This window comes from Narcine bancroftii, chromosome 2 (genome assembly GCF_036971445.1).
Source record: "Narcine bancroftii isolate sNarBan1 chromosome 2, sNarBan1.hap1, whole genome shotgun sequence".
Classification (NCBI taxonomy): domain Eukaryota; kingdom Metazoa; phylum Chordata; class Chondrichthyes; order Torpediniformes; family Narcinidae; genus Narcine; species Narcine bancroftii.
The window spans coordinates 46685883-46812648 of NC_091470.1; the positions used below are offsets into that span (position 1 = coordinate 46685883).

The window sequence follows — 126766 nt, forward strand, 5'->3', positions numbered from 1 at the left end:
ATTCCCACAGCTCAACTGATACCTGTTGCTGACAGCTCCTAAGCATTATAATTATTTTACTCCTAATGGTCCATTAATCATCCAACCAAACATGGTTTTGACAGCATAAGGTCCGTCTCCCACACTCACTATTACATCTAGTCATTCCAGAGCCCTTGGTACATCTGAGCCAATAGAAAATAGAACAATACAGCACTGTACAACTCCTTCAGCCCTTGATGTTGTGCTGACCCATGTATTCCTTCCTAAAAAAATTACTAAACCCTCCCTACCTTCATTTTTCTTTCATCCATGAGTCTAAGAGTCTCTTAAATGCCCCCAGTGTTTCAGCTTCCACCACCATTCCCAGCAACACATTCCAGACTGCCACAACTCTCTGTGTAAAAAAAACTTACCACTGATGCCTCGCATAAACTTCCCTCCCTTAACTTTGTACATTTGTCCTCTGGTGTTTGTTGTTCCTGACCTATGAAACAGGGGCTGGCTGTCCACCCTTATGCTTCTCATAATCTTATAGGCTTCTATCAAGTCTCCTCTCAACCTTCTATGTTCCAAAGTGAAAAGTCCCAGCTACATGTAGCGCAACTGAGAACACTCAAGACCAGAGAGAGTACAACATGGTTTTATTCAGTAAGAATAGCATGCATGGTCTTTGGACTGAACTGAGGTTTTGGCAGAGATCCAGGTTTTATAATGGGGTATGTGTGGGTGGAGTCAGGAAAGGAGCCAGTCCTTAGAGCATCACACCAGTAGTGAATTCCCAGTTCACTACACTCTGCTAACCTTCCCAATCCAGGCAATATCCTGGTAAATCTCCTCTGCACCTTCTCCTTAGCTTCCACATCCTTCCTGTAATGAGGTAACCAGAAATGAACACTGTGTGGCCATATCAAAGATTTATATAATTGTAACATTACCTCTCTACTTCTGAATTTAACCCCTCTATTAATGAATCTCAGCATCCCATAGGCCTTCTTAATTATCCTATCAACCTGTGTGGCAATCTTGAGGGATGAATGGATTTCCACCCCATGATCCCTCTGTTCACCCATACTCTTAAGTAACCAACCATTAACCCTGTACTCAGCCTTCTGGTTAGTCCTTCCAAAATGCATCACCTTACACATCCAGATTGAACTCCATCTGTCACTTTTCTGCCCAACTACATCCTGTCTATATCCTCTTAAAACCTTTGACAACCTTCAGCTCCATCTACAACTCCTCCAACCTTCTAATCATCCACAAACTTACTGACCCATCCTTCTGCCTCAACGTCCAGGTCATATATCTCTATCTCTATATAAATCAAAAAGAGCAGTGGTCCCCGAACAGTCCTTGCAGCACTCCACTAGTCACTGAACTCCAGGAAGAATACCTTCCTTTCACTACTGCTCTCTGCTTTCTTCCTATAAGCCAATTATTTATCCACACAACCAAGTTTCCACTGACCCCACACCTCATGACTTTCTAGATGAGGGACCTTGTCAAATGCCTTACTAAAATCCATGTGGACCACATCACCCTACCCTCATCAATTTCTTTTGTTGCCTCCTCAAAAACCTCAACTGTGAGGCATGACCTTCCCTTCACAAAGCCATGTTGACTATTCTTGAGTAGACTATACTTCCAAATTCTCATAGATTCTAATTCTAACTCAAATTCTCTTCATTAATTTAAACTCATCGATCTATATTTCCCAGAATTCTCCCTGTTACCTTTTTTTATAGAAGGGAACTACATTTGCCATTCTCCAATCCTCAGGAACCTCCCTTGTGGGCAAAGAGGATTCAAAGATCATAGCTACTGCCCCAGCTAACTCTTCTCTCACTTCCCACAGCAGCCTGGGGTATAATCGTATCTGGCACTGGGGACTTATCAATCTCGATGTTTTTAAGAAGATGCAATGCTTCTACTTCCTTAATCTCCATATTGTCCAACACACAGGGCTGTTCAGTTTCAACCTCACAGTGATCAAGGTCCTTTGCTCTTGTAAATACTGATGCAAAGTAATAATTTAGGACCTCCCCAACTTCCTCTGCCTCCCTTATCAGCAACTCTATCTCAGAACCAATTTCAGGTAGATGAACATTTATCAGATGAGACCACCTGTCAATATCATTTAAAAGTGGCTTGTCTCCTTGAAACCCAGGCATAGTCTTTCTGGGTGTATATGCTGGGTTGATATGCCTGGCTGATCACAGAGAGAAAAAAAATAAAATAAAATCGCTGTTGTGAGATCCAGCGACTCCAAGGCTGAAACAATGACCTTCCTTTGAGCCACAGTTCTCAATACAACCCTTGTCCTTCTTTCCTGAAGGTTATGCTTATTCATTCGCCTCACTGTGCAAGATGCAGTGCTATCTGGGTCAGGAAATGCACAAGTAAGCACCGTTGCATTCTCCTTCTTGCCCCGACTTGTCCAGGCCCTATCAAGTTTGCAGTTATCCACACCAGCTCCAGTAAGAGGGCTCCAGCCCTGTTTTCAGCTGCTTCCTTTTTTTCTGCTTGCTCATTTTCCATTTCCTTTCTTTGGTGGATACGCAGCATTCTGGGATGTTTTAAACCACATCTGTTGCAGCTGAGTCACTTCCTGCAGTTATTGCTGATGTGTCCTTTACATAAACAGCCAAAACATACTCCATTATCCTTTAGGAAAGCAATGTTCTCACTATGTGCCCTCTTTTCCAACCATGGACACACCTCTAAAGCACGTCCACCTCCACAGAACAAACAGCTCTTCACAGCAGGCAAACTCTCCTTTTCCTTAGTTCTTCCATCATTTTCCTTATCTGGAACAATCATGGTGGTGGCGAAGGTACTTACTTTTATTCTTGGATGAGGCTGTGACTTGGTCCTCCCCACATCTTTGCTCATTGTTGGAGTGTCTTCGATATCTCCAAATACTGGCTCGGTTGCAATTCTCACTTGTGATTCAAGGAAATCCATCATATCTTTAAAGGGAGCTCTTTGATTGTGTTATTCTTGAAAATCACAGATCACAGTTCTCCACATATCCCTCAACAGGTAGGGCAACTTCCTAATGATGACCAGCATATTAGCAGGCATGTCAAGCTCATGCATGTAGTTGATATCTTCCATGGCATTAAAACATCCTCTTACAAAGAGGGTGTATGTATGTATGTAAGACTTTTGTGTCATCCGGATTTATTGACAACCATGGAAGAGCCTCCTCCATACAAGTTTTAGCAATTTTATGCTCGATGCCAAAATGTTCCTGTTGTAAAGACTTAGCCTTCCTGAATCCTCTGTCAAAGGTCATATGTAGGCAACTCCTTACAAGTTCCCTTGTGTACTGTTCCAGATAATAAAGACAATCTCTGGGGTTTTTGTTCTTACAATCAATACTGTGTTCAAAGGATTTATTGAATGCTTGGTTCACCATCAAGTGGCTCATCATCAAAAACTTAAATTTTCCCCATTGACTGCTCTATTTGGAATTATAGTTTCAGAAGTATGACGAGGTCCACACACATTGTTGGCTAGAAGAACTATTTTATTTAAACGGAAAGATTCTAATCCACCTACTTTCTCTCAAATTATGTAATGTTTAAGTTTAGAGAAAGTTAGGAGTCGTACATTTGATACTTCTGTTAAATTTGAAGAGAATGATGATCTTTTATAAATTATTTCCATGCGACTTAGTTAGTACAATAATTTTACCTTCTGGACTATATTTAATTTTATTTCTTTTCTCTTTGTTGGTGAAGACCAAACTATTAATTTTTATTAATAAATTCTCAGGATAGGCTACCCAGTATTTTTTGCTTGTTTGTTTTTCTTAGATTAGGAGGTCTTATATAATAATTATTTTTCTTGAAGATTTCAGTTTGAAGAGATGGGAACATATTTGTTAATTATGGTGTAATGTAATACGTTATATCATATGATGTCACAGTGATTTTTTTTCCTTTTTGATTATGTACTCCTATTCTTGTGTATTGTTTATATATATGATTGATTAAAAGATTGAAAAAGAAAGAAAACAAATCTTCTTGAGCATGAAAGAGAAACACTAGCTGGTTAAAATAATAAAATGGTGAGAGATTGGATTTGAGCTACAGCTCTGTCTGCAATTGTTATTATTGTTAATGTGGCAGAGGGGGATGGGATCAGGAGTAGAGAGACGGAGGGGTTTAGCATGAGGGAAGAAGTCGGAGATAGGAGGGTGAAAAGCAAAAGAGGCAGGCAGGTAACCTCAGGGCAAAAAATGTAAAAGGGCCACTTTACAGCATAATGGTGATAGGGTTAAGGCTCTGGTAAAAACAAGCTTAAAGGCCTTGTGTCTTAATGCAAGGAATATTCATAATAAGGTGGATGATTTGAACGTGCAAATAGCTGTAAATTACTAAGATATAGTTGGGATTACGGAGACATGGCTTCAAGGGGACCAAGGCTGGGAGCTTAGCATTCATGGATTTTCAGTATTCAGGAGGGACAGACAGAAAGGAAAAGGAGGTGGGGTAGCACTCACTGTTGGTTAGAGAGGAGTTAAAAGCAATAGAAAGGAAGGATGTTAACTTGAATGATGTGGAATCAATATGGGTAGAGCTGCAAAATGCAAGGGGGCAGAAGACATTAGTGGGAGTTGTATATAGACTACCTAACAGTAGTAGAGAGGTTAGGGATGGCATTATACAGGAAATTGGAAATGTGTGCAACAAAGGCAAGGCAGTTATAATGGGTGACTTTAATCTCCATATAGACTGGATGAATTAAATTGGTAAGGGTACTGATGAGGATGATTTCTTAGAAAGTATACGGGATAATTTTCTAACCCAGTTGAAGAACCAACGAGGGAACATGCCATTCTCGACTGGGTTCTGAGTAATGAGGAAAAATTAGTTAACAATCTTGTTGTGCGAAGACCTTTGGGCAAGAGTGACCACAATATGGAAGAATTTTACATTAGGATGGAAAGTGACAGGGTTAATTCTGTAACTCAGGTTCTGAACTTAAAGAAGGGTGACTTTGAGGGTATGAGACGCAAATTGATTAAGTTAGATTGGCAAATGTTACTTAAAGGATTAACTGTAAAAAGGCAATGGCAAGCATTTAAGGATTACCTGGATGAAATACAGTGTTTGTTCATCCCGGTTTGGAAAAAGAATAACTCAAGGAGGATAGTACATCCTTGGATAACAAGGGAAATCAGGGAGAGTATCAAGTGTAAAGAGGAAGCGTATAGACTAGCCAGGAAAGACAAAATACCAGAGGATTGGGGGAAATTCAGAGTTCTACAGAGGAAGACAAAGGGATTAATCAGGAAAGGCAAAAGAGATTATGAGAGAAAGTTGGCAGGGAACATATAAATTACTGCAAAAGTTTTTTATAGATATATAAAGAGAAAGAGACTAGTAAAGACAAATGTGGGTCCCTTGCAGTCAGAAACAGGTGAATTGGTCATGGGGAACAAGGATATGGCAGACCAATTAAATAACTACTTTAGTCCCTAGTCTTCACTGGAGAAAATATGAATAATCTTCAGGAAATAATAGGGGACCATGGGGCTAATGTGATGGAAGGACTGTGGAAAATAAGTGTAAGTTATGAGGTTGTGTTGGATAAATTGAAGGGATTAAAGGCAGACAAGTCCCCAGGGCCAGATGGTCTGCATCCCAGAGTGCTAAAGGAAGTAGCCCATGAAATAGTGGATGCACTGTTGATAATCTTTCAAAACTCTTTAGATTCTGGAGTAGTTCTTGAGGACTGGAGGGTGGCTAATGTAACTCCACTTTTTAAAAAGGGAGGGAAAGAGAAATCAGGGAATTATAGACTGGTTAGCTTGACTTCGGTAGTGGGGAAAATGTTAGAGTCAGTTATTAAAGATGTGATTGTGCCACATCTGGAAAGTGGTGAATTCATTGGTCAGAGCCAGGATGGTTTTATGAAGGGAAAATCATGTCTGTCTAATCTTATTGAATTTTTTGAGGATGTAACTAGTAGAGTGGATAGGGGAGAACCAGTAGATATTTGCAAAATTTTTTTAAGAATGTTCCTTGGGTTACCTGGATTTTCAGAAGGCTTTGAATAAGGTCCCACACAGGAGATTACTATACAAACTTAAGACACACGGTATAGGGGATATGGTATTTAGGTGGATAGAGAATTGGTTGACAGATAGGAAGCAAAGAGTAGGAATAAACGGGTACATTTCGGAATGGCAGTCAGTTACTAGTGGGGTACCACAAGGCTCAGTGCTGGGACCCCAGTTATTTACGATGTATATTAATGATTTAGATGAGGAAATAGAAAACAGCACTTCCAAGTTTGCAGACGACACAAAGCTGGGTGGGATTGTAAGCTGAGTAGAGGCTGTTAAGAGTGTGCAGGGTGACTTGGACAGGCTGGGTGAGTGGGCAAATGCATGGCAGATGCAATATAATGTGGATAAGTGTGTGGTTATCCACTTTGGAGGAAAGAATGGGAGGGCTGAGTACTATCTTAATGGTATCCAATTGGGAAAAGGGGAGATGCAAAGAGACCTGGGTGTCGCTGTGCTTCAGTCATTAAAAGTGGGCAGGCAGGTACAGCAAGCAGTAAAAAAGGCGAATGATATGTTTGTGTTCATATCAAGAGGATTCAAGTTCAAGAGCAGAGAGGTATTGATGCAGTTTTATAGGGCCTTGGTGAGACCTCACCTGGAGTATTGTGTTCAGTTTTGGTCTCCTTATCTGAGGAAGGACATCATTGCCATGGAGAGAGTGCAGAAAAGGTTTAAACCAGATTGATACCAGGGATGGTGGGACTTGCATGTGAAGAAAGGCTAAAACTCGCTGGAGTTTAGACGATTAAGAGGAGAATTAATAGAAACGTTCAAAATTCTTAAAGGATTTGACAGGCTAGATGCAGGAAGATTGTTCCCAATGTTGGGCTAGAACCAGGGGTCACAGCTTAAGGATAAAGGGGAAGTCCTTTAGGACTGAGCTGAAGAAGAATTTTTTCACTCAGAGGGTGGTGAATTTATGGAGTTCTCTGCCACAGGAAGTGATTGAGGCCGGTTCCATAGCTATATTTAAGAGAGAGTTAGATTTAGTACATGACTAGGGGGATCAGGGGGTATGGAGAGAGAGCTGGAACAGTGGATGATGAGCCATGATCAAAATGAATGGCAGTGTAGGCATGAAGGGCCAAATAGCCGACTCCTACACCTATTTTCTATGTTTCTATGGTTTTTTGTGGATTGGTAACATTGTGCTTTGGGAGCATTTGTGCATGTGAATGAACATCTGGTAATTGTGATACAAAAGGATCTGTCTTAGCATTAAGTGGTTTCTTTTCCTACTGTACTTACTCAAAATACGACTCCGTAACATCAGTCACTTCAGATGCTACTTCGAACACTGGATCCCATTGAGGATCCTAGTCCCTTCGTCTTGGCCACAATAGCAGCAATGTTTGCATCCAGCTCCAGCTGCTCTTCTTTTCCCCTCCTTAACTGCTCCTCCTGCTCTTCCTCTTGTTCTTCTAAGGCATATTTATCCTTAAGAGATTTTTGTTGTGTTACAAGAACAGCCACAGCCGCCTGGGCCTCTAAATATTTCACTGGAAACTCTGAAGTTTGATCCAGAAGAACTTGGTTTGCTTCTCCTGCTTCCAACATTTGACACACTGTCACCTGGTTGTATTTCATCCTGCCTGTTAGATGCTACTTTAATACTTTACTCGTCCCCCAGTTGGAATTGCACATCCTTTGCATCTTCATCCCCTTCACTGCCATTTTGTGACACAACTTCAGCCATTTCCAAGTTGCTGGCTGTACATTCAGTTGACGTCTTCTGATCTGGTTTTAGTTGCACCATAGCAGCGATGTCAGCAGCAGCGGCCATTTTATGTGTCTCCATCCAACCGTCTGCCAAGCTCGAAGACTAACACGAGCACAAAATCAACAGAACCCAATGGACAAGTGGCAGCATCTCCAAACTGTGTTCAAACTAAATAAATACATCAGAGTCCATAAGTGTAATCCTACCACTTCTGATGGCTGTGATGCACTGCTGTCATCAAGAGAGTTTGCACCACAACAAGTGTCAATGATATCACTGTGATTCTCGACAAATGACTGCCAGCATATTCATAGGACATTCTACTCTAGGATTAGAAACCTAAGACCCGATGAAGACAGATTGCTGTCAGTAGCCTGTGCTTGGCATTTCCAACATGGCCACCATATTGCTTTCAGTGTGCTCCAAACAGAAGAGGGGAAACAGTCCAAATGTTCCAACAATGTCTATTCAATCCAAACATCTATTTTATGTGACTAAATGTAGAAACTACGATCCATAAAAATGCCGCTCAGAGGCTAAGTGGGCTCTTTACTATTAGAGGAATTAGAGGAATTCACAACTAAGTCCAGATGAGTTTTAAGACAGTTTATTAATTTACACAAAAGGACTTGAAACATCTGTGATAATGTTCTTAAACTTGGTAATGGTAACAGTAAATGACCAACGTCCAACCTTCTCAGTCACGCAACGTTTGATTCTCTCGATAACAGTCAACAGAAAATATCAGAGCCTCACTTAACCCTGGCTATTCCACCTTTACAGCCAATGCAAGTTAACTAACTGCTCCAATCATACACAACCCCTGAACGTGTCCCAATCCCCAGTCCCTAGTGCAATAGCACTGGAAGATACCAAACACGCTCAGCCTCTGGACCCTGGGACACCCACAGCCAAACAGAGCCTTTGGCTCTCACAATAGGTCTGCAAGTTGAGAGTTCTCCCCTTCCCTGAAAATAATTGTTGCAGATTACATGTCAAACACCATCTCAAATTAACTGAGTTGGAATTTTTTGCTTTTTTTTCCATCCTTCATGAAGGTTCATGTGTAAAAGGTCAAAGCCAGGCAAAATATCTCTGGTTAAATGGGGCCAATTAGTAGAACAAAAAGTAAATAAAATACAAATAAAAGCCATCTCCCAGTCAGAACTTACCAATTTAATTGGTTAAACTATTTCAAATAAATGCTGAAAAGGTCTTTTTTCTCCAACCATTTGCAAAATGTATAAAATCTTAATAATTATCTCCAAAATTATATTCTAAATATAAAAGCTATGAGCTACCTGCCCGAGAACTCCACACAGACAGGCTTTGTCCACGATGTTCCATCTGATCCACCACCTATAATATGAAGCTATTGAACTCTCTCCCCTTTTACTTCAATGAGGATTTGAGCTCAGATGGCTTTGTAACAGTCAGAAATTATGCCTGTGGAGAAGATATGGTAAGAGAGATAGAAAACAAAAGCAAAGGATTCCATGTGTACACACGCTTGATGGAGATACCAACTATATCTTTGCAAAACAAAAGGCTATCAATGTGCTTAAAGAGAAGAAGCTTCATCATTTGTGATTGACTGCAGCAGCTCTTCTACTCATTTGTTTGTCCATTTTTTCCCCCCCCCAGAGGAGATTAGTGTTTAGCTCCCACATATCAGTAACACTCCACAAGCAATATGCTTGAGGCTCTTACTTTGTGAGCTGAGACACCAGATTTTATTTCTATTAAAAATATTTATTTTCCGAAATGTAAGCAGAAATTAATTCTAAACAGAACCAAAACAATGAGAATTAACATCAGAGTGTTCTCTGTGCTGCACGGATCATGTTCAGCTAGTAATGTATTCATTTTGTTTTAAATCCCCTGAACAATTCCAGAAATACTGCACATGAATTCAGCTTGACACATCCGATGGCACTCAATTTTTTTTTTAAAAGTAAACTATTTTGTGGGATTTATCATTTTCAATCCACTAATTGCCACAGTCATTAAAACGACTCAGTTTTATTTTAAAAATAATAACATTTCCACAACTTTCAAAAAAGCCAGAATATTTTTGTTGAGAATGTCATTGGAATGTGCATTTCATCCAGAAGTGAAATATGAATCATCACTCTTATTTCAGACCAGTTGTAGAGGAATTCAAAGTAGCATTTGCACAGTAGTCTTGCAACAGAGGAAAATTCTTCTAATCAAAGCTCCAAATCCAGAGTGGAGAGGAGGAGCCAAGTTGCTCCACCCTTGATGAGCAATGCTGGTTAGAAAGGAGTGCAGCTTTTGGCTGGATTTGTTGCTCAGATCGTACATCAATGCTGGAAAAGTGACACACAAAATTGTCAGAAGAAACTTGGCTTAAATCACACTTTGAAGAAGACAAAAACCAACAAAGGTTTAACAGAAAGTTTGTGGTAAGTGGCTGAACTCTGTTATACTTTAATTCAGATGGAAAAAAAATGTAAAAATAACTTAATTGAGATTCTGCTTTGGAGCTCATTGATATTTAAATACATCACTATAGATTTGTAATATTTTGTGGAACTATCTGAAAAAAGAATTTTTCAAAATTAAATCAATACAGTTGGAGAAGATACTCAATGCATATCATAACTGACATATGCTTTACAAAGTGAAGAAATTTTTGTTTTGTAGTCAAATACAGCAGTCAATTTGTAAATGAACACAATAGCAGTTGCACCTCTACTCTGTAGGATTAGTTAAGATAGAAATATTGGCCAAGTTATCAAAGCTAGCTGCTTTTCTTTGAAATGTGCCTCGACATCAACTAAGTCTAAAAGCTGACAAGTTTAACATTCCATTTGAAAACTGTCATTTCCAATAATGTACCACACCCTATGTAACTATTGAAGTGCAAAACTTAATTACATTTCAACTTCTCTGAATCAGAAATAAGAGTACTACAGAACCAAAATGAATTAACTTTAAATCAATTAAGTTTGTTTTAGAAAAAGAACCAGAGTAAACTTTGGTGTTAAAAATAAATAACGTAAAAACCCAGGCCTGCATTAACCATTAAGCAAAATAAGCACATCCTTAGGGAACCAAGGGAAGGGGGCATCACAAGAGTTTTTTTTCCAGTGCAGGATTTACCATGGTGCAGCTGAATTAGGGCCCCACAAAAAAGACCCCCCCCCACCCTCAATAAATGAAAAAATCATATACAGGTACTCCCTGACTTACGACCTACTTGACTTAGGAAGTCAAGTACGTCCATCCGTGCATACGACCACATTTTTTAAAATATGTACAAGCTATAGTTGGTGAAATACAACGAAAATCTACAATTAAAAAAAATTTGATTAAAAAGTTTGCTTTAAGACTTTGGTACTCCACAGGTGTGGGCAAGATTCCAACTTACCTACATTCCGAGATACTTCAGTCCCAATTATGGTCATAAATCAGGGAGTACCTGCATACATATAATATTTAATATAGTTGTGGGGCCTGACATTTAACACTCATTGAATCTTAATGTCTTGTCAGTTAGACAATGGAAGGGTCAAGGGGGGAACCATTGGACTGTGCTTTGGCTATCAGTTGGCCTTGATTTGGCCCTTTAAAAATCCCAGGGATTAACATCAAAAAATACATTAAATAACAATGAAAAAATGTGGGAATTTTTGTTACTCCATTTTAGACTAAGGAATTTTTAACTGTTAAAGCCACTGTGGTTCGAGTATGACTAAATGCTGCAACAATTTTAGGCTGCATGCGTTGTGTGGATAGATTCATGTGGTTCAAAATTAAGTTCAAAGATGTCCATCACTGACAATTTATTTTCATTGAGTAATTTCCTATATTAGACACCAAAGTCCTGACAAACTTAGTTGAGGTTGGATTTATCTGATTAATAATAGAGCTCTTCCAAAGTATTTATATATGAATTACTAAAAAAGTATGACTGTTTGTGAAATAAGATCTCTGACACAACTTACTCTAGCCAGGACAGGAATAAGGCTGAGGAGTGATGAAGGACAGTTTGATTAACCCTGACAGCAAAAAAATAAATTGACGATGCAGCATATTTTGGCAAATTTAGTAATAACACAACAGGAAGTTATTTGACTCAAAGTCATTACTGATTCTCAGAACAATCACATTTTGCTAAAATGTTGACAAGACAGAAATGTTTTTGCATGTTCTCTGGTAACTTTGGGTGGCATAACGGTTAGTGCAATGGCTTTATAGCACCAGCAATCAGGACTTGGGTTCAAATCCCGTGCTGTCTATAAGGAGTTTGTACATTCTCCCCATGTCGGCATGGGTTTCCTCCCATCATTTGAAATATACTGGGGGTGTAAGTTAATTAGGTATAAATTGTGCGACACAGACTTGTGGACTGAAATGGCCCATTACTGTGCTGTGTAGGTAAATTTTAAAAAAAATCATATTTAAAATTTAAAACTCAGCACCTTGATAAAAGATACAATGCCAGTACAGCAGTTGAAGTCATGAATGTGTAATTTAGAGGGTTGGACGAACAATTTGAGAGGCTTTTTTAAAACTCCCTCCACAATATACAGAGAATATTTAAAAAGACTTCATACCAGACCAGACAATGATACAGCTAGCATGACCATTGTTTCAGATCTCCAGCAGCTCATGTTCAGTCCTAATCTCTGGTGCTGCGTGTGAGGAGTTTGCATTTTCTCCCTGGTATTCTCAGACCCTCTGATTTCCTCCCATATTCCAAATATATGCAGGTTGAAAGGCTATTGACCGACCCAGCCCATCCAGTCTCTCCTGACAACTCAAGCCTCCAATACACCCAGCATCCATGTGAATCTTTACTGCATCCTCTCTAGCTTAATTGCACCTTTCTTGTAGCGTTGTGACCAGAACTGCACACACTGGAAGTGTGGCCTAACCAATGCTCTGTCTAACTATAACATGACTTCCCACCTCTTGTATTCAGTGCTGCAGCTGAGGATAACAAGCATGTCATATGCTTTGCTCACCACCCTGTCTATCAGTGTTCCCATTTTCAAGTAACCTATGGACTTGTATCCAGAGGTCTCTCTGCTCAACAATATTCTCCATTACCTTTGCCTTCCACCACCAAGCCAATTTTCTATCCAACTGGTGAACACACACTGGATCTCATATGTTCTAACCTTCCAGATCAGCCAGCCATGTGGACTTTGAAAAGGGCATTGCTAAAGTCCATTTAGACAATATCTACCAGCCTGCTCTCATCAATCTATTAAAATAAATAAATAATGAGACATAATTTACCACACACACCAAGCTGAATATACTGAATCAGTCCTTGCCTTAACAAATTCCAATAAACCCAGTTCCACAGAATCCTTTCAATAGCTTTGCCACCTTTCACTTTGCTCACCAGCCTATACTTTCTTGGTTAATTTCTTTAGCCCTTCTATGGGCACACCAGCCCTCCAATCTTCTGCTACCTCACCTATGGTTGATGTAGGTACAAAAGACTCTACAGAGACACAGCTATCTCTTTTTTTTGTTTCTCCATAACTTCCTAGAATCCACCTGGTCAGGCCCCAGGAATTTACCCACCTTTATAGCCCTTTTTATGGAGCGACACCACTCTGAAGCTGGCTCAATGAGGAAAAAAGGTGAACTTACCTTTTTTATGGAGAAGGCCCAAGGCTGATCCAGCATTGCATCAGGAGCCATCCTCCAGAGCTGAGGGCGATTGGGCGAGTGGTGCAATAGGACCACCCGTCACCATGAGGTCAAACATACGTGCCGAGCAATGGCCATCTTCGTTATCCATATTCCCCCACACAGCTGGAACCACTCTGGGAAACACAGAGTGGTTCCAGCTGTGTGAGGGACTATGGGTAATGAAGACAGCCATTGATCCTGCATTAGAACAAACAATCATCTTCAGCATGATGCTGAACAAAGCCATGAAAGACCTCAACAATGAAGACGCTGTTTACATCCGGTACCGCATGGATGGCAGTCTCTTCAATCTGAGGCACCTGCAAGCTCACACCAAGACACAAGAGCAACTTGTCCGTGAACTACTCTTTGCAGATGATGCCGCTTTAGTTGCCCATTCAGAGCCAGCTCTTCAGCGCTTGACGTCCTGTTTTGCGGAAACTGCCAAAATATTTGGCCTGGAAGTCAGCCTGAAGAAAACTGAGGTCCTCCATCAGCCAGCTCCCCACCATGACTACCAGCACCCCCCACATCTCCATCAGGCACACAAAACTCAAAACGGTCAACCAGTTTACCTATCTCAGCTGCACCATTTCATCGGATGCAAGGATCGACAACGAGATAGACCACAGACTCGCCAAGGCAAATAGCGCCTTTGGAAGACTGCACAAAAGAGTCTGGAAAAACAACCAACTGAAAAACCTCACAAAGATTAGCATATACATATCCATTGTCATACCCACACTCCTGTTCGACTCCGAATCATGGGTCCTCTACCGGCATCACCTACGGCTCCTAGAACGCTTCCACCAGCGTTGTCTCCGCTCCATCCTCAACATTCATTGGAGCAACTTCATCCCTAACGTCGAAGTACTCGAGATGGCAGAGGCCAACAGCATCGAATCCACGCTGCTGAAGATCCAACTGCGCTGGGTAGGTCACATCTCCAGAATGGAGGACCATCGCCTTCCCAAGATCGTGTTATATGGCGAGCTCTCCACTGGCCACCGAGACAGAGGTGCATCAAAGAAGAGGTACAAGGACTGCCTAAAGAAATCTCTTGGTGCCTGCCACATTGACCACCGCCAGTGGGCTGATATCGCCTTAAACCGTGCATCTTGGCGCCTCACAGTTCGGCGGGCAGCAACCTCCTTTGAAGAAGACCGCAGAGCCCACCTCTCTGACAAAAGACAAAGGAGGAAAAACCCAACACCCAACCCCAACCCACCAATTTTCCCTTGCAACCGCTGAAACCGTGTCTGCCTGTCCCACATCGGACTTGTCAGCCACAAATGAGCCTGCAGCTGATGTGGACATTACCCCTCCATAAATCTTCGTCCACGAATCCAAGCCAAAGAAAAGAAAGAAGAAGAGAACAAAAAGGGGTCCTTGTTATAAAACATGAGGCCCAGCTCTTCTGCTTGGTGATGCCCTTCCGGCAAGCCAAGCCTGGCTCTTTGCTCGTCTCTTTCATCCATCAGACTTCCCAGCTCTGCTTTTCCTTGTCCACTCCTCAGGATCTCTCCTTCTTCTTCCCGGGCAGTGGAGCTCAGCACTTGAGTCCCTTTGCCCTCTGGCCCTGGTGGCTCAGCGAGCTCTTACTCTCCATGCCCCCTCTGGGCCTCCACACTCTTTAGGCTGGACTCTCCCTACTCCTCCTCACCTTGCATATCCATTCCTGGCTCCTCGCTGCCCTCCTGCAAATCGATTTCAGTGGCCTTGGTGAAGAAGGGTGGGGCAGAAGGGGAAGGGGAAGAGGACATTTCCAGGTGGCAGGAGGGAGCCCTAACCTCAGCACCAATCACCATGGGAGCCATGATGGTGGCTCCTGGGTTGCAGACCGACAGCATCATCAGCCCACCCCTAAGCAGCTGCATTCAGCAGCATTGCCTTTATGGAGGGAGGTGGAGCGAGGCGCTCCACCTCTGGGACTACCCCATTAGATAAATTGGGGTCTGCATCCAGCATCTATGTCGGCATTTTTATAAAGGTAGGTGAAGTGATGTAAAGGCAGAGAATAACAACCTTTACATTCACATTTTTTTCCACTATATAAAGACCTTATGTGTTTGAAGATCTCCAACTGCTCTTTCTTTGAAATGTTAATATGCTCCAGGATATAATTGTTCCCACTCATTAACTCAACAGCTTACATGTCAACAGCAAAGAAATAAAGAGAGACAGAGAGATGATTGTGGATGGCATTTGCTTATACTGACCTTGACTTTAACTTGCACTATGAACAGAGACAAATTCTTCATTTATCTTTCTCATAATCTTTTCCCCGGCCAATTAATTAAATCAGTGGTTTTCAAACTTTTTCTTTCCACTCACATACCATCTTAAGTAATTCCTATGCCATAGCTAGTAAGAGATTGCTTATGGTGGTATGTGAGTGGAAAGTTTGAAAAGCACTGTTTTAATTGTACCTAATTGACTCATTATGTGTATGGTTTCATAACTTCAAAGGAAATGGGCCAACGGCAATTTTTCTCAAGCAAAATACTTCAGTAACAATTGGGTCTAGAGCAGTGATTCTCAACCTTTCCTTCCCACTCACAATACCATTGTTAAGTAATCTCTAACTAATCACAGAGTGCCTATGGCATAGGTAGTATGGGAGTGGGAAAAAAAAGTTTGAAAAAATCACTGGATTAAATTATTGGAGCATTCTCAAGCCCCTAAATGCTGGACAGTGTTCATATCTTCTGCAAGAATGCCAAGTTAGCATCTGAGAAATGGGTGATGGTGCTTCATCTATTATACAATTTTCTACTCTGTGTTCTCCAAGGTGCACAACGACTTTTGGTCAAGGTTCAAGGTAGTTAGTCCTACCGTTTTAAAGTTTGCCCAGGAGTTCCTTCAACATACTTTCCTTTGGTGTGCTGGACTCCTGAAATTACTATGCATTAATATACACTATCAAGAAAAACAGTAAAATTAGAAATTTAAATCTCGCACAAGGTGCTCACTCAAATATTCTGGGGAAGCACCACTAACACAATATCCCACAATATCCCATGCACGTTCTAAGGTATCTAAATGGTATCGGTTTAGGAAAAGGGAAGATGCAGAGAGGCTTTGGTGTTGCTGTGCATCAGTCATTGAAAGTGGGCGTGCATGTGCAGCAGGCAGTGAGGAAGGTGAATGCTATGTTGGCATTCATAGCAAGAGGATTTGAGTACAGAGATCCTGCTACAGCTGTACAAGCCTTTGGTGAGGCCACATCTGGAGTACTGTGTGGAGTTTTGATCTCCTTATCTGAGGAAGGACATCCTCGCCATGGAGGGGGTGCAGAGAAGATTCACTAGATGGATACCAAAGATGGAGGGACTTACATATGAAGAAAAGTTGGATAGACTAGGCTTGTATTCTCTGGAATTTAGAAGATTGAGGGGAGATCTTATAGAAACATATAAAATTCTTAAGGGATTAGACAGAATAGTCGCAGGAAGGTTGTTTCCAATGCTGGGAAAAACCAGAACTGAGGGGGGTCACAGTTTAAGGATAAGGGGAAAGTTTTTTAGGACTGAGATGAGGAAAAATTTCTTCTCTCAGAGAGTGGTGGATCTGTGGAATTCTTTGTCACAGGAAGAAGTTAAGGCCAGTTCCTTGTCAATATTTAAGAGGTTAGATTTGGCCCTTGTGGCTGTGGATCAAAGGGTATGGGGAGAAGGCGGGAACTAGATACTGATCAGCCATGATCATATTGAATGGCGGTGTAGGCTTGAAGGGCCAAATGGCCTACTCCTGCACCTATTTTTCTATGTTTCTATTCCAGATTTATTCACAAGAGGACCAGAGTTGTGCCAATGAAAGTCAAATAAACCAATATGAGGCTGAAAAACTGAAGTAGAACAATAAGAGACATCGCCAAAACATTAGGGTTACCAAAATCAACTGTTTGGAAAATCATGAAGAAGAAAAAATGTACTGGAAAGCTCAGTAATTGCAAAGGGACTGGTTTTCCAAGATAGATCTCCACTGCTGATGACAGAAGAAAGAAGAAAAATTCCCAAACACTTGCCCAACAGATCAGAAACACTCTTCAGGAGGCAGGCATGAATGTGTCAAAGACTACTGTCTGCAAAAGACGTAATGAACAGAAATACAGAGGCTACACTCCAAGATGCAAACTATTAGTTGGCCACAGAAAGGATGACCAAATTAGAGTTCGGTATTTAGTATTTAAAAGAGCCTGCAGAATTATGGAAAAAAGGTCTTGTGGACAGATGAGACCAAGATGAACCTGTATCAGATTAATGGCAAGGGCAAAGTATGGAGGTGTAAAGGAACTGCCCAAGATCCAAAGTATACCACCTCATCTGTGAAATATGGTGGGGGTGTTATGGCCTGGGCATGTATAGCTGCCACAGGCACTGGTGCATTTATCTTCAGTGATGATGTAATTGCTGATGGAAGTAGCAAAATGAATTCAGAGGTGTAGAGAAAACATTTCATCTGCTCAGGTTCGAACAATGCCTCCAAACTCTTTGGACGGCGCTTCATCTTACAGCAAGACAGTGATCCCAAACACACTGCTAAAGCAACAATGGAGTTTTTCCAGAGCTACAACGCTGGAAAATTCTTGAATGGCCAAGTCAGTCACCCCATCTAAAGTTAATTGACTAGGCCTTTCATATGCTGAGGAGACAGCTTAAGGAGTTGAGCCCCCAAAACAGGCAGAAGAAGGCTGTAGTAGAGGCCTGGCTGTGCATCACCAGAGAACATACTCATCACCTTGTGATTTCTTTGACTTCAAGCAATCATGGAATGCAAGGGATATGCAACAAAGTGCTAAACTTTAATATACATACTAATGCTATGTCCCAAATATTAAAGTGCCTGAAAGCGAAGGTGCTGTAAATTCTAAATTGTAAAGTCAAATCAAAATGTATAGAAATAACCTTGAATAAAATCTGGAATGTGCACTTTAAATACATGTGAATTGTTTGATCACAAATTTAAAACTGTGGAGCACAGGAGAAAATAAAGGAAAAAAGTGTCTTTGTCTCAAACATTATGGAGGGCTCTATATTTGTTTTACATTGAATTATCCAAACCCTATTTTCCAGCATCATCTTATACTATCATAACAAGATTTTTGGAACAAGACTGTGGAATAGATAGGAAACATTTTGCTCCAAACCCTAACATAATATCCAGCCTCCAGATCTGACTGAAGAATTTATCTTTTCAAGGTTTCTAGTACCAACATAAATCATTATAGCACCTGAAACTTGGATAGAGTTCTTCAAAACATCATCAAGACCATAAAGTTTTATTTTAGAAAAAAACACAACTTTAAATTTTTATATTATGTTCCTGCTTCTCAAAACCTCACAGAAATTCAGCTTGGCCAGGAAATTGTGGTCAGAAATAAAATTACATACTTGCCACAGTCCTTGAATGAAGCTGCCATCAAAGATATAACTATCTCTGAAGAATAGGCTTCCCTTTCTTGGTATCATTTGTTGTCAGGCACCAGGTCTCAGTGAAGGCATTACGCAGTCAATCACAGGTAGCTCACCAAAAGAAATAAACACAATTTTGTCATATAATTGACTTAGAAACATAGAAGATAGGAGCAGGAGTAGGTCATTCGACCCTTCGAGCCTGCTCCGCCATTCAACGAGATCATGGCTGATCTTAAAGTTCAGTACCCCGTCCCCGCCTTCTCTCCGTAACCTTTAATACCCTTATGCTGAAGAAATAGATCTAATTCCCTCTTAAATAGATTTAATGAACCTGCCTCTACTGCCCTCTGTGGCAATGAATTCCACAGATTCACCACCCTCTGGGTAAAGAAATTCCTCCTCATCTCGGTCCTAAATCGTTTGCCTATTATCCTCAAACCCTGGCCCCGGGTTCTGGATTTTCCCATCATTGGAAACATCCCATCTGCATCCATTCTGTCCAGTCCTGCCAGAATTTTATATGTCTCTATGAAATCCCCTCTCAATCTTCTAAACTCCAGGGAGTACAATCCCAATTTGCGCAATCTTTCCTCATAAGTCATTCCTGCCATTCCAGGTCTCAGCCTGGTGAATCGCCTCTGCACTCCCTCCATTGCAAGAACATCCTTCCTTAGATAAGGTGACCAAAAGTGCACACAATACTCCAGGTGTGGTCTCACCAAGGCCCTGTACAGCTGCAGTAAGGTATCCTTGTTCTTATACTCAAACCCTCTTGATATGAAGGCCAACATACCATTTGCCTTTTTAACCGCCTGCTGTACCTGCATGCTCGCCTTCAGAGACTGATGTACAAGTACCCCTAGGTCTCTCTGCACTTCCCCATCTCTTAATCTATTGCCATTCAAATAGTAATCTGCCCTCCGGTTTATATTACCAAACTGGATAACCTCACATTTATCCACATTGTAACGCATTTGCCATGTATCTGCCCAGTCCCTCAATTTATCCAAATCACACTGGAGCTTCCTGACACCCTCTTCCGTGCACACAACCCCTCCTATCTTAGTGTCATCTGCAAATTTGGAGATATTACATCCAATCCCCTCATCCAGATCATTAATGTAAATTGTCAACAGCTGGGGTCCCAGTACAGATCCCTGTGGTACCCCACTGGTCACCGCCTGCCACTCAGAAAATGAGCCATTTATCCCAACTCTGTCTTCTACCTGCCAGCCAGTTCTCAATCCACATCAATACTTTTCCCCCAATCCCATGAGCCTTGATTTTGGAAGCCAGTCGTTTATGCGGGACCTTATCGAAGCCCTTTTGGAAGTCCAGGTACACCACATCCACTGACTCTCCCCCATCTATTTTACCTGTCACCATCTCAAAGAATTCCAATAGATTTGTCAAGCACGATTTACCTTTTGTAAATCCATGTTGACTCCATCCGATCCCTTCTCTGCTAGTCATATGCTCCGCTATTACATCCTTAATAATGGATTCCATCATTTTGCCCACTACTGATGTAAGGCTCACCGGCCGATAATTCCCCGCTTTTTCTCTACCCCCTTTTTAAATAGTGGGGTAACATTAGCTACCCTCCAATCCATGGGTACTGATCCTGAGTCTATCGAGTTCTGGAAAATAATTCTTAAAGCATCTGCTATCTGAATGGCCACTTCCTTAAGTACCCTCGGATGTAGATTATCAGGCCCTTGGGATTTATCTGCCTTCAATCCCATCAATTTCCCCAAGACCATGTCCTTAGAGATACTGATTTCTTTCAGTTCCTCCCTTGCATTAGTCTCTATGTTTCCCAACATCCTTGGGATGTATCCTCTCTTGTAAAAACAGAACTAAAGTAAGAATTTAATTGGTCTGCCATTTCCTTATTCCCCATTATATATTCCCCTGATTCCGATTGCAAAGGACCTACTCTGGATTTCACCAATCTTGCTTGCTTGATAATGCCTGTGGTTTGATCAGTAAGCTTACTCAAAAAATAGTGGAGTATTTAGTGAATGTTGTGCAAGAATACAGAGGGGTATAGATCAGTTGGAGAGTTGGCTGGAGCAATAGCAGATGGAATGTACTCCAGAGAAATGAGAGGTGATACATTTCAGACTCCCTGTTCTGCAAAACTCTCTCGGCCCCTACCATGCTTTTGGTACTTTGCAAGCTAACAAATCTCTGGGGGAGGATGGGTTTCTTCCAGAGTTCTACAGGCAATTTAAAGATATTAGACCAGGCGGTGAAGACCCAGACCCACTCAGAATCTTTCTCAACTGCTATGATTACAGAGCCTCCAAAGAAAAGTAGAGACCCATTAATAACTTCATCATATAGACCTACATCACTTGTGAAGGCTGATTATACAATATTGGCAAAGGCATTAGCCAATAGATTGGGACAATATCTACCAACATTAATACATACAGACCAGGTGGGATTTGTCAAAGGAAGGCATTCTTCAAATAGTCCAAGTAGACTATTTAATACATATGGGAAAATCAAAGATGTATCTAATTTCTAATGCAGTAAAACCATTCGACCGATTAGAATGGTCTTTCCTATTTAAAAGATTGTAAAAATTTGGTATAGGCAGAAAATTTATAAACTGGATAAAATCTCTTCATCATAAACTACAAGCCAAAATTATAACCATCAATCAGATGTCAGTGGTTTTTCCCTTGAGTATGTCAAGTAGACAGGGGTGTCCTCTGTGTCCAGTGCTTTTTATCCTAGCCATTGAGCTACTGGCAGAGATAATAAGGAGAGATCCTGATCAAAGATGGACAGGAAGAACACAAAATTAGCTCATTTGCTGATGATGTGCTATTATATATGTCTAACCCAGCTAAATCTTTGATAAAATTATGAACAATATTAGAAAAATATGAAAGAATATTAGGTTATAAAATAAATATGGATAAAAGCGAGATAATGCCATTGAAAAATTTTGATTATGAAAGATATCAAAAAAGTAGAAGATTCAAATGGAAGACAGACAGAAGCAAATACTTAAGAATAATGACATAATTTACAGAACATATAAATTTAATTACACTCATCTTTTAGAAGAAAAGAGAAAGATTTACAGGAAGTAAAGTGGTGGTGCCAAAATTACAATATCTTTTTCAATTGTTTTCTATTGCACTACCTTAAAATGTCTTTAAATTATTGAATAGTTACAAAAGGCAATTCCTATGGAATAACAAAGTTCTGAGAATGCCATTGGAAAAGCTAACACTGTTTTATACACTGGGAGGACTTAGATTTCTGGACTGTAAAAATACTACGTATCAGCACAAGTAGAATTTTAATCATTCTTTTTTAATCCGAATGGGATGAAATTCAAAAAGAAGAGACAGCAAAGGACTTTATTTACAAGTAAAGGTTCAATTAATAACAAAGAAGAGAGATAACCCTATATTAATACATATTATTAGAATATGGCAAGAAATAAATTAGTGTATTGTAAAAAAAAGCAGGTATATCATTAAGAACACCATTCTGTAAAAATGTATTGATGCCTATGAATCTGGGTTACAAAATATTGAATTCATAGTGTGCTAAAGGAATAAGATATATCCATAATTGTTATATGGGGGAGGGGGGAAGTCTCAAGTCTTTTGAACAATTAAGAAATAAAGAGCAGCTAATGGGACTTTCTTTTGCTTTCTCCAGTTAAGATCGACATAGAGAGAGAGAGAGAGAGAGAGAGAGGGGGATGGAGATGGGAGTCAGATCTAGATGTTACAATAATGGAAAGACGTTGGTCTAATTGGTATTTGGATAGCATGACATCAATTATTAATGCAAGATATGGTTTAGTGCAATATAATTTCCTACATCAATTATATCTCACTCCACAGAAGTTGCATAAATCAAAATCTGAAATATCAGAAATGCGTTTTAGGTGTGGGACAGAAATAGGAATGTTATTACATGCCATGTGGTCATGTGTGAAGTTGAGACCTTTCTGGCAGAATAAAACTGAAATATTAAAAAGGATAACAGGGGTGGCCTTTGTGGATGACCCAGAGCTGTATCTTTATGGCAACTTTATTGAAATAGCAGTAAATTAACCAAATTCCATTTGGTAAAATAGCCTTAGCAATGGCTAAGAAATGTATTGCAATTACTTGGAAATCTGACTCCCCTCTACATATGGCATGACGGACAGCTGAGATGATATACCTATGGAAAAAATTACATACAACTTAAAGTATAAATATGACATATTTATTAAGATATGGCACCTATATTTGGATCATATATAGACCCAATGGTAATTATAAATAGAATAATAAAAAGGACATTAATAAATGTTGTTATAGTATAAATGCAAGCAACTTCCCTATATAGAATTATTTTATGGTCAACACAAATGTGAGCCCTGACAGTGTGTGGATTTATAATGTGAAAGGGAGGGAGGGAGAGAATATATACATATAAAAAATTTTTTTAACTCTCCAATATCAGTGTGTGTGTGTGTGTGTGTGTGTGTGTGTGTGTGTGTGTGTGTGTGTGTGTGTGTGTGTGTGTGTGTGTGTGTGTGTGTTAAAAAACAACTTTGATGCCAACCACAAATTTATTCACCAAGTTAACAAAATTACCATCTTAATCGTTAATAATAGGTGACAAACAGCAGTGGACCCCTACGGCACCCCACTGGACTCAGTTTGTTCATCAGAAAAACATTCTTCTGCCACTTCCCACTGCCTCCTTCCACTGAACCAGATTTGAATCCAACAGGAAATCTCACATTGCATCCAATGTTATTTAACCTTGCAGCCAACATGCTGTGATATATATCCATATAACATAAATTGCCTGCCCTCATCAATTGTTTTTGTCACTTGTTCAAAGAACAAATTTATGAGATACAATCTATCACACACAAATCCACATTAGCTACATCCAATCAGTCTTTGAATATCAAAACACTCGTAGATCTGATCTCACAGAATCCTCTCCAGCAACTTTCCAACCACTGATGTCAAGCACAAAAGTTTCTAGACACCGTATTTGAAGTAAAAACACGTCAAGCTCTCTATCCTGTAGTTCCCGGTCTTGTCCTTGTTGCCCTTTTTAAATACAACACATTACCCACTCTCCACTCTTCTAACAACTCATCGAAGGCTAAAAATGATACAAGCATTTCAACAAGAGCCTCCGTAATTTCTTTTCTAGCTTCCCTCAGGGTATGAAGATCCATTTTATCAAGCCCTGGGGATTTGTCCACTTTACTATGCTCCAATTGCCAAGAATTAGAATTGCCAAGAAGTAGGTCCTACATGATTCTACAACCATGCCATTCATTTCTTCCACTCCATGGTTTCTCTGATCTCCTCCGTAAGACCGATAAGAAGTATTAATTTGACATCTCACCCCTATCCTACGACTTCACACAAATAATCCCTTCCCCATGATCAAAAACAGCAACACGATGGCAATGTTAATGAGGTGCCTTCTAAGTGGCTCAGACACACTCAATTGAACTTTTTTGTTCTCACATGTACCAAGATACAACAAAAAGCTTTGATTTGTGTACTATGCAGGCAAGTCAGCCCACACTTAAGTAGAATAGGCAATGCAATAACAAAAGTGCAGTGTTACTCAGACAAAAGTCCAGGGTATAGAGAAAAGTACAATTAAATAGTGCAGGGGCATCATCTTTTACGAATGAGAGGCCCATCTAAGTGTCTGATAACAACCAGGAAAGGTGTCCATGAATCTGAAGGTTCATATTCTCAAGCGCACATATCTTCTGCTCAATGAGAGGGGGGAAGGAGAGCGTATTATTGCATTCTTGGGCATGGCATTTCCTGTTCCAAGCAATAATGCATCTGGATAGGACACTGTGAGGAAAGGAGGGAGAGCACCAGTGCAGAGTACCCCTGTGGAAGTGCCCCTCAGCAACATGTATTCAGCTTTGGATACTTCTGGGGGGCAACAGCCTATCAGGGACGAGTCGTAGGGGTCAGGTATCTGGCACAGGGGCTGCCCCTGAGGTTCAAAAGGGAAAGAAGGATAAGAATAGGATTCTTGTAGTTGGGGACTCATTAGTCAGAGAGACAGATAGAAGGTTTGTGGGACGAGATCGGGGATCCAGGTTGGTATGTTGCCTCCCTGGTGCCAGGGTCAGGGATATCTCTGATCGAGTACATAGCATTCTGCAAGGGGAAGGAGAACAGCCAGAAGTCATGGTCCATGTGGGAACCAATGACTTAGTTAGAAGTGGGGATGAGGTCCTGAAACAGGATTATGTAGAATTAGGTAGGAAGTTAAAAAACAGGACCTCCAAGGTAGTAATTTCTGGATTGCTGCCCGTGCCACGAGCTAGTGAGGGTAGAAATAGGAGGATGTGGAGGATGAATGCGTGGCTAAAGAGATGGTGCAGGGGGCAAGGGATAAGATTTCTGGATCATTGGGATCTCTTCTGGGGAAGGTCGGACCTGTACAAGAGGGACGGACTCCACTTGAACTGGAGGGGGACCAATGTGATGGCAAGCAGATTTGCTAGAGCTGTGGGGGAAGGTTTAAACTAGTTTGGCAGGGGGGTGGGGAACAGAGTGTGAGAGCAGTGTCCAGGGAGTATGGCCACCTAGATAGGAATAAAAAAGATAAAGGTAGGATGGAGATTAGGGTAGAAGGTAAAAAAGAGAATATATGTGAGGGTCATTCTCTGAGATGCATATATTTTAATGCAAGAAGCATAGTGAACAAGGTAGATGAGCTGAGAGCATGGATAGATACTTGGGGTCGCGATATTGTGGCAATTAGTGAGACCTGGCTACAGGAGGGGCAGGACTGGCAACTTAATATTCCAGGATATATTTATTTTAGATGTGATAGATCAGGGGGTAAAAAAGGAGGAGGAGTGGCAGGATGGTATGGAGGGATCGACCAGTGAGGCTGTTTGGGTGGAATTGAGGGGTGGAGGAGGCAAGAGGGTGCTAATAGGGGTGTATTACAGACCACTAAATGGGCCAAGAAAATTAGAGGAACAAATTTGTAGGGAGATAACGTATATGTGTGAAAATCATAAGGTAGTGATCATGGGAGATTTTAACTTCCCACACATTGATTGGGATACCCATACGGTTAGAGGGCTGGATGGGCTGGAGTTCGTTAAATGTGCTCAGGATTGTTTTCTAAATCAGTTAGTAGAAGAACCGACTCGGGACGATGTAATACTGGATCTCCTGTTAGGGAACGAGCTAGGTCAGGTATCGGACATTAATGTTGGAGAACCAATTGGGTCTAGTGATCATAATTCTGTTAGTTTTAGGTAGTTTTAGGGAAGAGCAAGGAGAGGCATAAAGTTGAGGTTCTGGATTGGAAAAGAACAAATTTCGAAGGAATAAGAAGGGATTTGGGGAGTATTGAGTGGGACAGGATATTTTCAGGTAAGGATGTTAATGAAAAATGGAGAATATTCAAAAAAGAAATTTTGAGGGTACAGAGTAGTTATGTCCCAGTGTGGATCAAAGGAAAGGCTGGAAGTCATAGGGAGGCTTGGTTTTCAAGGAATATTGGAAATTTGGTTAGGAATAAAAGGGAGGTGTACAAGAGGTATAAAGAGCAAGGAGCTGAGAAGTTGAAGGAGGACTACAATGACTGTAGAAGGAATCTTAAGAAAGAAATTAGAAAGGCCAAAAAAAGGCATGAAGAGGCTTTGGCTGACAGAGTAAAAATAAATCCAAAGGGTTTCTATAAGTACATTAAAAGTAAAAGATTAGTGAGAGATAAAATTGGACCCCTTGTAGATAGCGAGGGTAGGCTGAGTGAGAAGTCTGAGGAAATGGGGGAAATTTTGAATGATTTCTTTGCCTCGGTATTCACTAGGGAAAAAAATGTTGAACCAGTTGAAGTAAAGAAAAATAGTGGGGAGGTCATGAAGCATATAAGGATAACCGAGGAGGTAGTGATGGCTGTGTTAAAAAAGATAAAGGTGGATAAATCTCCCGGACCGGACAAAATATTCCCTAGGACACTCAGGGAGGCTAGTGGACAGTTAGTGGGGCCATTAACAGAGATATTTAGGATGTCACTGGCCATGGGGATGGTGCCAAAGGATTGGAGGGTGGCGCATGTGGTTCCTCTGTTTAAGAAAGGGTCCAAATGCAAACCTGGGAATGATAGGCCTGTAAGTCTGATGTCTGTGGTGGGCAAGTTGATGGAAAGTGTTCTGAGGGATGCTATTTACAAATTTTTGGAGGTACAGGGATTGATAGGGAGTAATCAGCATGGTTTTGTCAGGGGTAGATCATGCTTAACAAACCTGATTGAGTTCTTTGAGGGAGTTACAAAAAAGGTTGATGAAGGGAAAGCTGTGGATGTTGTCTATTTGGACTTTAGTAAAGCTTTTGACAAAGTTCCCTACAGGAGGTTAGGAAAAAAGGTGGAGGAATTAGGTATAAATAAAGAGGTAGTGAAATGGATTCAGCAGTGGTTGGATGGGAGGTGTCAGAGAGTAGTGGTAGAAAATTGTTTGTCCAGGGTTCGGTCCTGGGTCCACTATTATTTGTTATATATATTAACGATCTGGATGTAGGGGTGGAGAATTGGATAAGCAAGTTTGCGGATGACACAAAGATTGGTGGTGTTGTGGACAGTGAGGTAGATTACCGTAGATTAAAAGGTGATTTAGGAAGGCTGGAGGTGTGGGCTGAGAAATGGCTGATGGAATTTAATACAGATAAATGTGAGGTGCTACATTTTGGAAAGACAAATTTAAATAGGTCATATACATTGAATGGTAGACAATTGAGGAGTGCAGAGCAACAAAGGGATTTAGGAGTTATGGTAAATAGTACCCTCAAGGCTGATACTCAGGTAGATGGTGTGGTGAAGAAGGCATTTGGAATGTTGGCCTTCATAAATCGGAGTATTGAATTCAAGAGTAGGGAGGTTATGATGAAATTGTACAAGGCATTGGTGAGGCCAAATTTAGAGTACTGTGTACAGTTTTGGTCACCAAATTATAGGAAAGGTATAAACAAAATAGAGAGAGTGCAGAGAAGGTTCACAAGAATGTTGACAGGATTTCAGGGTCTGAGTTACAGGGTAAGGTTGTGCCGACTGGGGCTTTTTTCTCTGGAGCGTAGAAGATTGAGAGGGGACTTGATAGAGGTGTTTAAGATTTTAAAAGGGACAGACAGAGTAAATGTGGATAGGCTTTTTCATTTAAGAAATGGGGTGATTCAAACTAGAGGACATGGTTTAAGATTGAAGGGGGAAAATTATAAGGGGAACATGAGGGGACATTTCTTTACGCAGAGGGTGGTGGGGATGTGGAATGAGCTTCCGGCAGACGTGGTCGAGGCGGGATCATTGGTTACATTTAAGGAAAGACTGGATCGTTGCATGGATAGGAGGAGACTAGAGGGGTATGGACCGGGTGCTGGCCAGTGGGACCAGGAGGGTGGGGATTTGCTACGGCATGGACTAGTAGGGCCGAACTGGCCTGTTCTGTGCTGTAAGTGGTTATATGGTTACTGTCTCAGATGAATCTATAAAAATTGAAAAGTGACATTGACGAAATGCCTATTTTTCTTAGGCTCTAGAGGAAGATGTGTCATTAATGTGCTTTTTCTTGGCATATCGCTTCAACATGGTTAGACCAGGATAGGAAGTAAGTAATATTCATTCCAAGAACTTGAAGCACTCCACCATCTTATCAGTATCACTGACACAGACAGGGTTCACCATCCCATTTCCCAATTAATGACCAACTCCTTCATTTTTCTGATATTGAAGGAGAGGCTGTTGTCCTGATACATAAATAGATGAACCTTAGAACATTGCTACAATTGTCTTCACAATGTGTTTAAAGCAGCAACTCAAGTTTATACGTCTGCTTCTTTAGTCAGCAATTTATGTATGTTCCTTGTATTGTTAAGAAGCAGCAACAAATAACATGGATATCAACGAAATAGGCAATGAGGATCAGTCAGAGATTCATTGTGACTTGTCTACCTACTTTTGGCTAGTTGCAGTGATACTAGCTTAAGAACAGTCTTACCATAACCTCACAATGATTGTTCACTCCAGCAGTGACCAAAGGTTTGTCTTTATGAGCATCATAGATGCTGAAGTTTTGGAGAAATATCTTGGAATAGTTCTTCACTTCAACAGTAGTCATGTTCATGGTTATCACAGACGAGACAGAAGTTTAGCACTGGTCCCAGTTCTCAGTCTGTACTTCCTACAAGTGCAGATCCACTTGTAATTGGAGAAAAATAACCTTTTGTGCTCTCAGTAATGTGCTGATACAAAAAGGCTTTGGCATTTTTATTTCAGGTTTAACTACGAATAGCAGAACTATTCAAAAAAATATTTTTTCAAACCTCCAAAGCAATAACACTCAAATAGCACTAAGAACCAAATATGAAAATAAAACAGGCTGGGCAGGCACCCACCCTCCCCTCCCCCCTCCCCCCCCCCCCCACACACACAAATAGGCAGATACAGCCACCCACACACACTCTCACATAGACAGATTAACACACACAAAGACTTTTTCAAAATTCAATTTCTTTCCCCACAAAACTTGGCATCCAACTATCATGTTGACCTATGTTTTATGTGATCACCAGGAAAAGTGCACAATTCACTTTGTCTGAACTTTTTAAGTAAAGGACTAAATTGACAGCTTCCCACTATAGGAAAACATTGGCAATAAATTAACATAAAAGGGCAGTTGTAAAAGGTGAAAAATTTGCCCTCACAATGACCAATGACTTAAATTCACTGCAAGATGGTTTCTACTTCTTTTTATTTTCGTGTGACCTACAGCATATCATTTAACCAGCTTTCAAAGAGAACAGTAGTCTGTTGTATAATAGAATCACTTATGGATATTTGGCTGTAACTGCCTTACAACAGAAAGGAATTAGTTAGTCATTGATGTTTTGGCAATGGTTCTGCTGTGATTAGTAATTCAAACTCTGAAATCTGCTGCAGAGGCACAATGCAAGGGTTCCAACTACATCACAGTGGTTCACTATGTGCTGTTTTTTTATATAAAAGACAACAGCCAATTCCTTTCCAGAGTATATGTGCAACTCCTGGGTAAGTTTTCTTGTTCTGAATTAGCATTCAACTATAAGGGAACAATAACAATTTGCAGTCATGCGGATTCAATTAACTGAGCAATGTGTGGCGATGCTTGCCAGATTAATGCTTTATTTCTTCTGTTAATTCAAATCTAGCCACTACTTTAAAAGTTTGGTAGAGTACAAGTTTAATGAAAATATTTTTTCATTTTATAGTTTTTAACTAAGTAGATTTGGGATTTTATCACTACATAGACTGTTCAGATGCATGACAGAATAATTAGGGCATGATTAATTCAAGGAAATGGTTGTTGCCGGTTGATAACTAGTTTCTCACCAAGAGATCTTCCTTGTTTTGTCTTCCCAGTCTTGGCGATTTCACCTCCATCTCCATTCACCAGGTTCTCCCTCTTCTGAATGAACTGCCTCCCATCTTTCTCCCCCCCCCCCCCACCATTCCTCTCCAATCCAGCCCTCCATATAAATTTTCCTATTCATTTTAACAGCTTTCCAGGCTCATGTCTTTCTTACATTCATTGTGAGTAACAATTTTCTGAATACATCCCTTCATTATTTAATATTCCTCACAACACAATGGCCCTCTGAATCCATCTCTGGAAATTTTCTTACTCAAAGTCACCCACGATTGCACTTTCAAATGCTCAACTCTCCAACCTTTGGACTGCATTAACCATTACTTTCTTACAAGTTTCAAGTCTATTCAATTATATCTTTACCTGTATTGCTGTGAGTGTTGTCAACTATCCCTCCTCCATATATTTGCCACACAACCATCTCGCTCTGCTGCCTGCTTCCACACGTCTCTTTCGCCCCAGTTGTCAAAATGCCAGCGATGTCTTCTTGTTCTGTAACCACATATTTGCTTTTGGACCCATTCAGGGACCTATCCATGCATTTTATTTCACACTCTTTCTCACTGCCATTTCTGCCCCACAACTCCACTCTCATCTTTTGAGACACATCTTTGAACTGCTTTCTAAAAGTTATTTTTTGGTCATTTATTATGGCATGTGTCACCTACAATTAGTTTCTTAATTGATCTGCCTTACTAAACTGCTGCATTGAAGGGAATTTTTATCTGCCAAATTGTGATGCAAAGCTGCAGCAGGAAGCAGGCACAAAACTTGAAAAAGACTGTACAACAGGCTTTATTCAGTTAAAAGTCTCTGCTACAGTGGTAGCCGTACTGGGGACTCCTGAGTGACTGGCTTGGAAGGGGCCAGCTCAGGATTATATCTCAGGCAGTTGATTGACAGCCAGCCAGGTGGAGTTAGTTCTATTCAGATTGGCTGATTGACAGCTGGCCAGGTGTGGTCTGTCCTCCGGTGATCTTCCTACAGGTACAGAGATCGCCCCCTGCAGTAGGCTAGTGGTGTATCACCACATAAATTGTTTGGGTGGGGTTGGGTAAGATAAAAAAAAAATCTGATCGCCAAACTACCAACACTGCCACTTCCAGTTCGGACAGAAGTGGAATGGTACACAGCCAGTGAGTCATTTAAATTATGTAATGAAGCTCCATTACTCAGATGGAACGAAAAACTCAAGAACAAAAAAAACATGAGGAATAGCATCCAGGAATAGACCATACAGGCCTCTTGAGCTGCTCCACTATTCAATAAGATTACAATCCTCTACCATTTCCTGTGATTCACACAGTGTCAAAAAAATCTATTAATCTCATCCCTGAATGCTATTAATGTTTGAGCACCCAGTGAATTAAAGTAGATTTAAAATGGGCTGGGCAAGATTTCATAAATATGTTTGACATTTGTGGCTGTTGGTTAAGGAGTGGGTGAGACCAGTGAACCTGAGAGCTGTGAGCTTTCTCCTTGCCAGCTCGGGGGAATTTTACCTGCTTTCTACTGGCACACTGGAAGACTGTATACAAGGAAGATAACATTGACAATATTACGCAAGTAACATAATTTATCACAGCTATATGTCCGTTTCCATCTACAAGTAAAAATTGGGTGAGGCTGCACGCTACAGCTGGCATGGTCTCCTTTATCTTTGTCATATGGCTATGCAAACATGGCCCCATCACAGAAGAAGGATAGCTTAGGAAGCTTTCATCTTTTACTAAACAAAAGATCTTCACTATTTTCAATAAATGCAAGATCAATTCCAATTAGTTTGTTTTATTTTAAACAACATTACACACAAGGTTATGAAGCATTGCATGTTAGGTACTTCAGTATCTAACCCATTTGTCTCTAGTTCTTATATCTGCAAATTAACAGTTTGTAAATACATTTAAAAGAATAGATATATATACATATATAGATATTCATAAGATATAAAAGAAGAACAGTATCCAGTATTTAATAAGATTATGGTTAACCCATACATTCCTAGATTTCTATACTATCCAAAAGTGTTTTTGTCTCAATCATAAAACATCTGCACCTCCACCACCTCTAGGGGGCATCAATTCCAAAGATTCATGACCTTCTGGTTCAAGTTATTTCTTCTCACCTCTATCCGGAACACCAACCCATTATTTTGAGGCTAAGGTCCCCAATTCAAGATACCCCAGGTGATAAGAGACATCATCCCTGTACAGCTCTGTTAGAATACTGGAAACAAGCAGCAGTTTAGGCCACATCTGTTAAGAAATGGATGGCCCAGGAAAAAGGCAGAAGGATAGACTCAGAAATACAACTTCCTTTTTGTTGGCATAGACAATTCATCAAGTCTTAGCTGGTACACACCAAATCTACATGACTGTGTATCATAGAGCCTGTTTAATAGTAATTATATAAAATATACAAACCAGAAATCTTTCACCTCACCCCATCCCATTCATGCATTTATTTCTGGTCAACATATGCTGACTTCCATTTTTCTCCATCTGATCTTCCTTCGTTACGGCCCCCCTCTATACCCTCCTTCGCCATGACTCTCCGAACTCCTCTCCATAGAAGAAGCTTTTTAAAATTCTAATATTGATTTAGAGGGTTGTTAACTTGGCCTGCGACATCACAGGCACCATCCTTCACTCCATCGAGGACATTTACAAGAGGCAGTATCTTAAGAAAGAAGCCTCTATCCTCAAAGACCCCCACCACCCAGGCCACGCCCTCTTCACTATGTTAAGAGGAAAAGGTTCAGGAGCCTAAAGATGAGCACTGAGCAGTACAAAGACAGCTTCTTCTCCGCTGCCATCAGATTCCTGAATGATCGATGAACCAAAGACACTGCCTTACTTTATTTATTGTTGTAAGGTGGTTTATATGTTTGCACTATGAGGCTGCCACATAAACAACAAATTTCATAACTTGTTCATGACAATAAATTCTGATTCCAATAGAACATCAACAATGAATAAGGAAGTGTTTCAAAATTGCAATGCAACACAAATGACTTGAAATAATATTAGATACATGGTCAGCTAGAATTATGTCATGTCATAAATATTTGCATTTTCACAAAATCACAAGATAGATTTAAGATCCCAGCTGGTTCCTGTAAACACAAAGATAGGTTTTGCTCTATTGGGAGCATGGACATGCTGAATTCCACCTCCAGGCCCTGAACTCTGCTCTCTCACTCCACTCTTCTGCTGAACCACGAATTTCTCAAATATCATGACAGACAGTGACTTCCAGACTTGGCAGTAACACCCCTCAAACATGCACATATGAGGTGTACTCAAGCAGAAATTAGTTCCAAGTCTGAAGAGCAGGAAACTCTGAAATTACACTATGAAGGAACTACAAGTTAATTCAATGATATGACCATTTCCTCAATTGGAAAACTGATTGCAGCCAATGGTTGCTCTTATATTCATATTCAACCTAATACAGGGATGAAAAGGGGAAATACCTACAGATGTACAGATATCTATAGTGAGCACCTCCCCCCCATAACAGAAAGGATGTAGAAGCTTTGGAGACGGTGAGGATGAGATTTACCAGGATGTTGCCTGAATTGGAGAACATGAAGTAAAGTTGAGAAAGCTTGACATTTTCTCTTTGGATGAGAGGTGACTTAAAGAACACATACAGGATTTTGAGACGCATAGGGTGGAAATAAAGCATCTTTTTCCCAGGACAATAATATTACAAATAATAATTATAAATAGCAGAGGATATCTGTTCAAGGTGAGTAGAGACAGGTTTAGGGGAGATGTCAGAAGTACAATTTTATTATGCAGAGAGAGGTGGGTGCTTGAAATGCATTGCTATGGGTGGTGGAGGAGGCAGGTCCAATAGGGACACTCAAAAGACTCTTTGATAGGTAACATTGCTTCTCATGTCTATTCACCTTGCCTATAAATATTTCCCATTGATGTTCTCTCCTTTGTCAATAGGTTTCCTTGTTTGTCATCCATGGTTTCATCCAAATGGTTTAACTGTTCCTTTATCTACCAATTTAATCTTTATACAAATTAGATCTGTCATTATTTCAAACCTTTGTAAATAATGATGACTCTTCGCTGAAATAATCATTCATTTTCACATTCTGTAGATGTTGCTGGAATGCTGAATATTATCAGAATACTATGTTCCTTATTTCAATTTTAAGGATTTGTGGTCTTTAAATATCCCATTTAATTTTTATTTCAATAAACGTCTCTATTGAGTAATGCATACTACAGGACTTGTGATGCTTGCAAGCCTCCACTTAGCACCTTCTGGTTGGATATCCAGTTTATCCAAATAACTTAGCAGGATTAGTTTCTGTAACTCCTGCAGAAAAGTTTCACTTCAGAATCTTTTTAAAAAAATGTAATGCACAGGGGACAATAGATAGAGTGGGAGCTGCCAATCATTATGGTTACCAAACAAAGTCAATATCAATAGACAATAGACAATAGGAGCTGGAGTAGGCCATTTGGCCCGTTGGGCCAGCACCGCCATTTTAGATCATGGCTGATCATTACCATCAGTACCCCTTTCCAGCCTTATCCCCATAACCCTTAACTCCGTTACCCACAAGAGTCTTATCTAACTCTCTTTTGAACATAGTCAGTGAATCCGCCTCTACCACCCTCTGTGGCAGAGCATTCCACAGATTCACACTTCTCTGGGTAAAAAAAATGCTTTCTCATCTCCTTCCTAAAGGGCCTACCCTGTATTCTTAAACTATGCCCTCTAGTCCTCGTCTCCCCCATCATTGGGAACAAGTAATCAGACTTCACCTTGTCTATCCCCCTGATGATTTTGTATACCTCAGTCATGTCCCCCCTCATCCTTCTAAACTCCAATGGATACAAGTCCAGTTTTTCTAGCCTTGCTGCATATGACAACCCTGCCATCCCTGGAACTAACCTTGTAAATCTGCGCTGCACACCCTCTATAGCTAGTATGTCCTTCCTCAAGTTTGGAGACCAGAACTGGACGCAATACTCCAGGTGGGGTCTCACCAGGGCCCTGTATAACTGCAGAAGGGCATCTCTGTTCCTATACTCCAATCCCCTCTTTATGAAAGCCAACATTCCATTTGCCTTCTTCACAGCTTTCTGAACCTGCATGCTAGCCTTCAGTGACCGGTGAACAAGTACACCCAGATCCATTTGCACTTCCCTACTCCCTAGCTTGTTTCCATTTAAATAATACTCAGCTTTCCTATTACTTCCCCCAAAATGAATAACCTCACATTTGTTCACATTGAAATTCATCTTCCATTTAGCCGCCCATTCCTCCAGCCTGTCCAAGTCCCTCTGCATTTTCCTGACATCCTCCTCACACCCCACACCACCACCCAGTTTAGTGTCATCTGCAAATTTGCTCATGTTATTTATAATCCCCTCATCCAAATCATTAACATAAATTACAAACAACTGAGGACCCAACACCGATCCCTGAGGCACTCCACTCGTCACATCCTGCCATTCTGAAAAAGACCCATTTACTCCAACCCTTTGTTTCCTATCTCTTAACCAATTTCCTATCCATGTCAGCACCTTACCTCCAATACCATGCTCCCTGATCTTGCCCACTAGACTCCCGTGCGGTACTTTATCAAAGGCCTTCTGGAAGTCCAAAGACACCACATCCACTGGCTCTCCCGAGTCCACCCTCTTTGTCACATCCTCAAAAAATTCCAGAAGGTTAGTCAAGCATGACTTACCCTTAAGGAATCCATGCTGACTAGCCCTTATACTATTATTACTGACTAAGTGTTCTGCTATTTCTCCTTTTATGATGGACTCCAATATCTTCCCCACCACTGATGTCAGGCTAACCGGTCTATAATTTCCCGTTTTCTCCCTCCCTCCTTTCTTAAAAAGCGGCACCACATCAGCCACTCTCCAATCCTCAGGGACCTCCCCGGAATCTATGGAACTTTGGAAAATGTCGACCAGTGCCTCCACAATTTCCATAGCCACCTCTTTAAGCACCCTAGGATGCAGCCCATCAGGCCCTGGGGATTTATCAGCCCTCAGTCCCAACAATTTACTCATAACCTCCTGCTTCTGGATCCGGATATCCATTAGATCCCCTACCTCCCCAGTAAAGTTCCCCAAGTCTCTTGGTACCACATGACCACTACCCCCTAACTGACTATAACCTATATCCTCCTTGGTGAAGACAGTTGCAAAGTATTTGTTAAATTCCTCTGCCATCTCCTTGTTTCCGGTATTAATTTCACCCTTGCCCATTTTCAAAGGGCCAATTTTAGACCGAACCAATTTCTTCCTCTTCACATACTTAAAAAAGCTTTTGCTATCTTCCGCAATATTATCTGCTAATTTCGTCTCGTACTTCATTTTCCCGTCTCTTATGGCTTTCTTAGTTACCCTCTGAGGTTCTTTGAAGGTTTCCCAATCCTCTAATTTCCCACTCCGCTTCGCTATCTTATAATTACTCCCTTTGGACTTGATAATGCACTTGATTTCCTTAGTTAGCCAGGGTTGCCATTTGCATCTCCTAGAGCCTTTCCTCCACTTTGGAATAAATTTGTCCTGAATCCTGTGAAAAATGTCCATAAAAACCTGCCATTTTTCCCCAGTTGTCCTCCCAGCTAGTGTATCTTCCCATTTTATTTTGGATAGCTCCTCCCTCATAGCTGCAAAATTCCATTTATTTAACTGAAGTACAGATGCTTCCGACTTCCTTTCCATTTCCCTTTCTAATTGCAGCTTAAAAGTAACCATACCATGGTCACTATTCCCTAATGGCTCCCCTACATCAAGGTCACTTATTAAGTCTGCGCCGCTGCACAGCACCCAGTCCAGAATCGACTTCCCCTGGTAGGTTCCTCCACTAGCTGTTCCAAGAAAGTATCTCGTAGACATTCTATAAACTCGCTCTCTTGTGTTCCTGCCCCCGTCTGATTATCCCAGTCTACCTTCATGTTGAAGTCCCCCATAACTACCGTATTGCTACCACTTTGACATGCCACTCTTAATTCCTGATTTATACTACTACCACCGATATCTGAGCTACTTTTCGGAGGCCTGTAAATGACCCCCATTATATTCCTCTTGCCCTTGTAATTTCTTAATTCAATCCAAACAGACTCTACCTCACCTGTTTCAATGTCCTTCCTTTCAAACGCCTGAATCTCATTTCTTACCAACAGAGCTACCCCACCTCCTCTTCTTAACTTTCTGTCCTTTCTAAAGGACGTGTACCCTGGAACATTTATTTCCCAATCCTGCCCTTCCCGCAGCCATGTCTCCATTATTCCGACAATGTCATAACCTCCCATTGCCATTTGCGCCTCAAGCTCATCCATTTTATTCCTTACACTCCTTGCATTCATACACAATACCTTGATGCCATACCTCCTTTCTCCCTCCACCTTGGTTCTTGGTGCATTCGTTCTTATTCTCCTATCACTTTTAGCTTTTTCACCGTCAATCGGAACCACCCCTATATTCTCTCTCCTATCTACTTCCCTATCAGTCCTGTTCCCTTCCCCCTTCCCCCTACCTGGAGACAAGAAAAATAGAGGTTATGGGTGTGAGGAAGGGAAGGATTAGATTGTTGAGGAGTAGATTTATAAAGGGTTGACACAACTAAGGTAAGGGCCTTAATTCTGTGTTCAATGGGAGAATGGCAGGTATAGAGAATTAGACAATGGATCATGCTGTTACTGGAGAAATTTGTTGGTCTAAATGGCCTACTTATGCTGATCGATGTTAGCTTTGTATCAACTTGCATGCCACAGCATGAAGAAGTGGAATTATTCTAAAAGTTCAAAATTGCAACAGGAATGTTCGTTCGCCTTTGGTACAGACTTGTGCTGAGGTGCAATCACACCAGCGATATTGCAAACAGATGAGACTACCTCAACTCCAATCCATATTTTAACAAGACTTTCACTTTTGTCTTCTGCAGGTGATCCAAGTATACAAGTAATATGGCGGCAAAGCAGGAAAATAAATTGAAGAAATGGACTCTTTTGAAGGAAAAAGTCACTCCATCTGACACAGACAATACTGAGGCCAACCTGGAAAATGCGGAGCCTGAGCTCTGTATCCTTTGGCTGCAGATCCCGACTGTGGTGAATTACTCAGGCCTGAAGAAGCGACTAGAAAACAGCAGTAATGACTGGATGGTACAATTTCTGGAGCTCGGTGGCCTTGATTTACTGCTGGAGGCCCTGGACAGACTGTCTGGCAGAGGTGTAGCAAAGATAACTGATGCTGTCCTACAACTCACCTGCGTGAAATGTGTACGGGCTGTGATGAACTCTTCAAAGGGCATCGACTACATTATAAATAATAAGGGCTATGTCCGTAAACTTTCCCAAGGTATGAAATCAATATTTCTCAGCAGAGTATTAATCCACTGTTTGATGTTACAACCATTTGTGGGTCAGGATGATCCTTAATACACCAAATGGAAAAATTAAAAGAAATAAAGGAGATTCTCCAAATGATCATTTTCAGGAGGAAGAGAGTAATTAGTTAATTCTGCAACTCAGTAAAGAAAAAACATTTGACAAATTGAAATCATTGAAAAAAATAATGAGTTATTATTGACCTCCACTGTATATACCATACTTTCTGCTAATGGTAAAGAAATACCTCTTGCCTCAGTCTTCAAAGCAAAAGACCAAGCTATCCTTGTGGCAAAAGCTCTTCTTTTGGTCATTCATCAGTCCAATGTCATGACTGTGCACAAGCAACTGAGATGCAATCATCAGACAGGGCAGCCAATCATATTAAAGAAATCTATGTCACCATACACCAGGAAGCAGAAGGCACAACCTTCAAATTAATTTTATAAACACGATACAAATTAAAGATCAGATGCATGATTAAAGAAAAAGCTGAAACATCATATGCTTCTAAATAAAATTCATTAAATACTTTTTTGTAGAAACAAATAGAAATAACACAGAGAATTGATGTTTGAAGTTAATGGACAATTTAATAAAACTGATGGCATCAGGAGGCCAGCTGGTCTCCTGAGCATGACTTTGGTACAGGTTTATACTCTCAATGGACATGATTACAGAAACTTGATTAACTTAGTTTTACTGTTTTGATTACAGAATGGGAGTGACAAAGATCTATTTACTTGCAAGATAAAGGTTGATTATAGAATAGGATACTTAAAAAATCTAACAAAGAGTCTACTACAACAATAGGTGCATGTTATGATTGCAACTTACTTAACCATAAATCTAATTTTCCTATTGCAGCAAAGGGTGAATACTAGAGCATAATTAATTGTGTTACTGAAACTTGGATGTCGTCATTGCTGTATTCTTGGGCCTGCCTTCTGTTCCCTGTTACCACATTAGCGCAGTCAACATCCCTCTTTACTCGTTATCAACCTCACTATTCTTTCCCCACAACACTTGAAATATTCATGCACAAAAAATTATTCTTTTCAGGGAAGGCAATTTAGTACGCAGAGACATACTGAACCAATTATTTAGTAAATTTTATTTGAGCAAAAAGAAAATTCAGTGATGTTCATCCCAAATAATCACTTGCAAAAATAATCCAGGATTTTCACTGTATTCCATTCAGCTAAAATAATTAGATTTTATTCCAATTGAAAAGCTATTTCATCTCCCTTTATATTTGTTGGAGAGTTTATGTCAACATTATTCTATAAAAACAATGAGGGTAATTTAGACTGGAAGTAGTACTTCCTTAATACTGGTACATTACTTAGCTTTTCTTTTTATAGTAAAATCCCTATTATCCAGTACCTACAGGGATCGAAGATGTCAGAAATGTAAATTTTCCAATTATAGAAACATAGAAGATAGGAGCAGGAGTAGGTCATTCGACCCTTCGAGCCTGCTCCGCCATTCAACGAGATCATGGCTGATCTTAAAGTTCAGTACCCCGTCCCCGCCTTCTCTCCATAACCTTTAATACCCTTAAACTGAAGAAATATATCTAATTCCCTCTTAAATAGATTTAATGAACCTGCCTCTACTGCCCTCTGTGGCAATGAATTCCACAGATTCACCACCCTCTGGGTAAAGAAATTCCTCCTCATCTCGGTCCTAAATGGTTTGCCTATTATCCTCAAACCATGGCCCCGGGTTCTGTATTTTCCCATCATTGGAAACATCCCATCTGCATCCGTTCTGTCCAGTCCTGCCAGAATTTTATAGGTCTCTATGAGATCCCCTCTCAATCTTCTAAACTCCAGCGAGTACAATCCCAATTTGCGCAATCTTTCCTCATAAGTCATTCCTGCCATTCCAGGTCTCAGCCTGGTGAATCGCCTCTGCACTCCCTCCATTGCAAGAACATCCTTCCTTAGATAAGGTGACCAAAACTGCACACAATACTCCAGGTGGGGTCTCACCAAGGCCCTGTACAGCTGCAGTAAGGTATCCTTGTTCCTATACTCAAACCCTCTTGATATAAAAGCCAACATACCATTTGCCTTTTTAACCACCTGCTGTACCTGCATGCTCGCCTTCAGAGACTGATGTACAAGTACCCCTAGGTCTCTCTGCACTTCCCCATCTCTTAATCTATTGCCATTCAAATAGTAATCTGCCTCCGGTTTGTATTACCAAAGTGGATAACCTCAGATTTATCCACATTGTAGTGCATTTGCCATGTATCTGCCTAGTCCCTCAATTTATCCAAATCACACTGGAGCTTCCTGACCCCCTCTTCCGTGCACACAACCCCTCCTATCTTAGTGTCATCTGAAAATTTGGAGATATTACATCCAATCCCCTCATCCAGATCATTAATGTAAATTGTCAACAGCTGGGGTCCCAGTACAGATCCCTGTGGTACCCCACTGGTCACCACCTGCCACTCAGAAAATGAGCCATTTATCCCAACCCTCTGTCTTCTACCTGCCAGCCTGTTCTCAATCCACACCAATACTTTTCCCCCAATCCCATGAGCCTTGATTTTGTAAGCCAGTCATTTATGCGGGACCTTATCGAAGGCCTTTTGGAAGTCCAGGTACACCACATGCACTGGCTCTCCCCCATCTATTTACTTGTCACCATCTCAAAGAATTCCAATAGATTTGTCAAGCACGATTTACCTTTTGTAAATCCATGTTGACTCTGTCCGATCCCTTCTCTGCTAGTCATATGCTCCACTATTACAGCCTTAATAATGGATTCTATCATTTTGCCCACTACTGATGCAAGGCTCACCGGCCTATAATTCCCCGCTTTTTCTCTACAGAGACTCACTCTTACAATGCCTAACTAAACACCTAAATTAAGAATGTACTGTTGAAAAGAGAAAAGACAGTGGGGGAAAATAAAACAGTATTGTAGTTTTTAATTATGTAAAGTTCACTTTAATCAAGTAATTCCTGTAACTTACAAAATTTAAATTTGAACCTTGTTCAGGGGTGCTGTAATTGTGTTGCACTCGCTGCTACACTAACAGTACTGCCATAATAATGAACCCTCCCCAAATTTACAGATAAAACCTTACTAATATACCTAAATATATGTACTCTTACTAGGCAGGTATAGGGAGATACTTGGGAACTCATTGGGAGAGTCACCCCAGTGGCATCAACCGGCTCTTCATCCTGATGTCCCAGTCAGACTCTCGGTGCAACCTGACTCACCTCCACGCCAGTGTCCCAGTCAGGCCCTCGGCACACCTTTAAATTCAAAGCCCATTCATGAGCGCTGTAACAGCGTTGCGCTAAGTGCTTACACTAACTGTTTCATTGTCACAATTAACCTTACCCCCCCACCCCCACCGCAAGTTTTCAGATAAGCCTTATATTCTTACTAGGCAAAGAAAGGGAGACACTTTGAAAGTGTCGCCCCAGCAGCGAGTGGCACCAGCCGGCTCTTCATCTTGGATGCCACCATTTTATTTAAACATAGCTTTATTGAAACTTATTCAAATGGCTGCTGTGGGTGGGAATGACCAGGGCAATTCCATTGGTTGAATGCTTATTCCCAAGGAGTTGTGTGTTGCAGATTTACTCCCAAGGGGTTATGTGTTGCTTCAGAGAACATTTACACTTTTAAGCTTTTATTGAAACTTTTATTTAAAACTGTGTATTCTTATTTATTTTTAAAATAATAAAATTTAGACATACAGCATGGTAACAGGCCATTTCGGCCCACGAGTCCATGCCACTCAATTTATACACAATTAATCTATACCAAGGTGCGTTTTGAATGGTGGGGAGAAACCAAAACCCCCAGGGAAAACATACACGGGGAGAATGTACAAATTCCTTACAGATAAATAAATATTTATTTATTTATTCATTCCCTCAATTTTTTTGCCAGTTGTTTGAGTTTCTGGTTGATTGAATGCCAGATAATGAGAATTTTACTGTATTTATAATAATGGCAAATATTGTTTTACAAGAGAAAATTGAGATTAAAATGGAGAAGCAAAATAATATAGGCCTACATTTTAGAATGAATATTAGTCAGTGAATCTGCATTACCATCACTTAAATCTGTAAACAATGCCACTGAATCTGCACAAAAATATATTGACTGGAAATAAAAACAAACCTATGTCAACATTCTCTCCATGGCATTTTCTGAAGGCCTAATTACTCTCAGTCAAGGACTGCCTAAAGAAATCTCTTGGTGCCTGCCGCATTGACCACCGCCAGTGGGCTGATATCGCCTCAAACCGTGCATCTTGGCGACTCACAGTTCGGCGGGCAGCAACCTCCTTTGAAGAAGACCGCAGAGCCCACCTCACTGACAAAAGACAAAGGAGGAAAAAACCCAACACCCAACCCCAACCAACCAATTTTCCCCTGCAACCGCTGCAATCGTGTCTGCCTGTCCCGCATCGGACTTGTCAGCCACAAACGAGCCTGCAGCTGACGTGGACATTTACCCCCTCCATAAATCTTCGTCCGCGAAGCCAAGCCAAAGAAAGAAAAGAATTACTCTCAGCTAGATTCATTGGACAGGCTGTACTGACAATAACCACACCAGCAGTGCAAGTATAAGACAGCTTTAATAAACTAATATGTACACTAAGAGGTCTTGTCTCTCTGCAAGACAAACCTGGAAGGCTAGACTGACTGTAGCTCTGGACTGCTTTATATACAAGGTCACCAGGATGGCCCCTGGTGACCTAGTGGTGTAATTACATATCACCACACAGGCCATCATCAGAGATGCAAAACAAATGCTCTATTCTAAGCTACATTATTGGAAGAAGAAAAGATTCAAGGAAATGGTCAAAGATTTGAAGAGTCTGCAGTTCTTACACTGGCGACATTAGCCACTTTCTTCAACTGACAACATCCCATCTTTAATCTAACATTATTTTGCTTCTGGAGATGATATATAAAATTTCAAAGCTTTTAAAAAAAAAATTACATGGGTCAATGCAATACTGGCATTAGCAATTCCTGTAATCCTCCACAGTAAAGCTCAACACCTTTCTTATCATCAGACTCAGATATTTGGACACTATAATGCTGGTAACTGCTGTTAATCATTAAGTTTGAATTAAACTCCAGTCTACATCCTATAAAGCAGGGCAATTTGAATCAATTTCAGTCTCTTGAATATAAGACATCAAAAGTGTGCTAATAGAAGTAACATGCTTCTAAGAATCACAGAGAATCAGACAGTTACAAGGCACGAGGAAGCTATTCAGACCTTGCCAGCTCACCACCACAACAAACCTTTAATTCCACACCCCCACTCTACGTGTTCCAGTTTCCAACCACGAGTTGCATTAAAAAGTTTTATTTTCTCATGTCACAATTAATTCTTTTCACTTTTTTTTTTTATTTGTGACTTTGATCCTCACACCTGCTTCACTCAACCATTCTGAGGAATAACACACATTCCAGTACATTTTTTTGTACATTTCACTTTTAACCATTCTGACAAGACTCTCATCATTTTATACACCTTTCAGATCTGCTTGAAGTAAATCAGTCTCTGCCTCTTTAAGCCATCCATACAATTGCAAATATTCATCTCAGGAAGCATTCCTGTAAATCTTCTATGGACCCCTCCAATGGCCTCCACGGGAAGCAGAAATGAACACTAGCTGAGACCAGACCAATTGTTTTGTAAAGTTCAGCACGACTTTCCTTCTATTATATCCTATGCCTTGATTGGTAAAGATCAGAATTTTATATCTCTTATGAACTACTTTCTCAACCTGGCTGGTTTCTCTCTGAAAGATTTCTTTGTCCATCATGTGATTCATAAATTATCACTAAGCACCAACACCTGGATTTTTGCATTTACCAGTAATTATGTAAATCAGTGGTTTTCATACTGACCCCTAGACTCACATTCCACCTTAAGCAATCCCTATGCCATAAGTGCTCTGTGATTGGTAAGGGATTAACCCCCATTATAAAGCCACAGGATATCCCCCACTTGCGGCTCAATACCCACTCATCTGAATGTGCCCAGAGCGCCTCCGAAATGCCAACGCCAACCCTCCTTGGGGAGGGATAATCAGTAGAGTGTAGCGCCTGACCCCACTACCTGACAGACCCCCCCACCCAGCTACTTGACAGGTCCCCCCGGCCCCACTAACTGACAGGCCTCCCGCCCCACTGGGGAGGGAAGATCAGCAGGGGATGTCGGGAGGCAGCCTGTGTGGGCTGTGACAGCCCGGCTGATCACTCCTGCACCTCACTGGGCACTTCTGTCTTCAGATCCGCTCTCTGTGGCTCAAAACACGGCATAGCAATGGCAGTCTTCCCGACCCATAATCTCCCACGCAGGTGGAACCGCTCTGTGTTTTCCACAACAGTTCCACCTGCGTGGGAGATTATGGGTCAGGAAGACTGCCATTGCTATGATGGGTGGCACTGCGGAACCAGTTGCCCCGCCTCTGGATATGAATAGGCCCTTTCAGGTAGACCAGGTAATGCTGCAGCAGCCTTTTAGGGCTATTACCTGAAAGGTGTGTTCACAGTTTTAAATCCACTCCTGTCTCCAGCCTCAAGGTTAAGTGTTCACCTGAAAGGGCCTACAGATTAAAGTGGTATGTGAGTGGGAAGGGAAGGTTGAGAACCACTGCTCTAGACCCAATTGTTAATGAAATATTTTTGCTTGAGAAAAATTGTCATTGGCCCATTTTCTTTAGAGTTCTGAGACCGTGCATGAGTCAATTAGGTACGATTAAAACAGTAGTTTTCAAACTTTTTCTTTCCACTCAAAGCACCTTAAGCAATCCCTTACTAATACAGAGCACTTATGGCATGGGGATTACTTAAGGAGGATTGTGAGCTTAGGGGGTAGTTTGAAAACCACTGATGTAAATGATGACTCAAAAGTTTAGGTCACTGTTATGGTGCAACTATGGTAAAGCTAAGAGTTTTGCTATCATTAAAGAAGAAACATGGATCTGTTACATTCTGAACAAGTTTAGTTGAATAGCTGGAAGTGAGATTTGTATTTTAAGCTGGTACCAAAAAAAAACAATGGCAGGAACAAGAACAAGAACGCTTGTAATTATAAGGCTTTGCTCCTTCAAGGTAAAAATCTGCTTTCGTTCAAAATGAAAATAATGATAATTTTGTTTTGCAGCACTAGATACGGCTAATATCATAGTAAAGAAACAGGTCTTTGAGCTGATGGCAGCACTGTCCATCTATTCACCAGAAGGCCATGTCCTGGCATTGGATGCACTAGAAAACTACAAGGCAAGTGTACATGTTAAAATACAGTGAGCAGTATCATGACCCTTTTGCTAAATCACTTCACTTTCTTTGACAGAGGAAAAGCAATGATCTGGAATAACCTACTTATTGGATCATAGAACAAAAAAAACTGCAAAAACCACATACAAAATCCTTCACAAATCACTGCATAAATAAACACACCATCTACATTAACTATTGAATTGTGCAGAATATAAGATTTTGCATTTAAACCAGTAAAGTCTGAAGAAACTTAGTAGATTAGGCGGCATGTGTGGTCAGACAGAGTTCATGTTTCTGCCTCATCAGAACATAAATAGTAAGAAAGCAAGAGAGTTGCAGAGAGTAGGAGAAGGAAGAGGATAAAGGAAACATGTCGAGATGCTAGAGGCCAGGTTGCTCAGGTGACACAATTGCTTTCTATGCCATCTGGTTAATCACTGTTTAGAAGAGGGAAATGAATAAGGGCCATTAAAGAGCAAAAACCAACATGTTAAAACTCTCAGAAGCAAAAAATAGGAGTTTCGGAATGTCATAAAGGATTCCCATCACCCTGGGTACTCATCACTCTTACCACTGCTGCCTTTAGAAGGTACAGAAACAGGAAAAACAGCACCTCTAGATTCAAGTGGAGGTTATTTCAGGCTCTTGAACGTGTCCTTAATTGTCCCAGTCATAAAATATTCCAACATCACAAAAGGGTCTGTCTGCACTATAGAAACTGAACATTTATTTGTATTTATTACCACTTTTTAGTTTAATGTACACTCTTGTTGTTGATTATTAAGAATTACCTGTTTGGCTGCAATAAGTAAAAATATTGGTGCAATGTATATGACAATAAATCCATTACCAATTATCATCAATCTGGAATGAAGAACAAAATGCTGGGTAGACCTAGCAGGTCAGTTTCATATGTGAAGATGAAAAAGTTGTGTTAATATTACAGGTACTTACAAGGACTGGCCAGTTCTGACACAAACTGACTCTCTGCAATTGTCAAATTCAAAACTGAATCCTTTGGGCTGCTTCATGTTAAGAATGAATTTGATTTGATTTTAACCTCTTGAAACAGAGCAGGATGCAAAATGCAGAGGTTAGAGTGGAAAAGGATGGTGAATTAAAGTTCAGTGTCACTCTTATGAACTTAACAGAGGCATTTTTCAACATGGCCGCTCAATCTGTACTTGGTTTCCCTGAAGTAGAAGAGACCATAATAGGAGCATCAAATGCAATGTACTAGATCAGATGAAATAAAATTGAACCACTACTTAACCTAGAAGGACTTTTGGGGTCCTTGAATTATGGGAAGGGATGAGGGAAAAGGCAGATGTTGCATCACCAGTGCTATGAGCATGGGAGCGGCTGGAAAGACAGATAAGGAAGCCACAGAGTGATTAATCCATTCAGAATGCTGAATCAGGAGGGAAAGGAAGATGCATCAGGTGATGGAATCCCAATGAAAACATCAGAAATTAGGGAGGATGATCCAAACATTGTGGACTTTGGTAAGCACAGTGGAAATATTGAGGCATTCAATGTAGGAACAAGTAGAAAAGTTAGTAAGATTTAGGAAGATTTTGCCCTTTTCAAAACAAAGGTTCAATTGAACGATTAGTAAAGTTAGACTGACTTCGTTGAATTAAAGGCAAGTTCCCAATTTAATCAAGATTAATAGTCAAAAGGTCATCTCTGCTGTGATTGCAAAATTAAATGGAAAGGCTTAAAAATGATCAGATTTACTAAATTTCTTCATCTAATTTATTCATGCATTCTTAACCCCATTGCCATTTTGAGGACTGATAAGCTTCCAGATTAATAATAACAGTAATTTATCTTAACTGTGAAATTATGTTTTCAGTTCTGTTAGCAATACAGATCCCTTCTGGTTAAAGCTCTGATCCTAGAATAACAGAACCTCATCCCTTACATCCTATACATGCACACAATACCCAGCCCTGATCTTCCCAATGTTTAATTGTTCACTCATGATTTAACCATGAGGATTTCCCATCATTTGGTTAGAACTGCAGCAAGGAGTTGCAGCTTGTTACACCTCCAAAAATCTTCCAGAAGAACAGGACACGCATGACAAAATTAACCATACAGATCTCCCCTTTATAAATTGTAAATAAAATGTTACATCCTGTGCATTCAATTGCTGTTTCAATTCTACAATTTAAATCTTTCCCTTACTCAACACAAGTTAGCATCTATTCACCACTGTATCAAAAGAATAGTGTCATGTTATTTCATATCAATCAAGGCAAAATAGAAGAGATGATTTCAAACTTTTTTTTGTTGCAGTTATTGAATCTCTCTCTTCTGCTTTAACCCTCTTCTTCCTATTTACACATGTGCTGGCACACTTCCCCTGCCCAGTCTTACTTAGGCTAGGGTACGAGATGCCAGCTGTTTATCATTTGACCTTTATATATGCCATATTATTTCTCCAAAATCTTGTAATTCCTGATCTTTCCTCCACTTACAGACTCAATAATTATTCTCCTTGAGCCAGTCCTGAACATAAATGTCACACTTCATCTGATCCATTCAGGGCACAATTGGTGTCTTCCTTCCAATGAAAATGTACCCCATTCCTGGATTATCTGAAAAAACAGGGATAATAACATTTTTTTCCAGGAACATCATCTCCACTCTCCATATAAAACTTAAACAACAAATACAAGGACCTCTTTATATTTAATTTTAATAGAATTCAGCTGTCTCTGTTGCCACCCCCATCACAAGTCAAATTTACCTTCCCTTCCAATCCTGTGTCCACATCTTTCTTTATGTTCCAACTCATTTGAATCACATGATCAATTCCCCAAAACTCTAGGCATAATTTTCACTCAATCATTGAAATTGATTTTCCCTTCCCTGCAATTGTAAACAGTGCCCATTACCATTGTCATTTTTTAACTTTTAAAAATTAATTTTCCTTGTTTTTATTGATAAGGTTGTCAAAAATCAGCAATATCGATTGAGTGTAATTATGAATGAACTCCAGACAACTGATAATGTTCCATATTTGACAATATTGCTGAGTGTCATCAACGCCATCATCTTGGGAAGTGACGAACTGATACCTCGTACTCAGCTACGGAATGAATTCATAGGTAAATGTTCCTTATTTATTTCAACCACCTAACATCCAGCTCACCCTGTGTTTTGGGATTTCCTAAATTGCAGAAATTTGCACGCCAGATACTTTCCTTAAAAAAAATCACTAATAAGAAGGACAGCACACTCAGATAGAAAACCTTCGTTGAAACTTGCAAAGAAATGACAGTTCAAAATTCTGCCACCGTAGAGGATTCCATCTTTTGTTTTGAAAGGTTTTCCAATAATTCCACACACCACATCTGTATTCTGTTTCAGTGCTGAAAGAATTATAGGGCTAAATTAGAATCTCAGGAATGTCAATTGTAATTTACTCATTGTCTATTCATTCTTTTAAAAGTAAGCAATTCAACCCATTATCCACTTTTACTTTAATGAAATTACCTGTATGTTCACAAGGCTGTAAGATAGCTCAACATATTATGTATCCTTAATACATTTGATAGTCACCATAATTTTTGAGTGAGATCCACGGAAATACATGGTCACTATTAATGCACTCTTCTATTAATATCCGTAGAAGCAAAATGTTTTCAATGTAGTTGTCATTTAAACCAAGCAGCTGCCCTGGATTAAGTAATTATGCTCCAAATAGCTTTCATTGCTGTTCTGATCAAGTTACCTCAGATTCTGAGCAATTCCAGACTTGATTCATGCTCCTTCTTTGGTGACCCCTCCTCAAAGTGGCACACTTTGAGGTCAAATCTGCAAAATGTAAGTCAAAACTATTCTTGAGCATGCAGATTGACCCCAAAAATGGTATAAATAAAACCAAATATTATGTTAATTTAATTATGGTTAATTCATTGAAATAAAATGAGAGAAATAATGCCACTTTAAATGTTATAAAAATCAAATATTTGTAGAAATGAATGTCAGCTGCTAAATTTCAAGAGGCTGTTTTATGAAGTTGGAGATGATTTGTACACAAAGTAATATTGTTTATTTTGAAAATAAATAAAGTACAAATTGAATATTTGATGCAAAACCTTACCTTTTTCTATATTAATAGTTAAACAGTTTATTTAGAATAGAAAATAACTTTCAGGCCATTATTTGCTCTGCATCTAATAGCAAATTACTTCTGGCTAAGTGTATTTTGCACAAGTATTAAGCAAAACGACTTGCACAATAGTAGCTGAAACAAATGTGTGAATTCCTTTTTTGTGTGCTAAAACATATTAAATCATTACTTTTAGGTCTCCGTTTGTTGGATTTGCTACCATCATTAAGGTATGGATTATTTGGGTAGATTGCCTGTTTAAATGTATAATATCTCCTAAATACATGATCAAATTTAATAATTGCAATTCAATTGTTAATGTTTTTAGATTCTGAATTTTTATTTCTATTTTTAAGTGATGCTCAAAATATAATTGCATTTAACTCTCATTATGTGAGTGCTCTACCTCCGATACAGAAAAGCACCAGCTGTTGGAGCTGTATCAGTATTTGTTCAAACAAGTACGCACACTAAATTTGTATGTATTCCTATAGAGAAAAAGATGATGAAGATTTGTTAGTCCAATGTTTAACCTTTGAGGATGCTAAAGGAAATGATGATGAAGAGTTAATACAAATGTACGATGGGGTTGATATGAACAGTCATCAAGAAGTTTTCGCAACCTTGTTTAACAAAGTAAGCGTATGGTTTTCTTTCGACACTATTTCAGCATTTGAAGTGTTTCGTTAGTCCAGTTTCAGTGTGTGCCATTAAGATAAGTGAGCCTTGTTCTGTGATGTACTGTGATAAGTAATATTTGTTTTTCAATGATTATGGTTCTAGTATCAAGTTAAAATAGTAAACTTAAGGATAAACATATGAATGCATTTATTCTCCCACAAATATCTTCTTTGTTCTAAACTAAGGGAATTTAGGATATTTGTCTTTGTCAAGGTGATCATAAATTGAAAAAGACTGCTACTGATCCAGTTAAAGTAAGAGTTACAAGTCAGTAATTTAAATTGTACCCCTCCCCCATCACTTTGGTTCATTTAAAAGATGGTTTGGTTTAATGCTAATCCATTTGCAAAATTGTACAAAACCCAGTTAATGGTGTCAAGGAGATTCACTAGGCCAAATGTATATTTTCCATAATGTCATCCAGAAGTGATAATCCCACACAATGGAGCAAGGTTTAAAGAAATTTGTGCTTTGCAGACCTACAAATTGGAACTCCTCATTGATTTATGATCTACAATACAGAAATCCAAATTCATTAAGCAAGGTGCTACTAATTAGGAAATAAAGCAATGCTTTATCAAGCCATTAAAGTAATAATGCAGTAAGTATTTAGGTAGAAGGTCACATTTTCAATCTGAGTCATTTGCAAAAAAAGTTTCTTTTTAACCATGCACATACAAATGTGGATATTTCTAATCCTATTTAAAGAGATGATTGGTCAGACTACTTTACAGGTGTTGCCTAAGGGACCTCAAGCTCTGGGTAACAGCCTTGGAGAACAAGGCCCTGCCCATGCATTGCTCCTCATTAATTAGGAGGTAGTGTCTCCAGAGATTCTAAGGGGGTAGCTTTGCCATTGAAGGCTGTGCCTCAGCTTCCTGACCGGAGATATGTGACCTGTCCTGAGTGGTAACCTATGATGAGAAGGACAGTTTCAATAATGGATTGCTGCTGAGTGTATCAACACTGAGTCACATCAATGAATGAATATTTTCACAGCTCAATACTCCTCTCAGTCGTAACATGTTCTGTGAACTTTGGAAGGTGTTTGAGCTGCTTGCAGTTGCTTTGGAAACTGTCCAATCAGGTTTCCCAGTATTGGTAGGCTATTTGCATGAATAGCAAAAATGTTACAAACCAATATATTGTGCTCTTGGATCTACTGAAACTTTTCCATGACGGTTGGTTATTTTATGAAGCTTTCTCCACATTAGATGCCATTGAGGATGGAAATGGACATGATATATACAGTAATGGTGCATGTAATGCAGGAACGAGTATCCACAAAGATGAAAGGATTTGTTTTGAGATGAGAAATATGAAGGTACTGAGGGCAGTGTTCATCATTTGTGATAAAGTTCAAAGCAATTCTAATCAACAAGATCAAAATTTTTCAAAGATTATGAAAGATATAATATTGAGGGTTTATCTCCAGAAACTAGAATATCTTACAAAGAGTATAGGAGCATGAAGGGCAGTTATTCAAAACGTTTAAGATTTTTTTAAAATTGAGGTAATCTAAATATGCGCCTCAGAAAGGAATAATGGGTTGAAATTGTGACCTTCTGCATTTAACTTTCCTTGATTCATTTACCAACCTTTGTATTCAATTCTAGGTGAGTAGTTCTCCAGTCTCCACGCAGCTGTTGTCAATTCTTCAAGGCCTTTTGCAGCTGGACCCATTGAGCAGCTGTGGTTCTTTGATCTGGAAAGCACTGGAAGTTTTGGTGAATAGAGCCGTTCTAATAGCTGATGACAGTAAGCAATGATTCCACCCCCTTCTCCCCCCCACTCACAAAAAAATGTACTGGAATGTGTGTTATTCCTCAGAATAGCCCAATAATGGCAGGTTAAAATTGAACTAAACTTCACTGTTGCTTGTTGCTGCGAATTATGACCGTTAAATCACAGAAATCAGAACAATTTCCTCTAAAACTGCTGAGAATTTCCTGAAGAAATCCCGCAATTTGTGAGCTATTGTGTGATATGGGTGTTCCATGGAGTCCTGCGTGAGAGTTGAAAGTCATTTTTTAAAAATTATTGCTTACATTTGTAATAGATTTAATTTTCATTTTAACATCTACTTGGATATAGTTTTCAGTTATTTGAAACTTTAAGATCAGAAACAAATGAGCCGATTTGCTTTGTCAGTAAAGCTATGGGTGATGAATTATCCAGCTATCCTAGTTAGTTAATCTTCCTTTTGCTCTCTTTCTCCAAACTGTTCTGCACTATCACCCTATCCCATGCAGCAATTTTACATTATGGAGGATACTGTTGTTTTGCTGAATGAGATGCAAATGACTATCAAACTCCCCAACCCTCACTCCCTGAAACCTTCCACAATGAGTCCCAAAATCACTGCAGGTTCAGCTGGGAAACTAAACCTACCATTGACGTTGAGAAGTTGAGATCTGGTCACGCAAGAGTATAAGAAATCTTTCCTATCAAGCCTGCTCCACAATTCAATAAGATTATGGCTGATCTGACTTGCCCTAATGTATTTGTCTGTTCCCCATAACCCTCAATTCCCTTACTATTTAAAAAAAAATATGTGTCTTAAATACATTTAATGAGGCAGCCTCTGCTGCTTTATTAGGGAGAAATTTCCACAAATTCCACTACTTTCTAGAAGAAAGAGTTCCTCCGCATGGGAATCTTGAGGTTATGAAATCTAATTTGAGTTTCACCTGCCAGTGGAAACAAATCCTCTACTTCTATCTTATCTATTCTTTTCATCATTTTGTATGCCATAAAAACCCCTCTCATTCTTCTGAATTCCAGCAAGTATAACTCCAGGCTACCCATTTTTTTTCCTCATAAGATTACCCCCTTGTTTCCAGAAATAACCCGGTGAAATTCCATAGGTCACAAGTCCTGTGCACAGTTCATCCTCTATCTCTCATATCTGAGCTATATGTCACCCTATCTCACCAGAGTATCTGGCTGGCAAGAGGACCACTGGTGTCGCCAGGAACTGCCCCTGTGATCTTTGACAAATGACAAAGTTTGGACAATTCACAATCATGTAAGCAGTTTTAAAACAGAGGTGTAAATTTAAAGGATCTGAGAAAACTGGTTCCTCAAGAAGCAGTGAAGCAATCTAACCGATTTAGCTTCTGAGTTGGTCAGTGAGCCTGGAATTTTGCATTTCATGGTACATATGCTTAGATCTCAGACAGACTTATTAACATCATTACTCATGAGAGGAGGGAAAGAGAAAGCAGATAATTATTGATCAATTAGCCCAACATCTCTTGTTGGGAATTGCTGGAATACAACATGAAGCTAATAGCAAGGCAGGAATAACTAAATAGATATTCAAGATTCATTGAAAAATTAACATGAAAGGAAAATGGTGTTTAACAAAATTATTGGAGTTTATTGAGCATATCAAATAAAAGGGAACTAGTAGAAGTACTACAAGAGGATTTTCAGAAGGCATTCAATTAGGTATCACATAAAAAAAGGTGCACAAGGAGTCACGTGATGGAGTAGTAGCCGGTAGGAGAATACCATCCCTCTCCAGAAAAGAAAAAAAAGTGAAGGAAACGCAAAGCTCAAGAAACACAAAACACAACAAATAAAAGATAAAGGTGTGGAAAAAAGAAAAAAAATGGCACCTAAGAAAGAAAAACCAAAAACAATGGGGGGAGAAAAAGGAAAGACACCAGAAGAGAAAGGAGAAGGCCTTACCTGCATGAAGAAGCAGGGACCTGCCGTGGACAGAGGAGCCCGCTCCCCGAGGTTAGTGGAGACCCCGTAGGGTCATAACCTCCCAACCGCTGGACTGCAAAAATGGCTCACTGAGCCAAACAGAGGTGCGCAATGCGCACAACAAGGAAAATTAGAACACCGACGGGAGGGGGCCCAGCTATGGAGTGAACCCTACACGGCACGACCAGCTGAGAGATGCCCGACAGCAGGGCTCTCAGCTGGAAGAAGAGGAAAGCAATGGGAAAGGGAGTGATGAGAAAGAAAAACAGCACCAGGAGGCCCAACAGATAACTAGCCCAGAAGAAGAGGACCAACATCAAGAAACCATGAAAAAAACACCCAACAAACTGAGGCAAGCAGCTTAACAAGAAGAGACACAGATACAAGGAAGAGAAGTAGAAGACACAAACCCAAGATCAGACACAGAAGAAGAAGAATACCAAGCTCTGCACAGAGGAATAGAAGGTAAAATGAATGGACAGTACAAGAATTTTCTTGTTTATTTTCATTGTGTGATGACATTGTTTAATGGGTTTATAGTATTGTACATGTTGAATGTTTAATGGGTTTGGAGGGGGTGGGAAGGAAGGAAGGAGGGAGGGAAGGGAGGGGGAAAAAGGGGAGAAAATGACACTATATATTCAAGAGGGAAATGTTTGTGTGTATTTTGATTAATATGGTTCATAGTGTGAAAATAATTTTAAATTTTTTTTAAATGGTGCACAAGAGTGTGCGGTTTGGGTAACATAATGGCAAAGATAAAATGTTGGCTATGAACAGAAAATATAGTAGAGAGAAATGAATAATTTTCAGATTGGCAAAAAGGAACTAGTGGGTGCCACAGGGATTGGTGCTGGGACCTCAACTACTTATAATTATGTAATGATTGGTGAAGTGACTGAGTATATTATAGGCAAATTTGTCAATTTGATACAAAGATAGGTGGGGGTTAGTGACTTGTGTGGTGGGGGGGGGGGGGGGAGAGCATGGAAAGAGCCTCCAAAGATGTGGAAAGTTTATGGAGTTTGCAGATGACATGTGATGCTGGAAAATGAGTTGTCCACATTGTGGGGGGTGGGGAAAGGAAAAATATTATTACTTAAATAGAATAAGATTATAATACAGTGGGGTACAAAGCAATCTGGGGGAATAATACATAAAATACAAAAGTTGGCATGCAGGTACAAGTTTTTAGGAAGGCTGATGTGATGTAGGTTTTTATTACAAGTAATAAAAACTCTAATGTTTTGCCTCTAATTTATGGACAGAGGAAACTTAGAGACTGTGGCAGAAATACTCCAAATACTTTTGCATTTCTAAGGAATGGTGTCCGTGCATTGAAAATGATGGAGGGAAGGGTCACCCGATTGATTCCTGAGAATAAATTATTGTTTTGCAAAGAAAGATCAAATAGTTTGAGCTCCTACTCCTTGGAGTTTAAGAGAAAGAGAGTGGATGTTATTTGAAACATTTAAGATTCTAATGATGTTCTTAGTGAAAATATCCAGAACTATGGGAAATCATTTCAGAAAAATCCTTTTCAGAAGACACGGTGAGAAATATTTTCCCTTCAATGTGAATTCAATATGGTCATTCTATTATAATCAAGACTGAGATGGATACAAATTTGAACAACAGGGAAGTTGATGGGTGTGTGTGGGGAGCAAATTGGACAATGATGTTATGTCAACTATTGTCTTATTAAGTAGTACAGCAGGCTTGAAGAGCCTATCAGGGGTAAATGTGGTACCTGACATGAACATCCATATCAGGAAGTTTCTGTAATTTATTAGTGAACTTATTTCCTGGATCAACGTCAGAACTTGAACAATTATCCTCATCCAGAAAGGTTGGCATGGATGAGTTGGACTGAAGGGTCTGTTTCTATACTGTATAACTCTGTGGAGATGCACTCTCCTGGCTTTCTGTCCCTTTGTTCTCCACAGCTTTCTTTTGTGTACCCTTATTTAGACAATTGGTTCAAAGCTCATGTCTACTCATGGTCATAAGACCATAAAGATGTTGTGTAGACTGTCTTTCACTATTTTGGAAACAAGACTGTACCTTTTTAAGAATACTTGTAAAGAATGCTCTTGTTTAATGGAATTCAAACTATTGACCTGTCATAAAGATTTAAGAAAATAATTGTAAGGAGGCAAAATTCTCTGTGGAAAATATTGATCTGTGAAATGTTTTCTTTATAGCAAATGAAAATGAAGACATTGGTCCAATCATGGAAAGGCTTGTATTAAGAAAGAAGATTGAAAAAGATCGGCCAGTGAAGCAAAATGCAAATAAAAAAGCTGTTGATAAAGCTGTACAGACAGAATCATTGTTGCCTACCACAGAAGCAGTCAAGCACAAGTCTGACATGTCATTGCCACCATCATCTGGGGAGGTGCTGCTTCCTGCACCATCACCATCTCTTTCTCCACTCCCTCTTCTAACTGTGTCAAATGCCACAATGACACCCAAGGTTCTGCCCTGTAGCAGTATACCACCTGCTCCCCCTCTTCCTGGACCTTGTGGTATTCCCCCTCCCCCTCCTCTTCCTGGTACTGGTGGTTTTCCTCCTCCTCCCCCTCCCCCTCCTCCTCCTCTTCCTGGCACTGGTGGTTTTCCTACTCCTCCCCCTCCCCCTCCTCTTCCTGGCACTGGTGGTTTTCCTCCTCCTCCCCCTCCCCCTCCTCTTCCTGGCACTGGTGGTTTTCCTCCCCCTCCTCTTCCTGGCACTGGTGGGTTTCCTCCTCCTCCTCCTCCTCCTCCTCCTCCCCTTCCTCTTCCTGGTGGGATTCCACCTGCACCGCCACTGCTAGGTGCATTTAATAATGATGCTCCCATTGTGGCTTCCAGAACTAATCAGCTACATTCTTGTATTCCACCTCTCTGTGTTCATCAACCAAAATTACGGATGAAAAAACTGAACTGGCAGAAAATACCCCCAAATATGGCCACTGGTATGTTTTCTAAACATAACATGATGTTTGCTTGAAGGACAGTTAATATCTCTTGGTGTAATTTAAAATGAAATGGGCAGGAAAACCATGGAAAGTACTTGCATGTTTCAGCTTACTATGGTGGCAGTGGGGATCTGGCCCTTTTGCCCACTACACCAGTTCAGCAGAAGTATTGGAGATCAATATTCACCCTTGATTCAATACCTCAGAATATCAGTCATCATCATCCATTTTTAAACTTGATCTATCAAAGTTTGATTCCTCTTTGTGACCACACACTAGAGGACATAATCACAGTTTGGGTTTGAAGTCTCTTATGGTACAGCCACGGACTTGCTTTGCTCTTCTTGTTGCACTCAGTGCATGGCTATGTATCAGACTTTAATACTCTGTGGAATATTTTGCAAGATTGGTCACTTATATGCCACCTAGCCTAACCCACAATGTGACCCTGATTTGGTCCACATAATGTAGAAGTTTGCTTCACTGATGTAGAGTTTTATGTATTCAAAATTTCTGTTTGAATGTAATTGTACTATCTGCACTACAACATGGTAGGATTCTGTGAATAGAGAATCAATCAGAACAATGTCTATACAATGAATTGAGTTGGAAAGGCAAGGTATTAATGAGCAGTTCTAAATCCTTTTCCCTTACATAAACTAGGGAGGGAGTATGTATATTGACCTATTTCCTATCTCTCTAAGAAATTAAAGTTATCGAATTGTTCAGCATAAAATAGGCCCTTCAGCCCAAATTGTCCATGCTAACCAAGTTGGTATTCTTGTACTAGTCCCTTTTCCCTGAATTTAATCCATATCTTTCTAGGCCTTTTTTCTGAGTGTATATTTGTCCAAATATCTTTAGAAGGTTACAAACATATCTGCTTCTATACTTTTCTCTGGCAGCTTTTTCCAGGTATAGGCTAGCCTCTGAGTGAAAATGTTTTCCCTCAGATCCTTCTTAAATCTCTCCCCATCACCTTGAACCCATGTCTTCTCATTCTATAATCATCTAAATTTGTATACAGTTTTCCCTTCAATGTTGGTTTTACCATTTTAACTTCCAGATCTCAATTCATTTGCTCACTTCGGATTAGTGTAATTTAGAAAAGATGTGAAATCCTTCAGAGAGTTCAGAAAAATATATTGGAATATTTGCAGAGATTTTGTGTAATCAATAAATAAACTGGAGAGTAGATGGTTTGCTTTGCAATAGGACAAGTCGAAAATAAATTTGATGGGAATGTACAATTTCATGACTGGTTTAGAGATTAAATGGAGAGAAATGTTTCCATTAGCAGAGTGTACAAGTACATCAGAAATGGTTGAAAAAAGTCTTGAATTGGCAAGGGAAAGTCTGGTGCTTGGAGGTTCAATTGTGATTTTTCTCAAGGGAACTGGATGAGAATTGAATCAGAATTTATTTTTTGAACATGTAACAAAATTATTTTGTGGCCACAATTCAGGTGTAAATATTGCTATAAATTACTTTTTTTTAAATGGGTGCAAAAGAATTCTGATGGCAGAGGGGGAAGAAGTTGTTTTTGTACCATTGGGTACTCATTTTCAGGCTCCTGTATCATCTCCCTGATCGTAGCAATGTGAAGAGGGTGGTGAGGGTCCTTGATAATAAAGGCTGCTTTCTTAAGACACTGCCTCTTGTAGATATCCTTAATGAAGTGAAGACTGATGCCCACGATAGTGCTGACTGAATTCACAACTCTTTGAGGTCTTTTCCTGTCCTGTGCATTGGTAGCTCCTTACAAGACAGTGATGCAGCCAGTCAGAATGATCTCCTGTGGAAATTTGCAAGGGCCTTTGCTGGCACACCAAATCTGTTCAAACTTCTCACAAACTATAGCTGCTGTCGAGCCACCTTCATGATTGAATCAACATGGAGGTGCAAGGATAGATCTTCAGAGTTGTTGACACCCAGGAGTTTGAAATTCTTAACCTTTTCCACTACTGACCCCTCAATGAGGACTTGTTTGTGTTCTCCTGATTTTCCCCCCCCCACTTCTGAAGTCCACAATCAGTTCCCAAGTTTTGCTAACATTGAGTACAAAGTTGTTGCTACTCCACTTAACTAACTGATGTATCTCACTCCTGTACACTGCTTCATTGTCATCTGTGATTCTGCCAACGACCGTGGTGTCATCGACAAATTTGTAGATGGCATTTGAATTGTGCCAAGCCACACAGTCATGAGTGTAGAGTGGGTAGTGCAGTAGGCTAAGCATGAATTCTGAGGTATCAGTGTTGATTGTCAGTGAAGAGGAGACATTGATTCTGATTCTTACTGTCAGGCCTGGATAACCACAAAGTTTTTTTCCAGTGCCAGATTTACCATGGTGCAGCTGAACAAGGGTCCCATAGCGCTCTCTCTCTCTCTCTCTCTCTCTCTCTCTCTCTCTCTCTCTCTCTCTCTCTCTCTCTCTCTCTCTCTCTCTCTCACTCACACACACAGGGTCTGGCCTGGAAGAAAACTGAATTTCTAATCTATTATTTCACTTTCAGCACTTATTGAGTCTTAATGTCTTGTCAGTTAGACAATGGAAGGGTTGATGGGGGAACCATTGTTGGGCTGCGATTAGGGCATCAGTTGACCTTAATCCGGCCCGACTGATGAGTAATTCAAGGATCCAGTTGCAGACGGAGGTGCAGAGGTCCAGGTTTTGAAGTTGTTGATCAGTATTGAGCAGATAATGGTGTTGAAAGCTGAGCTGTTGATGAAAAGTCGCCTGATTCGTGTGGTGTTGTCATCTAGGTGATCCTAGCTGAGGGGATTAATATTAGAGGTTTTTAAAAAAAATTACAGGGCTATAGTGAAAGTGTTAAGGAATTGGATGGACCACATTTCTCTAAAAATGAACTGGTACAGAATTAATTGATCAAAACCCCTACTTCTGTCATGCAACAATCATATGATTCCAAAGATTCCTATGTTCATGACAATTGCTTATACAGGTGCACTTGGTACAACTAGTGAAATTTCGGAACCTTGTACATTTTGCCTCAAGATGATATAACAGGAAGGGTGGTGATCACACTTGGAGAAGTATGGGTGGAGATGGGGAGGGGGGGGGGTTAGAGTTTTATTGCTAATGCACCATAAATAATACAAAAGACTGAAGTGAAATTGATAGGCTTTTTTAACTATAGACTGGAACAACCATCAACCTCATTAACTGATCAGGCAGAGTGGAGTGGAGAGCTTGCAAAGTGCACTGGTAGGATCAGACTCGGAAAGTGTGTCTAGCTGGCAGCAGCCAATCCTAGCATAAGTGGTTTACCACAATTGACTAGGTTATCCATGCTTTTGGCATCAGTTTCACACTTGCTAGAGTATGGAACTCTCATGCAATCTTTCTTCAGTGAATTTTGTGTGGCACAATTACACTAATGTTAAAAAAAATGTGCATTATTTTCTCAATCTTTCAATCCTGTCCAATTTGCATCTCCCTTTTGTGACTGTTTATTTTGTTCTTCAGGAGCCAATTCTTTATGGTCATCTGTCCAACAAGCAGCTCAACAATCTTTGGACCCTGATTATGCCAGTATTGAACAACTCTTCAGCTTCCCAGTATCAAAACCAAAAGAGAAAGAGAAAAATGTTCAAAAAAAGGAACCAAAGGAGGTAAATAAAATGTTTAAAATCAATCTCCAAGGATGTTAGAAGTGGCTTTAAGAGAGTGAAGCAAATTTACAAAGTTTATTGAGAAAACTAAAGAATATTTTAATGACTTAAGTGCAGATGGCAATTTATATCTTATTTCTGACAGATCACATTTCTGGACTCCAGGAAAAGCCTCAATCTGAATATATTCTTAAAGCAATTCAAATGGTGAGTAACATTTAAAAAACTGTTATTTATGAATAGTTATTGCATTGGTAATGTTTCTGATATTAAATGATCAATTTTTAGTTTTACTATTTTTCAGTTCATATTTTGCAAACAGATGCTGATAAAGCAAAGATGAATTTTGAATTTACTTGTAAATTTCTGCTAAATGCTCCTCTTGGATTTAGAACAGATTTGCATGGGTTCAGATCTTACTTACCTGAGAACAGTTGCATGTTCAAGGTTCCCTGTGGAAATGTTGGCCAAAGCCAGCGCAGTTCAGCCAATTAGTAACAGCAAATGCTTACTAAAGGTTTGACACTTCGAATTTGTTTCATGTAGTTATTTTTAAGTAATGACAGTTCCATTTGCAATGTTCTGTTAGTTCTAATGAAGAAGTGGCTGACATGATCAGAAATGGGGACCGATCAAAATTTGATGTGGAGTGTTTGAAGCAATTCCAGAAACTCCTTCCAGAGAATCATGAGGTAAGTTGGTAAGATAGTAAACACCAGCTTTAATGTTTGAGAAGGTCCATTTTAATCTGACATAACCCTTACTTATTTGTTCCATATACAGATAGAAAATATCAAGGCTTATGAAGGAGACAAAAAGAAATTAGCAAATGCTGATCATTTCTACCTTGTGCTCCTTGGTATTCCCTGGTATGTATCATGGTGCCACTTGTGAGTACAAGTTCATGAATCTGTAAATGTCTGTTATGTATCTTTTCCAGATACAAGATACATTTGCTAATTGATCATCAACAATATTGTTACGAGTCCAGAGGACCCCAAAACCCAGCAGCAATAGAAATTCACCAAAAGTAATAGAAATTACTTAAACAAAAGTTGCTTTTAATTTTCTTTAAATATAATAACAAGATCAAACTTTAACATATTACTATTAACTTAACCCCCTTCTAATTCTAAGCGCACGTGTATGTAATGTGTATATGTTCGGAAAAGTTCCTTGATTCACAATCCAATCTCACTTCTCACTCCTCCAAGTTCACCAGTATCAGACAATTCTTATACTGCGCACAGAATTTAACATTTATAAATCTTTACCAGGCTCTGGTGCTTAAAGGTAAATGGTTACTGCTCAGGAAAGTTGTCGTTAGTTTCAGAGAGAGATTTGTTGCTCGTTGGACACACACAAACTGATTTCCCCCAATCAACCACTTCAGTGTCTTGCTGTAGAAACTTGCCTCATCATGGGTCTTCCAAATGATGACCTCTTCCAGGTCGCCACAGAGTTCCTCTTGTACTCCTTATTTCAGGAGAAACACTCTAGCCAGCCATTTCCTCTTGTAAGGACTACAAGAGTTTTCAACAGGCTGAACTCAGAACTCAACCCATCTTCAAAATGGGGTTTTCAACATGCTGCAGCCTCAAAAGCTACTGTTGAACTGACCTCTCTCTCTCTTTCTCTCTCTCTCTCTCTCTCTCTCTTTCTTCCCCACCCCCCAAGATTCACATTTTTTTTTCTCTCTCTGTTTGCAAAACCACATGACTCCTCTTTGAACAGCAAACTACAACCAGACAGATTGTTGGCACCGAAATCAGTTTCTGAGCCTGGGCATCTGTTGCTTTAAAGACAATAGTCCATTTATTCCCCAACATCAGTCCAATTAACACCTATTTGTGAAGTTTCTATAGGTATTCTACTGACAAGTCTTAAAGGATTGCTCCTAGCCAGTCCAGGTCATTCTGGACTGGTCGACCTACTTGTGATAAAAGCCTTGGTTTGAATCAACAAGCCTTTGGCTCTTTTGATGCACACTACAAATACATAACACATTTTGAAAGGTTAATGACCTCAGTCTCTAAAATAGAATGTTTCCACAAATTTTGAAATCTATTCAATCCATTTAACTCCTCCAAAATCAGACAAATAGATCAAAATCTAAATATAGTAGTTAATGTTACATGTAAGCATCAATTATGTTAATTTTGGTAATATTCATTTGATTCATGATGTGAAATTATGGTGTTCCTGTCATTTTCTACATTTTTCTGTTTCTTACCAATTAGTTTTTTTTTTAAAGTTAATCTAGCCAAAAGAAATTTTAGAACTGTTCAATTACTATCCAGACTTTTTTAAATTGTTTTTGGTAACTTCCAAATGGAAAAAAATAGCTGCTACTCTCACATTTACCTGAGGCTTGATGTATTTTTACCAATTCTCTCTGGTTTAAAACTCATAGCTCTGTTCTCTATGCTTTGCTCCACCACAGCTACCAGATAAGGATTAACTGCATGTTTCTGTGTGAAGAGGCTAATGTTACCTTGGAAATACTCCGTCCAAGGGCAGAATTAATTAAAGCTGCTTGTCAAGGTAGATCAGTGTATATTGGCTTTGTTCAGACAACAAAATAAAATTGCAGAAGCATTTGAGCAACATTGTGACTGATCAGGTATTGGAAAACTAATGGTATCATTTATGCGATTTAATGCAGGTTAATCTAGTAATTAATGTTGTTTACAGTTGCCCATTCACAATTTTGAGATGCTTATCACGGTCCTTATTTTGAAGTCTCTAAATATGCATCTTTTATATATTTTCTATTCATAATATTGGCTCTCCAGTAATTTTATGACCATTGTCTGTTTATTTCCTCTTTTCTCAACTTTAATTATACATTCATTTAATTCAAAGTAACAATGTAATAATAAAAGCTCATATGAATATTATTGAAAAAAGATGTGTTTATAGGTGAATGGATATGTTACCCTGACCATCATTAAATTTGTAATTGCATATCCAGCAATACAATGAGGTATTAGCAGAGATGAGTAAAACTCCCTTAGATTTTAAAGTGCAATTGAAAAGAGGTGGGGCATGATTTGCAGGGCATAGTGGCTGGAATCTCTGGGATTTGGGTCTAAACTCAGGAATATATATTTTTTAAAATTACTGTTTTCTTCTTTTATATAGATCTACTTTCTGCTTCGAGGCTGCCCCTCTTCTGTGAATTGATTCTCAAAGTTGGAAACTTTCTTAACTATGTATGTACTCTATGAACTACACAATATATTGGTTTTTAATATACAGTAAGAATTAATTCATCAATATTTTAAATTCTTGTGGGCATATGGATGGACAAATCTCTAGGGAATGGATAGGATCTATCCACTGTTTTCTTGGGTTCTGATGAAGATTTGTGCATCTTCATTAGTTTTAGGCAAAGTACAAGATGACTGGAGGATGGCTAATGTTGTTCCTTAAGATGAATAAATAGCAGGGATAAACCAAGGAGATTAGATAGGCTGAGATGTTTATCCCAGAGCGAAGAAGTATGAGAGGTGACCTTGTAGAGGTTAATGAGCATTGAATTCTAAATTTCTCTCAATCCTCCGATGGTTTTGACTAGATTGTGGTCACTCTTCCCTAAGGGCCACATTCAACATGGATACTATTTAAACCTGCTTCATTGCACAACACCTAGTCTTGGATTATCTGCTCTTGAGTTGGCTCCTATAATACAGTACATTGGTCAATGAAACCAAACTTTGGATGCTCGAGGAACTCCTTCTCCATTGTATTGGTTCTCTCAATCAACATGCTTATTAGTCACCCATAAAAACTGCTATACCCTTATTGCATGCTTCCCTTATTTCTTGATGCCATCCCTAATGTCATTACTATTGTTTGGGGGTCTGCACACACTCCCATTAATGCTTTCTTCTCTCCAGTGTTCCACAACTTGACCGATACAGCTTCCACCTCACCTAAGTTGATATCCTTTCTTTGGGTGGCATGATTAGCGTAGCAGTTAGCACAACGATGTTACAGCAGCAATGATCGGGACTGGGGTTTGCGTGGGTTTCCTCTGGATGTTCCAGTTTACTCCCACTATTCGAAACATACCAGGGGTTGAGTGTAATTAGGCGGCTCAGGGTCATGGGCCGAAATGGCCTGTTACTGTACTGTATGTCCAAATTTTAAAATTATATTAAATATATAGTTATTTAGAACTCATTACAAGATTGAGTACCCTTGAATATTAAGTTATTTGAATTGTTATTATAATATTAATAGAAAAAATAAACTACTGGAAGAACTGGTCAAGAACTAGTCAAGCAGCATCTGTGAGGCAGAAATTAATTGATATTTTGCGACCCTGCATCAGGATGAAGAGAGGAGAGGGAAGATGGCCAATATAAAGAGGAGAGAAGAGCAGATGATTTGGCTTGTGGAGGGATCCCATTGCAATTGGCACAACTAACAAAGGATGTGCTGATGACTAACACACTTCCCCACCTTTTTCCCTTTTTTTGCAGTGATCACTCCATCTGTAACTTCCTAGTCTACTTGTCCCTCCCTATCCACCTTTTCATGTCTGCAGGAAGTTCTTAGACTGCCTTCCTCATTGCCTAAAAGCCCCTTCTATGTGAGGCAAGGATTACATGCACGTCACCTACTGCATTCGGTACTCCTGATGTGGCCTGCTTTGCCTATATGAGACCAAGCACAGATTTAGCAGTGAATTGCAGAGCACCTGCACTCTGTCCATCAGAACAATCCAAGCTCAGAGATGCATGTCACTTCAACGCCCTTTTCCATTCCCACACCAACCTGTCCTTCACTTTCTCCATTGCCAGAGTGAGGCCCAGTGCAAACTAAAGAAACTGCTTGTATTGCATTGGGGTCAGTCAACAATAATGGTACCAGTGGCTCTAGGCAACAATTTTTTTTCCCCCAAAAGATTTGCTTCCTGAGGAAAAATTTGGGGATTATGATAGACAACTTCAAGTTGAGCACAAAGATAATTTCAGATTTGCTGTATCACATAGGAATTTGGAGAAACATTAAATTAACTTTTATTGAATTTAGCATATTTAATCACATAATGATCCTGACATGTTGTGTTAGTTCAACTGACCTAAAAATGTTTGACCGCTGAATTTCATATTTACTCAGCATTGATGCGCCTCGTGTCTGTGTCCAACAATAGTTGGCCAGCATTGATGGATTTCAGTTGCCCTGATATCACTTTTTCCATGGTCGCAAATGTAATAGCATGTATATAAGCTGTTGTGACATTGACAAGACATTTCTACTGTATTGAATCTTCCTGAAGGTGATAAATGCTATTGTTAAGTACACTCCCTATGCCATTGTCTGAAGAATGTGCACATTAACATGCGTTCCATCTGTATCAATGTAATGCACAGCATCTGTATATATGAGCTGCTTTTATAGCTTGTCTGCATCTATCCTAACTAAGCATGGCCAGGCCTAAGAGAACATTGGCATAGCACCTGCACTAAGTGGCTGGTATGCTTGGATTGACCAAAATATTTGTGGGCAATATACTAATAGACTTAAACTGTGTCAGGAAATCACAAAAATAGGTTACATCTTTTTAAAGAGAAAAAAGAAATGTTAAGGTGCTTTTTTGTGATCAGTAGCCCAAAATTCATCTAGTGACTCCATGAATCCAAAAGTATTCAAAAAAACTAAATCTTCATTGACCAATGTGGTATGAACATTGTATTTTCCATTTTCAGGTAACCCTTATCCCCAGTAATTTATTTCTTTACCCTCTCCCCCTGATCCACTGCCAGTCCTCCTATCTTTGCCCTCTTCTTCCTCCTGCTTCCATCTACTAACTGATTTTACCCACTATTTATCAGGTTTCAGCTGAGGTCAGCAAGCATTTTGTGTTCTCACTTGTCTTCCTCTGGCAGCTTCACACTATCCTCTGTCCAGTTTTCACTTGACGTTTTGCACCTATCACTCATCTGCGTTATAACCCTTCTGTCTCTCTCTCCTTGGTTCATCTATCTCCTCCCACTACTCATCACACCACCCATTTTAATTCCCAAACACTGGCTATCTTCCATCTTCACTCTCAGGGCCAATGCAGGGTCTCAAGATGGAATGTCAATGGTTCATTTCCTCCCACAGATGCTGCTCGACCACCGAGTTCCTACGGCAGTTTGTTCTTTTTAGCTCCAGATTCCAGCAGCCTCCTGTTTCTCCATGAATGAAAACACAGTTTGCTGTCGAATGTGTGCAAGATCAGAAGAAGAATCTGTGCATTATAATATTACACCTAATATTTGCTGCATTCATTTTAATTGGTTTCCCAATTCTCTTGATTCTTCAGGGAAGTCACACTGGAAATGCAAAGGGATTTAAAATAAATACCCTTCTTAAACTTACTGAGACAAAAGCCAACCAATCTCGGATCACATTGCTGCATCATATGATAGAGGTAACATCTTCCAGTTGTTGCATTCTACTTTGTTATTTTTAATCTTTTTTTTAAGTACATAACCATTTCTTATTTTGTATGGGAAAGGAGGCTGAAAATTTCCATCCAGATCTTCTGAATCTTCCAGATGACTTGGAAAGTATTTCAGAAGCAGGAGGGTAAGAATTCCATTTGAAGATTTTTTTAATATATATTCTACTTGTACTACTTGTAAAATAATGACAACTATTCAATGAAAACTGAAAACCAGTATTCAGAATTGACCGACTAGACAATACACAGACAAATGCCTGATGTTATTCAAATCAACACATTGATGGTTCTTCAACACATTGGAAAGGATTATTTATAGGACCACAGACAGATATTGTATTCGGCGAATAACACAGTTTATTCCTGTGTAAATGCTAAATCTTGTCCAAAAGTGCAACATCTGGGGCCAGTAAAAAAGACAAAGTCTCTAATATTTGTAGTTGGACTGTAGGAAAAAGAACGACAAGGTCCTCAGACTGATGAAAGGAAACTATAACTGAAATTTGATTTTCCCCAAAGAGTAGAATCTCAATTATGGAATTCCTCATCTCGTAACAGGCCAACATTGCAGTGTTTGTTCTCAAATACTTGCCCTTGCTTTTATATTCAAAATTATATTTACTGACAGCTTTAGTGTGGATTCAATTCAGACTGATACGATTAACCTTTTGGAACGCCTCAAGAAGACTGGTGGCATCGTCAAATCGTCAATTGATGATGTAAAATTACTGTTTGACAAACCCATACAAGTAAGCAAAGCAACAACTCTAAGATTAAGTTTTAATATTTTAACTGCCTATTATAAAACTCTTGTATTTAAAATATATAACCTATTATTTTCAGGAAAGCCTATCTGTAACAACTGAATTGAAACAACTTCTAGAAGAGATTGAGACAGAGAGAAAGAAACTGGCGGTGTATTTCTGCGATGACATTGGGAAATTTTCACTTGAAGATCTTTTCCAAACCATCAAAACTTTTAGAGAATGTTTCCTGAAAGCAATGAAGGTAACTCATCATGGCTTCTGTGAATAAACCTCTGTTTAGCATACAGTGTAAAGTTTTTGTGTGTTTTGAAATGAAGAACTTTATTTAAGATTGCATAAATTGACTTGAGATGAGTTTTAATATTGCTGTAAAAATACATTGATGTTTTATGACATTAGCCTGATACACTGTCATAGAAATTGGCAAAACAATGCCAGGATATGACCTGTGGGTAGGTATTAGCCTGGAATGTGTTCATTATTGGCCAGAGATGCTATAGGAAACTACAGGCCAACTGAAGAGCATAGGTCAGCCTTGCAACATGGAACATGGCAAAAAGCTGGAAGGCCTGTGCCAAAGTATTAATCTCCTGTTCAGTTGGTGGATTCAATAGTAAGTCCAGAGCAGAAGGCAAAGTACCTGAGAAAAAGGGTTCATGCAATTAACACCAGGTCCCTCAGCTTGCACCAGGAATAGTCCTATGTGGCGTGATTCCATACATTTTTTTGAAGAGTCGGTAGCAGAGAAATGATCATTTGAGGTCTTGGCATGGACTTGCTTGACATTGAAAAAAGGAGCAAAGGCAAGTCAAAGTTTGAGATAATAGGAAAGCTATGAAGTATTTGGCTGAGATTACCATGCAATGTCCTAAAACCATCTCTAAAGTAAGGAATTTATTCCAAATTACTCTTCAGAGATGAGTGCACAACTAAGATAAATAGTTTGAATAAAATGCTGGACAAACTCTAAGCAGTCAACAATCGTTGGTCGGAATTTGGAAGAGCAAGATACAACCCATACTTGAGGAACATTGCTGCCTCTTCCATCTGGCAGCATTGCTCCCTTCTGGATTAATGTCAATTTTTCATACTTCATGTCTAAATGAGAACCATATCTGCTTTCTCTCCTACTGAAAACCGACTTGCATCTCGTCTCCATTCAAGGTTAGATTTTTTAAGGAGCAAGGTGTGTCTGTGTCTGTGTCTGTGTGTCTGTCTGTGTAAAACTGAGAGTTTTTTAAAAAACAGGAAGTTGAGGAAGACTAATGTTTGGCTCGAGACTTTGCGCAGGAGGCACAGTTTCACCTTTGAGGGTAATAGGATTAGTTCTCCTACGGTTACAGGCAGGGGTGCAGTGCTGCCAGAGCTCACTGGAAGGCCCCTCAGAGGGCTGCTCCAGCACGTCCTTGTCACTGTTTTTGATGAGCTCTGGCACCTAAAAAAAAAAAAAAAAATAGCACCGCACCCCTGGTTACAGACATCCAAATTGGATAGTTTGAACAAGATTAAGATCAATATCATTGCTGGGAGATTTACTAGTGTGGCTGGGAAGGGTTTAAACTAAAATTTCAAATGGTGAGAATAAGTAAATAGATACATAAAAGAAGAAAAAGATGCATCAAGGAATGGAAGTGTGAATAACTCTGGAGAAGAAAGGAGTATTGGATTGAAGTAGACTAGGAAGGAATGCAAAGAATAAAAAGACATACAATATTTCATGTCAGTCTTTATGAAACATAGAAACATAGAAACATAGAAGATAGGAGCAGGAGTAGGTCATTCGACCCTTCGAGCCTGCTCCGCCATTCAATGAGATCATGGCTGATCTTAAAGTTCAGTACCCCGTCCCAGCCTTCTCTCCGTAACCTTTAATACTCTTATACTGAAGAAATGTATCTAATTCCCTCTTAAATATATTTAATGAACCTGCCTCTACTGCCCTCTGTGGCAATGAATTCCACAGATTCACCACCTCTGGGTAAAGAAATTCCTCCTCATCTCGGTCCTAAATGGTTTGCCTATTATCCTCAAACCATGGCCCTGGGTTCTGGATTTTCCCATCATTGGAAACATCCCATCTGCATCCATTCTGTCCAGTCCTGCCAGAATTTTATGTCTCTATGAGAATCCCTCTCAATCTTCTAAACTCCAGTGAGTACAATCCCAATTTGCGCAATCTTTCCTCATAAGTCATTCCTGCCATTCCAGGTATCAGCCTGGTGAATCGCCTCTGCACTCCCTCCATTGCAAGAACATCCTTGGATAAGGTGACCAAAACTGCTCACAATACTCCAGGTGTGGTCTCACCAAGGCCCTGTACAGCTGCAGTAAGGTATCCTTGTTCCTATACTCAAACTCTCTTGATATGAAGGCCAACATACCATTTGCCTTTTTAAACGCCTGCTGTACCTGCATGCTTGCCTTCAGAGACTGGTGTACAAGTACCCCTAGGTCTCTCTGCACTTCCCCATCTCTTAATCTATTGCCATTCAAATAGTAATCTGCCCTCTGGTTTGTATTACCAAAGTGGATAACCTCACATTTATCCACATTGTAGTGCATTTGCCATGTATCTGCCCAATCCCTCAATTTATCCAAATCACACTGGAGCTTCCTGACCCCTCTTCTGTGCACACAACCCCTCCTAGCTTAGTGTCATCTGCAAATTTGGAGATATTACATCCAATCCCCTCATCCAGATCATTAATGTAAATTGTCAACAGCTGGGGTCCCAGTACAGATCCCTGTGGCACCCCACTGGTCACCGCCTGCCACTCAGAAAACGAGCCACTTATCCCAATTCTCTGTCTTCTACCTGCCAGCCAGTTCTCAATCCACATCAGTACTTTTCCCCCAATCCCATGAGCCTTGATTTTGGAAGCCAGTCGTTTATGCGGGACCTTATCGAAGCCCTTTTGGAAGTCCAGGTACACCACATCCACTGGCTCTCCCCCATCTATTTTACCTGTCACCATCTCAAAGAATTCCAATAGATTTGTCAAGCACGATTTACCTTTTGTAAATCCATGTTGACTCCATCCGATCCCTTCTCTGCTAGTCATATGCTCCGCTATTACATCCTTAATAATGGATTCCCTCATTTTGCCCACTACTGATGTAAGGCTCACCGGGTTATAATTCTCCACTTTTTCTCTACCCCCCTTTTTAAATAGTGGGGTAACATTAGCTACCCTCCAATCCATGGGTACTGATCCTGAGTCTATCGAGTTCTGGAAAATAATTCTTAAAGCATCTGCTATCTGAATGGCCTCTTCCTTAAGTACCCTAGGATGTAGATTATCAGGCCCTTGGGATTTATCTGCCTTCAATCCCATCAATTTCCCCAAGACCATGTCCTTAGAGATACTGATTTCTTTCAGTTCCTCCCTTGCATTAGTCTCTATGTTTCCCAACATCCTTGGGAGGTTATGTACATTAAGTATGATAAAAGCTGCAGTCCCAAGTCAACTTGAAGTAATATAATGTAGAAACAATAGCAATTGTGGCCCAATAATAAGAATATAGGAGTTGAGGAGTGATGTTGAGACTGTACAAGGCATTGGTGAGGCCAAATTTAGAGTACTGTGTGCAGTTCTGTTCACCAAATTATAGGAAGGATATCAACAAGGTAGAGAGAGAGTGCAGAGAAGATGTACGAAAAAGTTACCTGGGTTTCAGAATCTAGATCACAAAGAAAGATTGAGCAAATTAAGTCTTTATTCTTTGGAGCATAGAATGTTGAGAGGGGACTTGATAATTTAAGATTATGAGAGGGATAAATAGAGTTGATGTGGATTGGCTTTTTCCATTGAGAGTAGGAGAGATTGCAACAAGAGTTAAGGGGAAAAAGTTTAAAAGTAACATGAGAGGGAACTTCTTTACTCAGAGTGGTGGCTGTGTGGAATGAGCTTCCAGGAGAAGTAGTGGCAGCAGGGTCAATTTTGTCATTTAAGGGAAAAATTAGATAGGAATATGGATGGGAGGGGAACGGAGGGTTACAGGCAGGGTGCAGGTAGGTGGTTTCTGTGTTGTAATTGTTGTATGGTTATGGTTAAGACTAAGTGCTTAATGTTCACTAATGCAATGTATTTTTTAAAAGATTGGAAAGAAATAAAGAGAGGTGGAGTGGAAGTACTGATTAATGAAGACACTATTGTTGGAAAAAGTAAATGTTTTTGAGGATACAAAGACAGCAAATATTTGGATAGAATTCAGAAGCGGAAAAGGTATAATCATAGGTCTCCAGTTAGTGAGTGAGAATGAAAACCTGGCAAAGTGTAATAACTACACTGGTGGCCCTCAATTATCCAAATATTGAATAAAGTTGGACTAAAGGGAATGAACTAGGAGAAAATTCTGTAATGTATCCAGGAAGACTTCTTTGACCTGTGCACACTCATCCAAACAGGATATTGATGGTGGATGAAGCTGCCTAAGCATAACCATCATATAAGGTTTATTTATATTTTAAATTAAAATTCTGACATTCAACGTGCTAACAGGCCCTTCTGGCTCACGAGTCTGTGCTGCCCAATTAACCTCCAACCCCCATATGTTTTGCACGGTGGGAGGAAATCAAAGCAACCAGAGGAAATCCATGGAGACACAGGAAGAATGTACAAACTCCTTACAGACAGCACTGGATTTTAACTGGCGCTGTCATAGCGTTGTGCTCACCACTATGCTAATCCTGCAGCCCTAATGTAGAAAGGCTGAAACAATCTGAAGTAGAATTACTTTCAAAGGGCTGAATGCGATGGGAGGGGATCTGAATGGAGTAAAAGGGAAACAAATATTAACTGGATGGGGCTCCTTGGCTGGCAAGGGAGGTAGGAAATGCCACGAAACAAAATAAAAGGCAAATGATGTATGTCAGGTGAAATCTTCAGATGAGAAACTGGAAGTAGATGTAATGATCATGTTTAAAACTTTATTTGGCCAGGTACTTGGACAGAAAAGGGGCAGAGGAGTACTGCCTCATATAGGTAGCCATCATGGTCAGTGTAGATGCAGTGGGCTGAAAGGGCCCATTCCTGTTTTTTTTTTATATTTTATGAGACTCAGGCAAAATGCACTGAGGTGGGAGAATGAAGAGAAAAAGGAGACTGGAAAAAATATTACAAAAAGAGCAATTAATATAAAAGGATATTCAGAAATATTTTATTAGTAGTTAAATAGTAAACAGGTGTAAAGAAACAGGGTGCTGTGTATCAGGGACAAAGAAGTAATAAAGTTGAGAAGAGCTGGTCAAGATTGAAATACATAAAGAATATTTTGCATTGTGTTTCCTAAGGAAAATTATACTTAAATAAAAAAACTATTAGAAAAAAGCAGACATAGGAGAGTGTAGAAATTGATGTTGGATATGTTGGAAAGACTGGCTTTCCTTAGAGTAGATGAAATCACCTGTTCCAGAAGGCTTATGTTCCAAATTTCTGCAGAATGTTGGAGTGGAGAGGGTGTAGAGCCATGGAAGTGGAGAATATCTCCAACCATGCTCAGATATGAGGTAGGTGCCAGAGCTCTGGAAACTTTCAATCTTTTTAAGAACTACTCTAAGAACAGTCCTTCTGAGTATTGACCATTAAGTTTAACAACACTGGTGGATAAAGTTTTGTAACTAGTCATCAGACAACACATTAATAGGCCTGAGAGGAAATGTTGTTTTCAGATCAGTGAACAATCACTGCAGGGACCATTGATTTTAATTACTTGGATATTGGAATTTAGAATACGGTCACTAACGGCCATTTTTTAAATCTTGTCCGATGTTTTTGTAAATATCTATGGACCTAATATTGATGACCCTCAATTTTTTTAAGCTTTTTTCGCTTCTACCATACTTAACTGTGTATTCCTGAATAATAGGCCAGCAACAAAAGTTTATTATATTGTACATTTAAAATGTTACTATGTATCATTTTTGAAAAAAAAAATCAAAAAAAGCTGGCAACTTGATTGTGTCAAAAAATAGCTGGCAACCCTGTCCTTGACCGTTCATTTTCTAGAATTGCTAACCTAAACAAGTCTGCTATACTCGTAGATTCCTTTATGTTACAATCTGATGTCATAGATGTATGGAGATTTCTCCATCCTACTGACAAGGAATTTTTCTTTTTCTCTAATGTCCACCATACCTATTCACGTACTGGTTACTTTCTTATAGACTAACAATTGATCTCTTCTGTTGATTCCTGTACATACAAAATTATAGTAATTTCTGATTATGCCCCTGTGATCTTGTCTATTAATGTACCGGATTTGCCCATACTAATCAAGCAGTGGCGATTTAACACTATTTTACTATTTTTTGAAATTTATGAAAGATCACATTGATTTTTTTAGTAAAAGTTCTACTCTGGAGGTATCCAGTTTAGTATTTGGGATGCTTTTAAAGCCTTCATTAGATGTCAAATTATTTCTTTTTCTGCCAATGTTAAAAAGAAAGCTCATTCTGAGAAAGATGATTTGACTAATCAATTTAAGCATATTTAAGCAACAATATGCCTAACTCCGAAACCTGAGCTTTTTAAAAAGAGGGTCGAAATTAAAATTAGATGTGTCTTGTTACCCCATACAGACTCAACTCTTAAAGTAAATCTAAATTCTTTGTTCATGGAGATAAGGCAGGGAAACTATTAGCTGGCCAAACTAAAAGTTACACAGCTAAATAACTTATTACAGGGATCGGTAAGTCTGATGGTAAGATTGTAAATGATCATGCTGAAATAAAGGAGACATTTTACCAATTTTATTTTAACTTGTATAGTTCTGATTTGGTTAATGATCAAACGTCTACGATGCAGTTTTTGGACTGCATTAGCGAATATTCCTACTATCTCTACAGAAAACAAACTAAAGCTGGAACAGCCTATCTCTGTTAGCAACACTGCTGCAGCTATTAACTCTTTGCAGTCCGGCAAGGTTGCCAGACCAGATGGCTTCTCTGCAGAGTTCTGTAAAACATTTTCCCACCTATTGATACCTCAATTGGATTTAGCTTTATCTCAATCATTAGCAAGTGGGAATCTACCAGAATTTTTTTAATGAAGCCTCAATTTCTTTAATACTTAAAAAGAATAAGGACCCATTAAACTGCTCCTCTTATAGACAAATTTCCCTTAGTGTCCATATTTAAAAGATATTATCTAAGATTTTAGCCACCAGGCTAGAAATTATTATACCTCTTATCATCACTGAAGATCAAATTGGGTTTATTAAAGGTCATCACTTTCAATTTAATGTTCACCGTTTGTTAAATATTCTCTACTCCCCTGCAGTTCCATCCTCTGAATGTACTCTTTCTTTAGATGCTGAAAAAACATTCAATGGGGTGGAATGGGAATATCTATTTAGTGTTTGAAAAATTTAATTTTGGTCCTCAGTTTATCAATTGGAAATAAATTGATATTTATTTCCTACAGCTTCAATTTTTACTGATTCAATTTATCCAGGCCTTTTAAATTGCATTGTGGAACTAGACAAGGTTGCCCTATAAGCCCTTTGTTATTTTAACCTGGCATTAGAACCTTCAACCATGGCTTTTTGACAATTGGATGAGATTACTGGAATTACCAGAGTTGGAGGTGTCCATAAAGTATCTCTTCATGCAGATGACCTTTTGCTGCATGTATTGAATTCAGATTGATCAATTCCATCTATTTTAACTCTTTTTCAGCAATCTGGTCAATTTTCAGGTTACAGATTAAATTTACAGAAAAGTGAGATGTTTGTGCTGGACTCTTCTAACTCTTTAGATTCCTCTGTTCCTTTTAAATAGTCAATAATCAACTTAATTATTTGGGTATTACCATCAATAAGGAATTTAATAACCTGTTTAAGGAAAATTTTCTGACCCTACTGAATCATGTCAAGAAGTCCTCAGTGTCCTCAATTGGATGTGTTGATATTACTAAGATGAATATCCTGCCAAAATTATTAAACATTTTTAAAGCTCTACCAGTTTTCCTGTTGTTTTTTAAAAAAAACCAAAATATTAATAAAAATGGAAACTTGCCAAATCTTAGATTTTACTACTGGGCAGTTAATATCAGATATGTTATTTTTTTTTATTCATCATCAGGTTTTCTCAGGTGCTTCAGGTTGGATTAATTTAGAAATTAAATCTTCTAAAAAGTTCTCCCTTATTTCAATACTTGGAGCACAAATTGTAGGATAATTTTGTTGTTAGACATACATAGAGAATTTGGTTTCAATTTAGGAAACGTTTTGGATGTCTTAGATACTTATTAGTTGGATCTATCTTAAGTATTTTTTTTTCCTCCCTCAGTTCAAGATATTGGTTTTTATCAATGGTCTAAGTTGGTTATCCAATCTTTCTTGAACCTTTTTATCGATCATACCCTTGCCTCTTTCGAACAACTATTTGCTAAATTTAATTTATCCAGACATTTTTATTTCATTATTTACAGATTAGGAATTTTTAAAACTGTATTTTAGAGACTTCCTCAGGACTTGGATTTTAATGTTATAGGGAGATGTATAGTTTTCATCTGCACCATAAATAACTGTTGTCTGCCCTGTATTAATTCCCTGAATGGGATTTTTTTTTAAATTATAGGAACATGATTTCCAACAAATATTTTTTGAGACTACATGGGATTCTATTTTGAGATGTATTCATTCATCTTTCTCTGTGCTAGAAATTTGCTATTACAATTTAAAATAATACATCGTGTTCACTATTCCAAAACATGATTGGCTAAATTCTATCCTCACTTATCTTCTAAATGTGATAAAGATAAAACTGAAGATGGTTCATTGTAATATATGCTTAGGTTATGTCCATCCTTCTCTTCTCAATTATTGGGAAGGTCCATTTTGTACATCATCTTTAGTTCTTAATATTAATTTGCCTCCATCTCCTTTTATTGCCCTGTTTAGAATATGTGGGCCCAATCATCTGATTTTTTTAATTCTTCACAATCTCATGTAGTAGCTTTTGCTTCCAATTGCCAGAAGGGCCATACTAATGAAATGGAAAGATGCTGTCCCTCCCACTCACTCTAAATGGCTGTCTGATATGATGGCTTGTTTGTCTTTAGAAAAACTTAGATGTTCCACTATTGCAATGAATGTAAACTTTATTTCTTTATGGGGTTCTATCATATAACCATATAACCATTTACAGAGCAGAAACAGGCCAGGTTGACCTTTCGAGTCCGCACTGGTTCACTAGAACAACTCCACTAGCTCAAACCTCCCGCTCTCCGCCAATAACACTCCAACCCCCTCTCCTCCACGTACACATCCAACCTTCTCTTAAATTTGTGAATAAGATTGTGCTCACATCTTTCCTCTTGGCTCCACCCATATGGCCTCTGTCCTTAATTATTTTCCAAATTTGTAAGCTTAACTCAGTTTTGATTTTTTTTTTATATCATTGTTTATTTTTCTTTTCATTATCAGGTAGTCGCCTATGTATTTTGCCAACAGCCTCTGCAGCTAGGGGGTCGATTTTGGAGAATAACAAGTTTCTTATTCTTGCATGTATTTTAAAAGTACCGTAGGTTTTGTCCTTACTGTCACTAGTATTATACAAGTTTGATTATTGTTCTATTCATGTTTATTTAGCTATGCAACATTTGCTACATGAAATTAATAAAAATATTGAGAAAGGAATATATGATATGGTTAGCAAAGCGGTTCACAAAATACTGTTACAGAGCCAGCAATCAGGACCGAAGTTTGAATCCTGCACAGCCGATAAGGTTTTCCCCGGGAGCTCCGGTTTCCTCCCACCGTTCAAAATGGGGTGGGGTGGTTTGAAGTTCAATTGGGTGTAATTATTCATCATGGGCCAAAAGGATGTTACCATGTTTAAATTTAAATATCAAAATGTGCTAGTGATGCCAAACCTGGACACAAAGGAAATGGGTTGAGGACAATACTATGCAATTGCAATACACCATCGATCAGAAAGTAAGTGGAATATAATTTATTGAAGTGAGGTCATGTATTGTGGCAGATGGGATGGGGGAGGCAACACAGACTTATTGGTGCAATTCAGGGAACTGGAGTGTAGGGAAGGTGGCAGGACATATGTATGGCTTCATTAATAAAGATATTGGGTAAAAATTTGTAAAGCTCTGGTTAGATCATTACTTGAACATTACATCTAGTATACTGTATATTCTGGTGTATAAGTCAAGTTGTGAAACCCTAAAAATATTTCTCAAAATGGGTGGGGTCAACTTGTATGTCAGGTATACATTTGAGATTTTAAATTCACCAAAAGAAAACAAGTTGATGTCAATTCGGCACATAAGTCAATGCTGGAAACACCTCCCCACTGCTGAGTGCTGCCATAACCATTCCTACCTGGGACTCTGAGGTCGCCATTACCACTCCTGCCTGGTAGGCCAAGGTTCCTGCTTCTGCCAGGAGCGCGATGTCGGCGTTCCAGCTACATTGCTGTCTGGTAGGCCAATGCTTTATTTTAAACTTAATTTACAACTTTGTTATTTGCGATTGGCGTGTTTTTTGGGTTTTTTTTTAATATTTGGGTTGTTCCTGGGAGGCCCAAACAGCCCGAAAAATGGGGTTCGACATACCCCAGATATTCCATAAAACTCTTAAAATTCAGCTGAAAAATGAATTGACATATGCACCAAAATATACGGTAGTTATTTGGATCCCACAATTTAGCAAAGAAGTGAAAAGTTTCAGTGGAGATTACCAAATTAAGAACTTTAGTTGCAAGGTTTGGTCAGGGAATCAGTGGTCATTTTCCCTGGGCAGAGGGGGATTAGGAGAGATTTGATAGATTACAACAAAGATTCCCATTTCCCACTGCTTCATATGCTTGCTTTTTGAGCCTGATCTGAGGTGCTGTGCGTATGGAGATTACATTTTCTCCCTCTGACTGTGTGAGCTTTCCTAGGTACACCAGTTTCAAAGTTGTTAAATGGTTTGAATGTCTCTGAGTGTCACTGACATCCAGAAACTTAACATAATTAAATGTTCAGAACTGTTTATTCCAGAAATGCATGCCATGGAATCAGCCTCTTTGAAGTTCTAAATTCCTACATATACTTTATTGGGAGTTCCTGGAAACGTAGGATCCTTTGTGGAAATTTCAGGCTGTAACACTGCATGCGCATTTTCAACAAGGATTTCTGAATAGTAATTGGAATGGAAGCTGGCTTGCTTTCGATTTTACCCTTCCCAAACCAAGGAACCAAAATTGGTATCTTCCTGTTCTGTGCAGCTCAGTCGCTCATTTAATAAACTCGTGAGCAATTGGAAGACCAATGTGGCTCATTACAGACTCGGTAAATATTGAAGCTCACTTTTTGCAATTTGTTTTTTTTAGATAATTAGATACATTTTCAAATTCATCACACTTCAGTGAATGCAAAAGTATATTTAATTGCAGGCAAATATACTTTCAATGGGTTCTCCATTTTGTCCAGAATTATTTTAATTGAAGCATTTAGAGGTGGCATGGCAAGTCAGTGGAATTAGGGTAGTAATTGGCCCAAAAGTGCATCCCAAGTTGAAGGGGGCACTACTAAAGAAATAGTAGAATGCGCCACGTGGTCCTGCTTCAGGACCACCTGAACATCAGCACAGGTGAGGAAATTAAGCAAACTAAGAGAGAGCTTCATTCCTGCAAATCTCAAACATTTTAAATTGGGGATGATTGTGTTAGCCAAGTGGTCTTTTTTTTTCCTTAAAGGAAAATAAGCTTAGAACAGAACAGATTGCAAAAGCGGAGAAGAGGAAACAAAGGCTTCAGGAGGAGGAAGCTAAAAGGCAAAAGGGAGAAAATGGACAAATTGGTAAGCAATAGATTGAGTGAATATTTTTAATTTCTCAATGCCAAGAACAACTCGGTTTATTGCATTTTGAAATTGTGTTTTATAATAACATTGGTAAATTGTTTATTTCTACATCTGTAAGATGTATCATAGAATTACTCGTTTGACAGTGTTTTTTATTTTATTTTTTTTTAATTTTTTTTTCACACCATAAATCACATTAGCCATGATACACACTTTTTCTTTTTCACACATTTACAGTACTCATTTGACAGTGTTGATGCAAAATAGAGGTGCTGGCTCATGAATGACTTCCTGTAACATTTCTGCCTCTTACCAAGCTTTACTATATTTTCTTTTGAATTAATAATGCTTATGTTTGGCACCATTTTTTAAAGCAGACAATTTCCAGTACATTATGATTTGTTTTACAGTTCATAAGTCACAAATAAATCAAGAGGAGGGATGTATTATTGATGCTCTTCTGTCAGACATAAGGAAAGGTTTTAAATTGAAGAAGATGACTGGGAACCAGCGCAAAAAGCTATCTGCTCAACAACATTCCATTAATGAAACTATGACTGAAACATGCAAGGGGAATATATCACCAGGTTAGAACAAGTGACTGCATGTATCTAACTTCAAAACACCAGCTTTGTTTACTTAAATTCAACTTGGTAGAATTCACTTTCAGAAAAAATGTAAATGTAACCTGATTTGTGTTTTACTGGCTTCTTGAGGTAGCAATTAGCTAATTCATATTGCATATACCTGTTTCAATTCTTTCAATAGGTGAAGACAATACAACTATGCATAATCATAAAAGATTTTTAGAGGTTAACGCAACAATGCTTGATGTTTAATATGCCACAGTGTACATGCTTTAAAATTGCTTACTGCAATAGGTGGGTGTGTGCATATTAAAAATAAGGAAAGGTTTTGTGCAAATTATAAGTTGCAAATCTTTACAGAGCTGATTTTTTTTTAAGTCATAGCTTTAAATCTTGCTTTATTCCAACTTTAAATTTGAAAAGTCAAATTGTTTTTTTAAAATCATTTATCCTAAACCCTACGTTCGAAGGAAAATTCATTTGTTCTATTTTTGGACCAGATAAAAACACGTAATATTTTTACTATTTTGTTAGTCATAAAGCAACTTGGTAGAAATGCCAAGACTGGACAATGTAATGGTGCATATACTAAAAGTATCACAATGATGATGGGGGGACTTTGATCTTTGATTAACGCATGAATAATTGGCTTTGCAGAGAATATGGGATCGTTTCTTGGGCCAATTTGTGGGGAATCAAACAGGGCATGGGGAATATTACATTTGACTGCAATCACACAAGATCATTTTATAATTTCACAGTGGGGTAGGATGGGGGGGGGGCTGACTTCTGCATAACACCAGCGATATTTTGACATTCAGTTTGAGAGTAAGGAACTTTATTTAAGACTTTATAATTTATAATCAACTTTAGTCTGAAACTAAAGGCAAGCTTGGCTACAATGGACTGGAAAAGAAGGCAATAAAGATGGTTGCCAAGCAATGGCAGATATTTAAATATCCTAATTCTCAACACAGGAATAATGGAATGCCTACCAAGTGAGAGACTAGATTACTGATCTAGTGGAAAGAAATCATTTTCTTGGTTGTCATGGGTGCTCTGTGGTTAGTAAGGGATTACTTGGGTAGTATGTGAATAGAAAGAAAAAGGTTGAGAACCACTGGTTGAGATGAACATAGAGAAACAAAATGCATTATAATAAATAAACACCTTGACCAACCTTATTATTTTATTAAATGATCCAGAGCATGTAGACTTTAATAACACTGGTCCTGTAATATATCTAGATTTTTCAAAAGGCTTCAACGAAACACCTGCGGCAGGGCAGCATGGTTAATGAAATGCTGTTACAATGCCAGTGACCAGGGTTTGAATCCAGCACTGTCTGTAAGGAGTTTGTACATCCTCCCAGAGACTGCATGGGTTTCCTCCCACCCTTCAAGAGGTATTGGTGTTGTAAGTTAATTGGGTGTAATTGGGCAGCAGAATTACAGGCTGAAAGTGCATGTTACCATGATGTATGCCTAAATTTAACATTGAATTCATAGACTAATGAGTTGGGTAATGAAATGTAAAGGCCAGGATAATCAGAAAAATGAATTCCCAAGTGGTTTCAAGACAGTCATGAATGACTGGGTATTTGCAATGGGAGAAGGTGTGTAATGGTGTTTTACAAGAATCCATATGGGACCACATTGTTCACACAAATGTTTTGGGTTTTGAAATAAAAATCAATTTCTAAAAATAGGAATGATGATGACTTCCACATTTTCATCAGTCCCATTCCCCATTTGTTTCCTGTAACCTCTACCTTCTCACATGTCCATTAATTCCCCCTCCCCAATTCTCCAGCCACCTACTTAAACAAGAGATCATTTGCATCAGTTTATTGAGATGTTGGAGGAAACAGTACTTGAGGGAAATGCATGCAGTCAAAAGCAACCGAGGATGGTATCAAAAATCAGGGCTGCTGGAGGTGCAAGTCAGCAATGCTCTGCAGATGAATGTGTACTGATCAAAAGTTAAAATTTGGGCAAAGTACCAGAAAAGATGCAACAAAGAAACTGGCCATCCAGGCCACCAGGCCTTCACTGATGTGCGCTAATCCCATATTAAGCTTTTTGTCATTCTCTCCACATTCTCATCAACCCCCACCAGATTTTGCCACTCACCTACACTCTGGGGACAATTTACAGTGATTGATTAACCTATCTTTGGGATGTGGGAGGAAACCCATGTGGCCACAGAGAGAATGTGCAAACTCCAGACTGGTGGTACCCAAGGTCAGGATTAAATCAAAATCTCTGGTGCGGTGAGGTGGTGGCTCTGCTTGTTATACCAATCTGCTGTCATTATTTACCAGCAACAACAACCTTCTACTATTTTGATCAGCCATTATGTGAATGCGTGTATTGATTATGTACTTTTCTAAGTAAAAGATTTCCAAAATACTTGATGCGTAGCTCCTGAAGCATTGTCTTTCTGAGAGACTCTAATGTACTTCTTTAACGTGTAGTGTGGTGATGGTTGCTGCTATTTTAGATGATGTGAAATTAGAGGAAGAGGCTTCAATTTTAAGTATTTAAACTATCTCTTATCAATAATGGAGTAAGCTCTCACTTTCATAAATGCCAGTTTTACTCGTGTATTTACAGATAAAAATGACACTTCTACAGAAGACAAAGAAAGCACCATGGTTTCTCAATGTACAGCTACAACCAAAATCACAGATACTATTTCCATGGGGATGTTAGTCACTCAGCAACAAGATGTTGAACAGAATCCTACTCCAGACAAAACAATAATGAATAATGCGTTCCAGTCATCTGCCAGCCATCTATCCAAATCTGAAATAAATGCTTCGGAAACAAAATCAGAACATGAAAAAATGAATGACAAGAATCTTGATGCACACGTAACTGATGAAAATAAAGAAGTTGTTTGTCAAGACGATGCCAAATCTGACAGTGAAATATTATTTGAAAATGAACAGTTAACACAATGTAATTCTGAAACATGTGTGGACAATGTAGACAGAGAGAAAGAAAATTTTTTTATTGGCACTTGTCTGGATGGGAATTTATCCCACGTTAAGAGTGAAATAAATATCCAAAATAAAGATAGCACTGGGCACTTTTCCCCTACATTTGATCTGCCTGACTCAAAGACAAACACAGTCACTGAAATAACAGTATCACAAACTGTAGAACAAACTATTCCTGACACGAACATCACTTGTCCTGACCAAAGGCAAAGTCACTCTGGTGATGTGTCACCTACAGGAATTACTTTACCCACAGCTTCCCGAGTGCTGTCTGGGAAATCAAAAGGCAGGAAAAGTCAGAAAACCAAAGGTAACTGTTTTCAGTTTCTTCAAAGTACAACAGAAAAAACATAGCAGTACATAAAAACATAATGATTTCAGAACATAAGCCATCTGCTAGAATTGAACTGCAATTAAAATTATTTTCCTTTCCATGCTTATTTATTATTTGTGAAATATAGTATTTAAATTTTAGTCCCCTCAACCCACGAGCCCATGCCACCCAAATACACCCATGTGACCAACTGATCAACTAACCCAGTATGTCTTTGGAACATGGAAGAAAACCTGAACATCGGAGGAAACCCATGCAGCCAAACTCCTTCCAGAGAGTGGCAGATTCGAACCTGGGTTGTCAGTGCTATAATAGCAATGCCCTAACCTCCAAGCTAACTCTGCTGCCTCAGGTGGTATTTTTAAGCAAACTCAATGTCATTTCCCAATTTGAACAATTAATCTGCTCTGAACTGTTGCTCACAAGGTGTCTCCTCATCAGTTCATCACCATGAGTTCCCAGTTATTACAGAATCATTATGACCTAGGTGTGCAGTCCTGCAATTGTCAATCAACTATACTCTCCTATGGAGGTATAGTTAACACAGTCATCAAGATTTTATCCAATTATTGAGCAGTAGGTTGAAATAAATTTAGATGTGATCTAAATGGTGGAATAACGATTGATTTTTTTATTGTATTTTCAAATAGAATATATAACGTACCTTTGTACATGTAGAAAATGGAATCACTTTTTTATTTTACATGTGCAACACTGTTAACTCTCAAAATCTATTAGTTATTCTTGAAGTATAATTAGGAGTTCATAGGAAAATGCAATGTCAATTTAGTACATAAGATTGTAATGAATAGTAACTGAGTAGCAAATCTATTTTACTTTGAGATGATCTTTTTACAGTGTTCTTTAAATTGTTGCTAGGATACTATTATAATAACAGTGAATATCAACACAGAATCTGTGTAAAATTCTTTAAAAAGTCTTCACCTGTATGTTTAAATGTGGAGAGAAATTAAGTTGGATTTGATCAGGTTTGGGTATTCAAATCAATTAAACAAAAGAGTGAAAACCTTTTACCACATTAAGTCAATGAAATGAATGTCATTGAAAATTAGTTGAAACCAAGGCATTTGCTAACATTTTATATCTCAAATATTGTGGCCTGGCCATCAGCCTAAACATAAAGGAAACATTCAGGTTATGGTGTCTATGCAATAGAGTAGCCAATGGATTAATGTTAAGCTCCAGACTTGAGAATTATAAAGAAACATTAAACCTTTGAAAGAAGGTGGTAAAATGAAATCTTATATGGATTTACAAAATATTACCCAGCACAGATGAGAAAGCAGAACAGTTGGCTAATAGAATTTTAAAAGCAAAACCAAAATAAAATTGTTAAAAGTTTAGCACTATCAGAAATTATTTGTTCGTGAAATGGGTGATCAAATTCAGAGAAGGAACTGAAGATACTAGAAATACTTAACAGAACAGACAGCACATGAGGAGAGAATCTGAGTCAATTTTTCAGACCAATGAGTTTCCACTAATGTAGCTGGAATACCCTTCAGGCTTGTGGTGACAAAATGTTTTCAGTTTTGTCCCTGACCTCATTAAATATGTAGGATAAAAGGACTTGGAAAACATTTCTCCACTGTTATTGAATTTACTTCCCGATAAAATGTTATCATCCACAGGTTTCCAGAGATCTAATTTTTATTCAATATATTTTCAGAAAGTGCATAATGCTTTTGAATTAAATAACTCAAAACATATAGTACCACACAAGTTTAATTGTTCCATTTAGCCTTGAGCTATTTTGCTACTATCATTTTCACTTTTGATTTACTTCATAAGCTGAAAAGTAATAAAACAAACTTTTTAATTCTCTAATAAAACTCAAAAGGCATTGAATATTGGTGGAGTGACCAATGGCCTAGTGACTTTGGGGTCCAGGCAAGGTTCAAACATGGGTGTGAATTTATTGGAAGCCATTTATCCCTCTACCTGGAGGGAATTTCAATTAGATCACAGCTGAAGTATTGTAACAAGTCCCTGGAAGAAAGTTTTGACTTGGAGAGAATGTTGCACAGATTTACCAGAAATACTGTAGATGCTGGGAATTCTCTTGGTCAGAGAGAGTTCACAATGTTTCAGGTCAATGTCCTATAGCAGTGGACAACAATTTTTTTTTAACAAAAGGTTTACTTTCTCAATTTAAAAAATGAGAAATATGATAGATAAGTTGAGCTGAACACAAAGATAATTTCAGATTTGCAGTATCACGTAGGAAGTTGGCAAAACATTAACTTTTATTGAATTTAGCATGTTTAATCGCATAATGATGCTGACACATTATGTTAGTTAACTGACCTAAAAATGTTTTGCCCCTGATTTTCATTTGTACTCAGCATGTTGTGTCAGTGTCCTACAATAGTCGGCCAGCATTAATGGATTCCAGTTGCCCTGATACTGCTTTTCCATGGATGCAATGTCCTGGTGAAACTTTTTAACCAGGTTCATCACTGACTGCACCAAGATCAGCAGGGATGAAGTCCAAGTCCGAATGAAGAAAATTAATTTTTAATGACATGTTGCACTTCATGGTTTTATAAGCTTGAAGTCGACTTAAAATATGACAGGAAATCATAAAAATAGGTTATGTCTTTAAAAAGGTACATAAGAGAAAATTTTTAAGGTGATTTTTTTTGTGATCAGCAGCCTAAATTCTAAAATACACTCAAAAATGTTCAGGAGGCAAAATCTACGTTGTCCAGTGTAATCAGAAGATGGTGCATCACCTATCCCTTGCAATTTATTTTCAGCATGTTCTGTTATAAATTAACATAAATTATATCTGGATTTTAAAGGTGGAACTGCAAAGAGAGATTTTAGTAGCTAGGCTTGAAGTATGCCTGGAATCTAGAATGTTTAAAAAATGTATTAAATGTAACTGATTTGGATAGATGAAAATTATTTTCATTGACTTAACTTTAGGACTTGGGGTAAAATTGGACCTTTCTACATGCAAAGAGTGGAAAAGATTTGAAAATCTCTTGCATTAAAATCCGTTAAATCCAGGTCGATAGTTTTAATTTTGAGTGACCAAAAGTAACAATGAGAAGAATAAAGTCAGGTATAAGAAGATGGGTTACAATGGAACGGTGAGGTAGATTTAAGGGACTATCCTTAATGTCCTCTCCATATGAAGTGTTCATCTCCTAAGATGGATAAAATTGTATAGAAGCAGGTTAGACTTGAACAACCCATTAGCAAACAATTAATCTAGATTTTTTTTTCCGTACTTGTGTTTTTGGTGTACTTTGAACTGAACTTTTTTTTTGTAAATATGTATTTATTTGTTACTCGTTTCAAAACAGATGGCTGCTCTGAAAATTCCAGCAATAAATCCAAAAAACATTGTTCATTGCACTAAGGTAAGTCATGTACGTAACTTTCTTAAACTTCAGAATATTTAATTCTGCTGGAACATTAATTGAATGAAAAATAATTTGCTTTGTTGCATATGAATGTGGCAATCCAGGAAGTGAACTCTGTGGCTGAATCTCTAATTTGCTTTGAGAGACTGGCTATTCTCTATCAATCTCTAAGAAACTGAGTTGAAATTGAAGTGGGCAAAGCAGTGATGATAGGAAACAATATCTCCTCTGTGATCACACTCAACACTAACGCTCCTCAAGAATGTGCATTCAATCCCCTACTATACTCCCTCTGCACTCGTGGCTGTGCAGTCAAATGTATCACATTGCAATCACTCACATTCGTGTTTGTTCAAAATATACAGAACATGCTGTGTCACAGAGTGACCCTCCAGGAAGTTTGAATATTTGCTACTGAATTCAGTGAGGAATCTTGACTGATTAATTTTTCTTTTCCAGTCAATGTAGGTTATGCATAATTAATTTAATTATCCTACTGTTCTGGCTACCAATCTTTTCATTGTAGACCCAGATGGTCCAACATGTACACCTTGACAGACTGAATTAGACAATGGAAGGATATTGACCTGAAATGTTAACCCTGCTTCTCTTTCCACAGATGCTGCCTGGTCTGCTGATTGTTTCCAGCATTTTCAGTTTGTTTCAGATTTCCAGCATCTGCATTTTTAAAATTTTCAGTTTATGCTTTTAATACCATTGGCTATTTTAACAGTATGTCCCTGTATAACGTTAAACATAATTAGCATTATACTAATAGTCATAAGCTTGCATAAATGTATCTTTAAACTTCATTGGAGGCCAAATTAATTTTTTGATTGTTTTATTTCTGGTTCTATTTTTAAAGTTCATGTTGGAAACATATCCAGCAGAGTCCACATTTTCAGAATGCCCTCTTGGTGCGTCATCTACTTAAGGGCACCACGAAAGTCAGAAAAGTGTCATGAAAGATTTAAAATCAGAAACGGACTGATCAAGAATAATCCTTTCAATACCTACCTAATGTGGAAGTTGGCAAATTGGCGAGGTTTTTGTAAATTGTGAAGTGATTTCTTGTACAAAAATGTGCCAGGTGGAAAGGAGAATAGGATTTGGAATATTTCTTGCACAGTGAACCTCCTGCTATGTGCTTTTAAGTTTTATACCACGCTGGACATGAATAAAACTAGAACCTAATGAGGAAGTATTAATTAGAGCATGTGGGAGAAAGAGAAGTGTTTTTTTCTCTTATCTCATTCCAACAGTGAAATACCTAGATTGTCTTGACATGCTTTTTATTATCTGAAAAAATAATTCTTTGTTTCTAATATTTATTTCAGAAGATGCCAGAATATGTTGGAGGCATCCTAATCAAGAGTATTCACTCACTTAAAATGGGTTTTCTTTGACAAAAATGTAATGACGTTGCTTAATATGGATTATTCTAAATCTTCCAAGAATCTTGTAAATATGTAATATTGGAGAATGTACATTTAAGAGTGAGTTGGATTTGTAAAAGGTGATTTATCATCAAAGCATATTTTTGAAAAAGTGCAAATGCTTCAAATAGCCGAGTGACAAAAGGTTGGGCGTAACATATGTCAGTTGATTGATGCTCGTACTGGTAATTCAGCTCAGCAAAACTATTTGTATCAGGAAATCAATGATGCAAATGATAACACTTTGTTTCTGGTACTAACAGTTGTCTCTTCCCCTTGCATCAGTACTGCAGGATCTAGAACTCTGGTCTAACCTGACACCTGGGTTAAGAGAGTAAGGGTCACTGAAAGCTTAACTCTGCAGTTTCATTGCTTAGAGCCTTTAATAGATTACTTAATTTTTGTAATTTAGGATTGATGCAAAGTCGAATGCTGGCATTAGCATATTGATCATAATTGACCTGAAAATAGAATGAAAGAGGAGGATGCAGGTAATTTGCAGTCCTTCACAATCTTGAACACAATGTGTAGTACAAGGATCTTTCCAAGGGTTTTCAGCCTAGGTCCCCATAATAATCCAGAAGTGGATTCTTACTGAATATAGTGAACATTTACATAAATAATTCCTAGCTGACTAGTGTCCAGTTTTACTAGGTGAAACAATTTTGAAGGAAAATGTGTAATCTTACTATCTATTATTTATAAAATTTGTTCTGAATCTTATTTTCAATACAAAAGTGTTCTATTGTGACAATGAATTGGATTTTTTTTATCTTTTGAACAATAACTTTTCTACAAGCATAATCTTTATATTGCACTTTATATTAATGGTATTTTTTTTGGTTAGAGTTTGTCCTTTATGCCTTAAATACAGCAGCCTTGTTTAGCTTCAAAACAGTAAATTAGTAAAGATCACAACTTGGCTTTGTGCAACCTGTCATATAGTTGTTGACTGCAGGTCGAGATGTTTCAGGAGAAAGAAAATACAATAAAGAACCTATTTCTTAAAATGTTTATCAACTACTTTATAACTCCAGTAAAAACATAGAAGTACTGGAGGAGCTCAGCAGGTTTCGCAGTGTACATAAAGATGCCGTACATAAGCCCTTCGAAGAATGAGCAAAAAGCAGGCAGACACGTGAATTAAAAGAGTGGGGTGAAGGGAAGAAGGGAGGGGCGCAAATTTGCTATTTGCTATGTTATTTGCTATGATAAGAGGGCAGGAGAGAATTGATTGGTGGAGGGAGGGCTGGAGGGTTTTTTTTTTTGTTTCTGTCAAAGGAGACAGGGAAAAGGAGGTGAGAATGAGAACATGGGCAAGATAGAAGAGGGGGGCAACGGAAACCAGAGGTCGATGTTAATTCCATCTGGTTAGAGAGGGCCCAGACAGAATATGTTCCTCCAATTTCTAAATTTTTACTACAATCACAGTGTCTGCAGACTTTTGTGTTTCATTCTACTTTATAACTCTTCACCCAGTGCACTGCCACAGAAAGTACTAGACAAGATTGGGAAAAGATGTATTCAAAGCCTCTCTGAAAAATATGTTATCCCTGCTGACTCCTGGGGCCTCTGAGCTTGACTGCTCAAAGTGGAGAAGTAACAGTCAGAAAGGTCTTCAAAACAGGTTCATGCGAATGAAGCATGCAGAGCACTGTGTAAACATCAGAAGAATCACACCACCTTGAGGACTACTCATCCCATCAACAACCTCCTTCCCATGTGGGAGAGTCTTGTGAGTCAGAATTCTAAAAACTGGAAAAAGTCATCCTCAAATTTATTTGACATTTTTACTGATAATTCCTAAAAGTGCATTACAAATATAAATGGGGCAAATTACTTAACAGTTTTGATGCAGAGCTCAATTTGTTAGACATTAATATCAAGAATATTGGGCATAATTTTGCTCTATTAAAATTACTTGTTGGATAACAATATGGGCTATGAAATTGTTCCACAAACATTGTTCAAACATATTACTATTGCAAATAGATTTTTGTATGTAGTACTAAATTTTAGAATGTAACTTTCATTTATGTCTAATAATGAGACTGTAGCGGGCCGGGTCAACCCCGCACACAACGGACCAAATCACCATGCAGAAGTTCCAGGCTGCAGGAGCGTGTTGTCAGGGAAACGTCCAGACCTCACAGCAGCATTATGACATCACTCCCGTGAGCCTGTCACCTCCCATAAAAAGGAATGTGCATGGTTTGAATAAACAGCAGTTACTGGTTTATTTGCTTGGTGTGGACAGTATTTATTTCAGCAGTTCTGCCTCTGGCAGTGCTACAGTGGTGAGCCTAAACAGGTTCTAATGTTTTTAGAACCTACAACACACAGCAAGATGAATCCTGCCGACTCGTCCACAGCCTAAGCGGCTGCCACCAACAGATCTTTCGTGGCAGTTTTCGCCGTAAGCGTCACTTGCTGCCATTCTAGGCAAACCAGCCAAGCAGCTGGCTGCAACTTACAGAATCACAGTTCGCCCTGCAAGGAATAACAGCTGAGGACATGAAGTTCTGGCACATGGTCAGCACCCTGAACCCCGCCACAGCAGCAAAAGTCACCCCATTTGTGAACAACCCATCTGTGGATGGCAAGTACACGATGTTTAAACTTTTTGCTCGAGTCATTTGAACTTAGCCGGCATGAACGGGCCGTTTGCATGCTTAACACACAGAGCCTAGGTGATCGCAACCCCTCAGAACTGATGCAGGAGCTAGTGGCTGTTGCAGATGGACACACAGTGCTTCCTGTTTGAGGCCCTATTACTTTCCAAGTTGCTGGTCCACGTTGCCCAAACTGCACCATGTGGCAAAAGAAGCAGACTGGCTCTTCTGCACTCTGCCACCCGACTCTATCCACATGCAGCCCATTTGAGCAGTGGGAGCAAAAACGCAAACCTCGGCCACCTCATGCACCCCCATGGTGGTCATTGCAGCAGTCCGGCCACCTCATGCGACCGCAGCAACAAAACAGCAGGGTACAGCTACTACCACCATTGGTGGGGCTGCAATGCCTGCCTTTTCAGGCAGCAAACCCAGTCCAATGCAGGGAAACGAGCAAGCCAGCTGCCGCTAGTGGCCTCAACGGTTGGCACCAGAAAAGGCCTGCTTTACTTTTGTGACCAGAAGGCCCAGCAGGAATTCCTGATAGACACTGGTGCAGACATTGCCCTAGTTCCATCTACAGTCTTTGAGCAGAAGAACAATGCCAGGGGCCTACTCCTACAGGCTGCCAATGGTTCAACCATCCCTGCCTATGGAGCACGCTGCATGACCATTCACACAGGGAACACTATTTTCAGGTGGAACAGTACCATTGCCTCAGTAGGCCAGGCTCTCCGAGCAGCAGATTTCCTCTGGGCAAACAAACTCCTGGTCAATCTCAACCGATGCTGGCTGGTTAATACCACCACCTTCCAGGTTTTCCCCCTCACACTGCGCCAACACACTTTCTGGCCTTCAGGAGTCCACGCTTTCAAACAAAGCAAGTATACCATACTGCTCACCAACTTCCCCACTCTACTGGCCCCCAACTTCCACGTTGCAAAACCAGCACATTGTGTGCAACACCACATTGAGACCACCGGACCACCTGTGTATGCATGCGCACGGCGACTGCCCCAAGATAAGCTCCTCCAAGCCAAGAATGAGTTTGTCATGATGGAGGAATTGGGGATTGTCCACCATTCCAACATCCACTACACGTGATCCCAAAGGGTTTTGGTGGCTGGTGCTCCTGTGGAGACTACTGCAGGCTCGATGATTCAACAGTGCTGGACAGATACCCCCATCCCGCACATATAGGATTTTGCCGCACGACTCCAAGGTGCCCATATTTTTTCCAAAGTCGATCTGGTGAAGGGCTACCACCAGATGCCAGTGAACCAAGACAACATCCGGAAAACGCCCATAATCACCCCATTTGGCCTCTTCGAGTTCCTGAGATTCCATCGGGCTGAAAAACACATCCCAAACTTTCCAGCGCCATGGATGTAGTGGCAAGAGACCTAGAGGAGATTTTTGTGTACCTGGATGACATCTTCATTGCCAGCCCAGATGCCAGGACCCATAAAGAACATTTAAAACGCCTATTTTCCCGTCTTCAAACTTTTGAGCTATCAACCTGTCCAAGGGCCAGTTCGGATTGTCTACCATTGACTTCCTTGGTCACCACATCTCCAGTGAAGGAGCAACACCTTTGCCTGACAAGGTCGAGGCCATTCAGAACCTTCCCAGGCCCAAAACCATCAAAACCCTGCAGGAATTCCTTGAGGCGGTGAATTTCTATCATCACTTCCTCCCAAGTGCAGCAGCCACCATATGGCCTCTCTTTGACCTCGTTAAGGCAGGTAACAAGGAGCCCAGCTGGTCTGCAGAAGCACTCCAGGCATTTGAGGAGACCAAAACAGCACTTTTCAAAGCCACATTCCTGGCACACCCAGATCCAGATTTACCTCTGTCATTAACAACAGATGTCTCAGACTGGGCAGTGGGCGCAGTGCTGCAACAGTGGGTGGATCACCAGTGGTGGCCACTCGCCTTCTTCAGCAAACACCTCTAATCACCTGAACTGAAGTACAGCGCTTTTGATCATGAACTGCTGGCAATGTACCTAATCATATGCCATTTCCAGTACATCCTCGAAGGCCGAGTATTCACGGCCTTCATGGATCACAAGCCGCTGGTGCAGGTACTGGGCAAAGTCTCAGACCCCTGGTTGGCGAGGCAACAATGGCACCTATCGTACATCTTTGAATATAGAACTGACATTCGCCAGGTAGCGGAGAAGTCCAACATGCTAGTGGATGCACTGTCCAGTCCAACATCTCCGAGATGATGGGTGTCATCGACACAGCTCAACTCGCCAAGGATCAGGCTGAAGATGCTGACACACAGGTATACCACACCATCACCACCAGCCTACAAACTGAAGAGTTCGTGCCGGACCCAAGAGGCCCAACACTCCAGTGCGATATGTCTACAGGCCACCCCAGGCAATCCTACCCACCACCTGGAGATGGCAGGTATTCAATCAAATGCATGGACTCTCTCATCCGTTCATCCAGTCAACTGTCTGCCTCATTTCAGACAGGTTCGTATGGCATGGACTTTGGTGCGAAGTTTCACTTTGGGCAAAAACCTGTGTATAATGCCAGCGGCACATTAAAGGCCCAGTGCAATGTTTCCTGCCTGCAGCAAACACGTGCACATGGACATTGTAGGGCCTCTTCCCATCAGCTAGGGGATGAGGTACCTTTTCACCATGATTGACCACTTTACACACTGGCCAGAGGCAGTGCCCTTGCTGGCCTGTGACAAGGAGACCTGTGCGAGAGCCTTTGCCTCACAGTGGGTTGCTCATTTTGGTGTCTCTTCCCACATAACTTCAGTCTGGGGAGTTCTGTTTACCTCTTCCCTCTGGGGACCACAGCCAAATTCTGTGGCAGCCAGCTACACCACACAACCACCTACCACCCCCAATCCAATGGGCTGGGAGAGTGCTTTCACTGCCATTTAAAAGCAGCCCTCAAATCATGGCTGCTTGGGCCCAACTGGATGGGTCCTGTTGGGCATCCACACAGCACTTAAAGAGGGCCTCCCCACCTCATCGGCAGAAATGGTATATAGTGCACCGCTCTCCGTCTCAGGCGACATCCACTTCGGCTCCATGGAACCACCACCGAATGCCCTGGACATCCTACAGCAGCTGAGGAACCACACCGCCTATCCACGTCCACATCCTACCACCACCCATGGGACGCCAACCAGCCATGTCCCACAAGAACTCAAAGCCGCAGACTTTGTGAAATGGGGCAAACCAGGTACCCCCTGCAGTGCCCTTACAAAGGGCCTTTCAAGGTACTAAGAAGGGAGGGAGTTGTAAATACTCTAGACATGGGAGGCAGGCACAACATGTTTACAGTCGACCACCTCAAGAAAGCCCACTTGGACTGTTCAAAGCCTTTCCCTGCCCCTACACTACAGTGCTGGGGGCGCTCGCCCAAAGACAGTCTCCAAAACCTCACCCAAAGAGACTGCATTTCTGGGGGTGGGGGGGGGGGCAGTGTAGCGGGCCAAGTCAACCTCGCATATGACGGGCCAAATCGCCGTATCGAACAGCCAGCGTGGCAGAGAACAGGGGCTTTCCCCCACCGCACAGAAGTTCCAGGCTGGAGGAGCGTGTTGCAGGAGAACGGCCAGGCCTCACAGCAGCATTATGACATTACTCCCGTGAACCCGTCGCCTCCCCCTAAAAAGGAACGCACGTAGCTTGGTGTGGACAGCATTTATTTCAGCAGCTCTACCTTTAGCAGTGTTACAAGACACCATTTTCAAAGGTCTGTCAATGCAGAACAAATGATTGTACACAATTTATAATTTTTTATATTTCAGACCCAGAATGATAGTCATTTTTGAGGCCCCACCAAACACCCAGTTAAAATGATGATAGAATAACTTAAAAGCTGGCTTTGCAAACTAGAACCTTTGCATTTGTCATTTTCATAATGGTAGGCTTTTCTACCATTAGGCTTTGCTACTGCAAATGCTTCCCTTTATGTTTAGACAGCTCTATCAATTTAATTATTGAAAGTATTTGCTCAAAAATTGTGAATCCTATCCTGCCAAATCAATAACTGCTGATGCCCCAGAGAAGTAAAATCAATGAAAAGTATATTGGAAATGAGTAAACATTGCAAAAAGTCTGCATTCTTCACATCCTGAATCACTTAAAGACTTTAGGTTGTGACATTTACCTTTCTGAGTTGAAAGATTATACCTTAAACCCTGCTCCAGATCCTTGACCAGATAATGGGCTTATTGTACTGTCAGGCAGCAGCAGGTTCTTCAAGCTGACTCAGCTGCAGTGGATGTACAGTTAACCAGAAAAGATGTGCTGAAACTGAATGTTAATATGCAGAGGATTTGAAACCCAAACACTAAATTCCAGGACTGGGTTGTTGTTCGGCAAAATAGATAACTTAGGACAGAACACCATATCTACCAGGAACATGTAACAAAGTATGGCTCTTGAATTAAGTATAGTTAATCCACTAAGGAATAGAGAACTAATAAGGGGTTGAAAGGAAATTTGTCGTAGAATTCTGGACAATTAGTATAAGAGTACAATTCAAGGAGTGGTTCAAACAGCAGAAGAGAAGAAAGAATGTGGAAAAACAAAATAAAAAAATATTCTTTCAAAAGAAGGGGGTTAAGATAGTTTAAAAACTGGTAGATAGCAATGCAATCAAAGAGAAGAGTTCACAAAAATTCTGAAGGAATTCAGCAGGAGACACGAACAAAAGACAGTCCATGTTTCTGGCCTAAGTACTTCATTGGGAGTTCTGAAAATCGGGCAGACTCCTGAATAAGGTGAGTTGGGGAGGGGTAGGGGGAAGAGCACAGGCTAGCAGATGGGAGGGGGGGGAAGGAAAAGAAAAGGAGCTGAGAGGTTAGGGGACAGAAGGAGGAGAAAGCTCTCTGATAGAAGGAAGGGAAGAGGATGGGGAGCTGAAAGTAGGGAAATCAGAGGGACAGGGGAAGTGAGAGAACAGAGGGAGGGGGTTACCATAAAATTGATATGTCGATATTGATGCCATCTATTTAGGAACATAGGAAGTAGGAACAGGAGTAGGCCAAAAATGGCCCATCGAGCCTGCTCCGCCATTCGATATGATCATGGCTGATCTAATTTATGACCTAACTCCACCTACCTGCCTTCTCCCCATATCCCCTAATTCCTCTATCATGTAAAAATTTATCTAAACAAATTTTAAATATGTTTAATGAGGCAGCCTCAACCACTTCCCTGGTTAGAGAATTCCAAACATTCACTACTCTCTGGGAAAAACTATTTTTCCTCATCTCTGTCCTAAATCTACTCCCCCGAATCTTGAGACTGTGTCCTCTCGTTTTAGTTTCCCCGGCCAGCTCAAAAAACCTTCCTACATCTATCCTATCCATACCCTTCATAATCCTATATGTTTCTATAAGATCTCCTCTCATTCTTCTGAACTCGAGCGAATACAATCCTAGATGATTTAATCTTTCATCATAAGTCATCCCAGGGATCAACCTAGTAAACCTCCTCTGGACCACCTCCAAAGCCAGTATATCCTTCCTCAAATATGGAGACCAGAACTGGACATAGTACTCCAGGTGCGGTCTCACCAGTACCTTATACAGTTGTAACATTACCTCCCTACTTCTGAATTCAATTCCTCTAGCAATGAAGGCTTCTTAATTACCTGCTGCACCTGCAACCTAACTTTTTGTGATTCATGCACAAGCACTCCCAAGTCCCTCTGAACAACAGCATGCTGTAGTTTTTCACCCTTTAAATAATATTCAGCTCTTTTATTTTTCTTTCCAAAGTGGATAACCTCACACCTTACTCACATTGTACTCCATCTGCCAGACCTTTGCCCACTCATCCAGCTTAACTATATCCCTCTGCAGACTCTCCACATCCTCATTACAATTTGTTCTTCCACTCAATTTGGAGTCATCCGCAAACTTGGCTACACCACATTTTGTCCCCTCCTCCAAGTCATCAATGTAAATTATGAACAGTTGTGGGCCTAACACCGACCCCTGCGGCACCCCACTTACCACTCTCTGCCAACCTGAAAAACTCCCACTTATCCCAACTCTCTGCCTCCTTTCAGACAACCAATTTTCAATCCATGCCAATATACTTCCCCGGAGACTGCTGATGCGGGAGGGGTGAAGGGTTTTTTTATATATATACCACATGTATAACCTTCTGAAATAATTTTTCAACTTAATGAAATGTAATTAATATTGTGGCTTAAAATTTATAAATAATATATTTAAACAAAAAGGTTATTCTCCAATAATTTTCCTGCCACTGACATAAGGTTGTCAGGTCTGTAATAACCTGGGTTTTCTTATGCTACTACTCCTGCCCTGCTGCTCATCTTAAATAAAGATCCTCCAATAACTATCCTCCAATCTTCTGGTAGCTCACCTTTGGCTAACAAAAATTGTGGCCATAAAAGATATTTAAAAATTGTGTTACTCATTTATTTCAGAGAAGAAATTTGCCATCCTTACCTGGCCTAAACAAGACCCACTGTAATATAGTTGACTCTTAACTGAGCAAGTCACTATGTACAAAAAGATTTAGACATGAAAACTAAAACCGAGCTGGTCAGTAGGGAATGTATGAGTACAGTTGAGAAAGCACAAGCTCAAACTGTCAGCTTACAATAAAAGGTATCGAGGGGTTATCTGATAGAGGTGTAAAAGATCATGAAAGTCATTGACTGAGTGGATGGCCAGAGGATTTTTCCCAGGGATAAAATAGCTAACACAAGGGGGAAAAGTTTTAAGATACTTGGAAGTAAGTACAGGGGGGAGTGTAAGGATTAGATTTTTCACATAGAGAGTGGCAAGTGGATGGAATGCATTGCTGGCAATGGTGTTGGAGGCAAGTACAATGGGATATTTTTAGAAATTATTAGATAGGTACAAGGACCTGCGAAAAATAGAAGATTATGCAGAGTGGAAATTCTAGGCAGTTGGTCAGCACAACACTGTGCTGGGCTGTAGATTTTTATGTTCTATATCATTCCTTCTTTTCTGTTTGAAATTCTTGACAGATAGTTCATTTGCTCATGTTCCCCAGAGGTTTTGAGTTTGTAACTGGCTGCCATCCATTTAAATCCTCAAAGTGAAAAAAACAGTTAACAGATTTTGCTGATGGGACTTGGGTAAAGCCTTTACCTCCATTATTGTTTTATGGAGCTTTAGTGAAGGCAGTTTGATTGCAAAACATTAATCATGTGCAGAATACTCTCAGGCATCTGGTATCCATGGGGAAAAGGAGGAAGTGACAATTGCATAAATATGCTGGATGAAAGAGAAATGCTCCAAAAACCTTTCACACAATAGTATTTTATAAACTGTTGAACAAGGTGGCATCTCATCACTTTCAGAAATAATAATGTTTAAACATTTATTTTAAGGATAAACAGTATTTTAATGTAAATTCAGTACAAGTAAATCAAATATAATCATCAACATATGAACTACCAGATCCTTAGAGGGTATTGCCGATGATCAGCGCTGCTCTTATATGTAAATATAAATAAACTAAAAGGGCTTTTCGGACTTGTGTAACATTTGAAATAAAATTCACTGTTTGAATGTGGTTTCATAAAACAAAACAATTTCTAACTGTTGCTGGTTGCATGAGAATTCCAGATGCATAAACAGTGGACAGTCAAGCATTTAAATGTTAAAATTTAAATTTACATATATAGGTGCCTAACCTTTTATCTGGAATTCCGAATACCAGCAACCTCCAAAAACAGGCACTTTTATCAGTAATAAAAACACCCAACAGCCTTGCTCCTAGCCCCCACCATCCGTCGCCGCCCCCCCCACCCCCAGCTGCCCATCGGTTTCCCAGCCCCAACCGACGACCGTTGCCCCCTCGGTGGTTTGTCCGTCGCCACCCCCGGCCATCCATTCATATGTCTGTGTGTTCCCCCATCGAACTCCTGACACGGCAGGAGGAGTGCAGTGCTCCTGAGCCTGAAGTTCACTCATGATGGCAGCTGGTGATGGCTCAATGCAGGAGCAATGGCTGTCTTTGTTACCCATAATCCCCATACAGCTGGAACCACTCTGCCAGCGCCAGAAGGGTTCCAGCTGCATGGGGGATTATGGGTAAGGAAGACAGCCATTGCGCTCGCATTGAGCCAGCCATAGCCTGCTTCTCTCCCACCTGGGTTCTGGGGCCGAGAGTCACCTTTCACCAAAGGTAAGAGAGGGCAGGGATGGTGATGGTGGGAATGGGGCAGCAGGGACAGGGACAACAGTGATGGGGACAGTGGCAACAGTGGAGGACTGAGCCAGTTTTATTTTGAAGTTTTACTTTAGAATAAAAAAACATGCTAGAGATATTATGGTCTTTGTTTATCTAAATTCATTTAACACCCTGCACACCCTTTTTTGTGAGATTTTGAAACATCACATCTTCTTAAAGGGACTGCCATTTTAAAATGATTCCGAAATCCAGAAGATTCCAAACAATGGCAGGTGTCCAGTCCTGACAATCTGGCATAAAAGGTTAGGCACCTGCATGGTAACAGGCCATTTCAGCCCATAAGCCCATGCTGTCCAATTACACCCAATTAACCAACACTTCCAGTATGTTTCAATTGATGGGAAGAAACCGGAGGCCCTGGGGAAAACTCATGTAGACACAGAGAGAACTTACACCATATGAATTGAAGCAGATAGACTGTAATCAGGATTTTAAGATCTGAATGCATCTGCTTTCAGAAAGATAGGTGAAATTGTTCTCCAAAAAGAACAAAGGCAAGGTTTTTGCCATATAATCAGCCCAGAAATTGGAATTCACTTTTCTTGTGCATTATATATGTGCTACTAAGGCTCTAATGCAATTCCCTCATAAAAAATAAAAATTGTGGACTTGGCTAAAATCAATGATTTATATCTAGAATCATACATGAAAACAGATCTGCCTCGTTATCAATGGGAACTCTCTGAAAAGACCACAACTGTCCTACCCACAACCGACCTATTTTGCCCGACTGTCCTCTGGGGAAAAGTGTCAGATCTTATAGGAACTCTCATCATGCCGAAGATAGACAACTGTTTAAATCACAGGGGAAACAAGACATGGCGATGCATTTGAGAGTGGATATCTTGCATATGCTTGTCTACCCTGATCGAGTGTCAATGCACTGAGAGGCACTCGACTACTATTGGGAAGTAGGGGGTCCTCGGTGCGCAGCACGATGCTCTGATGTGCAATCAATAAAAAGATGGAAATTATTGATGGAACAGCAAGAGGTGACACAGCAAACATTCTGAGCTTTGAAAGTGAGTCTGGGTGATAGAGTGCAAGACACCAAAGTCGGACTGGATACCCTTTCACTGAAATCCTATCAACACATTTAGAAAATCACAACCAAAACCTCCAGTTTTTGTCATTGGAGATGAAACATGCAGCATGTGATTCCTGACGTCACCGCTCAGTTGTACATTAAAAAACAAACATTTCTGAAATGTTACGGAGAACTATGGCTGGCAAGAAGGAAGTCCAACATAAATGCATTATGCTGAAGGAAGTAACTTGTAAAGGGAGAAGGGAAACTGATACAAATAATCCAGCTGACCTCTGGTTCTTTTTGTTCCATCGTCCTACTCACAGATAGTAATTATTACCTGAAAAAAAACAACTTGTAAACAGCAACAATACATGAATGGTCCAATTTCTGGAGCTCAGTAGCCTCAGTCTCATGTTAGATTCCTGCATATGTATTGTATTATGTCAGGTTGAATGTCTGATGTTTTGTACTGACAACCGGAGAACGGTGTTTCATCAGGTTGGACTTGTGCAATCAGATGACAATAAACTTGACGACTTGACTGAAGTGCAGAATAATAAAAATAATCATGTGTTTATTGTTGTACATCGTACAACGTACATACAGTATGCACCAAAATTCTCATTTACTGCAGCCAAACAAATATTTAATGAAAAAACAACTACAATATTATACATTAAATTTAAAAAAAGATAGATAATAAATATTTACAGTTTCTACAATGCAAGAAAAACAGTGGTGCAACAATAGTGCAGATGGGTCAGTCTATGATTAGTGCATGAGGAGAAATTCAAGATATTAAACCAGGCTACATTGCAACCTGTACTTTCCACAGGACACCTGTAGAAGTTTGATAGTGTTTTTGATGACATGCCAAATCTCTTCCAACTTCTTAGGAAGTAGAAGAGTGGTGTCCCTTCTTCATGGCTGCCTCAATGTGCTGGCTCTAGGAGCGGTCTGAAATATGGATTCCCAGAAACTTGAAGGTATGAACTCTATCCACCTCCATCACATTAAAGCAGACAGATGCGTGGCCACACCCCCACTTCCTAAAATCAACAGTAAGTTATTTGGTGACATTGAGAACAAGATTGTTCTTCTGGCACCACACAATCTCAATTCTCAATCTCCATCCTGTATTCTGACTTGTCATTTCCCATTATCAGCCAACAATGGTATTATCGTCAATGGATTTATAGAATATGTTGGAGCTGAGCTTGGCAATGCAGTCATGAGTGTACAGGGAATAGATCAGGGAACTAAGAATGCAGTGAAGTCAAGGCATGTTGCCAATTCGCACTGATTTGTGACTGCTGTGAGGAGGTTATGGATCCAGTTGAAGACTGAGCTGCAATCAACGAACAACAGCCTGATATGGGTGTTCCTGTGGTCCAGGTGATCTAACGCGGGAGTGGAGGGCAGTGAGATGGGAGTTGTTGTTGACCTGCTGTGATGATAGACGAATTAAAGAGAGTTCAGGTCCCTCCTGAGACAGGAGTTGATTCACACTGTATCCAACTTCTCAAAGCTTCTTCCTGACTTCTCTGAAACCAACTTCTCTGAAGGAATGTACAGACCAATCGATAGAAGTTTTCACAGACATCTTCACCACCTCTCTGCAGCAGTCCATCATTCCCGCAGGGTTCAAGATAGGTATCCAAGAGAGTGACAATAACAGGCTTCGATTACAACCGCCTTGTGACACTGGCCTGCACCATTATGAAATTCTTTGAGTATCCGGTGATGCAACACATGAAAGCACACCTCCCAGAGATGCTGCACCCATTTCAAACTCTCGTTTGACAAACGATGCTATAGCCTTGTCCCTTCACTCTGTCCTGACCCACCTATGAATGATGCCTCATTCGCCAGACTGCTGTTCATTGAATTCCGCTCGGCTGAATATGATCATTCCCCAGATGGTGGTGGAGAAGCTGCCCTCGTTGGGACTCAATACCCTTCTCTGCAACTAGATTCTGAATTTCCTAATGGAAAGACCACAGTTTGATCAGTAGCAGAATATCAAGCACTGGCACACCTCAGGCTGTGTGCTCAGCCCGCTCCTGTTCACATTACTGAGCCATGACTGATACAGCTCCAACAGTGTCCATATAACCATATAACCATTTACGGCGCGGAAACAGGCCACGTCGGCCTTTCGAGTCCGTACCGGTTGACCAGGTAGAATGTAAAATTCATTAGCTGTAAAATAATGAATGATAATTGTTAGGTCTGCTTTGTTCGAGAATGAGTGAGTCAGACACCAGACTGAGTCGAAATCAAGGTTCTTTATTACCGGATTGTAACACTTGCAACTAACAGTGTTAGTTGGAGAAGGCGCATTCTTCTGATATCAGCAAGTGGTGTTTTTTTTATACCCCAGGACATGCACTTAGTAAATTATCATACCATGACATTGTCCAATGAATAAGCTGTTGCTACCCTTCTCTGTTAGTCTGCTGCACATCATTCTTGTTATTGCCACACTTATCTTGAGCGTACAAGGTCACACCTGCATCCTGTTACTCCTTAGTACTGGGTGACTCCTTCTCCGGTCCCAACTCATGATGTTTTTACCTTACATCAGTCATGAAAAATTCCAGTCAATTCAAGAAATTTTATTCCCTTTATATTTTGGATGTTCTCAGATGTAGTTTGGCTTCATCAGCAACAATAATGAGTCACATTACAGAGAAGAGGTGGAAAATCTCATTATCTTGAGAGTAATAACCTGATTATCAACATGCTCTTCATTATGTTTGTGATATAATTGTCCACAAACTCAAATACAATATTGAACTGCAATTAATTAATGTCTACCAAAAATGTAAAATAACTTAATAGCAAACCCAGAAGTTTAAATTGCCACATAAAGAATCTACAAAAGAGCATATTCTACACACCCGGAAACATGTTGATTTCTTTAATAACTATTGTATTTAAATTCTAGGTCAAATAAATACTTTTTTCACTTGCAATGAATAACTTCTGTTTATCAACAGCCATGGTCACAATTAAATGGAAAACGATTGCAGCATGCTGCCATGTAGAAGGACTTGGGAGTGGTTGTGCATGAATTGCAAAAGGTTGGTTTTCAGGTGCAGCAGGCAATCAAGAATGTTGGCCTTCATTAATGTAGGGATTGAATTTAGGAGAAGGGAGGTTACGCTGCAACTGTACAGATGAGGCCACATCTGGAGTATTGTATGCAGTTCTGGTCTTCTTATTTTAGGAAGGATGTAAAGGAGATTCATTCCAGAGATGAGGGGGTTAGCCTATGAGGAGAGACTGAATTGCCTGGTTCTGTACTCACTGGAATTTAGAAGAATGAGAGGGGATCTTATAGAAGCATATGAAATTATGAAAGGCATAGATAAGACAGAGGTGGGTAAGTTGTTTTCATTGGAGGGGAAACTAAAAGTAAGGAACATAGCCTCAAGATCCAGGGTAGTAGATTTAGGACAGAGACAGGAGGAACTGCTTTTCCCAGAGGGTAGTAAATGTGTGGAATTTGCTGCCCATTGAAGCAGTGGAGGCTACCTCAGTGAATATAGTTGAGACAAGGTTGGATAGATTTTTACATAGAAGAGGAGTTAAGGGATATGGGGAAAAGGTGGATATGACCCTATCATCAGATCAGCCATGATCTCATTGAATGGCAGAGCAGGCTCAATGGGCTGGATGGCCGACTCCTGCTTCTATTTCTCATGATCTTGTGATTTCTCCTCTTGTAGGAGCAAGTGTTTGTTTCTGGCTACACATTGTACTCACCAGAAGGGAGTGATCAACTTCTACAGGCACTTGAACACTGCAGGACATAACTATTTGACCTGAAATCACCATTAAAAGAGAAGGGATTTTCAGTTATACATAGTCATATATTAATTGAAATGAAAGGAATTAATATGCCTTAATATGCTTGTTTTTCAAATATCCCTTTGTACCAGTGGATTGAGGAAAACACCTTTTAAATATAAAAAGTGCATCACTCCAATTATTAACAAGCACATTCTGCAAGATATTTGAGAAACAACTATCAAATTCAAATATGATTGATAGACTGCAATTCTGAAGCAGTTAATTTACACAAATTCTTGGAACCGGGCCAACATCCTTGGGATCTGAACAAATCCCAAGAACTTTTATGGCAAAGTAAGATTTTTTGGAATACTCACAGTCACAAACTATTTTAAAAACATTCTTGAATCAAAGAACAGTTTGACTTTATGATGACAAAAGCAGAGGTTCTTCACCTTTTTTTTAATGACTCACATAACACTTTAAGGAATCCCTTACTAACCACAGAGCATCTATGCCATTGTTGCCCTGTGATTAATAAGGTATGTGAGTGAAGAAAATGGTTGAGAACCACTGGTGTAGATGGAATGCATAATCAAAGAAAGTTACATGCTCAGCATCTGAGCATGGAAGGAACAATTCATGATAAATTGCCATACCAATAAAAAGGTTCCTATCAATTTTCTTTCATGTGATGTAGGCATCACTAGCAGGGTCAATATTTAATCCTTATTCACCACTGCCAGTGAGCCACTTCCTTAAACTACAACAGTTCTTGTCACACAGGTAATCTCAAAGTGCTGTTAGTTAGGAAGTCCATGATTTTAATGACTGTAAATGAAGGAATGGCAATTTATTTCCAGGTCAGAATAGAGCTTGATTTGATGTGCAAACCAGGTTCTGAGAAAGCTCATTTATATTTTTAAGATCAATGCAACTAAAAATCCAAGACACCCTAAAGAAAAGATACAATGAAAATCATGAACGATTGCCAGGCAAGGGGAAGTGGGAAGCTTTTAAACCTTTACAGTTTGGAAAATGGTCTCAGCAATTGCCACAGTGGAAGTTAGCGAGTTTCAATAGTGAGCAGATTGGCCTATGAATAGAAACCTCTCTTTGAGTTTGCTCAATATCTGATTCAGGCCATGTATATCTAAACCACAAAAGAAACAGAAATATTTGACTAATCACCTCACAAAAAAAAAGTCTCAGTTAAAAGATCGTGGTGTATCTCATATTTCCCATAACAAAAGGCCATTTAGCCTGTCAAATATATTGCAGCTCTCAAAGCAAACTTATTTCTCCCATTCAATTATTATTTCTCTATAACCTACTTTCATATCTTATTAATATCCTCCATGATTCTCACACCATCTAGTGATGACCAAGTTTGCACACTTATGCCTCTATTTTTGTTGAAGACTTAAGGCAGTTCAGTACATCTCCCCATCCCTCATTAGCTTTTACAGGTGGAGCATCAAACGCATACTTGCTGAATGCATCACAATGAGTTTAGGAACAGTTTGGATCGAGATCAAAAGAAGCTACAGAAGGTGGTGAATGTAGCTCAGAATGTTATGCAAAAGTCCCTCCCCTCCATGTTGATAAAAGTGAAGACCTACTGGTGAGGGGGTCTAATGCAGTGCAGTGCTGAAGAAGCTCTTTTCATGCAGCATCCATGAAAAGTAAAAGGCAGCTGATGTTTTGGGCCTGAGCTCTTGATTCCATCTACAACTCTTGCCAAAGAAATACAGCCAAGGTTGTACAATCGGCGTAGCAGTTAGTGTAACACTATTACAGTGCCAGGGACCAGGGTGCTGTCTATAAGGCGTTTGTACGTTCTCCCCACATCTGAATGGGTTTCCTCTGGGTGCTCAGGTTTCTTCCCACTATTCAAAAATGTACCAGGGGTGTAAGCCAATTGGGTGGCATGAACTCGTGGCCATGCTGTATGTCTATTTTTTTTTAATTTAATAATTTAAATTTAAAATTTAAATGTACTGAAGGACCCATCACACCCCTGACCCACTCTCCTCACCTACTTCCCATCAGGGAGAAGGCACACAAGTGTGAAAGCACGCAGCAACAGGCTTAAAGTAAGCCCTCTTCCCTCAGCCAACAGAATCCTGAATGAACCCCACAATGGTGCTATCATGCACTCCTTTCTTGATAATTCTCTTCATTATAACTTTATAGACTGTAAATTGAGCTCTTGTTCAACGGCCATATAGCAATCTATTTATGTTAGAGTAAACCTGTTAGACTGCTCATAGAAGAACCCTTCACACTGCACTAGGTATAATGTGAAAAGTAAACAGAAACAATGGTGGACCTACAAATGTGAGGACCTGCAGGGTAAAGAGCAGAGCTTGTGTTATGGGTAGGTAGGAATATGTTGTCAAGGAATGAGCCGTATCGTGCTCCAGTTGATGTGAAAGGATGATGGGCAACAAAATGATTTGGTGAACCAGGATCAGAGATGAACAGAACACAGAGGAAACATACCCAGGTCGGCACAACAATAATGGGCCACCAGGTGAACAGGGTTAGTGGGGAGTTCGGAAGCAGTCTGGACAAAGTGAGGAAGTGTAGGTGGACCAGCCACGGCACCAGGCATGGGTGAGAAAGGAGAGTAAAGAAAGAGGAGGAAGTGTGGTGAAGCATGGAGGAGCAAAAATGCAGAGAGATGGCAGACAGTTGCAAGAAACAAAATTGTGACAGTAGGAGATTTTAACTTTCCACATTTTGACTGGACTTTCATACTGTTAAAGGGTTGGATGGCTCAGAGTTTGTCAAATGTGTTCAGGAAAGTTTTCTGAATCAATATTTAGAAGTACCAACCAGGGAGGGTGCAATACTAGATCTCCTGTTAGGGATCGAGACAGGGCAGGTAACAGAAGAATGTGCAGGGGAATATTTTGGGTCCACTGATGATAATGACAATTGTTTTGAGTTAATTATCGAGATATATAGGTCTTGGTCTCAGGTTGAGATTCTAAATTGGAGAACAGCCAATTTTGACGAAATGAGAAAGAATCTAGAATGTATGAATTGGGCTAAGTCGTTTTCTAGCAATGATGTGCTAGGTTAGTGGTTAACCTTCGAAGGTGAATGTTGAGAGTATAGAGTTTGTATGTTCCTGTCAGGATAAAGACAAAATTAACAGGAATGGGGAACCTTGGTTTTCGAAGGATATTGGGGACGTGGTTTGGAAGAAGAGAGAGGTGTATAGCAGAAATGGGCAACACAAAACAAATGAGGTACTTGAGGAATATAAAAAATGCACGAAAATCTTCAAGAAATCAAGAAGGCGAAAAGAAGACATGAGGTTGCTTTGGCAGACAATGTGAAGGAAAATCCTAAGAGTTTCTACAGGTATATTAAGAGCAAAAGGATAGTAAGGGACAAAAGTGGTCCAATCGACGATCAGAGTGGTTGGCTATGTATAGAGCCAAAAGAGACTGGGGAGATAGTAAGTTTTTTTTTTCATTAGGCATTCACTCATGAAATTGGCACAGAGTTATAGGAAGTTAGGAAAAAATGCTGTAGGGCCATGGAACCTACACAGATTAAAGTGGAGGAAGTGCTTGCTGTCTTAAAGCAAGTAAGGGTGGATAGATCCCCAGGGACTGACAAGATATTCCCTTGGATCTTGAGGGAGGATGATGTAGAAATTGCAGAGGTTCTGGCAGAAATATTTAAAATGTCCTTAGCCATATTGGAGGGTAGCTCATATTGTTCTATCGTTTAAAAAATGCTCCAAAAGAAACCCTGTAATTTATAGGCTGGTGAGCCTGACGTCAGTAGTAAGCAATAATTGGAAGGTATTCTAGGAGATCAGATATACAATTATTTGTATAACTCGGGACTGATTAGGGTTCCTCAACATGGCTTTGTGCATGGTAGGTCACTTTTAACCAATTTTCTAAAAAATTTCAAAGAGGTTACCAGGAACATTGATGAAGGAAAGTCTGTGGATATTGCCTACATGGACTCTAGTAAGGCCTTTGACAAGATCCCACATGGGAGGTTAGTCAGGGAGGTTCAGATGCTCAGTATTCCTAGTGAGGTAGTAAAATGAATTCAACATTGGCCATACAGAAAAAGCCAGAGTGGTACTGGATGATGGTTTCTCAGACTTGTGACTAGTGGTGTGCCTCAGGAATCAACGCTGGGACCAGTTGTAGCACTATCAATTAGACCCGACAGACCAGAAGTCAAAATTAATAGGCTTTAATCACTATAAACTTTACAGCCATACCTTACATGTGTTGGCCCAATTCCAAGGATTGGGAGGGGATTGGGCAGTGCTGCCTTTATTAGGAATCCTGAAGGGGGATGGGTTACAGTACAAAGCATGTATTACGGTGTTGCACCACATTCACCCTTTCTTTTGAAACAAAATGCAGCAGGGTGAAGTGTCAGAATCCTTTCAGATTCCATTCAGAGTCTATTTACAGATTTAGCCTGTCCCAGTGATTTTGTCCATCGAACTGGCCATCATAGTGCCAGCTGTGGTGTTGATGTACGCTCCTGGGCAGTGCTCTGTGTGACGAGCTGCAATTCAGATGGCTGAACAGAATCAGTTGGGACTGGATTTGGGGGGGGGGGGGGGTGGTGGTAGGAGTGGTGATGCGGTTTGGGGTTGGGGCGATGCAATTGGTGCCAATGACGGGGTCAGACCCTCGACCGTGCCTCTGGTAGTTGTGGGGAGGGGGAGTGGGTGCTGGTTAATCGACCGTGGTTGATTCAGAAAGCACCTCAGTTGCTGGGGCTCCTCCATATGCCAGGTCCCATACAGAGACAGCGTCTCTCTGCCCATCCTGCATGTAGGCAAACTGGGGGTTCACATGGAGGAGGTGAACCTTCTCATCCAGAGGATCTGCTTTGTGGGTTCTGATGTGTCTCCAGAGTAACTTGAGCCCTTGCATCATCAGCCAGACCAGTAGCGGTGTTCCCAATGCTGACCTCCTGGGGAATGAGAATACTTTTTCATGAGGGGTCTCATTTGTCGCTGAACAGAGGAGGGACCTGGTGGCATGGAGCATCTCTGGTAGGTCCTCTTGCCACGGGGAGATGGGCAGCCTTTTTGATGAGGACTAGAAGGACTACCCTCCAAATGGTGTCATTCTCCCTTTCCACCTGGCCATTCCCTCGGGACTTATAGCTGGTGGTCTTGCTTGTGGCTATGCCCTTGGCCAGCTGGTATTGGCGCAACTCCTCACTCATAAATGAGAACCCTCGGTCACTGTGGATGTAATTCAGGTGTATGAAGAGCATGAAGAGAATTAAGGACAGTGGTCGTAGTCATATCTGGGTAGGGGATGGCGAATGGGAACTGAGAGTATTTGTCAACAATGTTGAGAAAATATACATTCCAGTTCGTGGAGAGGAGTGATCCCTTGAAGTCCATACTTAGATGTTCAAAGGGGCAGATGGCCTTGATCAGGCTGGAAGAAGTGTGGCTTCTGTGCATTATGCACAGACCGGGCAGCTGCAGGTCAGCTCCCTGATCTTCTCAACCAAGTACGGGAGGTTGTGAACTCTTACAAAGTGATAGAGCCTGGTGACGCCAGGTGGCAGAGACTGTTGTAAAGGGCTTGGAGGCGATCTGCTTGCACGATGACGCAGGTGCCCTGAGACAGGTCATCGGGCGGCTCATTGAGCTTCCCAGGCCGATACAAGATCAAATTGTTGTAGGTGGACAGTTCAATTTTCCATCTCAGGATCTTGTCATTCTTAATTTTTCTCCACTGTTTGTTGCTAAACATAAATGCGACTGCACGTTGGTCAGTCAACAGGGTGAACCGTTTGCTGGCTAGATAATGCCTCCAATGGCACACAGCTTCCACTATGGCCTGGTCCTCTTTCTCAATGGCTAAGTTCTGGAATTTGGGGCCTGGAAGGGTATATGAGAAAAATGCCACAGGCCTGCCTGTCGGGTTCATCCTGGATCCTTAGGGTCAATGTCCAGCTTCTCCGCTCAAATAGCCTTGTCCATAGCACGTAGATATAGTGATTAAATGTAGCACTATCAATGAGACCCAACAGACCAGAAGTCGAGATCAATAGGCTTTAATCGCTATAAACTTTATAGGCATATCTTACATGCTGTTGGCCCGATACCAAGGCTGAACTGAGGGAAAGGATTGGGCAGTACCGCCTTTATTAGGAATCCTAAAGGGGGATGGGTTACTGTATCAGGGGTGGGCCAATGCATGTATTATAGTGTTCCACCACACCATTGTTGTTTGTCATCTATATCAATGATCTCGATGATCATATTATTTAATTGGATTAGCAGGTTTGTAGATGACACTAAGATTGCAGGCCTTGTGGACAATGAGGAATGTTTTTGGAGCTTGAAGAAGGGTCTGGACTACCTGGAAAAATGGGCTGTAAAATGGCAGATGGAATTTAATGCAGACAAGTGTGAGGTGTTGCATTTTGGAAAGACAAACTAAGGTAGGACAGACATGGTAAATGGTAGGGCAATGAGGAATGCAGTAGAACAGAGGGATCTGGCAATACTGTGAAAAATGGCTGAAGATGATTAAACTAGTACCACTCTGCGAAAGCTGATGGAATGTGAAATATGTGGATTAGAGCTTGAAAATAGACAGCACTAACTAGTGGGCCCCTTTCTTATCAGAAACCTCAAGGATGAAGGAATCTGTTTCAGACTGGTACAGTGACCTAGGGTACCCCATAGTCATCATTGCGCTTGCTTAATAAAAACATGAATATTAACTTAGACGCCCCTAAGGATGGGACTACCTAATTAACATAACATACAATGTATGATGAGGGAGGGACTGTGTGGTATCTGCAGGGATGGAAGGGAAAAGGGGAAGATTGTAAGGTATTGAAATTCCAATTGGAAGAGACTAAATGAAGGTGTGGTGATGTTGAGTGCGGGACTGTACAAAAGAGTGATGATTCTGGACCTCCGGTATGTCTTGGGACTAAGAGACACCCAGCTCTGCAGACCTGAAATAAGAGCTGAACTTGTCTCCAAGACTTTGTCTCCAGAGTAGTGACTGTGAACACTTTATATTTCACAAGCTTGGAGGCTCATCCGGGATCGCAACTCCCAACTCTCATCAAAGGATGAGAAGGTGCACCCCGCTGATTTCAGTGGTCTCAGATTTCCTTGCTTACCGTCAGCAGTTTGAGCGAGTGATATCCAGACAGGAGACTCTGGAGAACAAGGGGGAACTCCGGTAGGAGGAGTGGTTCGGTCGGGAGACTCTCGAGCATGAGACCCAGGTAAGAAAATTGACTATTAAGTATTACTCAGGCGACCGGGATAGTCCGTCAGGGGTTTGTGATCTGACAGGTAGGAAAATGGGTAATCAGTTTACCATAACTGATGAGTCCCAGGAGAAGAAGCGACCCCGGAATGAGGGTCCCGGAACTGACATACCACCGGATAGTCCATTGGGGCAGATGTTAGGGAAAAGACATGTAAAAGGGTTGGGTCGGAGACCAAGGAATGTCTCCGGGGAGATTTCAGGAAACTCGACGGTCCGGGACCGTGGTTGAATAAGAGCTCAGGAAGCTCAGTTAAGAGTTCAGGGAACTAGTCTGGTCAGGGACCATTAGTTTGTTTGTGTGTAAGTGTGTGCTCAGGGAGCTCAGGTTTTGGTAACCTGAAGTACAATGGGGAATTGTGTAGATACAACTATCTGGAGGATGAAAATATAATTCGAAAAGTTTCTGAGACATTAAATAAAAGACTAGGAAGAGAAGGCTGGCCATTGAGGGGTACTTGGGATGATGAATTCATTAAAGAGGTCATTGGAAAGTGGTGCCTGTTAGCACAAGAAAGAAAAGAGATAGGCTTGCAGGTTGCCAAACTAATGCTGTAAAACTGGCAGAAGGGGGACAGTAAACCTATGGATGTCCTCCAGAAAGAATGTGCACATAGAAAGGAGCAGGACAGGAAAAATCAGGAAAGGAAAAAAAGCAAAGGGTAGGCAGGAGAAGCCTCCTGCACAGGAGGATAAACAAAGACTATGCAGTCAAATGGAAGTCCTAAGGCTGATGGAGGAGGGAGAGATGAGTGACCCCGAGTACTCCTCGGGGACCCCCTAAGGATCACCACTTCATCTGCCTGTATCTAGACCCCTAACAGTGGTCCCCTCTGTGTCAACAGTACCCAAAGTATTTTTGGATCCTGTTAGTGCTCGAACCCAGAGCCATGATAAATCATCCGGCCACTGTAACAAAGAAGTTAAGATTTAAAGAAAGTCTGTGGAAAATTCTAGAAGCTTTTGTTATAACACATTTGTCTGCATTTGCACAGTTTAAAAATTAAGCTGTTCTCAGTGAGGACAGAGAGAATTCAACAGAAAAACATAAGATACCACTCTACCAGCCAGGCAAATTGGCAGGAAGCCCAGAAGAAGAGATAACAGTTTGTGCAGCGTACTACAGAGCACAGAATGAAGACAGCCAGGAATACTCTTAAAGGGGCCACACAAGATACCAATTTGTTTCCATTTTAAAGTTGAGCACATACCCATGATAAAGATGTGATTTCTTAACTTAATGAGGCAGCGGATAAAGTAGCTAAAGTATCTAAAGGGTTATCAGGATTGGGACCCCAAAGATTTAGTTCAACCTGAGTCCTCCTCAACAAGCTTTATACCTTCCATCCAGGAGATTAGACTCCACCAGAGGGACATCTCTGATAGAGAAATTGAGTGATGGAAATGATCTGGTTGTTATTATGTTGATGTACTTGAGTTTTGGGTAACCCCAGAAGGCAGGGTGTTACTATTGTGGGAAAGTGGGACATTTCAAGCAGGAATGTCCCGAATTAAAGAGGGAAAGGGATGCGATCCCTCTGATGACTTTTGGGAGGATTAGTAGATCAGGGGTTTCTTCCTCCCGGGACCCACAGGGAACCTTTGAAAAATTTCTAACAAAGAGGATGCCGTTTTTCTGGTGGACACAGAGGCTACTAAATCATCATTAAACTTTATACCAGAGGGTGTTAAATTCACTTGTCAACAATTTAAGGTATCAGGGGTAAAAGGGGAAGAGTTTTCTGTACCTATTTTGGGAGCCCATTATAATCGGAACAGATCATGAAGAAGTGATGTGGCAATTATTATACATTCCGAATATTGGGAGTAACCTCCTGGGTTACAACTGGGGTTAGAAAAGGGGATAAAATATTTGGGACACTTAATAAGTAAGGGAAAAAGGAAAATGAGTCCCGAAAGGATTAAGGGGATATTGGAACTGGTTCTCCTGAAAACAAAGAAGGAACTAAGGAAGTTCCTGGAACTGATGGGTTATTGTCGACTGTGGATAGATTCATATGCACAAAAGACTAGAAACTTATACTTCACTTCTAGGATTCTTCAAGAAAAAAAACAATGCAAAAGTTAGAAATAACATGGGATTTTCATACCCCATGGCATCCCCCTTCCTCGGGATGGGTAGAATGAATGAATCAGACATTGTCCAAATTAGTGCTCGAAAAAAAGTTACCCTGGACTAAATGCCTGCCTATAGCATTACTACAAATCCGAATAGCACCTCAAAGGAATGTCGGATTGTCCCCTTATGAGATGCTATTCAGACCGCCATTTTTGGAAAGAGAAGGAGAATTGCCTACTGTAGAAGTCACTGACAAATGTCTAAGGAACTATGTATTGGCGCTTACTTCTTCTTTATTTATTCTTAGAAAAAAAGGGTCTGTTGGCCCAGACACCGCTGCTCGAATTTGCCATTCACAAAACACAACCAGGTGATTGGGTTCTGGTTAAGACGTGGAAGAATGTTGGAAGGGACCATTTCTAACCCTCCTGACCACTGAGACAGTGATAAGAACTGCAGAAAAAGGTGGACATATCACACCAGAGTGAAAGGACCAGTGAGGAACCCTGCTGAGCTGCCAACTTTGCACATACATCCCACTGAAAACCCTCTAAGATCCAGTTGAAAAGACAATGATGGTCATTAGAACAGGACTTTGAATAGTTTGTGAAACATAAGTTAAATATCTATGTACAACCCTCCTCCTTCGGTAGAAAGAAACATGAAATGGTGGTGGATATGCTGAATAATGTTGGTAAGTAGGAACCAGGGTTGGGCTGATGGGATTCATACTCCAGTAAGGAGAGGATTGGAATCCATCGTCAAGCCCTCAGGGCCAGTAAAGTTAATAGATACTGCCCCTATTGGAGTGATGTATGGTGGACTACCCAGAAAAACCTACTCGAAAGGGGTAAATGGGAAAAATTTGGAATGGGGATAAACATAAGTGGAAAGAACCTGTTGGTGTGTTGTTTTAGAATAATCGTAGAAGGATCAAAGGCTAATCCAACTGATAGTACCTTCACAATAATGCCAAAGGTGAAACCCTATACTTCACCCAATGATCCGAAAATAGTAGAGATAGTAGAGGTAGAGGACCTTAGGCAGATGATTGAGATTGAGGCAGGATATGGGGATACAAATGCCTGGGTAGAATGGGTAAAATATACGGAGTTTTATTTTAACCAAGAGCAATTGCACAGGTGATTCCACCTCCGTTGTGGTGGGGTAAAGACAAACAGGAAATGAGGTGTATGATGGCTTTGTATCAGGATAAAGAGGCCTCCTCCCCTCCACAAACCGGAACGTGCATTTCTTCAACAGGACCTATGCTACTCCGGAGACACACCAAAACCAACAAAGCAGAACCCCTGGTTGAGAAGATCCACATCCTCCACGTGAACCCCCAGTATGCCTACGTGCAGTATCAGGATAGGCAGGACCTGGTTTATACAGGGTCCCACAACTGAGGAGCTTGCTGATCTGACCACGGTTGATTGACCAACACCCCTCCTCTTCCCCACGACTAACAGAGACACAGCCGAGGATCCGACATCAGCACTAGCTGTACCACCCCAACCCCAACCCACACCCCCTCCAAACCAGCCCCAACTAATTCTGTTTAGCCATCCAAACAGCAGCCCATCACACAGAGCATGGTCCAGGAGCCTACAACAACACCACAGCCAGCACTGCAACGGATGAAACCTCCGGACAGGCTGAACTTGTAAATAAACTCTGAATTGACTCTGGCAATTCACCCCACCAGATTTTGTTTCAAACAAAGGGGTGAATGTGGTGGAATGCTGTAGTGCAGTCATTACACCGTTGGCCTGCCCCTGATACTGTAACCCCTCTCCCCTCCAGGATCCCTAATAAAGGTGGTATAAGCAAATACCCCTCCCTCAGTACTGCCTTGGAATTGGGCCAACAGCATATAAGATATGACTGTAAGTTTATAGCAAATTAAGCCTATTAATTTCAACTTCTGGTTGTCGGGTCTAATTGGAAGAGCTAAAACAATATAGAAGTCCAGTCTATTTTCCTGGCTCAAGACATTTTGAATTTTTAATGTTTATGGCGTGTATGACAACTTGCAAAATTAATATTAGTCTTTGAGCAAATAAAGCTTACTTGAGGATCAAGGGAGATTTGGACAGTTGTGGGATAAAGAGGAGGACTCTTCAGCATGTTGTTGACCTCTTCATGCAGGGAGTCATCAGCTCCTTCCATCATTATGTTGAAAGTCTCTAAAATTGTTCAATGGTACAGGATATTCAGTTTTAAACAGCATTATCAAACTCTGATATAGAGAGCCTCCAGACCCATGGGAGCAGCAGAATTTTGTTTGAGAACTTTGATGATAAAAAGTGATTCCTGACAAAGGGCTAAGACCTGAAATGTCAACTGTCTTCTACTTCCCTCCTAACAAAGGGCTAAGACCTGAAATGTCAACTGTCTTCTACTTCCTAGAGATGAACAATGATCTCCAGTACTTATGTGTTTTGGACAAGAACGTCGGATAACCCAGGAATCAAAACATGATAGTTTCTGAACAAATTTGCAGGAGTGATATATAATAACCATCTTGAATTTTTTTCATCCAGAAAACTTTGGCATTGTTGTACTGCATTTTGCAGCAGTAGTAGAGTTAATGATGTTGAAAACTCCAAAATGTTACACTACTTTTTTATCAAAAGAAGATAATTTAATTTTCAATCATATTCCATGAATTATTCCTCTCCTTGGGAACTTTATTCTTGAGACCTAAAATATATAAATTATTGAGGATGTTTAACCTGTGAAATATTGTTAAAATATTTTCTTTTCTTTTCTCTTTCATTCACAAAGTATTACCAAAGAACAACAGAAACAATATAATTGAGAACCTGTATTTTATGTAAAATTGTTTTCTCCAGGAGAGGAATTTTAAGCAGATGAAAAAAAAGAATTTGTTCCAAAATATTCCGCTACATACATATTGAAAAAGTAAATGAATTAAAACTTCTAAAATAAAAATCAAAAATGCTGAAGGTACTCAAGTCAGTTCACAACTCCTGACTATGTACATGCTTGCAGTAACTGAAGACAGCAACTCATACATACAGCTACGCTTCATCGAACTCAGCTCAGGCTTTAATACTATTATTCTCTCAGTGCTGGTCAAGAAGCTACAAATGCTGAGCCTCTGTACCCCACCTCCTCAACTGGATCCTTGACTTTCTCATCAGAAAACCACAGTCAGTATGAATTGGAAACAACATCTCTTCCTCACTGATAATCAACACTGGCGCACCCCAAGGACGTATGTTTAGTCTACTGCTCTACTCATTATACACACACAACTGTGTAGCCAGGCACAATTCCAATGCTATCTACAAGTTTGCCATTGATACCACAGTTGTCAGCTGAATTACAAATGGCAATGAGGAAGCATACAAGAGGGAGATAGATCAGCTCTTTGATTGGTGTCACATCCACAACCTTGTGCTCAACGTCAACAAAACTAAGGAGATGATTGTGGACTTCAGGAGGGAGTCAGGGGACCAAGATCCAGTCCTCATCAAGGGCTCAGTAGTGGAGAGAGTCAAGAACCTCAAATTCCTGGGTATCAACATGTCCAAGGATCGGTCCTGGAGCCTCTATGTTGATGAAATCATGAAGAAGGCCCACCAGCAGCTATACTTTGTGAGGTGCTTGAGGAGATTCGGTACGTCACCAATGATCCTCGTAAACTTCTACAGGTGTTCCGTGGAGACCATTCTGGCTGGTCTGCTATGGAAGCGCTAAATCTCGACAAGAAAAAGCTCCAGAGGGTTCTTAACTCACCCTGCGACATCACAGGCACTAGACTTCACTCCCATCAAGGACATCAACACAAGGCAGTGACTTAAAAAGCTGCCTCTATTCTCAAAAGACCCCCACCATCAAGACCATGCCCTCTTCACTCTGCTACCATTGGGAAGGTAGCACAGGAGCCTAAACACGAGCACTCAGCAGCACAAGGACAGCTTTTTCCCCTCTGCCATCAGATTCTTCAATGATCAATGAACCAAAGACACTGCCTTACTTTTTGTGAACCACTATTTTTATTTTTTATACGTTAGTTTTGTAAGATGGTTATAATATGAATGTTTTCACTGTGATGCTGCCGCAAACACCGAACTTCATGACTTGTTCATGACAATAAACCTGATTTTAAATTCTGAATAATCGTCCAATGGCCCCGCTAAGTTTTGTTGCTAATGTAGAACAATTTTATGCATCATTTAACAAATCACATTCAAACTGGAATTTTTTTTTGCATGTAGATCTGTACCATATCTGTAAAAGCAAAAAAACTATGTTGTGATTCTTGTCCAGTAAGAACTTCAGTTAGTTCACAAATCAGACAGCAGCACATTTTCTTAGCCAAATATGGAGAGGGTCTGCTATGCATTTCCAGCTCTTTGAATTTGAATTCTGGAATTTCAAAGTCCAACGATGATCATAAAATCCATCTGGTTCACAAATGTTCTGTTGGAGATTAAATCAGCCATCCTACCCATGGCAATTTGATTGGCTGCCAACTGTCTTCTGAAATGTTCCAGCAAACCATTCACCTAGTACAATGAGAAGAGTTCTTCTAGGACCAATTATCTGGTTATCCCTATCATTCACACAGCTGTGCAAAGAACAAATGACAGAGTATACGTTTGCAATGAAAAGAAAGATCAGTTAGCACCAAGCAAAGAGCGGGATGGGGTTATTCAGGACCCTGATAACCATGAGGATGAAACTGCCATTTAGCCTATTAGTGCATGCAATCACAATCTTAAGTCTTCTTCCCTATGGGAGGAGGGCAAAAGAGTATGCCTAGTACATGATAGGTCCTTGAGCATGTTGGTTGCCTTACCTAGGAAGTGGGAGATATATATGGAGTCCACGGAGGGGAGGGAAGTTCACATTACATTCTGAGCAGAATTCACTAACTTTCATTACTTCTCTCAATCTCGAATCTAACATTTCCCATACCACATGATGATGTATCCACAAAGTGTGCTTTCAGTGCCACACCTGCAGAAATTGTTGTGGGACATGGGGGAAATGCCAAACATCCTTACTGGTAAATCATCAAGGACAGTAGAGACATTAGTACACTTTTATGACCATTACATTAACGAGTTTGTCCTAGGTCATGTTATTGGAGATATTTATTCTCAAGAACTTTAATTTATCTACTCTTTCCACTTCTAATGCCATTAATGTGGACAAGAATATGGAATATGCCTCCACTCCTGAAGTCAATGATCAACTTCATCTTATTAGCATTTGGCCACATCCATTTCTGGTTAACTACACATGTTAAATGCAAAGATAACTTTTAGAATTGAAATAATGGGATCAGGGGGTATGGGGAGAAGGCAGGATCCGGGTACTGATCAGCCATGATCAAATTGAATGGTGGTGTAGGCTTGAAAGGCCAAATGGCCTACTCCTGCATCTATTTTTCTATGTTTCTATTTAAGCATTGCAAAATCCACTGATTCGTTTTAAAAGTCCTTCATGTATATTTCAATCATCTACTTATGAACAACAGTCTGTAATGTCTGTTGCTATAAAATTCAAACTATAGTTTTGACCAAAGCATGGTCATTTCTTAACTGTTTATTTGACAACAAAAACTGTACTTTGCTATGGTAACTTGCCATCTTCTCAAGATGCTGGATATTTATAAGCATTAACATATCAACTCATCATTATCAGACTGAGTTAAATACATCACCAGCTCTGTTTTTCCACAAGCTAATAAATGTTATTCTCAAAAAGAAAGAAAACATCAGTGATTTCAGTGTGTCCAAAGTGGTATTAATAGCAACTTTAAATTATCCAGATGTTTGCTCTCTTTTATTCACTATCCTGCATCTGCGAAAGTACAATAAATTTTATTTCTGTTTGTATACTGTATCAAAATAAAAATGACGTCATTTTGGTTTCTAAGGGGAACAAAATTACTTTTGGGCAGTTTTCAAGGCTGAAAACAGGGTTTGGATAAAAATCCATGTAATTAACTTTATGTGGAAGACCTGCTAGCACCTGTTGATGTTCCACAGGCAGCAGGACTAATTTTAATGATGAATCTTTGGCAGATTGCCTCTATCAGAATGACCTGAAACCAAATCCCAGTGTTCGGATGAGGGGTGGGGTTAGTATTCCGGAGGTTGCTATGGCAAAGTGATCATCGATTGGAGTGCAACAGAGTTGAAAGGATACTCTTCCAAGCTTTTTTGGAGTCTTTTTTTGTGTTAATTACTCCTTGTATACGTGTTGGAGCCTTAGACTGGAGTGCAACCCTCCTTGCACAGCCAAAATTCTGTGCATAATTTATTAAAGGTCTAGCTCATGCTCGCACTTTCTGCAAGTGTCTCATTTGCTTCTGTCAGGTCTATTTCTGTCATAGTTTTTTTGACATGCTCTTTCCATCATAAATGTCCAGTATATTTTTATACTGTATATCTATGCAATTTATTTTGCAAAACTTGGAGCCCAGGTAGTTAACATGTTGTAACTCAAACTCCGAGCTAGATGGCACTATTGTTCATCATTTAAAAATACAAAAATCAGTCCAATTGTTTTTATTGCTTCATGGGATGTTGGCATCTTTACCAGGCTAGAATTTATTGCTTTTTTAAAATCAGTGATGACTGACCATATTGAACCACTAAATGTGTGTGTATAAGATGCTCCAACAATGCTGTACGGCATATCATTTTGGGATTTTGACCCATTGTTAATGGAGACAAAAACATCTTAATGGCAATTCATTGTTCAAGGTTTTCTCCACATTCACCCTGTCAGCTTATACCTTTCACTCAAGTCCCCTCTCATTTTGGTATGAAGTCTTCATTTTATTTAGATTATTTAAAACATTAAATTACTAATAAATAGACTATTGTATTTCAATAAAACCAGCAAATAGTTCATAGAATCATAGAATTGCCATTAAGATGACACAATTTTCTTTTCTCTGAGAATTCTGAGTCTTTAGAACTCTTTCTTGGAGGACAATGGAAATAGAATATTTGAATATTATTTAAAGGGTGAAAAACTACAGCATGCTGTTGTGCAGAGGGACTTGGGAGTGCTTGTGCATGAATCGCAAAAAGTTAGGTTGCAGGTGCAGCAGGTTATTAAGAAGGCAAATGGAATGTTGGCCTTCATCGCTAGAGGAATTAAATTCAGGAGTAGGGAGGTAATGTTGCAACTGTATCAGGTACTGGTGAGACCACATCTGGAGTACTGTGTCCAGTTCTGGTCTCCATATTTGAGGAAGGATATACTGGCTTTGGAGACGGTCCAGTGGAGGTTTACTGGGTTGATCCCTGGGATGACTTATGATGAAAGATTAAATCGTCTAGGATTGTATTCGCTCGAGTTCAGAAGAATGAGAGGAGATCTTATAGAAACATATAGGATTATGAAGGGTATGGATAGGATAGATATAGGAAGGTTTTTTGAGCTGGCCGGGGAAACTAAAACGAGAGGACACAGTCTCAAGATTCGGGGGAGTAGATTTAGGACAGAGATGAGGAAAAATAGTTTTTCCCAGAGAGTAGTGAATGTTTGGAATTCTCTAACCAGGGAAGTGGTTGAGGCTGCCTCATTAAACATATTTAAAATTTGTTTAGATAAATTTTTACATGATAGAGGAATTAGGGGATATGGGGAGAAGGCAGGTAGGTGGAGTTAGGTCATAAATTAGATCAGCCATGATCGTATTGAATGGCGGAGCAGGCTCGATGGGCCATTTTTGGCCTACTCCTGTTCCTACTTCCTATGTTCCTAGTCAAGAGTTGTCAAACAGAGGAACATGCCCTTTGAACCAAGACATCTATGTAAAGCATTTTGTGCCTATTTTATTAATCCCACTTCCCCAAATAAATTCTATATACCTTTTTGTATTGCTCATTTAAATACCTGTCCAGGCTACTCCTGATTCCACCACCTCTTCTCTCAGCTTGTTCCACATAACAACTTGTCTGAAAAAAATTACCTTTCAGATCCACTTTAAATCTACTCTTTTACACTTTAAACCTTTTCTCTTTCATTTAAGATACTCTGACTGTAGGAAACAGTCTCTGGGTCTCTATGTCTCTCATATGTTTGTCATTTCTCATCCTCCTGTGCTTCAGGGAAAACAGACCTGACTATCTAATCTCTCCTGATGTCAATCCCTCCAATCCATTCAGGGTCGGCGCCAAGGAGGGCATTTGCGGGCAATAGCCCCCCCCAGATGAGGTATTGTGATGCCCTCCCAACTGCAGCATTAGCGTCACTAGTGTCTCCCCTGATCACCTCGTTTAACCGTGAGAAGCATCACCCCCATCCTCCAATGAGAGCATGAAGCTGCGATCATTGAAATTCAAATACTGAGTGACAACTGCCCCCGTGTGTTAGCTAATCTACAACTGAGCACTTGGCTGTTTTCCCTGCTGCAGTCCGGCTGTTGGGCTTCGAATGAGCAATCCATTAGGAAAGAGCCCGGGTCGTTGAAGAGACAGTGGTGGTGCTGACACCATAGACTACGTCAGTGGTGTGATACTCACACAGCCTGAGTTGTTGGTGTAGCAGGTACGATGCCAACAGGACAGACAGTCTCACATTGTGACAATCGCAGATTTTCCCATTGGTTTTGTCCCGATAATTGAGTCTTTCCCCTGCAGTGGATCAAGAAGCCATGATGTAAAGTTCAGTACCTGCAATGTGAGATCCCTCATGGACATGCCCAACAGTGAGTGGCTCAATCAATACTGCTTTAGCCAAGAAGGCAAAAGGTTGGACATTAACACTACCTCCCCTTGTGAGGGGCTCAGGAGAAGATCAAATGAAGGATGTATGCATTTTGGAAAGGTAATCTGGAAGAACTTGGTCTTCATGGGGTTAGAATAGTTGTCTCCAATCATCCCCCACCCGCCTTTTCAATCTTTTTTATTGTTTTTATAATAAATATGGTACAAAGAAGAAAAGGGAATGAAAGTGAAAATACAATACCAAATATCAAGATAAAACTTCAAACAGTATAAACTTGGTCCCCCCTCCACGGCATTGGGTGAAGTCAGAAAAGACACCAATATATAAATTTTAAAAACCCCAACCTAACCTACTCTATTAAAAAAAAAGAAAACTAACCAAATAAAAAATCTGAGCAGCTCATCCTGAGGGTTACGTATATTTTGTAGCTTTTGATTCATACTGTGAATGAAAAATCAAAGGCAGTATTGGGGAAAAGGATTCAAGGACAATATTGGTCAAAATTGTGCTCTGATAATATGACATCATTTATTAATGTCAGATATAGATTGAGACAATACAATTTTATGCTCCAATTCTACCTTACACCGCAAATTTACACGGTTTAAAATCTGAAATTCCAGACTCGTGTTTAAGGTGTGGTATAGAGGTTGGAACATTTATACATTCAAACTGTCTATGTGTGAAAGTAAGATCCTTTTGGTATGAATTAGTAGAAATTTTGACAAAAATCCATTGGAACCAGAACTGTATTTATTGAGCAACCTTGTGGTAATTGCCACAAAACTATCAAAATATCAAATACAGTTCATGAAGACTGCACTAATGGGAGCCAGGAAATATATAGCTATTACATGGAAGTCCGACTCCCCCCTACTTATTACTCGCTGGAATATGGAAATGCAAAGTTGTGGCCCCCTGTAAAAGATAACATAATCCAAGAAAAAAAATGATGTGTTTTTTTAAAATAATAGCAACCTTATTTGAATCACACTGGCTTAAGGATATAATTAACTTCCACAAAAAGGTTTACATAAGGTTAATAGCATTGAATTCCTGAAGATCAAGATATGGACTAATCAATGAAGGTAGCTCAAACATCTTTTTTCAGACAATTTTTTTTTCTAATGTTAGCAGTTGCGAGGGGGGGGTAGATTTGGGCAATCATATGAGACTGTAATTTTAAAATACTCTTTATATAATGTCCTGTATCAGTCTTGGAAAAATTAAAATAAAATATTCATAAAACTAAAGTAAGACTATATGTCATCTGGAAGAATCAGTACATCTAATCACATTAAAAACATTTACATCAAAAGAAAATAAAACATAAAAGGTTTCTATGTATCTTCAAATTTCACCGATGAATCAAATACATGATATCTAACTTTTTTAATCTTAAACAGGGCATAGTATGGGAGGACCACTGAAGAACTCTTGGCGGTCTAGAGTCCTTCCATTTGAATAAGATGGCTCTTCTAGTTAACAATATAGAGAAGGTCACAACCTGTTGTGCAAGTACAGAAAAACTCTCTATGTCTGGTTCAATAACCCCAAAAGAGCAGTTATTGAATTGAGTCATAGCTCCACCTGAAATACAGTTGAAAAGATATTAAAAATTTCTTTCCAATAAATTTGTAAGGATGGACAAGACCAAAACATATGTGTTAATGTAGCAATATCAGATTTTCGTATGTCACAAGTAAGGTTAATATTAGAAAGGATACAAGCCATCTTATCTTTGGACATGTAAACATGATGCACCACTTTAAACTGGATTAATGAATGTCGGGCACATATTGAAGATGTATTTATCACTTTAAGAATCTATTCCACAGGTCCTCCAATAAGGGTCTTGCAAGTTCCAATTCCAAAGCCTTTTTAATCTTATCATGAAGCACTTGAAGTAATTTCAATAATCTATCATATATAATTCCAATTAATCCTTGCAGAGAAGGATTCAATTGTAAAATATTATCAACTATATCTGGTGGGTATACAAATGGAAAGTCTGATAATATAGTATTTAAGAAATTTCTAATCTGTAAATATCTAAAAATGAATATTTGGTCAATCATATTTACTTGCCAGTTGTTCAAAAGACATTAAACTACCTTCCTTAAATAAATTTGGAAAAGAAATAAGACTGATTTTCCATATAGAGAAAGCTTTATCGTCAAAAAAAATAATTACCTGTATGACAGATAGCACTAGATAAAACAAAGTTTTCTAAATTTAAATTTTTTTAAAATTGGAAACAAATGCACAATATCTATTTAAGTATTGGATTAGATATATCCTTATTGATCTTGGAAAAACTAAATTGAAGAGAGGTACCCAATAAAGAGGCCACTGAATACTGCTGTATAAATTTCAATTCTAAATCTGTCCATAATGGTCAATCCAATTTTTCAGAATAAAAAATCCAAAAAGTTAGATAACAATATTAACAGCCCAATAATATAATTTTAAATTAGGTAGGGCCATACCTCCATCTTTTTTTTCAATTTTTGTAAATGAAATTTACAAATTGTAGAGTTTTTGTTCTTCAAATAAAGGAAGAAACTTTTGAGACAATATTATATTTTAAAAAAAGACTTTGGGATAAAAACTGGAATTGCTTGAAATAGATTTCCTGTAGTGTGCAAGCAAAAAAAGCACACAATACTCCAAACACAGCCTAATTAATCTTTGGACAACTGCATTTTGGTGTCCCAAAAAAAAGCTACAGAAGCCTGAAGACCAGCACTTCTAGGTTCAGCACTATCAGGGTCTTGAACCTCCCCTTATTAAACTACTCTAACACCACAAAAAGGCCTGTCTGCACTTTATAACATTTTTTTCTTGCACTAAGGTAACTGTGAATACTTATTATCGATGTTTTGTATTTATTATCTCTTTTTAATTTAATGTGTACAATTCACAAAGCATCTGTTCAGCTGCAGCAAGTAAGAATTTTGGTGCATATATAGTTGTACAATTTTTAATGCTAAGTGTGACAGTTTATGTGGTGTTTGTTTGTATATAGATATGTTTTTGGTAAATTGGGGCATGGAGTTTTAGTGTTGGTTGTATACAAACGCATCAGAACAGACCTCATTTAAAATACTGAAGCTCTGCTCAAGCCAGATAGGGCGGCTCCTGGGGGCCTTTGCAAAAACTTTGGTGAGTGCCCAAGAGACTTCACTAATGGATTGTTGTTTTGAAAAGCAACAGATGAAAGAGATCGGAGGAGTAGTTTGGAGCTGCAGGCTGACTGGGAGTGCAGCTTGCTGTTCTAGGAGAGTCATGTGGTTTTTGCAAGCAGAGAGAGTTGAACAGCTTTTTTTTCTGAGAGAGAGATCAGTTTTGCAGCGCTAGAGTCAGCAGGAGCTTGTGGAATAACCCCATTTGGAAGACAGGTTGTGAGGGCTTAGTTCAGCCTGGTCAAAACCCTTGTGGTTTGCACAAGAGGAGAGGACTGGCTGCCTAATGTTTCACTTCCAATGAGAGAAACCAAAAGGCACCCTGTGGTGATCTGAAAGAGGTTGTCATCTGGAAAACTTTGATGGGGCAAGTTTCTTTGGCAAGACACTGAAGTGGCTGATTAAAAGAGATCAGTTTGTGTCCAGGAACAACAAATCTCTCTCTGAAAACCAACAAGAACCTTCCTGAGTGGTAACCATTCTCTTTTCAAGCACCAAAGCCTGGTGAACTTCATAAATGTTAAATTCTGTGCACAGTCTAAGAATTGCTTGCAACCAGTGAACTTGGAGCAATGAGAAGTGAGATTGGACTGCGAATCAAATAACTTTTCTGAACTTACATACATGTGCGCTTAGAATTAGAAGGGGGCTAAGTTAGGTTAGTTAAGTTGATAGTGATGAGTTAAAGTGTGATCCTCTTTTCATGTTTAAAGATAATTAAAAGCAACTTTTGTTTAAGTTACCATTTGTCTATTGCTGCTGGGATTTGGGGTCCTTTGGGCTCGTCACAAAGAAACATTATTATAATTGTCAACCGTTGCCTCAGTTGATGAAGGCAAGCATGCCATATGCCTTCTTC

General features: G+C 39.8%; 1 protein-coding gene across 2 annotated transcripts; it reads left to right on the forward strand.

The window, feature by feature from the left end:
- The first annotated feature begins 10112 nt into the window (after positions 1-10112).
- inf2 (inverted formin 2) lies at positions 10113-91147 on the forward strand. Of its 2 annotated transcripts, XM_069916554.1 has the most exons (23): positions 10113-10210; positions 38262-38677; positions 45880-45995; positions 48955-49114; positions 50318-50351; positions 50616-50757; positions 52419-52560; positions 56724-57476; positions 60970-61115; positions 61261-61322; positions 61705-61807; positions 61899-61984; positions 63559-63659; positions 64260-64330; positions 67438-67545; positions 67633-67703; positions 68207-68327; positions 68422-68586; positions 80047-80149; positions 80563-80739; positions 83355-84053; positions 87413-87469; positions 88810-91147. In XM_069916554.1, the coding sequence occupies exons 2-22, from the start codon at positions 38284-38286 to the stop codon at positions 87466-87468; spliced, it is 3810 nt and encodes a 1269-aa protein (XP_069772655.1). In that variant the 5' UTR covers positions 10113-10210; positions 38262-38283; the 3' UTR covers position 87469; positions 88810-91147. The 2 variants fall into 2 exon arrangements, with proteins under 2 accessions (XP_069772655.1, XP_069772654.1); XM_069916553.1 differs by lacking the exons at positions 10113-10210; positions 38262-38677; positions 45880-45995 and having other exon boundaries at positions 48963-49114; positions 87413-87478.
- Positions 91148-126766: the final 35619 nt, after the last annotated feature.

What these genes read in the sequence shown, in the direction of transcription:
- inf2 (XM_069916554.1), top strand. Translation starts at nt 38,284, where the DNA reads ATGGCGGCAAAGCAGGAAAATAAATTGAAGAAATGGACTCTTTTGAAG. An exon ending in ATGCACTAGAAAACTACAAG is followed by an intron (nt 45,996 to 48,954) that starts GCAAGTGTACAT and finishes TTTATTGATAAG; the next exon opens with GTTGTCAAAAATCAGCAATA. An exon ending in CAAGGGGAATATATCACCAG is followed by an intron (nt 80,740 to 83,354) that starts GTTAGAACAAGT and finishes GTGTATTTACAG; the next exon opens with ATAAAAATGACACTTCTACA.